Source organism: Cryptomeria japonica, chromosome 8 (assembly GCF_030272615.1).
Source record: "Cryptomeria japonica chromosome 8, Sugi_1.0, whole genome shotgun sequence".
In the NCBI taxonomy this organism is placed as follows: Eukaryota; Viridiplantae; Streptophyta; class Pinopsida; order Cupressales; family Cupressaceae; genus Cryptomeria; species Cryptomeria japonica.
This window is the reverse complement of record NC_081412.1, coordinates 349,650,443-349,794,621: the sequence shown is the minus strand read 5'-3', so window position 1 is coordinate 349,794,621 and position 144,179 is coordinate 349,650,443. Positions and strand designations below refer to the sequence as shown.

Here is a 144,179-nt window from a genome sequence, read left to right as displayed (position 1 = left end):
GTTTGCAGATCTCACAGCAGGAGAAAGGAATTTTCATCTCCCAAACCAAGCATGCGAAAGACATGCTAAAGAAATTTCAAATGGAGGACAACAAACCATTAAGTAGTCCCATGGTAACCGGTTGTAAGTTGAGCAAACTAGATGAGTCACCAAAAGTTTGGAAAACACTGTATAGGTCTATGATTGACAGTTTGTTATATCTAACAACATCTAGACCAGATATTGTACAAGTTGTTTGCATGGTAGCAAGATTCCAAGCTGCTCCTAAACAATCTTACCTAAATGTAGTCAGAAGGATCTTCAGGTATCTGTAAGGAACTATCAACTATGGTCTGTGGTATCCAAAGAAAAAAGACTTTACTTTGTAGGTTTATACTGATGCAAATTGGGTAGAAAGTATAGATGACCAGAAAAGTACAAGTGGAGGTGCTTTCTATTTAGGAGACCGGTTAGTATCATGGCACAACAAGAAGCAAGATTAAGTGTCATTATCTACTGCTGAGGCAGAGTATATAGCAGTTGCTACATGTTGTTTATAGGTTTTACGAATGAAGCAGATGCTAAAAGACATACAGGTGGAGATACCAGAACCTATTCCAATCCGGCGTGATAACTCAAGTGCAATCAACATCTCCAAGAATCCAGTAATGCACTCAAGAACAAAACACATTGCAATCAAGTATCACTTATTGAGGGAGAAGGTAGAAGACAAGGAGGTCATAGTAGAATATGTTCCATTTGGTGAGAAAATTACTAACATATTCACCAAGCCACTTCCTTTGGGCCCATTTGAGTACTCGAGACAAAATATGGGATTTATCCTTCCATCTGGCAATACTTAAATGCATAGGAGAATGCATGATTTAGGGGGAGTCAACCATTTTTACTATCTTATGACTCTTGAATCATGAAACATAGACACAAGGGGAGATTGTGTCCTAACTGGGTGTAGTCAAGAAAAAGATTATTGGTGTTAGACTAAGGTTCCCTTTGCCATTGCTGTCAAAGGGGGAGAGAAACCAGAAAAGACAATGTTGACATCAATTCCAAAGGGGGAGATTGTTGGCATTGAGTTGTCATTTATGTCAACCAGTATTGTAGGCTACTAGTAGAAGTATGTCAAATCGGTATGAAGAATATTGAACCAGTATAAGGAATATTAACATGAAAGCTTGTCAAACAGTATGGTGGAAGACAAGTAGTTATTGAGACTATCAGTGACTTCAATGGTATGAGGTGAGATGCATGTGTGTGCTAGCATGTTGAGTGATAACTGGTATAGCATAAACCGGTTTGGAGGTTGGCTGCCTGTTTATGATGAAGAGGCAGAATGTTAAAATGATCACAAACCACTGGAGGTGAAGATGTGCTACCAGTGTAGTGTGCACTACCGGTTAGTAGGAGGAGAAGGTCTTACTGGTAAGGGCTTGCGCCAGTATGAGTTTGTTGAATGTTCAAGTGTAAACCAACCTTGTGTTGATGAGCTGAGTGTATGAGCGATGTGATGCCATGTGGAGCTGAGGTGGCAAGCATGCAGAGGTCGGTGAAGTTTCCTTCGACATGGTTGTTGGAACAGTTAGTCGACATTAATGAAACAACCACAAATCATGGGATGATAACAGATTGATGCGGCTCAAGGAAGAAAGAGTGGCAGAGAAAGGTTAGGGAGTTGTTGGTGCCTAGATCAAAGCAAAGAAATTAGACTGCAAGGGGACCTCGAGAAGGAAATAGCTGGGTCATAAATGAGTTGACAAATTTTAAGGCTGAAAATCATGGTCGGGATTGCTATCTTTAGCAAATATGCATTGGATAATGGAAAAAGCGTACCGATGCATTCCTCAAATGCAGGTGATGGATCCAAGGCAAATTGGATCAGATCTGATGAAGATTTAGTGGGGTGAAGGAAACCCTAACCGCCCTTAGTTTGAATTGATTTTTGGCGGGAAATATCTACATTAAATATGATGACTTGAGACTATGATTAGAGCTACTATAGAGTGAAGGTAAGTGTGAAATTGCTGTCTGAGAGTTGAAGAGATAAACACTTGAAGTGTTTATGAGAAAAAGACTGTATCGGTAAGGAGAAGCAAGGTAGACCGGTGTAAGAAACAAACTGATAGAGTTAGCATAGGATGCAGAGATGAAAATTTGAAGGAAGCAACATCTGATAAAGAGTGATTAGTGTGAGTTGAATTGAAAAGATATTGTGAAAGGAGACTTTGCAAAGTCAGAATCAATAGCAAAGCAAAGTTGCAGAGTGTGTGGAGGAAACACAAACCAGTAAGGTTGAAACCGACAGAGCATAATTTTGTAAGGTTGCAAATTTTTTTTTGTAATAGGGATCTCATTTGTATAACTGAGTTTTATATTGTTTTCACTAAGTTGGTGCTTAGTGCAGGGGTTGTAGCTCCTTTAGGTTGAGGCCTATAAATTGTGTAGGGGTTGGTGCTCCTTTGAGTTGGTGCTCATAAATTAGGGGTTGGTGCTCCTTGGGTTGGTGCCCTAAAATTATAATCAGATCTTTTACATTGTGAGGTTGGATTGGAGCAGAAGATCTCCAGCAACTATTCTCACCGAGGTTTTTCCCATATTGGGTTTTCCTCGTATAACTGGTGTTGTGTGATGCATTCTTGTGTTTGAGTTATGTTGGTGTTATAGAAAATCATTTCACACACTTAGTTTGCACTGTTTGAGCTACCAGTTAGCACTCAGTTTGTTTTATATATTACCGGTATATCCCCGTTGAATAAAAAAGTGCTTAAATGATTGATTCACCCCCCTCTCAGTGATCCATTGTGTCCAACAGCTATAAGCCCTACTAGTACCACCAACATATTGAATTGCGTATTTTTTATATGAAGTGCATATCAAGTTTATAAGTCTGATATGCACCTTCATTTTTTGTTCTTCCTTAAGTGCATATCGGGGTTATAAACCTGATATGCACCTCTTTTGATTGATATTTTTTCCCAAGTGTATATCATACTTATAAGTATGGTATGCACCTCCTTTGTGACTTTGTGTTTCCTTAAGTGCAAATCGGACTTATAAGTCTGATATGCACTTCTTGTTGTTTTTCACTAATCTTAGGTACTAATCGGACTTATAAGTCCGATTTACACTTGATACACACACAAATTGGAAATTTTTAACCAATTTGTGATCAATCAAAGGTTTTTTCTACCAAATGGAATTCTTATATCCATGAAAGGAGGCTAACCAACTCAAATATGGTGATGATATTTTCAATGTTGCAGTGCAATTACTTTCAAATGAAGGAGCCATCACTAAGCAAAAGAACAATGAAGTTCAAAAAGCAAGAGCTTCATCCATTTTTTCCTCCTTCTTTTGTATCATCTAACATTGACAATATTAGAGATATAAAGATAGGGCATGTAGATCTTGATGAATTCATGAAAAGAGTTAGAGACCCACTAGTGTCCTATAAGATGGATCCCACCATTAACAGTAGATCATTTGGTTGCGACATTCCTTATGTCAGCACAAAACCCTGAATTTGTGTTATCCGTAGCTAACAGATATGATCCTGCAACTAGATCAGTGAATAATGTAGAGGGGAAAAATACTCTCATCAAGCTTGATGATGATTTATTTGATACGATTTTCAACTACCCACACATTGATCAATATGCCAATATTGATATACAATCAGTAGTGACCTATTATGATAATAATTCAGACAAGTGTAGGAGAAACATCAATGAAAATTAGTTGAAGACTCCTAGGCCTACAATTGCAAGGTGGTCCAAGACTCTTCCTCAGAGTGATTTCATTGAAGAGGTAAATGATCTAAATAATCTTCTCAGTAGAGTAAAATGAGTCCCAACTTATAACACATATTACAAGTGGATGTATCAATACATTCACATTATTAGGCAAAATAAGAAGAAAATCTATTGGGACAAGCAGATTGCAGATGCATTGTGTGAGAAATTGACCAAAGTGCCTACTACCTTGAAGTTCTACATGACTTCCTATCTTGTCTATGCAGCCACATCAATGAGGTGTTTTCTAGGTTTATCTACCGTAGGTGATAGGAGTTAGATTCCTATTTATCAATACTTCACTTAGCTAACTCTCAAGGAGAGTTTGTATCATTTTAGAGAGTCAACAATGCTTTCTTCGCCCATTATATGTGTATGCTTGATAAGGATATTTATAAGAAGAGAGTGTTAGATGAGGCTTGGAATTTAGTAAATCAATATGGTTGTTTCTTTTTATAGTTCCCTACATTCTTATATCTCCGGACTGGATGATTTGACAGTGAAACTTTCATGCTTCCAAGGTATCCATCAGTCAAAATTATTCTCATGGAGATGGCTCATCAAATGATATCAACACATGAGCATCAATATAGATCTCACAAGATTGGTCTTAAATTATCTATCACAATTGGAAGATATTCTATTAATTTTATGTACAAGGCCCGAGCCATGGATGATGAAATGAGGAGAGTGACAATGAAATTATTCAAGGCCAACAAGCATTTTGATTATAGGGGCATGAATAATAAAATAAAGAAAAGTTACAATCATTTCCATCGGATTGAAGATGTATGATTTGATTGCAAGATTTAAGAAGACATCAGGAGACTTGAGTACTGTCATCTAACAATAGAACACGTTAAAAATTTGGATCTTGCTGATATTCCTGAGGATCTTGAGGATGATGGAGACATCCTAGATCCCATGCATGAAAAGATCAAAGTTGTTAATTCTACTTTGCCTTTGATCCAATGGTCTTAGAAGGAGAATACTTTGATAGGGGCCAAGTTGCAAAACATCCTTGAAAATACCAATATTTGGTTAACTCAGCAAGGTATTCAGTTGAAGCCTTTCTAGACTGGATCTGAGGATGACATTGCAGGTCCAATGGGTAAGACTTCAGAATTGAGAACACAAAATAGATAGGATACAATAGCCCCAAAGGCTCCCAAATTCAAATTCACAGTAGGAAAAGGTAAGAGTCAAGGGGAATCATTAGCCCAAGAGACTCAAGTTGGTGATAGAGCCAATGAAGAAGGTGAAGAAAGTGAGCAAGTAGGAGATGAAGAGCATGGAAAGGAACATGAAGAAGAAGAAGAATTTGATGAGGAGGGACTACCTAAAATACCAAGTACTTCCCAGTTTCAAGAGACACAAGAAGGTATTCCTCTTGCGTCATGTGATGCTATAGGTGCAACTTTAGTTTCAGTTTTTGGTACTATTCCTCTTGGTTCCACTATCTCATTTTCATCTCAAGCTCCTGAAATCCATGTCATTCCTTTCATGACTACTAGTGAGTCCACCCTTGACACACCTCATGATAACCTTGATAGTGTTTTTCTTCCTACTCTATCTAAGGTTACTTCTTCCATGTTGGAAGATTTTGATAAGTTTATGTTAGAAGCTCAGGTTCCTCCTAGAGTTTCTATTGTTCAAAATCCACCTGCCATTGTTACCTCCACTGCACCCATTGTTACTATAAATATCCAGTCTCAAGAATTGGCATCACAAGTATAGACTGTTGGAGTGGATGATGATACAACTTATCCTCCTTAGCTAGTATCTAAAACTCCCAAGAGAAAGAAGCAAGCCATCTCTCCAGATGACTTTGGTTTCAGTAAGTTGATTCCTACTAAGCCCAAAGGTACAAAGAAGGCCTAAATTTTATCTAGGGTGAAGGTGAATAAATATGTGGAATGCCAATTCCTGCTCCATATACAAATTTGGATAAAGTGCAACCTACAGATTATGTCATCAATAGAATTAAATTTGGAAAACAAACACATGAAGGAGCAGTTGAAGATGCCCAAACATATTTTTCATACCTTGTGGCAATGTTCAATGAAGAAAAGGTCAAGAAAGATAAATTGAAGAAATAGGTAGATCAACTCACAGAGGTTTTGATCAAGATAACCAAATCGTCAAAAAATAGTTGAGCTTATCACTTCTTCAGTAGATGAGAATCATTAAACCAGTTGAATAGGTCAATTCTCATGGGAGAATAGTTGGCTAATGGATGGATAGGTTGCTGAGCCAACATACTCGTTTGTTATGTTCAACGATCACTCTAATGAATAATCTTGAGGAGGTAAATACTGAGATTAATAAAACTTTGAATTTATTTTCGAATGAACTGGACACATATGAGAAGGAATTCAACTTTTGGTTGAAGTTAGAAGATTTCCAATTGGATGTTCTAGTTGACAATGGAGTGCTTCCTTCAAGAAATATTTATATTGAACAAAGGGAGGTACTAGAACATGAAATGAATGTTCTAGAGACACTTATCAAAGATATGAGAAAAGCTTAGAAGGAATGCAATGAAAAGGGAAAATACATCATTGAGAAGATATCGACACTTCCTTTCACCTTCCTCAATGAGATTCATAAACCTCTTCACGCATATCATCAAAGAATTCAGTCTACTTGTTGGTGAAGAAGTTGATAAATAGGAGTTCTCATTATCTTCAATTGATAATTTGATAGATATCCAAGTTAATCTAGATCATCTAGCTCTCTTTTGAAAAAGTACAAGAAATATTTCATAAGCCTCAAAGACTCTATTACCCGAGTCAAGGTTGTAGACACCTAAATCTATCCATTTGATTAAATGAATTTTATATTTGTTTAATTATCATTTATCCAACTATTAAATTAAATTCACATTTAATTAATCCTTTACTGTTTTTAACTATTAATTAAATTAATATTTAATTAATTCATCCCAACCCTTTTCTCCTTTTAATTAAATAAATTATTATATTTATTTGATTTAATTCACTTAACCAAATTCTAGCTTTTAATTAAATAAATAAATCATATTTATTTAATTAAATCCTCCTTCACATTTAAATAAATTATTTATTTAAAATCCAAAAATACCATCTCTCACATTTAAATAAATTAATATTTATTTAAAATCCCTAAAATCCCATCTTTCACATTTAAATAAATTAATATTTATTTGAAATCCCTAAATCTCATCTCTGACATTTAAATAAATTAATATTTATTTAAAATCACTAAAATCCCCCTTCTCACATTTAAATAAATTAATATTTGTTTATGTCGTGCGTGTGAAGTAGGGTACCTGCAGCTGCAACACAAACATGTAATAGATCATTAAAAGCATGGTTAGCAAATTGAAATTGAATGAAAGATAAACCATGACAAAGCAACCTATTGCCTCCTAAGAGATGCAAGTGTGGATTTGCTCTCAGTTCTTGATAAGCAATCCCAGTGACCTGACTACATCTAGATGAAGAATTTAAAAGGATATGATATGAAAGCTACATGAGTGCACGATTGTGCTATATTGATCCAAGAAGCTAATTAAGCTAATGATGTGCATGATTAAGCTAGATGAGAGATGGATTATGCTAGAATATGATCAAATTAAGCTAGATCTAAGATGGAAAACATGATAACAATGCTAAACTAGGATGGTAGAAATGATATGCCTATAGTAACAATGCTCTAAAATGACATGAAATGAGATATTTCTATAATAACAATGCATGAGATGAAAATGAGATGGGATACTTTATGCTCCAAAATGGGGGATATTTATAGGATTTCTAAGGCCATGGGTGAGGTGGCAGGATTCAACGATCAAGATTGAGTCTGAAGATATCAAGGGTCAAATTGGAGGAGGTTGGAGAAGAGGTTAGAGGGAGAGACACTTGACATATTTCTATTGAAAAGTGTCAAGTAATCTTGCTCATAAGAGGGAAAGTGTCCAAGGGAGGAGACATGTGGCATAAGTGCCATGTGTCTCAAGATAAGAATATCCACCACATAGGAGGTTAGGATGTGCAAGATAGGATAGGGTTAGGTAAACCCAAGATTAGATGGAATGGGTTAGGTTATGGGGTGGTTAGGTTAGGTGCTTAGAAGTTAGGAGGCATGTGGAATTCAAATAATAGGAAAAGGCTAATTAACTTTCAACAACTCATAAATTAATTTGTTTTAATTAATTAGGGGATTAGAAGAAATGAATTAAAGGGAGGAGGATTAATTAATCAAAGGGGACCATTGAAATGAACTTACTAAATAAATCCTTAGATTTATTAATAAGTAGATGAATGGGAGAATTTAATCAAATTGCTAATAAATTCAATTAAATTGGGAAGGGGGATTAATCAAATAATTGCTTATTTAATTAATTATCTTCAGTCAATTTTTAGGTGTATACATTTTGCCTCTCTTTGAAGCGAGGTATGATGACGCGTTGATTCAAAGAATAGTCTCAATTTGATGATGTTGATGTGATATTGGTTCGATAGGATGCCCCATACATTGATTGATAAATTGTGATACAATGATGCCCCCTCGGGAGATCAATTGAGATAATTGACCTTTGGAATGTTTGAATCTTTGCGAAATTAATTTCCCAATTAGAAATCATTTGAATTCTGCAACGTTGATTGATGAAAGTGCGAGTTCTTCGATCACTATAATGTGGTTCTTGATGTGATGATGGATAAAGCTTGATTTAATTGATAAGATTTATAAGATTGATGAGATTGAGATCAGGTCTAGTTTTAGGAATGAGACCTCCTGTATAAGACAAATACGATCAAAGCGTCTCATTTTAGGAGCGATATATCATATATAAGACTTGATCAGAACGTCTGGTTCCAGGAAAGATACATCATGTATAAGACATGATAGAATGGGTTTGATGAGATGGATTGATAGAGGTGATAAGATTGATTGGATAAAGAACTGTCAGTTTGTTGATATCATGTTGCAGGAAGATTCATATATGTTGATGTTTGCACATTAGAAGGAGTAGCATAAGAGTCTCTTTGGGTCGATAACATCTAGAGAGGGACGAGTCAACGTTCTGATTGTGTATACACCTATGATGATACATTGATGATTCCTGTGATAGATTTGGCCTTGGATAAGATGAGCTTGCGTGATCCTGTGCAAGAATGAAATGCAAGCTAAATGCAAATGAAATGCAACGATCTGACCAGTCACAAGGTTATTGCTTTATTTTTGTCATCATTGAGCTTTTTAAAATGTGGGAAGTGAGTGCAAACATCGATGGTATAATGGAACCATGATGTCATGAGCACTTCTTTCCTGGATTTTGATATTGCAAGTTAGTACAAGCATCGAGGTATAAGTAAACCAAGATGACCTAAGTGTTGCTTGCGTAAAATATGCAATATTAAACATTTCTGTATGCAAATCAAAAATGTCTTCGATGATACTATGATGATCATGTCCCGAGACAAATTTGCACATATTAATGGTTAATTTATAGACAACAAACAAGAAAAATATCATGTTTCTTCCTTGTTCCTCTAGTCAGAGAGATCTTGGAGTCACTCAGAAATCATGATAGAAAAAATCAAGATATAAAAGTTGAACCAAAGTGTTAAAATCATTAGGCAAAAGATATCAGCCATTGAAAAGTGTGTCATGATTAGACTGACATGTGATAGGTTGATGGTTGATAATTGATCTTGTATTCAATGTTGGATGTGCCTCAGTTTCGCTTGACAGGATTTATCTAACTATTGTTCTACTTGTTTGATTAAGCTCAAAATGATTGACAATTTTGCCCCAAGCCTAGAAACAAAGTTATTATGATATACCTAATGATTCAAACCATGGTGAGAGATCAGTTGTGATGCTTGTGTATGGACAAAGACTTTATTATGGATACGAACAACGCTGATGGAAATGAATGCAAGCAGAAGGATGCATGAACCAATAGATGGAAGAGCTAGAGCCTGTTGCCAGGTTTTCACCATCTGTTTTTATTGCACTTTTTCTTATATTTAATTTTTTTTCTATCTGTTTTTGTATTTTTCTTCTTTTCCATTGTTTTTGATTTTTTCTGCTTTTCCATTGTTTTTGATTTTTCTGCTTTTCCACTGTTTTTGGATTTTTCTATTTTTTCAAACATAAAACTTCTTCAAATGCATGTTATTGATGGGTTCCTCAAGCTAATCCCTATCCTGTGTTGATAGATGATATGCTCTTGACCCAAATACTGTTATGACCACAAATGGACCTAACTAGTTTGGTTCAAACTTCTCTTTCTTTTCTCGATCTGACCGGTTTCCTGGATTTTCCTTTAGTACTAGTTCTCCAATTTAAAAAGCTCTTGGTTTGACCTTGTGATTATAACTTCGGCATATTCTTTGTTGATATACCTTGAAATGATCAAAGGAATTTTGTCTTTGTTCATGGATCAATTCTAATTTTTGTAGTCTGGATACTCTTTGTTCTTCATCTGGGAGAAGACCTTTTAATGATACTCGTAGAGAAGGTATCTCTACTTCTATTGGCAGTATTGCTTTTGATCCATAAACAATAGAGAAATGTGTGGTATCTATTAGTGTGCAGATATTGGTACGATAGGCCCATAGAGAAGGGTTCAATTGAATGTGCCAATCTCTGCCAGCATCATTCACTATCTTTTTGAGAATTTTCAGAATAGTTTTGTTTGATGCTTCAGCTTGCCCATTCCCTTGTGGATAGTAGGGTGTGGAAAATTTTTGTTGGATCTTGAATTTCTCACATAGCTCTTGTAGATCTTGGTTCTTGAATGGTCTTCCATTATCACAGATAATGGTCATGGGTATGCCATAACGACATATGATGTAGTTCAAGATAAATGCAACAATTTTTTTTCCTGTGATATTGATGAGAGATACTGCCTCAATCCATTTTGTGAAATATTTTGTAGCTAGAAGAATGAATTTGTGACCATTAGATGAAAGAGGATTTATCTTTCCTACTGGATCAAGACCCCATTGGCAGAAAGGCCAAGAGGTTGTCAAAGCATGAAGCTCTTCTGCTGGTGCATGAATTAAATTTCCATAAATTTGACATTGTTCGCATGTTTTAGCTATCTTAAAAGAATCTCATTCCATATTTGGCCAATAATATCCCAAGCGTATGGGTTTTTTTGAAAGGGTAAGACCATTGGAATGAGTGCCACAAATTTCATTATGGACTTCATTTAAGGCTTTCTTAGATTCTTCTTGCTCGAGACATCTTAAGAGAGTACCATCCAGACCTCATTTAAAAAGGGTATCCGTGACAAGAGTATAATGGGAGGATTGGCGAATAAAGTTTCTCTTTTGGTTCTTGGATAAGTCAGGAGGGAGGATATTACGTTTCAGGTATGTATAAATTTGGCCATAGTGGGAGGAATCATGCCCAACAAGGTGACATATAGTTTGGGAATCGAGACAATTATGAGTAGGGTAAAACAACTCTTCCACCAAGAATTCGTAACGTTCTTGATTTTTCTGTATTTGAAGTAGAGAAGCAAGTGTTGCCATGGCATCTGCTGCTTTGTTGTCATTCCTTGGAATATGTTCAAAAGTGATTTCGACAAAGTATTTCTTGACATCATCAACCATCTTCTTATAAGGCATTATCTTTTCATCTTTTGTTTGATAATCATCATTAATTTTATTGATGACGAACTGAGAGTCTCTAGAGACTTGAAGTTGTGTAATGTTCCATTCTATGTCCATCTTGATACCTATGACCAAAGCTTCATATTCTTTTGTGTTATTGGTACATGGAAAGCTTAATTTGTATGACCTTGTGGTGTGATGAATAGAATGCCTGCTCCTGATCCATGCTGCATATATGAAACAACTATTGGGAGTATTTAAATTTGAGCCAAAGTTTATAGGCCCACTTCAAATTTTTGCTTTGCATCTCCAAATAAGTCAGTTTGAATGGCCTAAATAGCAAGGGGGTAAAATGGAGCCAGTTGATTTTTCAGAGGGTAAGGCTCGAGATTCATGTCCCACACCTTTCATTTGGCCTATTCAATGATGTGCAACTTTCAGAATTCAATTTGGATAAGTTTATGAGGTACCCATTTTGAGGGGTGAGCTGGAGTGCATTTTAGGCACAAATGCAGATTTTATGTAGCCTTCTTTGAGCGATTACATCTTTTGCCCTGTTGATCATCATGGAGAAATTCAAAATGGATTCAATTGTATGCATTAATGTGAGTCAGCCTGCAAAATTTCAGGTCTTGATGAATCCATTTACTCAATTTTTATAGCCAAATCCGTTTGCAGTTTGTGTGGTTTGACTAGTCCCTGTTTCGACAGCTAGTCGGAGCCCTGTTTCGCACAAGTGTAAAAATTGCCTCAGTAAGCGTCATGTCATAATGTTTGTTCTGGGCTGATGTTGGTATAAATTATGAGCTTCTTTTCAAATTTCAAGCCTTTATCAATCCGTTTGATCGGTTTTCAAAAGGATTCATTCAGCTATCATTTTCAGTTATCCGCACTTCCATTGTTATATCAGTTAATGTAGCCATTTTTGTGAGTGTACCATTTGCATCCTGTCACTCTGGTGATTGAACTGAGGATTCAAAGATTTAATATGTACTTCAAGGTACCTGTGTTTCAAACTTGAGGGCCTACGGAGGTCGTTTGATATTTTTGAGAAAGGCGTCATGTGTTGCGAGGACATTGACTTCATCAGGTCCGCAGTGTCGACAAAGCCAGTTGGGCATTTTCGGAAATTAATATCTCTTCGCTCGGGACTCGTCTTGATAAACCATTTGGTAGAAGTCATCCTTGTATATCAGAGTACACGGCTATCAGATGGCGAGCTCCAGGAAGGTGTTTTGACAGGTTTCAAAATTACGTCTTCGTGATTAAATGCGAAAATTGTGGCGTAATTGCCTGAAGGTTGTAAAATGCGGATTAATGATCCGAAAACGATGCCGATCATTTCCAGAGGTGTTTTTGAGGTCTGTGAAGCATTCTAGGGGTCAGTTGCATGAAAATGAAATTTTTTTTAGTCGGACCCACTTTGGGGCCCGACCTGGCTCATGCTTATGCATTATTTTTTTTGTGGCGAACTGTTCTTGTTTCATGGCAATGCATTTTCCCATGCCTTGGTCTTCGCATCACCAACATAATTTTTTAAATGCTTTGACTTCTTTCAGCGAATGTAATGACATGCAATCTCCCAGGGACAGATATATACAAGTATGCAAAATCTCTATCGGAGAGGTTTGAAGGAAATTAGAGAAACGTTTCAGAACCAAAGCTTATTGAAGCACAGTGCGAGTGCAAGCATGAAATACTCTCCTATATTATGGATCAAATTTGAGTGTGCTAGATTGAGGAGAGTATTTATATGAAGATTTCCATTAAAATGCACATTGGTGGGTGTACTTCAAACTCCACGTTTTCTGCAGTTGCATCCTCCAAAAATGAAATGCCTAACCCCTCTGCGTGGCTATTTGGGGGTCTTATTAAACACTAAGCATTGCTTCAGCATAGCTCTCCCATGTGATGGCTGGTAGAGGCAGAAATTTTAAACTTCAATTAAATGCAATGAGCGATTTTGGTTTCAAATCGCCCCCCTCACATGGTCTTAGCAGCTGCCAAAACCTTCAAATTCAATGTGCAGGAGTATTCTCCCCTTCCACTACGTGGCATGTGGCTGGTTAAATAGAAAATAGTCTCAGACGTGGCATGCTACAGAAGACCTCCAAGTCTCACGTGATAGTTGAAGAAGGCTGCCAGGCAAGAAAAGTTAATATTAGTCAGAGACCTCCCTCCACGTGATGGGTGAGCTTGCAGAGGTAAAATGTGGAGGATGGTGCTGAGCAAGTGTAGAAGCTTTTAAAGCTTTATCCAGCAACAAGTTCTCTCTCCCTCCACATGAAGTCTCCCATGGAATACAGTTAATGTCTTATGTGGAGTGGAGTTTTAAGAATGCAGATAATTTCAGTTAAATGCAACAGGCACAAATTCCTCTCACGTGGGCCATGAAAGCTTTCAGACTATTCCAAAGCTAGCATCCTCCTCTCACATGGGGTAAATTAATTTTTTTTGCATAAAACTGTAACCATGGTGTGTGGCACGGTTGCTTTAGATCCTTGTCTTCCCTATGCCATGAGTTGGAAGGGGATTTTGAACATAGGAAAAGTATCATGAAACTCCCAATCAAGGTGCAATGGTAGGTGTAATTCCAATGTTCCCAGCCATACTATACAAGGGGCATTCAGAAAATTAGAAGATGCACAGGTAAGTGTAAAAGGGCTAAACTCTTCCTTGTGGCGTTGGGGAGAAATTAAAAAAACCTTTAAGCAAATGTAGATGGCATTGAGGGTGGAGGAGAAACTTTTTAATTCTTCCAAGCCATGTAAGTTTCAAAAATCACCATTAAAGCACTAAGAAAAAACTTCCAGAAAATGCATTTTCAGTAAAAGCCTTTAATCCCACATGCACTGGGAAAGGGACGTTTTTTATGTTTATATGCAAATCCACATAGTAGTAATATGTCTAAGCCATAAAGGCTTTTGACGGATGATGCCTATGGGTGCCCAAGGTGGGCCCATGCGCAAGCACGGATCCCGAGGCAATGGAGGAGGTGATTGGGTGGTGACCAGGTGGACCCCACATATAGGCATGCTTTTCGAGGCAGACAGGTGAAATTTTGCAGAGGAAGGCCGGCTTAACAAGTGAGAAAGTTCGAGATGGATCAACGGTGCGCGCGGTTTCGCGAAGGCGAGATGCACGGAAGTTAAGCCCTGCAAAGTTGCGAAAAGGGTAAATGTCGAGCATGTTGGATCAATATCGACGACCCGCGCGGTTTCGTAGATTGAAGATGCATGAACGTTAGACCCTGTGAAGTTGCGAAAGCCAGGTGGTGCACAGGTGGCGGGTATAGTCAGATGTCCAGCAGGCGGGTCCCAGTGAGGTGGCGCCCAGTGGTGCTGAGGTGGTGATGACGTGGCGTACAAGCAAGCAGCCAAGTGGCAGTGACAAAGCAGATGATGTGGCAGTGATGAGGTGTCATCCCAAGTGGCGTCCGATCAACCCCATCGACCAAATCGGAGGCCGCCACATGGCAAGGCGTCAGAGCACATCAGAGGCAAAAATCAAAATTAAAATGAGTAAATGATATAGTTTAAACTATATTAAAATTCAAAAAATTTAAATGATTGAGCACAAATGGGAATTAATTCGCCCAGGGTCTCAATTTTGGCCAAAATATAAAGTGTTATATATCGCCGGAAAGCTCTCGGAGTGAGGAATCTGATTATGAGATTAATTTTGACAAATGTGGGATATTTTGGAAGTAGTTTCCATGGGAACAAAATTCAGTTAGAGAGGAGACACTTGGCAATTTAGTTGTAGATTTGATTTGGTTCCCTCTCCTTCTTGTTCCCAATTCTTCTCAGTTGTAGTGGTTCCAGAAATTTGGAAAATGCTCCAGATTTGATGGCTTCCACTTTCTGAATGTCATGACCCAAATTTGTAAATGCTTTTGGTTTTGTTTGAGGGTACAGAGGATTGCATTGCATTGTTGTAAATGTGATTTTAGTTGCAGGTCTTGCTTGTGTCAGGCATGAGTAAATTCCTCACAGTATTGTCTCTAGGTATGCATTTCATTATCATAAATTGAATCCTCAAGGAGGATGAAGATTTGTCAATTTTAAGGAAATTGCATGTCTGTTTATAGGTATCCTTCAAGGAAGGTTTTAAATTCTATAGTCAGTCATAAATGATGAAATGTATTTCCAGATCTGATAAATTTGTGAATGAATCAAATAGTGCATTAATATAAGGTATTGATGCATGAATAACTTGTTTAAGGAAAATAAGCTTGCATCTATGATTCATATTTGTAGTTCTGTCTGTGACTCTGTTGCCCAATGAACAAGGCACTGGTCTTTGCAAGTTTGGGGATGTTTTCAGATTAAACAAATTAAAAGATAAATCTATTTCCCTTTATGTTTAGGGGTTAATGTTCTATCCTTCCAAAGCTCTATTTCACCTATTATTTGTATAAGATCCAACCCATCTGTATATGTTACCTAATTTGGTGAGCTTGTGGAATGGTTTGTCTGCTCATTGTTGATGCAGTCTTATGTTTGTGATTGTTGCATTCAATGCATCAAAAGGGTGTCCCCCCTAGGTCTAGTAGAACCTGAAGTGTAGGAGGATCATTAGGATCCTATGTTATGTTGTCCAAGCCCTGAGGTGTTTCATTGATTGAGATTGGCTATCTCATAGATAGATTTACAGGTGTCTTGAGTTATCACTTTTCGTGAACAACACCATCAAAGTATAATTGCCATGTCTTTGTGGTGACCGTTAGGATATCATCATCTAAAAATTCAATGTGTAAAGGATGATTATCTTGAAGCGGTGCCTCGACTACTTGGTCTGCAATGACTTGCCCTTTGATATCTTTTCTGTCTACATATTCAATATCAAACTCGCTCAGGATGATGATCCATTTTGCTAATCTTCCTGTTAATGTCGCCTTGCTGAGAAAATACTTTAGTGGATCAATTTTAGCAATCAACTTGATAGAGTGAGATAATAGATAGTGTCTCAATGTTTTAGAAGCCAACACTACCACCAAGCATGATTTTTCTGTCGGTGAATAGTGAATCTCGTATCCCACTAATGTTCTACTGATGTAGTAGATGTCTCATTCTTTTCCTTCATTATCTTGTTGTTCAAGTAGAACTCCTAATGATACTTCTGTGGTTGATACATATAGTAACAACGACTTTCCTATAATTGGTGACATTAGGACAGGTTGTTGCATGAGATAGGCCTTGATCTTGTTGAATGCATCTTCACATTGATTATCCTATTTGAAATTAACATTTTATGCAAGAGATGAGCAAATGGTTGACATTTATCTGCTAGCTGAGCAACAAATCTTCTGATTGACTGTAGTCTTCCTTGGAGTGATTTGAGCTGACTGATATTCTTGGGAGATGCCATTTCCATAATTTCTTTGACCTTGGCTGGATCTACTTCGATACCTCTAGCTAAAACAATGTATCCCAATAGCTTACCTGAAGTAACACCAAAGACACATTTCTTGGGATTGAGATATATCATATATTGTTCTAACTGATCAAAAATCTTTTCCAGTATTCCTATTTGTTCTTCTCTATGGTATGATTTGGCCAATAAGTCATCTACGTAATCTTCCATGAATTTATGCATCATGTCATGGAATTTCGCTGTCATAGCTCTCTGATATGTAGCTCCTGCATTCTTTAATCCAAAAGGTATGGCATTCCAGCAGAAAGTACCCCATGGACATGTGAAAGTTGTCTTCTCTTGATCTTCAGGTGCTATTTTAATTTGATTATATCCAGAGAAAGCATCCATTAGAGAAAACATGGAGTGTCTAGCAGTTAAATCCACAATGATGTCAATGTTGGGCAAAGAAAAGTCATTGTTTGGACATGCATTATTAAGATCTACAAAATCTGTGCATACTCTGATACTTTTATCAGGTTTGGAAACAAGAACGATGTTTGATACCCATTGCGGATATGCTACAAGTCTGATGAACCCTACATCCAGTAATTTTTTGAGTTCGGCCTTGACAAGAAGAGCGATATGAGGATGCATCTTCCTTAATTTCTGTTTAACTGGTTTGGCTCCTGGACTGACATTTAAGTGATGCATAATAAGCTCTAGATCTAACACTGACACGTGTTCATATGACTAAGCAAAATTGATTTTTCGTCATTTGAAAAAGTCCATATATTATTGCATTTCTAGTTTTGATAGAGACGTCACTAGATGCAGAACTTTGGTTGCTCTGTTGTCCCAATGTTAACTTCCTCTGTTGGTTCGATCAATATGGATGACCTTTCTTTATAGTATTCAGGTAAAGTGTCAAATCCCCCATCTTCTGGCGCCTCGAGGAGGTTTTCACCATTAGATGCGTCCTTTCTTATTAGTTTTTCTCGGTCTAATGTTACCAATCAATGGTTTTCAGCATTAGACTTGATATTGTTTTCTTTATTTTCACTTTTGCGACTAAGAGATTTGATACCCACTTGACTGGAAGATGTGTTTTTGAATTCCTAGTGAAATTTGTTGTGGGTTCGATTGCATAAAGGTTTAAGGATATGGCATGGTCATTAGGAAAGGTATCAATGGCAGTATGTCTTTCATTTTCCTAGTTAATAAGTTCAGGATGGATTAGAGGTAAGGGGTCCTCAGGTTGAGATGCTTTGAGGGTATTTAGGGTCATGATAGAGACATCAAATTTTTTGATATGTATTTCAATGTCTAGAACGATACTCTCATCAAAATGACCTCTCACAATTAGCTCCTGATCGTCCTCAATTAAGTCCAAGTCAAATGAATGTGATTCTATTTCAAGTGGGCTAGTTCCTAACGTTTTCCTTGCATACGCATGAACTACATTGACTCCTACATATTCTTCAAAGCAAGTTTCTTCAATTAAGTCTTCAGAATGATAGGAATCCCATTCCCATTCATTAGAATTTATCTCACTTGCAGCTTGCAATCTATAGATTTGTTCATATAGCATTTGATTTGTTTCTTCGGTTTTTCTTGCTATATCTTCTCTTCGCTCATATTCAGCTTCTTCTGGACTGATATTGAGTTATGTCAACCTTTCTATCATCTCTCCTTGATTTGTACCAGCTTCTTGTTTAATTTGATTAGGAGTTAACACTTCTTGGGAGGTGCCTTTAGTTTGTTTTTCATGTTGATTAGAAGCTTGCTTCTTTTGCCATTTTATGTTTGTTTGTTCTTGTTGTTTGGCAAATGTTTCTTCTCTTTCAATTGGAAGTTGTTCTTGTCTGCTTTCATATTCATCTTGTTGTTGGCTAGAAGATGTGTGCTCTTGTAGATTAATTTGTCCATACCCTAAGACGGATTTGTCTATAGCCTACTAAGTATGAGGCTGGATAGGTTCTGAGATACCTTCTTTTCTTTTTTCTACAGGACCTATTCTAGTATATCCCATTTTCTGAAGAATGTTGAATCCTTTTCCATATTTTTCAGTGGGTATTCAGATATTGTTGATCTTCCGTTGGACTTCTTCATCCTTGTATAGCCACTTTAGCACATCTTTGTCTTCAGTTTCCTCTGATAAGGTCCCAACACTAACAAATTCTCCATCAAATATTGGAAGATGCTTTACAGTTGGTTGTTGTTTAGAGTTTGATGGTTTTCCATAGGATTTAGGAGAAAGTGGTAACTGTGACAGTGAATATTCTCCGTTCCCTTGATCTCTTAGCTATATTTGTTTTTCCATACTTGACAAAATTGAGGCAAATGATTCTTCTTTGGATTGTGTGTTTGAAGATGATGCCTCCCTATTATGAGGAACAATGAACTCTTGAGCTAGTTTTAGATTACTATAGTACTAGAATGGATTTGATTTGCTGAGATCATGATTTCCTTCCCATTGTAGGGAAACTTTAGGCACTAATGATATGTTAATGGAATAGCTTGTATGTCATGTATTCATGGTCTTCCCAAGAGTATGTTGTATGATAAGTCCAAGTCTAGAACTTGGCATGTTGTGTCTTTCTGCAAAGGTCCCAGTCTGATGGGTAATATGACAATTCCTTTAGAGGAATGCTCTTCTTCATCATATGTTTTGATAGTTATATTTTTTCGGGGATCCACTGCCTCTTCAGAATAACCTAGAGCACGAACAAGACTCAATGAGAAAATGTTTAAGCCAGCTCCCCCATCTATTAGAACACGTTTAACATGCGTCTTCTGAATGGGGACTTCAATATAAAGGGGAGAATTATGGGGATGTTGCAAGGACATGTCATCTTCTTCGGTGAATGATAAGAAGTGAGGGGTTGTGAGATGTCCCACCATGGTTTGGAATTGATCAATATCAAGATCTTTGGACACTGTTGTATCTACTAGTGCTCTTTCAAGAATTTCTTTGTGTGCAGGTGAAAGCTTTAAAAGTTCTAAGATGGATATTTGCACGGGAGTCTTCTGTAGTTGGTCCACTAGATTGTATTGTTTTTAAGTGGATGACATGTTAGTTGTAGGACCCGACAAAACAACTTTAGCTTTTCTTCTTGTGATATCATGAGAAGGTTCTTGATGTTATTTTTCTTTAACCACAATCACATTTACCACATTGTCATATGCATGAGCATAGTTCACCTTTGCTTTATCCTTACCATTATGTTATGTTGATGTTTCACCCTTCTCATAGTTAGGAAGTGGAGTTTTGAAATTTGTATGAGATTTGTTTGTCGTATGTCCATCCACAGTTATCACTCCATTATCAATAAAATCTTGGATGACATGTTTTATTCACTGACAATTATCCGTGTGGTGTCCCTTATTTTGATGAAAATCACAATAATGGTTGTCGTTCCACCAAGAGGGTTTCACTTGAGGTTCGTAGCTTCTTCCTTCTCGCAAATTAATCAATTTCTTTGCGAGAAGCTTCTTTAATGCGGACCCAAGTGGTTCACCAATGTTTGTAAATTTCCTTAGAAATAAATTATTGAAAGTTGATTTTTGGTGATTGTTGTTTTGTTGAGCTGTTGTTGAATGATTGGATAAATTGAAAATTGGTTGTTATGGTTTTACATTGTTGTTATCCACTATCCCATTGTTGATGATATTTCAATTTCTATTGCAAATTTTGGCTTATCATTGTTGTTGTTGTTATTGTTGTTAGGAGGATTAACTCCTTCTTTGTATAGCTTCAACTCACCCTTCTTTACCATAGCTTCTTCCATTCTGATTCCGTTATCAATCATTTTTTCAAAGTTTTGATGACATTGCATTTTTAGATTATAAATCATTTGATCATTTAGGTTGTCAATGAATATGTCCATTTTCTCGTATTCTGGCACCGTACGAGGATATCATGAAGCTAACTGTCTCCATCTCTATAGAAATGTCATGAAAGGTTCTCCACTCATTTATTTATTATTATATAGGTCTAGAATTGTGACCTCATGTTGTATGTTGTAAGAGTATTGTGATACAAACTTATCCACCAATTTTGTGAATGATCTAATTCTAGGGGGAAGTTTGGAAAACCATTCCATAGCTAGTCCACTTAAGCTTTTTGGAAATAATCTCATCAGGTATGTATCCTCATGTGCAAAATCCATACTCATTGTGCAAAATTCTCGTAAATGATCCTAAGGATCAGTGCTTCCATTATATTTATCATATCTAGGAGTTTCACAACCTATAGGAAATGGTATCATGTTTAGATTTCTATCAAATGGGTAAGGATAGATTTCTTGAAGCGAGCATCTTCTAACAGTTCCTCTTTGCATATCTTGAATTTGTGTTTGCAACATTTGTATTTGTTGTGTAAGAGCAGTGATAAGATTATCAACATGATTTATTCTTGTATAACCATGAGTTTGCATTCTAGTATGATCTTGAACTCTTCTTGTATCATCTCGACTCTTTCTTGTGTACTCATTAGAATTATCCTTGTTGAGTATTTCTACATCATCCCTTTTGGGAACAAAAGTTTCCTCGTTAGTTCTTGTGTTATCAAGGATTGATGTGTCATCCTTTTTGTGACCGAAAATATCCTCATGTCGTTCATTATCATGGAAAGGGTTACTTCTCTTTTGTCCTAATTTTCTCACATCAAAATCTTGGGGGAGTGTAGCACTAGCTTTTACTAACATTAGGAAATATTTTTCTTTTTCTCCCTCAATTATTTTCTCCATAAATTTATCGAATTTAGGATCTTGTTTGATTTCTCTGATATGTTGTTATGTTATGTCTTCTTCTTGTATTTTGCTTTGGTGTTCCATATCCCTATAATCTTTAGTCATTTCAAATGTTTCTATTTCTGTTTCTGTGATCTTACGTCTCTGTGCTCTAGTTAAAACAGGCATACACTTGTGTTGAATATTGTTCAAGTATTCGATTGTCTAGGAGGTGTTTCAATAAGTGACCGACTATCAATGCAGATATGATAGAGTGACATGACACAAAAAGATAATTAAAGTATTTGTAAGATTTGTAAGTTTTTCAATCTTCAGTTTTGGAGTGCAATGATGATGATTTTGATAAAACCAGGTCCAATAGGAACGATATATCCTACGATGTGGGACAAGTTTATCCTGACCAAACATTATAGTTTCGTGATAGAGGATGATAGATCCCAATGAGAAACTCTATTTTGAGTGATCAGTTTATCAAAGAGGTGATGATGCACTTTGAGATGTTTGGACTTTGAAATTATTGAGGATGGATACTTGAAAATATTGGGGTGTCTAGTTCTAGAATCCGATTTGACAGAAGATAACTTGAACGAGCGAACCAAGAAGACAACCTAAGCACAAAATGACAAATATCAGGTGTTTATGCTCATTGTAAATTGACCAAGAAAACATGATAGATCTGAAAAAGACATGCAGTAAGACAACTCTGGACTGACAAATACAAAAAAAATGTATGATAGTTTAGACAGTCCTGTTAAAATCAATGATAGTCCCAAAGACACTGAGAGGGGGGGGGGGGGCTGAATTAGTGTCTAACTAGTTAACGAAATATTTATACTTATTAAGAACTTTGCATCCCAAAACAGTGTACCGGTAAACAAGAATTAATGCAGCAAATAAGAATAGCAGAGACATCATAGAGAACACACCATAACACAAGATATTTAATGAGAAAATTTGGGAAAAACCTTTGTGGGATTCGTGACCCACAATATTCACTCACTGGCCAATGAATAAATATTACTTACAATGAGGGGCCCACACATGCAGGAAGGCTAGCAACCTAAAGCTCACTGCTCAACTACAAAATAGAAGTCTCACTGACTTACAAAATGGATTATCAAAATCCAATATAATGTACTGCTTCAAATCAACATTAACTATGCCAGGTTCAGTACCGGTTTAAGCCCAATCTATAACCAAAACCTTTGCTGTCAACTATATCACCTTATACAAAATTGCCTTAAACTTCTCATCTATCTTCTACACAAAAAGACCTATCAGATCTCATACATATATGAGTCTTTTACAATATGCCATGTCAGCTTTGACAAGAGATAATTACATTATAAAATAATAAACAACATTTTATTCGCTGTCGGCTTGAGTGCCAGTATGCATTGTTGTCGCTGTCGGTGAAGTGCCTGCCGGTGTATGTAGATGTCTATTGCCGGTGGGTTGCCAGATGATTGCCAGTTGGTCGCCATCAATGACAATATCAACTATTCTCATAAGAGTGTAGAATGGCAACAATCTCCCCCTTTGGCATTGATGGCAACACTCATGAGAAAAATCCAAAAACTGAAGTCCAAAAAGTTTCCAAAAAGATGTGCTCCCCTTGAGAAAATGATCTCCTCTGTATAAGTATTTTTATTTCCACTACTCCCCCTTTGACATCAATGACAAAGGTTGTCAAAAATAGTCAATCGAGTGCAAAAATTTTACCTCAAAGTCTGTAACCAGTTGGTTACAATCTGAAAAATATCTGCCAAAACTAGATTTAGACTCTGCATAAACCTTTTGCTATCATTCAAGGTTGCCTCAGTCTGTTGGATCGTGCCGGTGAGATAATGCATGTGATCTTCCGATGATTTCTCTCCTTGAAGTAATGCCTTAGAGATAAGATTGTCCAACTTGGGATTAAGTTTATTTTTAAGTTCCTGGGCATTTGACCTTATCCTTGCCTTCTCTTCTCAAGTTTCTCTAATTTCTCCTCAAAACCTGCCATTTCCTGCTCAAAAACTGATATATGTCAGAATGAACCAATTATATTATCAGCTATGTCATCAATTTTTTTCTGTGTTTTACCGATCTCCTTATCTATGTCTGCTGTCAAAAGGTGAGGTTTGCATGTTTCCTTATATAGCTCTTTGCACTCCAAAATTATAGAGTTAAGAACTGGTAATAATGTATTCAAGTGTTTTGTACACTTCTTTATGGTGTCTTCAAAGAATTTGTTTTTCTCCTTTTCAAGTCTCTCTTTGATTGTGTCCTCATTCACCTTGTCAATAGTTATTACATTGTTAGCAATAAATTTGGACAAAGTGTCCAATTTACCTAAATAATCCTTAATATGATTTATGTTACAATTTGGTGCAATCAATTTAAGAACTGGTAAAGTGTTATCAATTGCCTTGTAGGCCAATGCATTGCAATCCGTTATCTTCCTGATTAAATCCAAAAGTACCTCTATAACATTGGTAGGTCTAAATTCACCTGTAGATGTGCCATATTCCTGACCAATTATCTTTATTACGTCTGTGCTTCCATCAGGTGTAACCATTTTTCTTGCAATTTCCTCTGGTGGATTAGTCTGGGTTTGCATCTCAACCTGCAAAGGTTTCTTAGATTGTTTTAATGTCTCTATGATTGCCGGTTTCTCTGTTTCTTTGTGTACCCCTACCTCAGTTTGTTTTCCTAAAGGTTCAACTGTCGGTATCTTTGTCTCTGGTGGCCCTATACAATTATCTTTATCTTCAGTAGGTTTTTTAGTTTCTGACGGTTGCTCTGTTTGAGTTGGGATCTCAGCTTCAACAGTTTCTACCAGTTTTTCTGTCATGTTGCCACTATCAATATTGTCTACCTTAACCTCTGAATTATCCTTATCCACAAAAATATTTACTTCTTGAGTATCCACATTCATGGTAAAGAGTATCTCTGATTCAAGATTTGTATCATCATGTGTAATACCTTCAGTGTCAATAACTGGTGGATCTTCTGAGTGTACCAATGCATTATCCAAAGGTGGTGGCGATAGATTGTCAGTAATCTTAATGTATGGAACTCCACCAATTTTTCCTTTGCCCTTGTCCTTGTCCTTCTGATACACTTTGAATGTCTTTTTAGGTCGGTTCATTTCCTCTTGTTTTTCCTTTTCCACAAAAAATATATCCCAATTATCTACAGTCTCATCTGCAATCTCTTTCATTCTTCCTGCCATCAAGCTCACTTGCCGATGCCCACTTGCAAAAATGGATCGGTTAGCCTCAGAAATAAGTTCATCAATTTCTTCTCTTGAATTAACAGGATGTACAGGTAGAAGTTTTTCAATTTTTAGTTTCTTATCCAGCTCCATTACTGCTATCTTTTTTGCTTCCAATCTTCTATAAAGCTCATTCAGTAAATCATCCACAACTTCAATTAGAACCTTCTTATAAATGTCCAAATGTAATATAATGCTATTCTCAATACTCTCCCTGTCAGAATCATTAAATGTATTATATAGTTTGTGCACATTAGCCAAATTGCCGTCATCAGTTATTTCATTCAGCAAATCATTCAAAGAAGGGGTAACCAGTTGTTGTTTCTTCTTTGGTGTTAGTTTCTTGGGTGGTCCCCTTACTGCCTGTTGTTTCTTTCTCAAAGTCCTTGTTCTCTTAGGTGAAGGAGAGGGTATCGGTGAAGGTTTTCTCTTCGTCCTTTCAACTCTTTTAAATTCTGTCGCCTTCCCACTGTTAGTTCCAGAAGATATGTCAACCGGTGAAATATGTGCCTCCGATTGAAGTCCTTCAAGATCGCTAGCTGATATGCCACTAAGGTTCATGACATTTTCTTTGATTTCCTTTACCTTTTTAGAAGCATCTCTAATGTATTTTTCTTTTTTCTTTCTTTTCTTCAACAAATTTACATCACTCTCAATAGTCTCAACACTACAAAAGACTTTTTCTGATGGTTCTCTCGGTGCTTCCAGTAAAGCTTTGGCATATGTCTCCAGAATAGTAAGATCTACTTTATATCCCATCTCGGTGACCCAAACAGTCCTAGGGAGTATTGCCTCCATCCATGTCTTATCTCTTTTGATAACAAAACAAATTTCTTTGTCATCTTTATCTACTACACTCTGTGGTAACCTTTCTCTAGCTCTCATCTTAGCTTGGAAGGTTTTAAAGTAATCTATTATGTTGTTGTCTGTAGCAGTTCCCATGCTGGTAAAAGCTTCTTGTAGTTGCTTTCCTACCGGTATATCATAACCAAAGTCTTTGGGTCCTGTAGCGAGGATCTCTTTGGTGAAATATATCATTAAACATACCAGAAGGTTTGCAAAGCGGAAAGTACCTTTCTTGTCTCCCTTAATCTTTTTCAAGTTGTCAATAAGCTCATCTTTTAACAATTCACACACATCTATCATTGCATTGTTGTTTACCATCTCATAAGAACTGTGTATACAGAGTCTAGAAACAAAATTTAGCCTGTTAGCATGTGTGGCCTTGTATCCGAGCACCATACTTACAAATCTCATATTGATGTCTTTAATATCATTTACTCTAAGTGATCTATTGTCAGATGTTGCTCCAGTTAGGCTTATCACTTTGTTGTTGGGAATCTTCTTTGTCTTATTAGGTCTGCTACCGGTTGAGGATAAACCAGTAATTGCCCTAATTGCTTGTTGGGTTATTTTGCAAACATAATCCAACTATAAGAATTCTCCATTTGCTCTACTCAATACAATCCTTACCACTTCCTCTAGAAATTGAGGAATATTTAGTATCTCCACAAAACCTAAAGTTTCCACAATCTTGTGTTTGGGTTTAACAGTACCATGTTCATCACAAATGACCTTATTAAACATTTTCATTAATTCCTCAGATCCTAGATCTTCTATATTGAAATGTATATAAATCCTAGGGTCTTCTGCAAATGCTACACCTTTAGGAATTTTTGAGAATGCCCCTATAGAGTCATCTTGCTTAGCAATTTTGGGAATTATCTTAAACACGGGCCTAGGGCATTTCACATTTTCCATAATGGTAGGGTTCGGAATAAACTCGAGAATAGAAGAGGAGGCCATTGAAAAATACCTTTTACTGCTTGAAAATATTTTGAATGTCTAAAGAAATCACTTCGCACCTTCACATTGAATGCCTTCGCTCAGTTTTCGCGCTCTCTGATAATTTCAATGTTTGGTGAGTCAAAAATGAGGGAAATCAACGAATTTATAATAACATATCTTCCACCAACCGCATTAAATACTCATTGGTTAAGTGAAAACTTAACACATCTGCCGGTAAAGAAGAAATCTATCTTCTCACCATCAACCGAGGGTAATCTGCATGATTTTCAACTTTCTGCAATACCCCCAAAGGGTTACTTCTCAGTTGGATGAAGAGTCTCCTACCGGTGGAGAATTACTCTGTTCTACTGGTGTAGAGACAATTTCATCAACTTTCTGATCTCTCTTCTTAATCCATTGTTTTGAAAATTCTTGCTTTACTTCATCTACCTTTTCTTTCCCTTTCAAACTGGATCCTTTATTGTTTTCCAGTAAAATCTTGCTTCTACAAAATTTTGCAATATGTCCAATCTTGTTACAAGCATAACAAGTCACATTATTCCTTTGAATAGCCTTTCCATATCCTACACCAATTTGTGTTCTGCATTGATTAGATAAGTGCCCAAATCTTCCACAAACATAGCATTTCACATTCATTCTGCAATTTTCTGAATTATGACCAACTTTGTTGCATTTGGAACATTGACCGGTGGGTGCATTAATATTCTGATTATTTCTAAATCTACACTGATTTTGTCTATGACCGTATTTGTTGCAATTGAAACATTTGCCATTAAAATTATAAGCATTAGGTTTTCTTTTCGATTTGTTCTGATCTAGATTGTTTACAATACTGGAACTTTCTCCAACTTCAAATCCAAGTCCATTAGTATCTCCATTAGGTTTCTAACTTTTCAGCATGTCATAAAGCTCCTCTGAACTTTGATTGAATTTGTCTTTGTGTTTATTTGTAGTAGCCAACTCATTTTCCAGAATTCCCATTTGTCTCATTAGCTCAGTTTTATCATGTTGCATGTGAATCAGATATGTCTTCAGCATATCATTTTCATGGTTGTCTTTGATTTTCATTTCCAACATCATTAAGTCTCCTAGTCAAGTCTTCTTCATTCTTCTTCCTGTCTTCAATATATTTACATAACCTCATAGTCATATCTTGCATTTCATTCTTCATATTACTGTTTTCTTGTCTCAATTTGTTTGCAAGTTCTCTAAGAGTTTATTTTTCATCATCATCTTTCTGCATTGTCTCATGAAGTTCTTTTATTTTATTTTGTGCTATAGCAAAGTTCTCCTGAAGTCCTTTGATGAATTCTTGTGCAGTCCTTAGATCATCTTCAAGTTTGATATTCTTCAATTTCTCTGCATCATAATCTACAAGAGATCCTTCCAATTGTTTTCTTAAGTTCTCCATCTATACCGGTGTCAGAATCTTCCTCAAGCTATTAAGCTTTTGAAAATAGAGGACCAGGCTCTGATACCAATTGTTAGAATCAATGACAGTCCCAAACACACTGAGAGGAGGGGTGGGGGTGAATCGGTGTCTAACCGGTTAAAAAAATATTTATACTTATTACGAACTTTGCATCCCAAAATAGTGTATTGGTAAATAAGAATTAATGCAACAAATAAGAATAGCAGAGACAACATAGAGAACATACCATAACACAAGATATTTAGTGAGGAAATCCAGTGTGGGAAAAACTTTGATGGGATTTGTGACCCACAATATTCACTCACTGGCCAATGAATAAATATTACTTACAATGAGGGGCCTACACATGGAGAAAGGCTAGCAGCCTAGAGCTCACTGCTCAACTACAAAATAGAAGTCTCATTGACTTACAAAAAGGATTATCAAAATCCAATATAATGTACTGCTTCAAATCAGCATCAACTATGCCAGGTTCAGTACCAGTTTAAGCTCAGTCTATAACCAAAACCTTCGCTGTCAACTATATCACCTTATACAAAATTGCCTTAAACTTCTTATCTATCTTCTACAGAAAAAGACCTATAAGATCTCATACATATATGAGTATTTTACAATATGCCATGTCAGCTTTGACAAGAGATAATTACATTATAAAATAATAAACAAAAGTTTATTCCATGTCGGCTTGAGTGCTGGTATGCATTGTTGTTGCTGCCGGTGAAGTGCCTGTCGGTGTATGTAGAAGTCTATTGCTGGTGCCGGTAACTGCCGGTGGGTTGCCAGATGATTGCCAGTTGGTTTCCATCAATGACAACATAAACTATTCTCATAAGAGTGTAGAATGCCAGCAAGTCCCAAATGACAATTTAGATAGGTCCATATGACAAAGGCATAATCTCGTATGACAATTTAACTTGAACAGGATGACAAACTAGCAATCTCGTATGACAATTTAGGTAATACCATATGACAAACCGATGACAAAGAATCTCTGGTGATCTTACTCATACAACAATTTAACCTGAATAGGACGATAAACTAGAAAGCTCGTACGACTGAGGACAGAGCAGAGATAATTTTTTTGACTTTGACAAATTTTTGATCAATGAAGTTTGATGTTTTGATTCTGTTTTCTAGTTTTTAGATGTCTGAGTTTCTATTCCAGGGATGAAAACACAACAAACACGTGATATGATAAGTGACCTCAAGAACAACATGCAAAATCTGAAGGAAGTTGGCCGAGAGAGAAAACCTTTGCTTGCAAACTTAGGTACACACCCAATAGCTAATTAGAATACGGTCGCTGAATCTCATGCAATGGATTCTTAATGTCATAGTATCCGATTCCAAATGCTAATGGGGGCACAATATGACAAGTGTCTTGGGAGAGTAACTATCTCTCTTGCACAAAGATTATCCCCCTTTCGAAGGTGAATCAAGTAGCTTCTATCTTAGGGTTCGTAGTAAGGATTTTCATTTGGAATTACCCCTTGCAGTCATGCAAGTGTGATTGAGGCCTATAGCCCAACAAGGTACCGAAACAAGAAGTAGTCACGCAAGCATGATTGAGATCGCGATGCCCTAGTAAATTTTTGATATGAGAGATCTCAAAAGAGAAAACTCAAATAATCCCATCCTTTGAGACTTTAATCCTGAGAGGCCTATTTTTAGAGTGAGTCGGAAAGCTTAGGTCTAGCTATACTCACTTGGGTCATTTTCACAAGGTGATTACTTTTTCCCACTATGACAAGCCTGCTAAAGGTATTCAAAATTCAAACATAGAAGCACTTAAAGGGTTGGGATTTTTGATTGTCCAAATGGACAAGAGCATACTCTCCTACCTTTTAGACAACTTCTTAAGCATAGAAAACAAGATGTTCATTAACCAATAGAAAATTAAGTGTGCCTAGAAAACTTAAGAATACACAAAGTCTTGTTGATTTTCCTTTAGGCAACCTGCAAAACAAATACATTAGTTAATCATGTTATTTTGATGAATTGAATCTTTGGCAAGTGTAATCTTTGACAATCGTCTTGCAAAAATCAGTTTAGGCTGCTAGAAAACTCACAAATAGACCAGGGTTAGCATTAGTGATATCCAAATTGAAGCACACAAACCCTAAAAATGCAAACTATTTTGAAAACATAGAAGTAGAAACTCGTATGAGTTTTTGTACCTGCTCGTATGTGTATTTCCACATACCTGTATGAGTACAAAAAGAAACTCATACAGTAGTGTAAAGGTACTCATACGATATTCTGAAGTAGGTCTGACCAGAAACCCGTGAGATTGAAGATTTGATGATGAAAGAGGCCAATAAATTAGATTTCTTGCCCCACAGTGGGTGCCAGAATGTTGCGCATTTGAAGTAGGGTACGTGCAACTACAACACAAACACTCAATAGATCAGTACAAGCATGGTTAGCAAATTGAAATCAAACAAAAGATAAACCATGACAAAGCGACCTATCGCCTCCTAAGAGATGCGAGTGTGGATTTGCTCTCAGATCTGGACAAGCAATCCTCGTGACTTGACTACACCTAGATGGAGGATTTAAAATGATATGATATGCAAGCTAGATGAGTGCACGATTATGCTAGATTGATACAAGAAGCTAATTAAGATAATGATGTGCATGATTAAGCTATATGAGAGATGGATTATGCTAGAATATGATCAAAATAAGCTATATCTAAGATTCAAAACATGATAACAATGCTAAACTAGGATGCAAGAAATGATATGCCTATAGTAATAATGCTCTAAAATGACATGAAATGAGATATGCCTATAATAAAAATGCATTATATGGGATCCTTTATGCTCCAAAAGGGGGGATATTTATAGGATTTCCAAGGCCAGGGGTGAGGTGGTAGGAATCAACGGTCAAGATTGAGTCTGAAGATATCAAGGGTCAAATTGGAGGAGGTTGGAGAAGAGGTTGGAGGGAGGGACACTTGACATCTCTATGTTGACAAGTGTCAAGTAATCTTGCTCATAAGAGGGAAAGTGACCAAGGGAGAAGACATGTGGCATAAGTGCCATGTATCTCAAGAGAAGAATATCCACCCCATAGGAAGTTAGGATGTGCAAGATAGGATAGGGTTAGGTAAACCAAAGATTAGATGGAATGGGTTAGGTTAGAGGGTGGTTAGGTTAGGTGGTTAGAAGTTAGGAGGCATGTGGGAAATTTGAATTTAAAAATTCAAATAATAAAAAAAGGCTAATTAACTTTCAACAACTCATAAATTGATTTGTTTTAATTAATTAGGGGATTATAAGAAATAAATTAAAGGGAGGAGGATTAATTAATCAAAGGGGACCATTGAAATGAACTTATTAAATAAATCCTTAGATTTATTAATAAGTAGATGAATGGGGGAATTTAATCAAATTGCTAATAAATTCAATTAAATTGGGAAGGGGGATTAATCAAATAATTGCTTATTTATTTAATTATCTTCAGACAATTTTTAGGTGTGTAAATTTTGCCTCTCTTTGAAGCGAGGTATGATGACGCGTTGATTCAAAGAATAGTCTCAATTTGATGATGTTGATGTGATATTGGTTCGATAGGATACCCCATACATTGATTGATAAATTGTGATATGATGATGCCCCCTCGGGAGATCGATTGAGATAATTGACCTTTGAAATGTTTGAATCTTTGCAAAATTGATTTCCCGATTAGAAATCATTTGAATTCTGCAATGTTGATTGATGAAAGTGCTAGTTCTTCGATCACTATAATGTGGTTCTTGATGTGATGATTGATAAAGCTTAATTGAATTGCTAAGAATGATTAGATTGATGAGATTGAGATCAAGTCTGGTTTCATGAATGAGACCTCCTTTATAAGACAAATATGATCAAAGCGTTTGGTTTTAGGAATGATATATCATGTATAAGACATGATCAGAACATCTGGTTCCAGGAAAGATACATCATGTATGAGACATGATAGAATGGGTCTGATGAGATGGTTTGATAAAGGTGATAAGATTGATTGGATAAAGAACCGATAGTTTGTTGATATCATGTTGCAGGAAGATTCAGATATGATGATGTTGGCACATTAGAGGGAGTAGCATAAGAGTCTGTTTGGGTTGACAACATCTGGAGAGAGATGAGTCAATGTTCTGATTGTTTATACACCTATGATGATACATTGATGATTCCTATGATAGATTTGGCCTTGGATAAGATGAGCTTGCGTGATCCTATGCAAGAATGAAATGCAAGCTAAATGGAAATGCAACGATTGAACCAATCACTAGGTTATTGCTTTATTTTTGTCATCATTGAGCTTTTTAAACTGTGGGAAGTGAGTGCAAACATCGATGGTATAATGGAACCATGATGACCTGAGCACTTCTTTCCTGGATTTTGATATTGCAAGTTAGTAGAAGCATTGAGGTATAAGTAAACCAAGATGACCTGAGTGTTGCTTGCATAAAACATGCAGTATTAACCATTTCTATATGCAAATCAGAAATGTCTTCGATGATACTATGATGATCATGTCTCGAGACAAGTTTGCACATATTAATGGTTAATTTACATACAACAAACAAGAAAAATATCATGTTCCTTCCTTGTTCCTCTAGTCAGAGAGATCCTGGAGTCACTCAGAAATCATGATAGCAAAAATCAAGATATAAAAGTTGAACCAAAGTGTTAAAATCATTAGGCAAAAGATATCAACCATTGAAAAGTGTGTCGTGCTTAGACTGACATGTGATAGGTTGATGGTTGATAATTGATCTTGTGTTCAATGTTGGATGTGCCTCAATTTTTCTTGATAGGAGTTATCTAACTGTTGTTCTACCTGTTTAATTAAGCTAAAAAATGATAGATAATTTTGCCCCCAGCTAGGTGCATGATTTTGCCCCAAGCCTAGAAACAAAGTTATTATGATATACCCAATGATTCAAACCATGGTGAGAGCTTAGTTGTGATGCTTGCATATGGACAAAGACTTTATTATGGATATGAACAACACTGATAGAAATGAATGCAAGTAGAAGGATGCATGAACCAATAGATGGAAGAGCTAGCTGACAGATAGCACCCGTTGCTAGGTTTTCACCATTTGTTTTTATTGCACTTTTTCTCATATTTAATTTTTTTTTTCTATCTGTTTTCGCTGTTTTTGTATTTTTTTGCTTTTCCATTGTTTTTGATTTTTTCTGCTTTTCCACTATTTTTTATTTTTCTGCTTTTCCACTGTTTTTGGATTTTTTGCTTTTTTAGACATAAAATTTCTTCAAATGCATGTTATTGATGGGTTCCTCAAGCTGATCCCTATCCCGTGTTGATAGCTGATTTGCTCTTGACCCAAATACTATCATGACCATAAATGGACCTAACCGGTTTGGTTCAAACTTCCCTTTCTTTTCTCGATCTGACTGGTTTCACGAATTTTCCTTTAGTACTAGTTCTCCAACTTGAAAAGCTCTTGGTTTGACCTTGTGATTATAACTTTGGCACATTCTTTGTTGATATACCTTCAAATGATCAAAGGATTTTTGTCTTTGTTCATGGATCAATTCTAATTTTTGTAGTCTGGATACTCTTTGTTCTTCATCTGGGATAAGACTTTTTAATGATACTCTTAGAGAAGGTATCTCTACTTCTATTGGTAGTATTGCTTCAGATCCATAGACAATAGAGAAAGGTGTGGCACCTGTTGGTGTGCGGATACTGGTATGGTAGGCCCATAGAGAAGGGTTCAATTGAATGTGCCAATCTCTGCCAACATCATTCACTGTCTTTTTGAGAATTTTCAGAATAGTTTTGTTTGATGCTTCGACTTTTCCATTCCCTTGCGGATAGTAGGGTGTGGAAAATGTGTTGGATCTTGAATTTCTCACATAGCTCTTGTACATCCTGGTTCTTGAATGGTTGCCCATTATCACTGATAATGGTCATGGGTATGCCATAATGACATATTATGTAGTTCAAGATAAATGGAGAAATTTTTTTCCTGTGATATTGATGAGAGGTACTACCTCAATCCATTTTATGAAATATTTTGTTGCTACAAGAATGAATTTGTAACCATTAGATGAAAGAGGATTTATCTTTCCTACTAGATCAAGACCCCATTGGCAGAAAGGCCAAGAGGTTGCCAAAGCATGAAGCTCTTATGCTGGTGCATGAATTAAATTTCCATAGATCTGACATTGTTTGCATGTTTTAGCTATCTTAAAAGAATCTCATTCCATATTTGGCCAATAATAGCCCAAGCGTATGAGTTTTTTTGAAAGGGTAAGACCATTGGAATGAGTGCCATAAATACCATTATGGACTTCATTTAAGGCTTTCTCAGATTCTTCTTGCTCGAGACATCTTAAGAGAGTACCATCCAGACCTCATTTAAAAAGGGTATCCGTGACAAGAGTATAATGGGAGGATTGGTGAATAAAGTGTCTCTTTTGGTTCTTGGATAAGTTAGGAGGGAGGATATTATCTTTCAAGTATGTATAAACTTGGCCATAGCGGGAGGAATCATGACCAACAAGGTGACATATAGTTTGGGAATCAGGACAATTATGAGCAAGGTAAAATAACTCTTCCACCAGGAACTCTTAACGCTCTTGATTTTTCTGTATTTGAAGTAGAGAAGCAAGTGTTTCCATGGCATCTGCTGCCTTGTTGTTATTCCTTGGAATCTGTTCAAAAGTAATTTCAACAAAGTATTTCTTGACATCATCAACCATCTTCTTATAAGGCATTAGCTTTTCATCTTTTGTTTGATAATCATCATTAATTTGATTGATGACGAGCTGATAGTCTCTAGAGACTTGATGTTGTGTAATGTTCTATTCTATGGCCATCTTGATTCCTATGACCAAAGATTCATTTTCTGTTGTGTTATTGGTACATGGAAAGCTTAATTTGTACGCCTTTGGAATTGTATGTCCATGTGGTGTGATGAATAGAATGTCTGCTCTTGATCCATGTTGCGTATATGAACCATCAAAGTATAATTGCCATTTCTTTGTGGTGACCGTTAGGATATCAGCATCTGGAAATTCAATGTATAAAGGATGATCACCTTGAAGAGGTGCCTCGGCTAGTTGGTTTGCAATGACTTTCCCTTTGATATTTTTTTTGTCTACATACTCAATATCGAACTCGCTCAGGATGATGATCCATTTTGCTAATCTTCCTATTAATGTCACCTTGCTAAGAAAATACTTTAGTGGATCAATTTTAGCTATCAACTTGATAGAGTGAGATAATAGATAGTGTCTCAATTTTTTAGAAGCCAACAGTACCACCAAGCATGCTTTTTCTGTTGGTGAATAGTTAAGATATCCCACTAATGTTCTACTGATGAAGTAGATGGCTCATTCTTTTCCTTCATTATCTTGTTGTGCAAGCAGAACTCCTAATGATACTTCTATGGTTGATACATATAGTAACAATGACTTTCCTATAATTGGTGACATTAGGATAGGTGGTTGCATGAGATTGGCCTTGATCTTGTTGAATGCTTCTTCACATTGATTATCCCATTTGAAATTAACATTTTATGCAAGAGATGAGGAAATGGTTGACATTTATCTGCTAGCTGAGCAACAAATCTTCTGATTGACTGTAGTCTTCCTTGGAGTGATTTTAGCTGACTGATATTCTTGGGAGATGCCATTTCCATAATTTCTTTGACCTTGGCTGGATCTACTTCGATACCTCTAGCTGAAACAATGTATCCTAATAGCTTACCTAAAGTAACACCAAAGGCACATTTCTTGGGATTTAGCCTTATCTTGTATTGCTCTAACCGATCAAAAATCTTTTCTAGTATTCCTATATGTTGTTCTCTGTGGTATGATTTGGCCAATATGTCATCCACGTAATCTTCCATGAATTTATGCATCATGTCATGGAATTTTGTTGTCATATCTCTCTGATATGTAGCTCCCACGTTCTTTAATCCAAAAGGTATGGCATTCCAGCAGAAAGCACCCCATGGACATGTGAAAGTTGTCTTCTCTTGATCTTCAGGTTCTATTTTAATCTGATACTATCCAGAGATACCATCCATTAGAGAAAACATGGAGTGTCTAGTAGTTAAATCCACAATGATGTCAATGTTAGGCAAAGAAAAGTCATCCTTTGGACATGCATTATTAAGATCTACAAAATTTGTGCATACTCTGATACTTTTATCTGGTTTGGAAACAAGAACAATGTTTGATACCCATTGTGGATATGCTACAAGTCTGATGAACCCTACATCCAGTAATTTTTTGAGTTCTACCTTGACAAGAATAGCGATACAAGGATGCATCTTCTTTAATTTCTGTTTAACTGGTTTGGCTCCTGGAGTGACATTTAAGTGATGCATAATAAGCTCTGGATCCAACCCTGGCATGTTTGCATATGACTAGGCAAAATTGATTTGCAGTCATTTGGTAACCATTAACCCTTCCACATTCTTTTATCCCTTGGATAAACTGATTATCCATTAACTTAACTTAACCAAACGCCTAGGGTAACCATCATGTCTCTTCAGGCATTTAATTCTTTTTCTCTCTCCTCTCAAGCCTTCTCATGTTAACACTTGTCAACATGGCATTGGTTTGAAAGTGTCACATGGATTGAGGATCATGCAATCCTAGCCCTTGTCAAGATAATTCAATATCAACCTTCCAATTGCCCATTTCTTCTATAAATATGACTCATTCCTTCATTATCAAGATCACCAAGTCTTAGTATTAGAATCCATATTTTGCCTCTCTTTGTCTCAATTATAAGCTTAAGAATTTAGAAGCATTTTATCATTAGCATATTATATATCATGTTAGAATAGCATAATATCAATATTATAACATGTTTAGTTTCATTATCATAGTTTAATCTTCATCATAGATAGCTTTTTTACAATCTTATAGATCTAGAATGCACCGCGTATAGATCATTTCCATCACATATCACTCATTCTTGGAATTGTCATTCTAAAAGCCAGTTGATCAATGATCTGAGAGCAACCATGACTTGACAAATTCTACGAGATAGAGAACAATGGGACATCTTGCAAGGATTGTTTATTTAATTTGTGTTATCTATTAGATCCTTACATATAATGTTTCATTGTCATGCTTGTTATTCTACTCTTTATTGAATAACACCACATTTTAGGTATACAAAGGTTATCACAAGTCACACCAAAGGACCCGATGAAGAACATATGAAAGTACTTATGTAGAAGTTCGAGGAGTTCATGAAACATGATCAAAATGGAGTGTCTGGTGATACTTAGCATTTTCTATAGTTTAGAAATTGTAGATTCATTTTAGTAATAAGACTTTGACACCTCAAGTGTAATATAGGTGAGGTGCGTTGAGAAAATCTAGGAAAAACTATGACTAAATCAAAGAAGAGTCCTATTTGACTTAGAACTCGTGCATTGCCTAAGTAAAATATATATGAGGTTTCTTATTGTAATTTATATCTTTAATATATATGCAACAAAACTTTGTTGAAGTGAAGAGAAAAAGTGAAACTTTATGTTTCTATTGTTATTTTACAAGCTTATTCAAATAAGAAGATACCTTTGGCAATCAAACTTTCTGTTGGCTTCATTGTGTTCTTGGTAAGAGTATTCTTATTGAATCTTATTTTTTTTTAAGTAAAGGCTTTGTGGAAGGATATTGTTAAAGAGTAGAAACAAGTGTTGGTTTGTGGACTTTTTGTCATTTTTTAGCTCTTGTTATTATAATTAAGAATAGGTGAAAGTGTTATCATTTCGAAGACTTTGAGCTTCATATTGGTACTTTCAAGATTAAAGTTAGCTGAAATATAGTAAGATAGCACTTCAAAGACTTTGTGCTTTGTTTTGTCATCTTTAAAAAGGAAATTCTAATTTGAAGACTTTGTGCTTCATGTTATCATTTTAAAGAAATATTATCAAAAGTTGAAACATGATATCAAAATAAAGACTTTGAGATTTACTTTGATTATCTTAATTCAATACTGTGGGTTACAAAGAAATTTATTTGAAGAAAGGTTGATAGAAAAAAAATGATTTTTATTAAGACTTTGAGCTTAAGCACCCTTTCTCATCCCGGAGAAGCAACAAAGGACTTTGGGCCTTTATAGAAACTTTGCTTCTTTATTTGTTTGTAATTTGTTCATTTGCATATTTCGAGTTAATTTGTAACATTGAAATTGTAATAATTATTGCTGCTCTATATTATAAATTCTTTCATGAAGAAAGAGGAGAGAATAACATCTATTCTAAAAAAGAGGGCAGGATGATGTACCACCCAAGCTTAGATTAGAAATCAAAAGTTATATTTTATTCTAGATAGATAGAGTAGTAAGTTAAAGGGGGGGGCTTCACTTATAAATTAGGAGAGATTCAATCTCACAGACTATGGCTGAAACCACAATTTTGTAAACTTCTCTAGTTTTCAAAATTTTCAACCAATAGGTATCATTGTAGATCTAGAGAAGATTAAATAAATAGTATAAATCCTATAACTCATAATATCTTTGAGGTTCGTAGTTTTATGGGTCTTTCCAGATAATATAGGAAGTTTATAGAGTGTTTTTCCAAGATTTTAGATCTAATTACCACACTTCAAATAAAATAGAAAATATTTGAGAAGACAGACAAATGTGAGCAAGCCTTTCATATTTTTTAAAAAAATCGCAACTCCAATTTTAACCATTCCTAATCCAAAACGGATAGTTTATAGTTATAATAGACACCTTAAGAGAAGGTGTGGGAGGAGTACTCATGAAAATTGGGTAAGTGATATCTTATGAACCCAAGAAGTTAAAACAATATAAGAAGAACTATGAACCTCGTGACTTAGAATTGGTGACAATATATCATGCATTGTAGATGTGGAGACACTATATTTTGAAGAAACCTTTCAAGTTGAAGATAGATCATTCAGGGATTAATTATATTTTCACCCAACCAAACCTCAATACTAGAAAAAGGAGACAATTATAATTCCTCAGTGAGGATGATTTTGAGATTGAGTATATTAAGGGAAAGGAGAATAGGGTGGTTGATGCTCTAAGAAGACAAAGGCATATTGCAACCATAACCACAAATAAGTCTAACTTAAAACAATAAGTGTAGAAAAAATCTCCAAGAAGATGAATATTATTTAATGGTGAAGTCAACTCTTAAGGAGGACCCTTCAAACTATCATTTTGATGGATATATGTTTAATCCTAATGGAATTTTAAATATTAAGAAAGGATGTACATTCCAAACTACAAAGAATTAATAAAGTTTATTTTGGAGGAGGCTCATAATGCACCATATTTAGGCATCCTAGAGTGAATATAAGATGGTGGCAGATTGGAAACCTCTTTATTTTTGGCCAAGACTTAAGAATAATATGATCAAATTTTTGATTCGATGTTTAGAGTGTCAATGAGTTACAACCAAACATGTTCATATTGTAGGAATATTTTATCCTCATGATATTCCTGAGTATAAATGGTAAGTTATAAATATGGATTGCTATGTATATTAACAAACATGATTTTATTCTAGTGGTTGTGGATAAACTCACCAAGGTAGCACATTGTATTTTCAGACATCTTAAAGATGGTTCATTAATTTTAGTCAAAATATTTATCCAAGGAACCTTTTAACTGCATTGATTCCTAGAAGAATAACATTAGATCAAGATACTCGCATGACTTCTAGATTTTGGACAACTTTGAATGTCACCTTAGGAGCTCGGTTAAAATTTAGCACAACATTTCATTCATAAATAGATGAAAAACTAGAGCGGGTGAATCAAATAGTTGAAGATATACTCAAAATGTATTGCATGGATCAACAATGCAAATGGGAAGAATTTTTTGTTTTATTGAAGTTTTCTTATAACAACTCCTATCAAGAATCCTTAGGGATGACTCCTTTTGAAGCTCTCTAAGGGAAGAAGTGTTGTACCCCTATCAATTGGGATAAAATGGAAGATGGGATAATTGGACTAGATATGCTTAGGAAAATATAGGATCAAATGGAACTAATGAAAGGAAGATTGAAGGAAGTAACTAAAAGGAAAGAAAATTATGCAAACAATAAATAGACATTCAAATAGTTATCCATTGGAGATAATGTCTTCTTAAGAATCAAACCTTAGAAGAGTTTGATTTCCTTTGGAAATCAACCAAGATAGCACCTAGATATGTGGGGCCCTTTGAAGTATTGGAAGTGATCAACCCAATTACATATAGAATCGCTCTACCACCTGATCTAGATTGAATCCACAATGTGTTTTATGTTTCAAAGATTAAACTGTATCATCCTGATGCTACTCATATTCTTGATTTGAAGACATTGTAGGTACAAGAGCCGGGTCGTATTGTGGAACCTACACAAATACTTGATGAAAACAAAATTAAGTTGTCCAATAGTCAAATAGTTTGGTATAAGGTCCAATAGGACAAATATTCTATAGATAATGCAACATGGGAGAATGCATATGACATACAACAATTATTTCCATATTTGATATCTTAATTTATTATCTTTTTGGGTATGTTTTAATGACACTGAGACAATGTCTCTTCATAGGGGGAAGGATGTCACATCCCAAATTTTGGCATGAACTAAATTATTAATATTATAATGGAATTTTTGTTGTGACAAACTAGAAATTTTTTTTGAATTAAAGGTTATTTTGAAATGCAAGAAAATTCAATTACTGATTTATTATATTAGGGTACTAACATGACTAATGTTTATGTTTCTATAAGTGCTTTGACAAATTCATTTTTCCATGAGGACATGAACATGATCATGGCATGTGTCGTAGCAGTTTGAAAGTGATCGATGGGATGGAGTACACACACACACACACCGACACATTAAGGATTTATTAAATGGTTTTTTGAGTGTTTGGAATACATAAATGCAATGTGGTGGATAATTGTGACGTATGAGTTATTTTGTTAATTTTTCCAATGGTATATTTTATTTTTAATAAAATAGATAATCTATTTGAATAAGGTTACGTAATGGTGAAAAATTAGGGTTTCCCCCATTAGATGTATGAAAACCACTAATTTTCCATTACATTCAAAAGAGGGGGAAATCCAATAGATTCAGACACTAATCAGAAATGATAAGGACTAAATATTGATTTGATTTAGGGGGGAGTGTGAATTTGTTTTGCCCTCTTTTGTGAGTTGAAATGCTAAAATTAGGGAAAAGTGTTGAAAAATGAAGGTAAACATGTGGAAATAGTGAGCTACATATGCGGGACTGAGACACACACATGGATCTGAGCAGTATATGTAAATTCAGGCCCGATCCCAAAAAAAGCTCTAAAAAAGTCAGGACCGGAGCGCCTGTTGCTTTGACCCTCCCAACGTTTCACACGCCAAAGAGGGTTGATTTGTCTCTACAAATAATGCCAATTCTAAAGATTGCAATTCCATACCTATTTCTTGCACCCATAAAGAAAGGGAAATAGGTTGGGAATAAGGGCTTGCCTTAGGTCAAACCCCTGTTTTGGAATTAACCATGAAATTGAGATAAAGATAATTGAAATTACTATAATGGAAGGTTCTCCTTTTGAGGGAGATGCTGAATAATGACTGAAAATCAAGTGATATAACTCCTTGTGAAGTTTGTTTGTCTCTACACAAAATTAGGGCTTCATGAAGTCTTCAACAAAATAGGATTAAAGATGTCTACTTCAATGCTTGATTCTTGACTTTATTGCTGCTCCAAGGCTTGAAGGAAGACTAATTATTGCTCATTTTTCTCTTGATTGCGTGATTGCTTTGTAAGGAAAGCACAGTGCAGAAACGCCTTCCTAATGTCAATTAACAGGGGAAATCATACAAGAATGCAGTTTAAAACTTTTACAAAACGTTAAGAATAACATAGACAAAAACAAATAGAATCAACATAGAGACATAACACCAAGAATTATGTGGGAAAACCCTTTCGAGAAAAAACCCACCACCAACAGTTCGATACTTTATTTCCAGTAAATGAATTTATAATAAAGTTTCAGTCTGCAACTACGGGCATTCATTCTCAGATTCTAACGAATTGGTCACAACAATCAACACACGCTATCAGTCACAACACCATAGTTATCCAATGGATTCATATACCAAATTGTCGATAGTTGATCCGAGCAACTACACCAACGGTTTGAAGTCTAATCATCTGCGTCAGTTTGCATTCATGAGAAACACAATTTCCCACATGCACCACGAAGTCGGGTCATTTTGTATTCATATACACCGACAAGACCATCTTCAATGTCCAAGTGTATCTTTTTGGAACCGATATCAACCTGATCGCCGAAGGTGACCTCATCGGGTATCGATGTAGCAAACAACCAGTTCTCTCGATATCCGATAATACCGCGATCATCGAAGGCAATTCCATCGGGTCATTGACAAGACAACCAAATAGCTATCCCAATCGTTCGATCTTCCTTGATCTGCTCGATCTCTCTTTTTGTGCTTCGCCATGTGGCACCCCCTGATTGGCTCTAGGGTCCTTGTCCTGCCACCTTAGCACGACCTCACAAACCACCTGGAATGAAGCTCTTCTTTTTTGGGCCCCACCTTGATCGCCAAGTCATAGAGGATAAACTTTGTGCATCTTTCCATAGCAGTGTAGCGACAATCGTCCAATCATCCCAAACTTTCTGACTAGTTAACTCATATGATTTTCTCTCTTGTCGGCTCCCACCATGGTCGCCAAGTCACAGAGGATAGAATTTGTGCATCTTGCCATATCGATATAGCGACAATTGTCCGATCATCCCGGACTTGCTCACTCATTAACTCATCTGATTTTCTCTTTTGTCGGGTCCCACCATGGTCGCCAAGTCATAGAGGATAGACTTTGTGCATCTTTCCATAGCGGTATAGCGACAATTATCCGATCATCCCTGACTTGCTCACTCGTTAACCCGTCTGAGTTGCTCATTTGCCAGGCCCCACCACTTGGTCACCAAGCCGCGATAGCTAACGTTCGTGCATCTCCATCATGCGGTATAGCGATAGCCGTTGATCCACCTTCAATTTGCATGGTATTTAACACATTTCTTTTTGCACGTGCTTTGTTGCCAAGGCGCAAGGATTAATTGATGATCATCTTCCTGTCGCGGTATAGTGATAGCCGTTGGATCATCTCAGACTTGATCACCTGTTAACCGATCACAAGAAGAAGATTCCATCGGCCCATTGGCAAGAATTTCATTGACATCTGTTCAAACGGGATAGGTTACTCTAATAAGTCTGAACACAGGTCAAGTTAATTCGAGGCACATATTTCCAACAAACTCCCACTTGACAAGGAATTCACTGGATCAATTCCCATTTCAGATGTTACTTAGAATCATGGGTATCAAGACCCATAGAATTAGGACACCACCTGAACTTGTGAGTGCTCATCAGTTTCATCAAGGCGTCTGCAACATTTTCCAGAGTGTCTACCTTGTAAAGATAAAATTTTCCATCTTCCACCATGTCACGAACAAAGTGATATTGAACATCAATATGCTTCGATCTAGCATGGAAAGTAGGATTCTTTGGCAAACATATGGCACTTTGACTGTCACTCCAAATTTCAACCTGCCTTGCATCAAAACCAATATCTGAATTCAAACGCCTAAGCTAGACAACTTCTTTACAAGCATGTGTGGCCACCATGTATTCCGCCTCTATAGTGGACAAAGCGACTATAGATTGCCGCTTGCTCATCCAACTAATTGCTCCACCATTCATGACAAAAATATATCCACTAGTGGATCTTCTGCTGTCTATGTCTCCTGCCCAATCAGAATCCACAAAACCACATACACTGAGAGTTTTCTTTGAATCATTATAATGACCATTATAGCACAAAGCAAAATTTGAAGTCCCCTTCAGATATCTAAACACCCTCTTTACAACATCCCAATGCGGCCTTCCTGGATTCAACATAAACCTGATCAGTACTCCCACTGGTTGGGAAATGTCTGGTCTTGTACAAACCATAGCATACATCAAGCTGCCAATAACACTTGCATAAGGGCTCTTCTTCATGTCAGCAATCTCTTCAGGAGATTTCAGACTGTCATGCACAGTTAACTTAGTTCCCTGCAAGATGGGAACAACCTGTGATTTATAGTCAGACATATGAAACCTGTCAAGAACATTGGTTATATACTTTCTCTGGCTGAGCCAAAGTTTCCTCTTAGATCTATCCCTTTCGATCTCCATTCCTAGAATGTAATTTTTTGCTCGTAGTTCCTTCATTTTAAATTTCATAGATAGCTGAGATTTTAAATCTGAGATCATACCTTTTTTATTTCCTATGAACAACATATCGTCTACATACAAAGCTATGATAAGAATAATATCACCTTCAGTTTTATAGTAAACACAACGATCAACTTTTGATCTCACAAATCCCAAAGACAAAACAAATGTATCATACTTTTGATACCACATTCTGGGAGACTGTTTCAAACCATACAGAGACTTCTTGAGTCTGCATACCAAATGTTCTTTACCTTTTTCCACAAAGTGCTCAGGCTGTGACATATAGATTTCTTCTTCAAGATCACCATGAAGAAATGCTATCTTCACATCCATCTGCTCAATCTCTCAGTCATATGCTGCTGCAAGTGACAAGAGAAATCTGATAGATGTCAGCTTAGCCACAGGAGAAAAGATCTCTCCATAGTCAATACCTTCCTTTTGAGAATACCCCTTTGCAACCAATCTTGCTTTGTACTTGTCAATGCTGCCATCTGGACCATACTTCTTTTTGAATACCCACTTGTAGCCTACATGCTTTCTACCTTTAGGCAATGACACAAAATCCCAAGTTCCATTTTTATCCAATGATGACATTTCATCATTCATGTCTTCCAACTAGGAATCTAAATCAGGCATCTTAATAGCTTCTTTGATAATCCTAGGCTCATCAGTATCTGTAAGTAAAGCATAAGCACAATTAACATTCAACATAGAGTGACTATACTTATTAGGTGTATACCTATCAGGTTGCCACCTCTCTCGAGTAGATCTTCTCAACTCTAGTGTTGAGGCTTCTTGAGGTTCAACAGGAGGCTCATCATCATGTTCTTCTTCATAACTTCTTGAACTACTTGAACTCTCGTCATCTTCAGGTTTCTCTAGAGATTCTTCCTTAGCTGGAGGAATTTCAACCTCAACTTCTCCTTGCCTTCCTATGCTGTGATCTAGTGACATAGGTTTCAGCTCATGAAAAATCACACTTCTGCTGTACATAACCTTACTAGTCACCAGATTCCAAAGTTTGTATCCTTTCACACCAACTCCATAGCCAATGAAGATACATTTCACAACTTTGTTATCCAACTTAGATCTATTAACATTAGGCACATGAGCATATGCCTTTGCACCAAAAACATGAAGGTGCCTTAAAGAAGGTTTCTTACCAGACCAAGCTTCCATAGGTGTTTTGTCAACCAATGTTGAAGTAGGAGAATGATTCAGTAGGTAACATGCTGTAGCAACTGCTTCAGCCCATAATTTTTGTTCCAGCCCAGCTCCGCTCAACATGCTTCTTGCTTTCTCCATTAGAGACCGATTCAACCTTTCAACAACTCCATTTTGTTGTGGAGTGTAAGGTACAGTCTTGTGTCTCCTAATTCCATGATCAACATAGTACTTGTCAAAATCTGCACTAAACTATTCACCACCATTGTCTGTTCTTAAACATTTAATCCTTCTCCAAGTCTAATTTTCAACAAGGTTCTTAAACTCCTTAAACCGACTGAACACTTCTGATTTAATTTTAAGAAAGTACACAAATGCCCTTGTTCAATAATCATCTACAAAAGATACATAGTACTTAGACTTAGACAGAGAAGGAACATCCACTGGACCAAACACATTAGAGTGAACATAATCCAGAATGTCAGAGGATTTATGAGAACTGGAATAAAACTGAACATGGTTATGTTTTCCATATATGGAGTGTTCGCAGAAATCAAACTCAAAACTACAATCATCCAAACCTTCAACCAGATTCTTATTCTTCGAAGCTTTTAAACCTTTTTCACCTATGTGGCCTAACCTATTATGCCAGAGCATTGTTTTCTCAGTAGGAAGTTTAGCTTCCAATGAATTAGCATTATGTATCATTACAGTTGTCTTAACAGACTTTACAGAGGTTACATTACAACATATAGGTTGAGCATTTAACTTATACAGTGTACCAATGTATCACCCTTTGCCAATACAATGGAACCCCTAGTCATCTTGCAACCACTAGATACAAATGTAACTTGTACTCCAACATCATTAAGTTTACTTACAGAGAGAAGGTTTCTTGCCAGGCCTAGTATATGAAGAACTCCATTGATCCCCTTCACTCTACCATATGGGAATTGAATTTTAATTCTGCCTCTCCCTACAATCTCCAACGTAGAATCACTAGCCAAGTATACCTTTCCACCAACATACGGTTCATACTTGGAGAACCACTCCTTGTGGGAGGTCATGTGAAAAGATGCACCAGAATCTACTAACCAGGTGTCATATGAGGTAGGCACTACTAGAGCTGCTACAAATGCATCTGCATCACTCTGAGAAGATTCAGTGTTAGAATACTTCTTCTTCTTCTTCTCCTTGCAATCCTTTTGGATATGCCCTTTTTGCCCACAGTTCCAACACTTGACCTTTGACTTCTTGCTTGGAGATTTTGATCTCTCTTGAGACTTGGATTTGGACTTCTTTCCTTTCTTCTTGTATTTGTTGTCCTTCAGTCCGCCTCGAACAGAGAGTGCATGTTTTGTCATCTCAGAAGACTTCTTTCTCATTTATTTTGACAAAAGAGTATTAACCATAGTATCCATCTTGAACTGGGTCGTAGTACTACCGATAGCCATCACTAAGTGATCCCAAGAGTTAGGAAATGAACATAATAGTAGCATGCAACATTCTTCTTCCTAAATGGATACACCAACAAAAGTTAACTAAGCAAGAACCATGTTGAATGCATTTAAGTGGTCTGCCAATGGTGTTCCTGCATCCATCTTCAGAGAGTACAACTTCTTCCTCAAGAAAAGTTTATTCACCAAGGACTTACCTTAATAAATATCTCCCAACTTATTCCAAAGAAGATGTACAATTTTCTCTTCATGGATGTTTAACAGAACATAATCAACAAGACATAGCCTGATTAGACCCCTTGCCTTCTAGTCGGCTAATTCCCAATCCTCTTGCTTCATGTCTGTAGGTTTCTGCCTAGACATAGCAATCCAAAGGTCTCGGTCGACCAACAAGTCTTCCATCTTGAGTTTCCATAGTTCAAAACTGGAACCATTAAATTTCTCCGTGTCTATGCGCCCTGAGATGCTCACCATCTTAACTTGTAAAACAAACAAGTAGACACTATGCAAGACTCCCACTGAAATAGAACTGACACAAAAAACTAACCCTACCCAACAAGGATTACAAAATGGGCCAAGCTCTGATACCACTTGTAAGGAAAGCACAATGTAGAAACGCCTTCCTAATGCCAATTGACAGGGGAAATCATACAAGAATGCAATTTAAAACTTTTACAGAACGTTAAGAATAACATAGACAAAAATAGATAGAATCAACACAGAGACAGAACACCAAGAATTACATGGGAAAACCCTTTTGGGAAAAAAACCACCATCAACAGTTTGACACTTTATTTTCAGTAAATGAATTTACAATAAAGTTTCAGTCTACAACTACAGGCATTCGTTCTAAGATTCTAACGAATTGGTCACAACAATCGACACACGCTATCAGTCACAACACCATAGTTATCCAATGGATTCATATATCAAATTGTCGACAGTTCATCTGAGCAACTGCACCAACGGTTTGAAGTCTAACCGTTTGCGTCAGTCTGCATTCATGAGAAACACAATATCCCACATGCACCACGAAGTTGGGTTAGTTCATATTCATATACACTGACAAGACCATCTTCAATGTCCAAGTGTTTATCTTTTTGGAACCAATATCAAACTGATCGCCGAAGGCAACCTCATCGGGTATCGGTGTAGCAAACAACCAGTTCTCCCAATCTCCAATAATACCTCAATCATTGAAGGTAATTCCATCGGGTCATCGGCAAGACAACAAAGCAGCTATCCCGATCATCCGATCTTCCTTAATCTGCTCGATCTCTCTTTTTTCACTTCGCCACATGGCACCCCCTGATTGGCTCTGGGGTCCCTATCCTACCACCTTAGCACGACCTCACAAACTGCCCGAAATGAATCTCTTCTTTGTCGGGCCCCACCTTGGTCGCCAAGTCGCGCATGATAAAATTCGTGCATCTTGCCATAACAGTATAGCAACAATCATCCGATCATCTTAGACTTGCTCACTAGTTAACTCATCTGAGTTTCTCTCTTGCTGAGTCCCACCATGGTCACCAAGTCGCAGAGGATAGACTTCATGCATCTTTCCATAGCGGTATAGCAATAATCGTCTGATCATCCCAGACTTGCTCACCCGTTAACTCATCTGATTTTCTCTCTTGCTAGGTCCCACCATAGTCGCCAAGTCGCAGAGGATAGACTTCATGCATCTTGCCATAAGGGTATAGCGATAATCATCCAATCATCCCAAACTTGCTCACCCATTAACCCGTCTGAGTTGCTCTTTTATCAGACCCCACCACTTTGTTGCCAAGCCGTGATAGATAACGTTCGTGCATCTTCATCATGCGGTATAGCGACAACCGTTGATCCACCTTCAACTTGCACGGTCTTTAAAATATTTCTTTTTGCATGTGCTTTGTCGCCAAGGCACAAGGATTAACTGATGATCATCTTCTTGTCGCGGTATAGCGACAACCATTGGATCATCTCGGACTTGATCACTTGTTAACTGATCACAAAAAGAAGATTCCATCGGCCCATTGACAAGAATCTCATCAACAATTGTTCAAACGGGATAGGTTACTCTAATCAGTCTGAACACAGGTCAAGTTAATTTGAGGCACATATTTCCAACATGCTTGATGTCATATGATTGTCAGATGCTTGATAGATGATTGATAGATGTCAAATGAGCTCGGGGAAAACCTCCTTTTATACTTGCCCATTGGAAAACTTGTCGATTTCCCAACATGAGCAGACACAGAGAGAGGAATCCCGCTCAATTTTGAAATAAGACAAAGGGGCCCCAAATTAGGGGGGACCAAAGCGTGGCGCTTTGGTCCTAATTAGGACTAGAGCATGGTGCCCTAGTCCTACACATATTTAGGGCTAGGATAAGATGCCAAGTGCATAGAAAAAGTCAAAAAATGATGCAATTCATGAGGAGCATGAACATAATCAGGTCCCAATCAGGCCAAGGGGCGTAAACTCTAAGGTAGGGACCCAATGCGGTCAAAATTGCAAAGGGGTGCAATTTTAGGATGCTACAGGTTACTTCAATTTAGTTTTGAAAATAAGAAGTTTTTCTTAAATTATAAGTAAGGCATAATTGAATTTACTCTAAAAGTATAAATTCTTATATTTTGAGTTAGATCAAATGCCTATGTTTATATTATAATACGAATATCATAGACTATAAGAAGTAATAAATGTAATCTATAGTAGTAGCAACTGTCTAATCTCCACACAAAATGACACACCTACAAAAATTTAAATCTGTATAACACGACAAATTTTCATTGAATTTTTTGGGTTTTAACAGTATTGCAGAGGTGGATTATTAGGATTGAAATGGTAAAATCCCATAAAAATCTGCCGCATTTTGGAGAATCTGGTTTTTGTATGGGCAACATTTTATGTGGAGATTAGTTGCTTCTAGTGTAAAGTGCTTGCTTTCTAATATATGTATGTATGCAATAATAAATGATAAGATGAATTATATTTTTTTGACACTTTCTATATTATGTTATATCCCATTCTGGTGAAAAGTGGATGTAAGCTTAGACAATAATATCCTTTTTCTTTATCATTTTTAAATTTGAGGAATTGACCATTTCAAAAAATAAATAGGCATTAAGTTTGTAGAGGTTTTAATGGGAAGTGGAGCCGCCACCCATTACCTAACTTAGACATGATTTTGAATAAAGAGGAAGGGGGATAATGATAGAGGGGTGTAGGTGAAGAGTGGGAAAAGAACACGAGACGAAGTAGTTGGTGGGAGAAACCCTTGAGAAAATAAAAATTTGTAGGTAACTAAATAGAGGGAACAAAGGAAAAAACAAAGAGCAAATGTGAAGGGGGGGTGGAGCTCAATGCTACTGAGAGGACCAATTTAGAAAAAAAACATAGTAAATTGGTACCTTATTATTCTTCATTTATTTGTCTCTTAGATCGAGGGTGATCCCATAATACTAGGTTGCACTTTTTGGCCAAAGTTGACACTGAAATCAACATTTTGCACTAGATCTTCACTTTCTAACACTTATAGTAGCTAAACCATTAAGAATTTGAAGATTAAGTAAGCTACTAATTTGTGATATTTTTCATGTAGATTTTAAATATATATATTTAAAAAATAAAATTAGAAATGAATTGTCCATATTTTTACATAAATTTTAATAACTTAATATTTACAGTAATCAACATTTTTTAGAAGTGACATTTATGGTGAAGTGCATAACATTTTTTATAGAAAGAATAAAATTCTCCTTTTTAAAATATATATTTGTCACACTAATATCTAGAGAATGGATATTTTTTCATCTTTTTTTGTTATATATATCTTTTTTAGTTAAGGCAAAGTAATTGTGGTTTGGACAAAGGAGCATTTTGTGATGCATAACTTTTTTGGTATGCATTTTAATTAACTTGTTCTTTTTGTGTTGAAATGATGATATAAATACCTAGGGAAATGATATTTAAAAAAAAAAAAAATCTATTTTTTAATTTTTCAACATGTGTAAAACAGTCCTTAATGCTAAATGAAAACCTAGATTCATAAGAAATAAAAAATAAATATATTAATAAATTTAAATATATTAAATATTATACTTTTTGGAAAGCTTATAATAATGTCCAAGGGGTTGAGCTTAGTTGGTTAAAGCATTGAGTTCTCAATGTGGAGACCCAAGTTCAACTCCCATGAGGGACACCTTTATGTAGACTCTTGGTCTTCCTAAGTGGATTTCTAAGTTGTGACCCTTGGTCTTCCACTTCTTGTTAGTTTGCTCGAAAGGAGCTGATATTTGTAATAAGTTGGATGCTCAAATGAGATGATATGTAATGATTATATGATATCTAATCCAAAAAAAAACTTATAATAATAACTACACACTTACAAAATAAAACTTCTAATAAATTCATTTGACTTCCCAAAAACTAATGTAAAAGTGTTTTTTTGTCAACATTTTGATAGGTGTGAAGGAGACTCCATTGTAGATATGATTTAAGAGTAGAGAGGTTATATCCAAAGGAGTTTTATCTAAGAGGATTTTATATAAATCTCTTCAATTAATTACTTCAAATGGGACTTCTCAAGGCTTAAATCATTATATTTTCTAAAAATGTGTGATTTAAAAAAAAATCAGGATGTATAAAAAAGTGTAACCTAGTATTGTGAGATCACCATGAAACCTTAGCTTAGAAAAGAATGATCTTGATTATGAATATCATTTCCTACTACATTTACAATGTGTTCTTTAATGTTTAGTTCTAGACTAATTTTTCATTTTACCCATGTTGTATAGTTTGGATAGATATTGTAATATACATCTCAACCATTTGGATCAGAGTAGCATGAATATGCCATTACCACAAGGGTAGAATCATGCTATGGTTTCACTTAATTGAAAATTAAGATTGTCACTTACCTAGCATGATTAATATGCTGATAGCATCCTTAAATCCATTTCAAAGTTTCTTAAACCATATCAATGTTTAGCCTTAATATTGGGTTGAAGACTTTGCATGGTATAGGATACAGACTTAGCAACATGCAAACTTTAGTTCTCTGTATTGTAATCATGTATCTCTTAAGAACCATACCAATTAGTATATCATAGCATCATAAATACAAATGTCAAGATTATGACACAACTTCTATAATTTATGAATTATCAACCCTTGATTTTGTATTGGAATTGATCTCTAGCTAGTAATCTTATAATTCTTATCAGGTAAGAGGATACCATGCATTTAACATGTAGATATGTGTGGCTTTAGATTCATATATGCTTCTCCTTTTGGATTGAGAAGAATATATTATCTTTGGATTAATTACTCCATTTTGGCATCACATGGCCCTTGCACTTCACCCAAATCAAGCATAACTTTCCCTATTGAGTCTTTTAATATGATTAAAATCTTTCATGGTTTATATCATTATTTTATCTAACCTTTAAGTTGTAGTAATTGATGCTAATTGTGAAAATAATCATAATCTATTATCTATTGTAACATAATTTCTTATTGTGTAGCCCTTTTGAACATCAATGGTAGTGATTCTTATGCAATTGTAGGTGGGATCCTTATGATAAAAGCTATGAGATAATATTTGGATTAAGGTAACAATAGATTTTGAATGTTGGCACTATGGGTATGTGTGGCATTGATGTTTTTTCATTGATGTCAACGCTAGCTGTTATCGGCAGACAGATTTACACTGGCTGATATAGATGGTTACCGATAGACAGGTTACCGGTATAAGATCTAGTGTTACCGACAGATAGGTTACTGGTATAAGATCTAGTGTTATCGACAGAAGAGATTATCTGGTTGACATTTTCAACATGTTTGGATCAATAAATTTTATTGGATTTCATGTGTTATATGCTCCTTAAGCATGTTTTGGTGAGTTGGTATTGGCTTGCTAATTGGATGTTATCATTCACACTGGTAAACCCTTACCGACACTGGTTTAAGGCCTTACCGATAGAGTTTTCATTGAGGAATCATGACAAGATGCACTTTGAGGATTTCAGGATGCTAAATATGTTCATTGATCATGCTTCAATTGCTTGAAGACATTTCTTTGGCGTGGTGGACCCAGAATAGGTCCGGTACCTATCTAGGTTATGGACCAGTATCATACTAGCGTGTACCCTACAGGTTACTTGGATGTTTCAAGATGTTTTATGGATTTAATATTGTTGTTTTGGTCTTAAGTTGACATGGCATATAATTGTAATAAGGAACTATGTAATTATTGTAATATCTTTAGGTGGCTGACCTAATTGGTTTAGGCCTTAGGGTTTGTATAAATAAGAGGTAGAAACTCTTTGTAAAGTATCATGGTTATTGAAAAGGTCATGGTCAAGAAATGTAATGTGAAAATATTGTAATATCATTTAGGTAGAGGAGTTAATCGATCATTGGTGATTAGATTGGTTTCAGAAGAGGATTTAGTCCTCCAACATTGAGCTTAACCGAGACTGTAATTAGGCATAGTAGATGCTATTTCCAACAGTTCACTCTATTGGATTGTTGTCCATTTATCTTGAGAAGTTTATAGCCTCTCTGTAGTCAGTGAGACTCTTTTGTAATGAGCAATACGCTCTAGGCAGTGTGCTTTCCTGTGATTGCATGCTCCTCAATGTAACACATACTTTCTGCAGAAGTATCATCTGACTATGGGTAGGCTTCCCACCATGGTTTTTCCCTTTCTGGGTTTTCCACATACAAATCATGGTGTTATGTGGTATGATTTCTTTGTACTGATTATCTGCTTAATTGTTAAAGTTGTATTGTCTACTGGTATCTGTTCCTACCAACATCTGTCTGTACCGGTACTTGATTTGTTTAAGGTTGTATTATGGATTTAAAGTTATAATCTGTTAACAACTGATTCACCCCCCCCGCTCAGTTGTTCACCGGTTATCCTAACAATTGGTATCACAACTTTGGTCCTCTTTTGTAGAAGCTTAACCACTTGAGGTAGATCCTATGGAAGCTAACACTTCTAATCCACTGACAACTATTTTCAAAAGAGAAATCCCTAAGCTTGATGGAATAAATTTTGGGATATGGAAAATTTGACTGGAGACTCATCTTAGATGTCTTGGGAAGGATATTTGGGAGATCACTGAGAAATGATACACACCTTATGATCCGTCATCCGGCAATCCTGCTTCTACAGACTTGGACAAGAATATTGAAAATGATTGCAGAGCTAGAGAAGCCCTCTTGTGTGCACTTACTGATCAATAGATCATGGGATTGACTAACAAATCATTGACTAAGGTTATATAGGACAAATTGCAAAATTTTGAATTAAGGTGACCCTACTGTCAAAATTGCTAAACTTGATGGTTACCGGGTAAGGTATGAAAACTTGAAAATGGAAGAAAATGAAAGAATTACTGTGTTTATGGAAAGAGTAAATGAGATTGTTATGGGAATTCAATGTTGTGGAGGATTTCTAAGTGAAGATGAAATATTTTTCAAAGTCTTGAGAGCCCTTCCACTGACTTACAAGATGAAGGCAACTACAATTAATGAGTGAAGAACAATGGAAAACACTTCAGTCAATAGAGACATTCTGATTGGGAAATTATCTGCTTTTGAGATTGAAGAATTTGGATCCTTTGGAGTTGTAAAGTCTGAACCTACTTTTCATGCATCATCATCAACATCTACCAGCAAAAGCATTTGGAGATCCCTATATGCAAAAGAATTGGAAGACATGAGGAAAGAAGATAAAGAGCTTGAGAAACTTTAAGCCTTATTTGCTATAGGAATACCTAAAGGTCCAACTGGAAGTGAGTATGAAGGAAAAGAATCTTTTAAATGTTTTGCATGTAATAAGATTGGTCATTTTGCATCTAGATGTCCTGAAAGGAATGCAAGGTTTGAGGAAAGAGTTAAGAAAGTTTTTAAGCCTAACCCAAACATATATAGATTCAAGTAAAACAAACACTGCTACATAGCAGATGAGGAAGGAGTAATTGATGAATCTGGAGATGAATCGATAGAAGACTCAGCTAGTGGATCTGGAAATGGAAAGAAATGGGCGTTCTATTCATTGAAGGAAGATGAACCAGAACCAGATATCAAAAATGAAGAGAAGGCCCTAGCAACAAAAGTTGAAGATAAGGATGAATGGGTAATTGATAGTGGATGCTCACATCATATGACTGGAGATGTAAGGAAATTTCTATCCCTTCAAGAATACAATGGTGGTCAAGTTAGATTTGGAGATGACAAGGCATGTATGATCAAAGGTAGAGGTATTATTTATTTGGATGGAAAGCATAACACTGATAATGTCTATTATGTAGAAGGTTTAAGGCATAATACTTTGAGTGTTGGTCAATTAGTTGATAAGGGTTTTCAACTTCAGCTCAAGAATAGAAAATGCAAAATCATTAACAAAACTGGTTTGGAGATTGCAACCGGTATTTAGATAGGAAGTAACATCTTTCACTTGAACACTGGAAATAAGACATGTTTTATTGATCATATTGATGAGAGTTGGCTATGGCATAAGGGGTTGTGTCATGTTAATTTTGATTGTATTATTAAGATCAATTCAACTAAGGCAATCAGAGATATACCTAAGATTATGAAGCCTCGTAATCCGGTATGTAAGGAATGTCAATTGGGTAAGCAAGTCACGAGTTATTTTAAAAGGATACATGATAAATATAATGATGTACTTGATTTGATTCACACTGACTTATGTGGTCCAATAAGGACTAGAAGCTTTCAAGGTGATAGGTATTTCATGTTGATTATTGATGACTATTCTAGAATGATGTGGGTGACTTTTCTGAGGGAGAAGTTTGAAGCTTTTGAGAAATTCAAGATCTTTAAAGCGAAGGTTGAAACATAAAATGGATTGAAAATCAAATGTCTAAGATCAGATCATGGTGGTGAGTTCACTTCTCATGAATTTAATAGTTATTGTGAGACAAATGGAATCAGGAGACAACTATCTGCACCTAGGACTCCTTAGCAAAATGCAGTAGTTGAAAGAAAGAACATGACCATTTTGGATGCAGCTAGATCTATGATGATGGAAACAAAATTGCCTCATATCTACTAGAGAGAAGCAGTGAGTACAATAGTCTACACATTCAATAGAGTTCACATTAAAGGTGAAACCGGTAAGGCCCCTTATGAACTATGGTTTGGACATACACCTACTGTTAAGTATTTCAGAATTTTTGGAAGTAAATGCTATATCAAAAGAGATGATTCAATTGGAAAGTTTGATCCTAGATGTGATGAAGGGATATTTCTTGGTTATTCAATTCAAAGCAAAGCATATAGATGTTATAACAAAAGATTGCATAAAATTGTGGAAAGTGCTAATGTGAAAGTGGATGAACAGTACAAATATCATTCTATATGATATGACAGGGAACTGGTAGTGGAAATGATCATAACTAAACTAGAAATGCCTCAATCGGTATAGGAAGCTAAAATAGTTACACCACCACAATCAAAAAATTCAACTGTGACTTATGATCAGAGTGGTGAACCTAAAGTTCAGAAGACTCCAAGGTATGTAAGATTAAATCATTCTGGAGATCAAATTATTGGTGATAGGACAAGGGAGTAATGACAAGAAGAAAATTGGCAAATGAAGAGGTATATCTTATTTCTCAAATTGAAATGACATCCATTATTGAAGCTTGTAAAGATAAACATTGGTTAAAGGCTATGGAAGATGAATTAGATCAGATAAAAAAAAATGAAACTTGGACTTTAGTTCCCCGATCTAAAAATAAGAATGTTATTGGAACTAAATAGATTTTTAGGAATAAACTGAATGAGGATGGTCAATTTGTAAAAAACAAGGATAGATTGGTTTGTAAAGGATATTCTCAAATGAAAGGAATTGATTATGGTGAGACATTTGCACCTGTGGTTAGAATTGAAAGCTGTTAGACTATTTCTTGTCTATGCAGCTTATAAGAACTATAAGGTTTATCAAATGGATGTTAAATGTGCATTTTTGAATGGTAAAATTTAGGAAGAAGTTTACATTGAGCAACCTGATAGATTTTCACTGACAAATGACTAAGACATGGCTTGTAGATTGAAGAAATCTTTATATGGTCCGAAACAGGCTCCTAGAGCTTGGTATGCAAGGTTGGATAAATATCTTTTGAAGCTTGGTTTTACTAAAGGCAATATTGATAGTAATCTATATTATAAGATCACTAATAATGATATTCTGATTATTGAAGTCTTTGTTGGTGATATCATTTTTGGAGGAGAAGATAAACTATGCATGGAATTTGCTAACAACATGAAAAATGAATTTGAAATGTCCATGATTGGTGAGATGAAATTTTTCTTAGGTTTGCAGATTACTCAAACTGACAAAGGCATTTTTATCTATCAAACTAAGTATCTGAGGGAATTGTTGAAAAAGTTTGGTATGGAGAATTCCAAATCAGTAAGTACTCCTATGGCTACAAGTGAGAAATTATCTATCGAGGATACTTCTTCACCGGTAAATCCGACAAGGTATAAATCTATGATTAGTGGTCTGTTATATCTAACTTAGACTAGACCTGATATTATGAATGCAGTAAGTATTATTTCAAGATATCAAAGTAATCCTAAAGAAAATCATGAATGTGTAGTAAATAGGATATTCCGGTATTTGCAATGAACAACAAAATATAGCTTATGGTATTCTAGAAATGATGATTTCACTTTATGTGCATATTGTGACTCAGATTGGGCAGGTGATACTGATGAAAGGAAAACCACTTCTGGTGGAGCTTTCTTTCTTAGAAAGAAACTGGTTTCATGGATAAGCAAAAAATAGTCATGCATTTCTTTATCTACTGCAGAAGCTGAGTATGTTGCAACAACAACTAATTGCACTCAAGTTCTATGGATGAAGAAAATTTTGAAGGATATCAGGGTAAATTGTAGTGAACCGATAGTTATCTACTGTGATAACTCTGCAGCTATTGATATGTCCAAGAATCCGGTATTTCACTCTAAGACTAAGCATATTTCAATAAAGTATAACTTTATGAAGGACAAGGTAGAAGCAAAGGAAGTCAAATTGGTTTATGTGAACACTAAAGAACAAATTGCAGACATATTCACTAAACCGTTGTCTAAGGAATCATTTGAATACTTGAGAGACAGGTTAGGGGTTTTTGCCCCTCCGGTAGAGACTTGATTGATGAAGTTTTTTCATCAGTCTGGTATGAATTATCAAGAACATTATCCATTCTGACATTGATGAATGGTGCTACTACTTAGGGGGAGTAGTCATCTTTGAGATTCAGAGGTTTATATCATTGCTTTGATATTATTGTCAGGTTTCTGGCATTGATGTCAAAGGGGGAGAGATATTGATGTGAAAATAAAAGAGAAGTTGTATACATTGGGGAGAGAGATTTGTTCTGAGCCTTACAAAGATATCATTCACTGGGGGAAAGCTATTGATTGTTGGTTGTCTTCCACAGAGGGAGACTTGTTTGGCATTTCTCGGTACTTAGATGTTTTTCACATCTAGTGTTGCCATCAATGCCAAAGGGGGAGATTGTTGGCACTATAGGTATGTGTGGCATTGATGTCAACACTAGCTGTTATCGATAGACAGATTTACACTGGCTGATATGGATGGTTAGCGACAGACAGGTTACCTGTATAAGATCTAGTGCTACCAGCAGAAGAGATTATCTAGTTGGCACTTCCGACATTTTTGGATCAGTAAAGTTTATTGGATTTCATGTGTTATATGATCCTTAAGCATGTTTTGGTTAGTTGGTATTGGCTTGATAATTGGATGTTATCATTCACACTTGTAAACCCTTACCGACACTGGTTTAAGGCTTTACCGACAGATCTTTCATTGAGAAATCATGACATGATGCACAATTAGTGTTGGTGCAACTTCTTTGAGGATTTCAGGATGCTGAAGATGTTCGTTGATCGTGCTTCAATTTCTTGAAGACATTGCTTTGGCATGGTGGACCCAGAATAGGTCTGATACCTATCTAGGTTATGGACAAGTATCATGCTAGCATGTACTCTACACATTACCTGGATGTTTCGAGATGTTTTATGGATTTGATATTATTGTGTTGGTCTTAAGGCGATATGGCATATCATTGTAATAAGGAATTATGTAATTATTGTAATATATTTAGGTGGCCGACCTAATTGGTTTAGGCCTTAGGGTTTGTATAAATAAGAGGTAGAAATTCTTTGTAAAGTATCATGGTTATTGAAAAGGTCATGGTCAAGGAATGTAATGTGCGAATATTGTAATATCATTCAGGCAGAGGAGTTAATTGATCATTGGTGATCGGATTGGTTTCAGAAGAGGATTTATTCCTTCGGCATTGAGCTTAACCGAGACTGTAATCAGGCATAGTAGATGCTATTTTCAATAGTTCACTCTATTTGATTGTTGTCCATTTATCTTGAGAAGGTTGTAGCCTCTCTGTAGTCAGTGAGACTCTTTTGTAATGAGTAGTACACTCTAGGCAGTGTGCCTTCCTGCAAGTGCAGGCCCCTCATTGTAACACATACTTTTTGCAGAAGTATCATCTGACTGTGGGTAGGTTTCCCATCTTGGTTTTCCCCTTTCTGGGTTTTCCACGTACAAATCATGGTTTTATGTGGTATGATTTCTTTGCATTGATTATCTGCTTAATTGTTAAAGTTGTATTGTCTACTGGTCTTTGTTCCTACTAGTATATGTCTGTATTGGTACTTGATTTGTTTAAGGTTGTATTGTGGATTTAAAGTTATAATCTGTTAACAACTGATTCACCCCCCCCTCTCAGTTGTTCACCGGTTATCCTAATAGAAGGGGCCCTGAAACCCTTTACAATGAAGATTCTAAAAGGTTTAGAATCAAATAATTAAGCCCAGAACATAACAACAAGACAAAATAGTCTACTAAAAATAGAACAATACAACTTGCAGCCAAAAAACTAGCAAAAACCCAGAAAGGCACCAAAAACCAACAACGATCCAAGAACCAACACCGATAGAGTGACAAAACTATTAAAAAAACTACATGAGGCTCTTTAAGGTCTCTGTAACCTCAACCTCCAATTGACTCATTTTGTTAGCAACAGACCTTAATTCCTGATAATTCCAAGATTATAATTCTTGATTTAATCCCCAACCAAAAGATTATAATTTGCAATTTAGTGATTTAATTCCTCCCAGGTGAAAAAACTAGGTTGGCCAACAAAGCCAATAATGAATCTTGTAAACTCTATTGACCAAGAAAGATCCATAATAAAATATGCAAACCTGGAGATCACCCACGAAGGAGGACTGAATTGATTAGCTTCCAACAAATCTGCACCAAGGATTTAGATAATTGCTTTTTTCACCTTCGAATATGGTATGATAAATAGTGACTACAGATTAAGTCAGTTGACACCCTATGGAAAAAAAGTATGAAAAGGGCCATGAAGCACAATTTTGTTAGCCATGAACAGAGAAAGATGAGCAACCACCTCAAATTTAGCAGGAAACCAAGGCATTGTATCATAAAAATTTGAGGGGTCTCATCAATATATCATGATAATTTAGGCACATGTTGAAGTAAAAAATGAAATGGAAAATGTGAATTGTAAGCCGCCAAAGGACTCTAAAGATTGAGAGGTACTTGGAACGTGTCCATTCTTCACACATGCTGCCAGGTGAATAATCTACTTGAAGTTGATATGGTATATGCTGGGGCAGGCTGAGCTCATTAATGCTTTTATGATGTTTGAATGAAAAATAAGCTCCCCGCTAAAGTGGAAAAAAGGCAATTTAAAAAATTAAAGAGCGAAGAGATAGAGTTGAAAGTTGAGTTCCTCCATTGACAAGCTATGAAGTGAACATCGACATTTTAAATAGCCTCCAAGTTGGTTCCGAGCTCAAGCCCTTCAACATTGTGTAACTGAGAACCTGAGAAGATCTATTCTCGATGAGGGAGAAGGCAACCCTGATTGGCTAGAAGGTTTGCTAGAGCATTTGCTTCCCTATAACAGTGTGAGAATGAATATTCTTCAAATTGAGATAGGAGTTCTCTAACTTTTTGAATAATGTATTCAAATTTCCAATTGAATTTTTCTATTGATAGGATTGAGAGGGATAAAATTGTGTTTATGGAATCCCCTTCGATTCTAATATTTTTGACTTTTTTGTTGATGGCCATTCTATTCCCAAACAAGAGAGCCTATGCTTTGGCCACATTATTGGATCCATCTGCTATTCTTGCCATTCCACATCTAGTGACCGCTCCCAAATGATTTATGATGACATAACCTAAACCTGATATCCTAGGATTACCTATAGAGGCCCCATCAAAATTTAATTTATAATGGTCTAGGTTTGGAGGCTTCCACTTGATCTCTTTTCTGATTGCAACCTTAGGTGTGTTGATGAGTAGACTTCCTTTAAAAGGTAGAGATATAGCTTGCCAGTTTGATAAAAAATTATCATCCCAAGAAGTGAAAATTGAGTGCAAGATTTTCTTTTTTGCTACTTGGGCATTGACTACTTCTAATATAGAGGCTTCCATCCTCTTGAGAATGTTTGAGAGATTATTGTACTCCTTTTTAAAAATTCTCTTAGTTCTTTCCCACCAGAGGCTCCAAATTAGCACCGAGGGAGAAACTAACCAAATATAGGAGAAGAAATAACCCTAGTGTAGGAGGGGCTAAGAGTCAAAAAATGATGTGAGATCTGCTAGGAGGGGCGCTGACCAATTGATTTTTGACTGAAGCCAGGACCAACATTGGTTTGCAAAGGTGAAATTTAGAAGAAGATGATTCGTAGATTCTCTCACCTCATTAAAAAATACACAATTGAAAGGAGGAGCTATGTTTAGTGTTGACAATCTCTCACTTGTTAAAATCATTCCTTTCAATGCCAACCATGAGAAAACTCCCACTTTTTGGAGACCGTCTCCTACCCAGCAAAACTGAAATCTTCTCGAAGGGGTCATATGCTCATTCTACTCCAATAGTTTGTAACCTTGTTTAACTGTGTAGTTTCCATAGTTTGAGGGAAGCCAAATGAGTTTGCCTAGAGAGTCTAAAAAGGAGATGGTTCTCTTATTAACTTTTGTAAAGAGAAGTTGTTGTTGATTTGAAGGTGCAATATTGTCAAACATGTCCTTCCACACTGGTCTAAGAACACCACCACCTTGCACTAAGTAGAAATAATCACTAATAGTGTTGCCCCATGAATTCGAGAGACATATCTTGATGTCTCGAAGCCCATCTATACTAATCATGGGAGGGTATTCGTTCCATGAGTCCTCCCAAAAGGATACTTTTTGTCCATTGTGAATAAGCCAAGAAAGGTTTGGTGAGAAGATGAATCTACAAGATACCATAAAATTCCACATGTGGGAGCCTTTGGGGGGATCCAGAATGGTGAAGATTCTTTCAAGATCTCTGGAATCAAGATATTCGGCTTTTATAATTGAGGTCCAAAGTGAATCATGTGAGGAGTAGAGTTTCCAAAGCAATTTTGCTCATAGTGCCTTATTCCTATGTTCAATGTTTTGAATTCCTGCCTCCCCCAAAAGCTTTATTAGTGCACACTTTATTCCAAGCCAACAAATGGATTTTGTTCTGAGGGTTCTTACTTCCCTTCCATAAGAAAATTTTGAGAATGATTTCAATGTCTGATCTTACTTGTTTCGTCATGGGAAGGAGAACCATGATATAATTCAGGATCATGGATAGGACTACCTTGATCAGAAGAATTCCACCTGAAAGTGACAACCAAGTATTTTTCCAAGCAACCATCCTATTTCTGATAGAAGAGATGATATTTTCCCAAAAATTATTTTTCATGCAACCCGCAAAAAGTGGGATGCCTAAATATTTGCAAGGGAGGGAATCATGTTTAAACCCCAGCACCCCAGATAACTTATTGACCAAGGATTGATGGCAATTTAGGAAGAAGACTTTGGATTTTGTGGTACTAACTTCTTGACCAGAAGCTAGACAATACGGATCTAATAATTTCTTGATAATTTTAGCTTCCCTAGTTGAAGGATCTCCAAATAAGAGAGTATCATCTACAAATAGAATATGTGTGATTGAAATTTGAGTATGTGGGATGTAAATTCCCTTCCATAGGTCTGAATAATGATGAAATGTTATCAATATACTTAGTGCTTCAACCATTATTATGAAAAGGGAGGGGGATAAAGGAACACCTTGACGGATACCTTGAGAAGAGGAAAAAAACCCCGCAGGTGTTCCATTAACTAGATCTGAGAATTTTGCCCCTGTAATGCAAGATAGGATCCAATTACACCATCTACTATCAAACCCAAATCTGAGGAGTGTATGGTGGAGGAAATTCCAATTGACTGTCATAAGAACTCATCATATCCAATTTTATGATCATTGCTTCTTTATCAAATTATGATACTGAATGTATGATCTCATGAGATATCAAAGAACCCTTTGAAGTCTCTTTTCCCAGTACAAAACCCCCTTGCTGTTGGGAAATGATTTTGAAGAATAACTTTGCTAATTTGGTTTCTATTGCTTTTGTAACAATTTTGTAAATGATGTTGCAAAGTGAGATTGGTTAGAAATCTGAGGAGAATGGGCATGCCACCTTGGGAATCAAACAAATGTGTGTTGTATTGAATTGCTTAAGCATTTTACAATTCCTTCTATAATCCTCCACCACTTTCCAAATGTCTTCACCTAAGAATGCCCAACATTTTTGAAAGAAAAGATTTGTGAATCCATCTGGGCATAGGGCCTTGTCTGGCTGCATGGAGAAGACCATCTGCCTAATTTCTAGGAGGGAGAAAGGTTTGAGCAAATCTGCATTATTCTGATGAGAAATCATGGGTGAGATATATTGCAAGACTAATAAACTATCTTGAAAGAGGTTTGCATTATTGTCTTCTGCCTCATTGGAAAATAAAGTGGTGAAGAACTTGACACCTTCATTTTGGATGCCTTCCTGGTCTGTAATGAGTTTACATGTGGAGTCATGAATATGATTCAAGAGGTTAGAAGCCCTTCTCATTTTCACTAAGGAATGAAAGAATTTAGTATTTCAGTCACCCTCTTGCAACCAATGTTCTCATGATTTCTTCTTCCAAAATATCTCTTCCCTCAGGAGGATTTCTTCTAAAGTCTCATTTTTTTGCTTTTGAATTTTATAGGTCTAATCAATAATTCCATGTTTGATAATATCCTCATTTATATTTTTAATGTCTTCCTCAGCTTGTGCCTTGTGCACAAATATGTTTTTGAAAACTGTTTTGTTGCAATGTTTGATTTTCATCTTAATCCATTGCATTTTCCTTGCAAATTGATACATTCTAGAGCCTATGAAAAAATGGTGCAACTTTCCACCATTATTCTAGATAAAGTAAGAATGAAGTATCTCTGAGCCACATCTATTGGAACTTAATGGAGCTCTTAGACTTTGAAAACTATGGCTTCAAAACTATGGAGATTTGGATGGGAAAATGATCTGATCCCGTTAGGGGTAAAATTTTTGTTTGTGGTTTGCCAAATCTAGTTATCCATATGGGATTGACAAAGAATGTGTCTAGGCTCTCTGCAATATGGAAGAATCCTTGCCTTTTGTTTGTCCAAGTAACATTCCCATTCCATGGATTGCAGTTTGTTAGTGCATTATTCCTAATGAAGTCATTGAAGTCTTGCATTACTTTCAAAGGGGGACTATACCACTTGTTTTGTCCTTTAGAGAGCTGAGAGCATTAAAATTTCCCACAATTACCACTGGAATATTTGGGAAGTTTTTCAATGATTGTGAGATTGAGTTCCATAATAACTTATTTCTCATGGTCGAGTCAGGGCCATATACTGAGATTAAGTGGAATGAGATATTAGAAATCGTGACTTCTGTTGGTAATTGACACTCATTTAGTGATCTTTGATGCTTAATTTATGGTTTAGGTTTGTCATTGATGGAAACTCTTCTTGGAGATTCAATCTGGAAGTTGTGATTCATCTTATCTAGAAGCTGGAGTTAACCAATAGACAACTAACAGGTAAAACATGGTATTTCAGTAATATTTTGGTTCAGAATGATTTCCGATGATTGCAGTGTTTTTGGTGATTGTTTTTGTGATCTCGGTGAATGGGAAGATCCTTAAGAATCATTTTATTATAATATTTTGGTCCGGTGCTATGTTTTGTTCAAGATTGAAGCTGACTTGAAGCTACATGTTACACTTCTTGAAGCCGACTTGAAGGAGATTACTTTTATGTTAAGATTGGATATATAAGATCGATTTGGAAATTGGTTTTTGGTGTAATAATAGTGTGGTGGTCCGTTTTGGTGAGATTGAGCACAGTTTCACATGTACACTTTTCTTTTAGACAATCCAATAGCTGACTGAGACAGAAACAAAGTATTCAGTAGAGCGAAGACAGTCAGAGATTCAATGCTTAATCGAAACTCATTCTTGCATAGTCAGATGCTACTTGAGAGTTCATTTCATTGTATTTACTCATTGTAATAAAATTGTAAGTCAGCAAGACTTACTTGAAGGTTGTAGCCTTCCGGGCAACTGTAATTGAGCAGTGAGCTCTAGGCAATGAGCCTGAATGCAAGTGCATTCCCCATCTATGTAATATTTATGTACTCCTGGCCATAGTATATGAATATTATGGATTCCAACCACACCGTGGTTTTTCCTTTTCCGGGTTTCCACGTAAAAAATTCCAGTGTTGTGGATTTGTGGATTATTTGTTGCATTTTTATGTTCTTTTCTATTATGCATTGCTTACTGGTAGATAAAGAATAAGTTTGTGGGTTTGTTTTTCGGTAGATCACTGATTCACCCCCCGCCCCCCCTTAGTGATCTCTGATTCTAATAACTTCCACCTATATAAAATTTGCATTGATTAAGATTGGTTTTATTTTTACACTCTACTCCTTCCATAAGATTTCTAGGCCCCTAGAATCCCCAATTGCTTGGGAAGACACAAACTACCACTATTTCCATTTCATGAAGGGTTAGTCATGGGGTGCTTCTGAGAACTTAGTTTCTTGGATTAGTATGATATCTACCCCTGAATTCTCTAATTGAGATTTCACGAGGCATCTCTTGTTAGGGTTTTGTAGGCCCCTAACATTCTGATAAAGGAGCTTCATTTGTGGCCTGGAGAGTTACACACTCTCCTCGGGTGTAATTTCTCTTCCAATGTGGACTTTGTGCCCACTCGAATGTCTTGTTTTGTCTATTTAACAAGTTTTAACTTCTTTGGGGGCCTACCCACTTTGCCTTTTATCTTCTTAGGGATCTCCTTCTTCTTGGATCATGTTTGTAGGATGGATGAGGTAAGGGAAGGTGCCTCAAACTTTGATATCTTTTCAGACACAGAAAGTCCCGATGCCTCATTTTTGATATCTTTAGGGGGTTTTTCAGACACAGAAAGTCCCGATGCCTCATTTCTGATATCTTTGGAGCCAAGTAGTCGGGCTCCAAAGGATTTTTGGAATTATGGAATGAAGAGAGAGGGAGGTGAGGAAAGAGGAGAATGAGTTCCAGCCAAATTGACAACATCTCCTATTGACTTTTTTCTCTACCCTCAAATTAACCCTATCCAAGGTGAAGGATAGATTAAGTTTTTGTTCTGTCCTCAGCTCATCCCAATCCAAGATGGTGGATGGAGTTTGACATGACCTAGGAGACAAAAGAGGTAGTGTATGAGATTCTTCATCAATAAATTGATGATAAGCCTTAACAAGTTGAGTCTCAATGATGTCATCCAGTGACCCTAGTAAAATTTTTTGTTTGATTTCCATAACAAAGTTCCTATTCTTGAGTAACATAGTAGAATGGTGAATTGGAACTTCCTGAGAGTATACTTTTTAAGTCTGAGAAAAAACTCCATGAGAGTGTAGGATAATAAGTATATAATAAAAAAAGAGTACCTCTGGCTTCAAAGTCCAACAAAGTTGCAAAGTAGGATGAGAAAGAGAAATGCTTGGGGCCAAATCTCTGTGAAGGGTTCTCCTTTTGAAGCATTCAGAAGGATCTGAGCATAATTATTCGCACACCATGATGTCTTGCTGGACATGATCTGAGCATTGGGCGATAAGGTGTCCTAGGAGGTGATTGTGTTGGTTCACAAAATCTGGATCATCCATGACTACCTCTTGACTATAAGAACCAAATTTTGAATTGATGATGATTCTGGAAGAGGTCGACTTTGATAGATCAATCAAAATACATGTCCTCACTATCATTTCCATATGTTCAAAAGGGATTAGGTCATGCTTCATGAAAATGCCAAGTTTGTTTGCTATAGCTTCAACCAGATCCAAACCTCTATACTCTAGAGGTAGAGATGGGAAAGAGAATCATCTTAGAATAAGTTTGATGCCTACAGATTTTGTGTTGAAATTGGGTAGTCAAGGTAGGGTAAATAAACTAGTACCTTCACATAACCAATCCTTTTTCTTATGGGTGCTATCACGATCGACTTTGGATTCAAATATAGCAATAAAAATACCTTCCCCTTGATCAATGAAAAAAATGTCTGACAACCCTTTCCATGCCAACAAAGCCCATTTGTGTAGGATATTGATGCTGATAGGATTAGAATCTAATTTTCCTATCAGTGTCATTTCTTTGAAGAATTTAATCTGGGAGCTTAATACCTCTTCTGGGATGGTGATCTTGTAGGTTAACTGTGTGTCTCCTCTGCCCTCATTTGAAGGTTGTTGTAAAGTTTCTTTCTGTTGTTGTGTGATCATCTTTTTTTGAACCCATACTTTGAGAGTCTCAACTCTGTTATTCTTGTCCCCATTGTTATGATGAAAAAATTCCTTATTTCTTTCTGCGTTCTTTTTTGTCCTCAGTTCTGATCCTGCTTGGTTTAGTTTGAAGGGAGATCCAAGGGGGATATTGTTGGGATAGGAGGGAAATTCTGGCTTACTCATCTTAGAACCCCATTGTCGACTTGAGCTAGAGCTATTCCCATAGTTTAAGAAGTTATTCTGGAATGTCATTTTCTTATTTATTGGAATGTTGTTTGGGAATGTTGACACTGAAGGAGGGTTTGAGAGCTTTGTCAGATCCTTCTGATATGACCAAAAGCTTATGTCATCTTGGTAGATGTCAAAAATGGGTTGTTTCCTATGGTGTTGAAGAGAAGAAACTTGGAGAGGCACCCAGTTTGGTTTGGAGAATCTGAAGGGAGAGAATCTGCCCTTCTCATTTTGTAAATGTTTAGAAACCCCCGTAACAAAATAATTCTGTCTCCATCTCTACTAATGTTTATTTTGTTTAAACTGCCAGGGTTCTGATCTTCCTTTCTGCCTATGTACCTGTGTTCCTGCCATCCCCACTGTCGATCCCGGTGAGCTTTGACCTAGTGATTTTCAAATAAACTATTCCCTCTTCGGAGCCATCCACCCAGAGCCATCCGAAAATAAAATCAAGAATCTTTCATTCTCTCTCCTTCACCCAATTTTTAGAAGTTCAATTATGTAAAAATATTCTTCAATTAACATTCTTTTATCATTTACAATGTCATGATATATAATAAATATGATTAGTGATAAAATATTGGTAGTAAATAATTCAATTTTTTTTGTCAATTAAGGGAGATGAGATCAATTTCCCCAAAACTTAAAATAGAGAATCTATGATTGAATAATATGAAGGGGTAAAAAATTTGAGTTTGGCAAGAAAATCAAAAATATATATATTTATTTTAGATTACTCATTGAGGATGGGTCCCAAATATGGAGACACAAAGAAGGGTAGATTTCCATTCTAAATATATCTACAAGTAGTTGACTAAAAAGTTACTTTGACCAAAGATTTCAATCATTACTTGTTACTAAATGACTGTGTTTCTTACTCTCATTTATATCATGATAGTAGAAGATAGCATTTTTTTATATTAAATTTATGTTAGATATATCATGTTGCACAAAATTCCATCCCACTCGCTAATTCTAGATTGTTAGGTTATTCATGCAAGGTCGATAGTTTTTTAGTAGAAGAACATATATGAAGTTTATGCTTTGTGGTTGGGTAGTTAAGCACCATGACTATGTTCTCATCTCGTGGTTAGAAGAAGGCGAAGGGATTCGTGGTGATAGTCGGTTAAAATATCAATATAGTATAAAGTTTGTAAAGGCTTGAAATATTTTCCTTTGTATATGAGATGAAAACTCTAAATTAAATTAAATTATTATAATTTTAAGTTCTATTTCATTATATTTTAGTTTTCATGGAAACATTAATAAAATTTATTGTTTTATCTCTACTTATGTATTTACATTAAGCCATGGGAAGAAGACATAGATGAAGCATAGAAAAAAGTGGATGAAAAAATGGGACATTAAATTGTAAGTTTTCTAACACCAATGAGGAAATAAAAAAATATGTGAGAAAAATTTAGGATTACCATGTGAACAAAATGAATTGCTTGGATGAAAGCTTATAATCTCAAAGAGTTTAACTATATTTGAGAATTGCTATTAAAGGTTACAAAAAGTTTTTAATTGCACATTTGAGGACTAGATCACATCATTTTAGGTGTGAGATTAGTAGATGGGCCATACCTAAAGAAGATTGGGAAACAAGAACGTACCTATTCTACAACAATGTAGTGGTGGAGACATAATGACTAATGAGCCTATATAGTCCTATTTATTCTATTATTTATGTCACTTTAATCCATATTTATAATGGCATTCCAATACATTTCCATACTTTACCTTATTTGCATGAAATGTTGATTGTGATAAATGACGATTAATAAACATTTGTGTTTAGTTAGTTGATGACTACATAATGATAAATTATTACATGAATGTTGATTATTAAATTTTAAGTGTTTTATAAGGATTAACATGTTGTTTGTAAGAGATTTGAGTCATTCATGCAGATGAAAATAAGAAACGCAAGTTGACAGTTGACTAGAAGTGAATAAAAAGTCAAATCCCGATTTCAGTAAAATGGGCATATCTCCCTCGTTTCTTAACAAAATTTAGATATTCAAAATGATTTGGAAAGATTAAAAGGAGATATAAATATCCATTAAATATTTTGAGCCGACTCACAATAGTCAAGGAGCACCATTCACCAGAATTTGACTAAGACGAAACAGGTGTGGCGACAAGAAAGTCAACAAACCTAGTCAAACCTCTTTCATTTATTGTAATTCAAGTTTTAAATTGAAAGGAATTTTTAAATGAATTGTAATATATTTATTAACACTAACAAATCTCCAGAAAAATAGCTTTGCAATAAAAGAGTCCAAACAAACTCTTTTCCCAATTAGTCAAAAGACAAATTGTAATAGGACTCTACTTCTTAGTCATTGTTTTGTCATCACTTAGAAGAATAAGTCTCTTCCTTTTTTAAATGGATGATGGGAAATATATTATATGGTTTTTAGAGAGTCAATTAGCTTATATTTTTTAATTTTTAATCAAGAAAAAAGTAGTAGATGGTAATTAGGATTAGAGAGTTGTCATTCTATAGCAATAGATTTGTAGCAACAATAATTTTAATAGAAGCAACATATTGTAATTTATGAATGATCAAGTCACTTGTGTATGAGTTTTGAGAACTTGACAAAGAGTTTAAATTGTATAAGAAAGGGCCACTTAACATATTTTTCACTTTTGATAATTATAGTAGCAAAACCCACAACAAATTGTTGTGTTATTACGTGTAGTTTCCTGTAGCCACTATTGTGCTATTATATTTATTCTCAACATTGTTATGTTTCCAATTATATGTTTATTGGTTTAAATTAATTTCATATACACATCGATAAAATAGCTTAGAGAATACCATAGTGGACATACAATGCCAACCCATTTTAAGTACACGTTCCTAGGTTGACAATTAAATGTAGTTTCCAGTCCATGAAGGGTTGCTTAGATTGGATAACTATCTCTAAGTTAGGAAAGCTATTAGACAAACACCGAATATTAATTGGAATTATAAGCCTTGACAATGACACTTCATCATGGAGTGCATAATGTATCAAAATATCCATATCCAAAATGAAAACAACCTGAAAGTAGACAATCTAACAAATTTATTTGAAGAAGCCTAAGTCCACCCACCATCCTTCTCAATCTACACCTTGATAGGCTTCATATTCTTATTGAAGAGAGAAAAATTTGACCCACCTATGTTCCACGCCTATCATCATAGTGATTCACCCCTACTAATGCCAATAACAAATGAAAAAACAAAACAAAAGTTGATTAAGATCCATAGTAGATCCCCATCAAAGAGAATTTAAAAATACCTTAGAGATATAGCTCCAGATCCCTTAGATTGCTTGATCTCATATCATTAAAATCTTTCAATTCATTTTTTCTACTCAATTTAATAGTTGATATCCATAGTATTTTATCATGTTTGTCACTATAGATCTAGGAAAAGGGGTTAATCAGTTCAAAACCAAAACACATGCAATTGAATCTAAGCTACCACAAAACTTGAATTACATGCTAACTTTCCTAATCTTACCAACAAAATAACTGAAACATAACATAAAACAAATGCAAACCATCCATCTATGCTTCTTTAGTTAAATTCCATTGCTCTTGCTTTCATCTCTAATGATGATATGTCACTCTCATTATGCCAGATGCATGAAACAGTTGAAAGCAAATGGATTATGTTTGAGATTTAATAGGAATGTGTGGTTAAAATAGTTGCTAATTGCTAAATGCTAGTGATTGATTCGATATAATGATATTATCTAAGCTTGCTAATTGCTAAATGCTAGTGATTGATTCGATATAATGATATTATCTAAGCTAGATGATTTACTGGACAAACGAATATGAATGCTAAAAAATTCAACAAAATAACTATGCATTAAGGTTATACTAATTGATTGAAGGAGAGGTACCAATTTATAGAAAATCGGAGACTCGATGGATGGGTGAGATGAAAGTCTTTTGATTGGGTGGACATGCCAGATTAAATGCATGGCAGAGTTGCCATTTGAGGAAGGATGAACGAGATGAAGGAAAAATAAGAGAAAAATAAAAAAACATATTTTCCAAGGATACATACCTCATTTTCAAATTTAAAATTCTACTATAATGAGATATTTCTAAAAGATCAGGATTTTCAAAAATCAAAGAGAAATCCTAAGATAATATTGTCATTTTAAAAAATTAGGGGGATATTAGGTAATTAATTTTTTTTAAAAAGCAGATATTATCCTCATATGAGAAGATAATTAGAAAATTAAATAAATAAAGATATTTATTTAATTTCGATGACATAATTAGATAATTGAATAATTTAAATAAATTATTCAACTATAGGTTAATAGAAATGAACCTTTAATTAAATAATTAAAATAATTTAACAAAGGGGAAATTAGAAATTAATTAAATAAATCAATATTATTTAATTCATATTAAAAGGGGAGAGGTTTGATAAAATGATTAAAGAAGAATAATTAGTAAAAAGGGAAGTTTAATTAATTAAAGAATTAATTAAACCTAAAAGGGCAAGTTAGTCAAACTGATGTCCGAAGACCCGAATTAGGTCAAATTAAGTCAACTTTGGTCAAAATAGGTAAAATTGGAAGGAATTGAAAAGGTTTGGACAAAAAATGGGAAGATTTAAATGAAGATAAAAAAAATAGGGCAAATTGGGGAAAACCGAGCAACACGAGTAAATCGGGTCAAAGCAGGTCAATAGATGAAAAAAGGACAAATGAAACACCATGGGGTTGAAGAAGAGGTAGAAAGTTAATCTCAAAAAAGGAATAGGGAAAAAATCAAGCCAACGGGACCAAAAATGGAAAGCGGGAAGCAACAAAACCCTAAAAGAAGGTAGAAAACCCTAAAATCGAGACAAGGGTTTAGGTTGAAATTTGACATCACTAGAATGAGGGGGGAACAATCCGATACAAAGGGAATAAAGGAGAGGTTAAAATTTAAACTCATACCTCAAATAGGAATAAAATGGAAAGATCTAGACAAAAAATGGAAAAGGTGAAACAAGCGGATTGTCACGAGCAAGAAACCCTAATTGGGACACAATTAGGCAAAAATGCCACTACAAAAGAGACAAGGGAAATATATGACACAAGAGGGATGAATTTAGGAGTAAAATGTAACCCTAAACCTAAAATGGAGAGGAAATGGAAAGATATGGACCAAAAATGGAAAGGGTGAAATAGGGTGAGATCATGCAAATAAAGATCATACACACGATTAGGTTAATAATGGAAAACACAAGTGATATGAATTTTTAGTGTCTACATTTTTACCCTCTTTGAGATAATGTGATTTAGAGTGTTGTTTGAAATAAGATATGAATAAAAAATCACATTTAAACATGCCCCAAGCATGACAAGTTATAAGGGTGCCCCCTCGAGAAATTGACCGAAAAATTTGAAAAGAGGTTAATTTGTTGATAATGACATCATGATTCCAAAGAATAGAATGAAAACAAAATCAGAGTTAGGATGCAAAAGATACACATATGGGAAGGTTAAAATGGCCATGACAAGTGTAAATGGGAGTGCATGCATGTCGATTTAGGCAAGTTAGAGTGGGTATAAAAGGGGGTGGGTGGGTGAAAAGAGCACATTTTCATTTTCTCATTTGGAAGATTTGGGGCTCTGAAGCTAGGAGGAAAGTGCAAGGATGGTGTGGATTCTGATTAAGAATCATCATGGGGAGTGCATGTGGATCTATCAACGACCAGAGGGCACAAGACCAGATGTATGTACTTGAATGCCCACTTGTCAATTTGGAATTTGTGCAAGCTTTTTTAACTTTATTGTCTCATTTTTTGATGCATGCGGGAGGGTCAAGGTTAGGTGCTACATAGTTGGTTGTGCAATCTATGTAGTTGGTCAACCTTCTACATAGTTGGTCAAACATAATGCATAGTTAGTCAACCCTATTGCATAGTTGGTCAAACTGTGTAGTTGGTGAGACCAATTGTTTAGTTGGTGAGACCAGTTGTGTAGTTGGATCAACTGCCTACGCAGGTGGTACAACTACTTACGTAGTTGGTTAGAGAAAACTGCTTAGGGGATGAAAAGAGGATTTTGAAATGACTAGGTTTTGACTAGGGGTTCGACCTAGGTGGATTAGTGTTTGGAACATATTGGTTAGGTGCTCAATTGAGTTTTGCAATGTAGGATCATGAATTAGGGTTAGGTTTGGGCAGATTAGGGCTGATTTGATTTTGCCCCTATCATGTTGTAGGTCAAATTACCACCTTTGCAAACTCATGAGAGTCATCCTTCATGCCTTGCACTACGTCAATTGTAGGGGTGGGAGAGGGATTTTTTATTACATCTAGGGTTACATCATATCACATACATGCTTGACATAAGGGAAAATAGGGGATTGATTACAACATTAGCAAAGTGGTGGCACTCAAAGACAAATTCATTTCATCTACCAATGGGGGAAGCGATATTTACATTAGAGGATGTGTGGTGCATCTTAAGGATTCTGATTCATGGAGAATTAGCAGTGTATGAGCCAGCTATAGGTCGAGAGGCTTTGAGTCAACTATTCGAGGTGGATGAGGATGAGTTATGCATTGTGGATTATGATATTGGATGGGAGACTATGGAAACTCAACATCTTAGGTTGGTGAGTAGGATCAATGTGGTTATAGCAGGTTTAGTGGCATCGAACAGGAGAGGGCATGGATTTCCTATTAGATGGGGATGAGTGCTAGAGTATGTGGTGTTAGAGGAGACTCTATTTTATTGGGGACCATGCATGTTAGGCATGTTATACTTTCATCTACATCAAATAGTGTATAGAGAGACTTTAACACTCAATAGGGGAATGACACTACTACAGGTGTGGGCATTTGAGCACTTTGGGATATGGCAGCCTATACCAGAGAGACATGTGCAACCTGAGTTACCATATGTATATTGCTATGATGAGGCCTTATTGTGGGGACTGATGGGATACACTCTATTATGGAGATATCAATTAAACTGCTTGACAAATTTCACTTGGAGACCATATAGGGATTGTGAGGGTTGGTCATATGATGGTGAGTATCTTCCTTATTGTAGATAGGAGAGGTACTTTATTGCGGGTGATGATGAGACAGATGGTCTTTGAGGTGCACCTACTAGAGAGGGTGCAAAGGCAGTTCAGGGAGAGACATGATATCCATGTATAGGTATGGCCTACTATGCACGGTCTAGGTGAGAGATAGGAGATTGGGGTCTAGTTATTACACCACATGTCCAGTGTTTACAGAGTTTGAGAAGTTACAACCTAGGTAGTGGGGTGTTGGAGTGGATGTGATAGATGAAGGTACCACAAAGGCATATGACAGATGGTTTGCAGAGAACAAACCTATTAATCTGATAGATTTGGAGATTCCAATTTTGAGGGTTCCATTCCAAGCTATTCAGAGAAGGAGATGAGGTCACATAGTTGATGCAGAGGGAGTAGATGAGCCAAGATATGTTGATGATGCTGATGAGGATTATGAGGAGGAGAATGAGGAGGATGAGGAGGATGAGGATGAGAGGGAGATGTTTAGTATGATGATCTATCATTGGGACATGATGATCCTATGCAAGACATAAAAGTAGGGGATGATGTCAAGCATATCCTGGTTGATGGGTCTGTGAGAGTAGAGGCGAGATATTAGAGGGAGCACATTGCAAGACTAGAGATAGATATAGAATCTCTTCAGCAGGATAAGGCTACGTGGGATGCTGAGAGGGCATCTATGATAGTGGACATGAAGAGATTGACAACAGAGAGGGAAAATTTGAGTGCTGAGAGAGCGACACTATTGGTAGAGCGAGACATGCACATGGAAGAGAGGGATTAGTGGGCAGTAGAGAGCGCTTCATTAGTAACTTCTCGAGACACAACAATGGCTAGGGCACATACATCAGATAAGAAAGTTTGAGAATTTATTGATGGGGTACAAGATATGACTATGTACAAGGCCTTTGACTAAATGAGGGATTATTGCAAGGAGATTATTTATTAGAGGTTTCTATATAAGGGGTTGGCAACATTAGATCAAAGAGCACCATATTTTGCAATGGTTTAGAGCTAGGGGAGATCACAAAGCAAAACTCATTCTAAGAGGACACAAAGTAGTGTGGGAGTGGTAGGACCAACTAGACGGACAAGATAGGAGATAGAAGGAGCTTCATCCTCAGGACAGGGACGAGACTAGGAGGACTAGGGGAGCACCCCATGATACTTCTAGTTTGATAATTGATGTACTTGGTTGTAGACACTTTGACATTATATCGAGCCTATGAGTTCCATTTTGAGCCAAACACTGGGATTATGTACTCTGATACATTTTGATGATATATATGATATATATAGATTTTATATGTATTGTGATGTTATGATTCTATGATAGCTTATGTGGGAATAGTACTAATCATATGTATACAATGCAAAATGATGGGTGAACGATTTATGATATGCATGTGTACTAACATGTTTGTGAATACAAGATGCATATTTTTGGGTACCAGAGTACAAGATTGAGAGACTAAAAGGACTAATGGAGGGAAAGGTTAATGAAAAAAAGGAAATTAGATAAAGAAACATTAGGAAAATGGAGGAAACCTTTCTTTTGTTTGTGTGCCTTAGCGATAGAGAGCTTTATTTTAATATGGCAAAAATGGATACATCATGTTGTGACATATATATGGTCAGAGCAATAATGTGATCCTTTTGTAAAAGAGATAGATGTATTGTAGACAAGGAATGTGTCTATGGTGTATTCAGAAAAAAATGGTTTGTATGTCAAGGGTCGAGGTATGTGCAATAGTCACAAAGTGACCAAACTGACACATACACCCAAGAGATACATGTTTCAGAATATCATGAACAGAATCCCACAAACAAAAGATAATAACAAGAAAGGGCATGGACCATCCTAGCCACTCTCATCACTCAGTGATATCCTCAGGGAGCATAGGAACATGACCAAAGATAAATCAATAAAGGATAAGACTCACGAGACCAAGCGGGGCAATAGACATTCTAATCTTGTTGTCAAAGTTGATAGTTTGTGTTTGTGTTTGATAGGATGATCATGATGTCTAGTTTCAGGAATGAAATACCTCATATAAGATAGACATAGTCTGGTTTCAAGTATAGTACACTCTATATAAGACAGATGATAGTCAGACAAAAGACAAGTTGATAGGTTGATTGATTGATAGATGCGATAAGTTGATCTGCTGACTTGTTAATTTGATTGTTTGTTTATCTATTTATAAGTAATTTGTTAAGTGTAGTGTTACAATTTTTCCATCGGTTTCTGCTCAACTATCTGTCTTTTTGCAAGGGACAAGTTTATTGATGGAATGAAAAGGATATTTTTTTTTGGATTTTTGATCATTTTCCAATTTTTAGGGTTTTAAGTTATATGATGTTTTTTGTGATTATTCAAGACATTTTATGATGTTTTTGAATTATTTCAGGATGTTGTTCAAATATTTTTGGATTATTTTAATATATTTTTTGAAAATTCGTCAATTGATCATGATAAAGAAGATGCCCCCAATCTATGGGAAACTGTATACAATGGCCAAAAGGGGTTATATACAAGAATGATTTTTGTATCAAGGAAGGCAATGATTAGTGACCAGCTCCAAACCATTAAAACAAGATTCAAAGGGATTTAATGACAAGATGGATGAAAAATCTATTGAAGATATGGTTAAGATTTCGATAGAGTGACGATAGATGATGAAGAAATGAATTGCTATGTGTGGCCCTTGTTTTATCAAGTTTTCACCATTGTACTGACCCAGTGCGCCTATTTGCTAGGTTTTCACAAGTGGGTGAATGATTTTTCTTCTCTGTCTTTGTCTCTGTCTCTGTCTCTCTTTTTAGGATCATGTATCAATTTTTTTGTACTTTTTTTTCAGGATCATATATCAATTTTTTTGGTACTCTTTTCAAGATCATATTGACTTAAACATAGTATTTGCAGAGGTACATACTATTGAATAGTTCAGAGAATGGTTCCCCTTTTGATGTAGCTAGCTGATAAGTACTAGACCCATACGCTGCAGAGACCACATAAGGACCTAGCCAATTAGGCTCAAATTTGCCTACCTTTTCCCTTTCTTGTTGATTCTTAGGACTCATCTTGAGGACCAAGTCTTTGATTTCAAAATGTCGACCTTTTACTTTCTTGTTATAGTTTAGACAAAGATGATTCTTATATGCTTGCAAATGAACTAGAGTGGTGTGGCATTGCTCATCCAATACTTCTAAGTCATGCAATTTGGATAATTTGTATTCTTTATCTCAAGGGGAAGGATAGCTTTAGTACTATAAATTAGTGAGTAAGGTGTAGCACCAGTGTGTGTACAGATACTAGTTTGGTATGCTCATAAAGCAATATTTAGTTGTACATGCCAGTCACGACCAACATCATTGATAGTTTTCTTAAGGATTTTAACGATGGTTTTGTTAGATGTCTCAGCTTGACCATTATTTTATGGATAATATGGGGAGGAAAATTGATGTTGTATATGTAACTTTGCACAAAGTTATTTTACATCTTGGATTTTGAACGACCGTATATTGTCAATAATAATAGCCAAAGGGATTCCATAATGACATATGATGTAATTGAGGATAAAATTGGAAATTCGGATGCTGGTGATGTAAGTCATATAAATAACTTCAATCCATTTGGTAAAGTATTTAGTAGCTGTGATAGTGAACTTATGTTTGTGTGCAAAAATATTGTGTTCAATCCATTAATAAGCATATGAAACACACATACTCAAATGAAATATTATATTGAGGAAACAAAATGAAACAATCAAAATACTCTCCTATGTTGTCTCATCGCTCCCTAGTCTTGAGGACTTTGCCAGTTCAATTGATGGCTCTTAGATGCATGATTTCAACAAAGTGACAACCCAAGAGATGGGAATTGATTATGCAATTATGATGCAAAAAGATAATGCAATATCTATGCTAATTCTAAATTATGATTAAGCTACCATGAAAGCCATTAAATAATGCTATGCTACTCTATGATGCTATGATAACTATACTATTATTGCTAGAAATGATTGAAAATTCTGATAGAATGCTAATAATGATAAGATGCTGAGGGTCCTCTGATAGCCAAAAGAGGGGGTATTTATAAGATTTTCATGACCAGAGTTGAGGTGGCAAAAATCAATGGTACAAATTCAGTCTGGAGAAATCGATGGTCAAGATCAAAGAAGTTGGAAAGAAGTTGAAGAGATAGACACTTGTCATTCCTAAGGAGATAAGTGGCAAAGAATCTCCAACCATATGCCAACAAAAGGGAAAGTGGCATGGAGATTGTTGTTCTCAAATTCTGATTGTTTTGTTCTATTAGAATTCTCAAACCTCTGTCACTTATGGAGAGAAACAACATGAAACAGAAACAAAAGACAACATTTAACAAGATTCACATTAAAACCTTCTTCACTTCAAGCTTAAACCTAAGCTTAGGTGGGTATACCTCCTAGATCACTTTATGCAATTGAAAATTTATAGAAGACCAGTGATAACTCCTGCAAACCCTACACCTTTAGACATAACTAAACGTAAAAGAAAAACTTATATTCATTTTTATTGATCACCAAGAAAATCATGAACCTTAACAAGCTATACCAATGCCTTATTCGGGCTTCAAAGTCACTCAGAATTGGGCAAAAACTGACAGAAAAGATTTCACATACATGCCATTACAATTATTTAACCAAATCTATATATGACTGACATACATAAACTCTCACCATGTGCATAAATTTAGTCATCAAATTGAAGTAAGAATCACTAGTTACCAACAAAAAGGTTTCAAGTATATCTAATTTCCCTCATTGAGGGAACAACCTAAACTCCTTTTCATAAGTTGCCTTGCAAATTATTCAATCAAACAATCCTAAATCATTTAATTAAAATGGTAACAAATCATAAAGACATGAAGACAACATGAATTAAGACTTGAATGCTCCGGTTTGTATATTAATACTTTCCATCAAATTTTACACAACTCAAGAATGATTTTCCAGAAACCAGACAAACCCTACATACATTTTGCCAGATTTTTCCTACATAATTTTTGTGATGATCTTCCTAATAGTCATGGTATCCATTTATAGAAATATGGATGCAACAAGCTTCGGACTTTCCTAGGAAATTATGTTATAACCATAATTCCCTCTGAAAAAAAGGGTTACAATTCTTGCTAAAAGAAACAGGAGGAAAACCAATTAGTTAACCAGCTAAATATAGGCCAAAAGACTTCTCAATATTCACAAGTCGAGTGTCAGGTGTCTTCAATTCCTCAAAAATCTGATTGGCCCGAAACAAGTAGTTACAAGAGCTAACCACTTCCAACTTCCTTGTGTTTTGTCACAATGCTGCAACATCAATTGACTATTCTTGAGCCTCCACTTCTTGCATCATATATTAGTCTTTCCATTCTTTGAACACGTCATCACTAGGCCAAGAGTAGAAAACAATTTTCTTCTTCAACTTATTTAATCTTTTCCAAGTGTTCCTTAACTGCTTGACCTCTATCTCCAAAAAACCATAATGTGACTTCATCCTTTCAATTTCTTCAATTGTTTGAATGAATAAAGATGTACCATTTGAATTGACAAAATCATTTATCTATTGTGACAATTTATGGTCTAACTCGCAAAGCCATACTTCTTCATCTTTTAACTTGCTTGTGATAACAAAACCTCTAGGAAATAACTCAAACTTTTGGTCAGCATACTCTTTCCTATATAGGTTTGCTTTTCTTTCTAAACCAGCTCTTCCTTCTGCCAACCTAGACATACCTCTTACCAACTCACAGGTGGATTTAATAGTGGCATCAACATCTGCCTCTTCATGGGATGAGCACATAAGTTCCAAATATGCTTCCCTAGCCATCCATTTATTTAAAATTGGCTCCAGAATAACCTTATCCTCATTTAAAGTAGTCAACATGCTCAAACTTCTCTTCATATATATATACACAATAGAAGCCCCTATTGTGTCAGCAAACTTCAAAATTGTGCCTCTGACCTTCTCCTCATATTTACTCGCAAACATAGCCCGAGCCTGCTTCAATTTTTCCATTTCATCCTGGATAGTCTCAGTAGATTGGAAACCGGGAATCATAGGGGAAGGGGGAACTCAATGATTGGAATGGTAGTTGGAGATGTTGGCATTATGTGAACTAGTATGAGGACATAATGACATTGTGTGTTGTCATTGATGTCAATATGATGAAGAGAAGAGAACTGGTATAACACTGCGAACTGGCATTTGTGCCAAAGTGAAGCGGTGTGTTTGTTCAAGGTGAACCAACATATGGTTATGGGAACCGACACATGGAAGCGTTGTATGACTACCGGTTGGTAGTCTCAACTTTAGGGTTTCCGGTTGAAGTGCTTCAAGTCTGTGTGGCTCAACCAGTGACTTTGTGTGACGAGTTAGCATGGTAATGAAGAACAGATTGTGTTGCCACGTAAGCCTTGTGTGCATGAAGGATCTTACATGAAGGAGATTGTTCCTATCTACCTCGAGAATGTGTGAAGTCTATAAATGGCGATAACGTGTGATGGGTTATCAACCACAATGAAATCGGTGGAAAACGAACAATGGAGAATGTCTTGAGATTGGATCAAGACTGTTACATTTAATGCAGTGTACTCAACGGTCAAGATTGAACCGTTTGAATTCCTTAACCTAACAGGTTTAGGGTTTATGCTACCGACCTATCTGTTTTCCTATAAGGTCGATGTTGTGTTTCTTTCTGAGGTTGTTGGCAAAAGTTGTGTGTGTGTATCCAAGAGAAGAGATACGTGATTCTTGCCAGACCAGAGGAGAGAAGTGATACCTGCAGAGTGTAAGTGCAAAAGGTGAAGAGGAGCTAAAGCGGGTCTGCATTGGCATTGAGTGCTGTTACCAGATCATTGTTGTTGATCTCTAACCACCTCAACAGTTGGAAAATCCCTTAACAGGGTAGCTTTAACTGGCTTGCTGGAAATCCTTTAACAGGGTGACTCAAAACCATTGAGTTCTTGAAATCCTCTAACAAGGTAACCTTTAACAGGGTTTAACCCTTAACCAGGTATTCTAGCCATCCCTTAACTGGGTGCTCCCTAACAGGATCAGTTCCTAACAGAACCTATTGTATCAGTCTTTAACTAGACAAGGCTCCTAATGGAGCGGACTTCTAAAGAGTTCAAAAATAAGCTTGTGGGTATTCATCCCCATCATGGTTTTTCCCAGTTGGGTTTCCACGTGAAAAATATGTGTGTCATATGTGATGTCTTCTTCATGTGATGCTATGTTGTTTTCTGTCAAGCGGTGTATCATGTTGATCTAGCTGTTATATGTATATCTTTGATGGTAGATTACCTGTTCACGCACTAGGGTGAAATGGAAATGAAGTGTTAGATTGTATGAGAAGATAAGTGTCAACCGGTTTATGCTTAAATTAGTTATTCTGGGTTTTTCTGGTTGTACTCTTCTTAAAGACCGGTGTTACTGTTTGTCTGTCAATACACAGTGTCTGCTGACAAACCGGTTTAAGATTGTGTTTTTTCCTGTACTGATTCACCCCCCTCTCTCAGTACTAGTTTGGTACTATCCATTCATCATTGAGTTATCAGGAGTTTTGGTTGGGGAGGAGGCAATCATCAAAGTAGAATATTCACCTTCCTGATGTTGCCATACTCTCTGACTCCTCAATTTCACAATTGTACTATCCTTTTGGGCTATTTCAACTTTGGCTTCATTATAAGCCTTTAAGATCATCTCCAATTTTACTTTGAGAACAACCTTTTCCTTGGCTTCTCTTTCGGCTACAACCACACTGAATTTTGTAGACTCCAGAGTTGTACTAGCAGCCTCCACCAGCCCTATGTCTTTTACTCTTTTTATAATCATGCCCCCTGAGTAACTGGATTCTGAGGAGCCTTTTCTCTTCTTGCTTTCTTCTCTTCTCAAAGACCACATGACCCATCATGATCCTTGCTAAAAGTCACTCCTTCTAAGGGCTTTGTTTCTTTTCTGACAGCATCAAGGATTAATGCATCAGCTATGTCCCACTCAGGGAGAATCAATACCCCAACTTTTTCTATCATTTCCCTCCCCTGCTCAGGGGTAATGGCCTCAAATTTTGTCATCATTTCCTTTTTCACATCTTCTTCAACTACAAATGTCCCTTTATGAGGATGTTCAATCTTCCTCCTTTTACATCTTTCTTTGAAATGATCTATGTTTTTCCTCCAATTGAATTGCATAAAAGATCATGTTTTAAAAATTCCTCACTGGCCTATTTGATGATAGGGTCCAACTCTTTGCCCACAAATTCTGCCAAAGTCAAGTCCATTTTGGGACTTGCTAGTTCTTCCGACATTCGTTCTTGCATTTCTTCATAAGTGCAAGCAATCTCCCCAAGACTTCCTAATTGCAACAATTGTTCTGCCACTCCATGCTCATCTCCCACATGTATTGGGGATTAGGATGGAGAATACAAGGGATCACTTGCTTGCACCTCTTTTCCTACCCTTTTCCCTTTAGGAAAGTTTTGAATTTCCAAAACATCTACTAATGGTCCTTTTCCCTTGGAAGAGGAGGGCTCATCTCTTGTTGGCATTAGCACATTATATGTTGGTCTCCTATGCATCACATAATCACCTGGAGGCACTGCCTTGGCATAGGCAGGCTTAGCTAGAACAAGTTTAGCCTTTTCAGGATCATTATTTAATATAGCCTCCCTCTTCTCCTTTAAGGTTTGCATTAAATCTTCAAAGTAAAGAATAAAAAACTTGACCTTTTCCTCAAAAGGAGTAAAATTGGCCAAAGGATCATAGCTACTATCAAATTGGTGGATGAAGTCCAGAGATTTCTTAAAATCTATCCACTTTTCCTTTCTCAGTTCTTGTTCATATAAATTGAACTCATTTCTGATCAAATCTTCAGGAAAATGCAACTGATGGGCCTTACTTGAACATCTGACTTTCTTCCTAAACATGCCGTTGAAAAACCCCTCTGGGTTAGCAAACCTTACCACTACAGTAGACAACTTATATGGTTGAATAAATTTATCAAAATGGACCCACCCACCCTTGGTAATTACAAACTGATGAGCCAGGGTGATAGTTGGGAAAATAGTTCCCCTCCCTTTGTTTGTCAATTCTGCCTCCTGCAGACCTCCTATTTGTCTCAAAACTTCTGCAATTCCAATCTTTAAAGGGACCTGGCAAGGGAGAAAATAGGGAGCTCATCTAAAACCATAAACTCTAAAAATAGTAGAGACTGGGTACAAGTAAATGTCACCCCAGTTGTGCACAATTTTAAGGTCTTCAGCAAACTCTTTCGGCCTAAGGAATTCAAGGAGAGCTTTAGGAATCCTAGGTTTTTGCAGACACAAAAGGATTATGAGCCTAGATGCAAAACATCTATCAAATTTAAGGTAACTAGCATCCTCTCTATCCCAAGACAAAATAGTGCTCCATAACTGTACTAGCATTTCCTCTCCATCCTTCACTTTCATCAGTTGCATCTCATTGGCAAAATAATCAGCACCCTTGAACAAGAACATATGCATGAGGAGAGAATACCATGCAAAAGGTTTGTCCACCTTAGAATTATTTATCCCTATTAAGCCTTCATGAATGGCATTAGTAAGGTAAGGAGAAAAATCAAAAGTCATAGCCAGGGAAGGGTTTAGAATTTGGGCCATCATAAGCATATAATGGGTAGGCATGGTTATTTCTGCATCCTCTCCAAGAATCCGACATAAAGACAAGTACATTCCCTTAGCCCTTAGGGTAAATAAATTCAAGGAGAAGGGCTCCATTGTGCTCAGACCCACCACTATCAATCCTCCTATTTTTGCAAAGAATTCCTTTAATGGACCACTTCTGAGATGATCCCTCTGTGTTTCATAAACTTTAGCAAGCATTTTGAAATTGATAGGCTCCAAATAATTTGAGACCTCACTGAGTCTAAAAACCTTTCTGAATTCATCATCATTAATTTCAATCAGAACCCTTCCACTTACACTCCTTATAACCTTGGCAATGGGGTCATAATTGCTTGCAATTTGAGTCAGGAGGTCAACGTCCATGAAAATCCCAAGCATTATAAGTTTTTCTACATCTAGCTCCCACATACTGTTGTTAAGAGCGGTAGAATTTCTCTTACTGAAAGCAACCTTGAAGAGTCCTAGACCTGCCATGCCTTTCTGGGCATCCCTTAGCCAATACCCTTTGTCATACAGACCGTCGCTAATTCTCAGGCGCGGAGATTTGGGCACGAGCTCCTTTGATTTTACTACACTGTTAGTTGATAAAGTCAATTGCTCCAAGAAGTCATCACAGATGGCTCTTTCCTGGTAATTCACCTTTCTTGTGAATTCTCTCCATGGTGCCATTTCAAGAACTATCCCCCTTTTAAATAAAAATTCAATAGACTTTCTAGAAATTTAGAAACCTAGCAACACTAAGCAGTTGGCAACCACAAAGCACAATTACGAGAAACTTGTTATTTGAGAAATTCCGCCCTGCACTCTGGTTCTTCTACAAGAATTGTGAATGCACATAGAAAGCTTTGGCTCATGGAAGATTTATTGCAGTACCTAAGGATTTGACTAGAGCTAATTAAGTGACATGCTTCAATAATCAATTTTTCATAAATTCAAAAATTGGCGTCAACGGGCAACAAAATTATTTCAAACGGTTTTCCCTTTGGTCGCTAATCTGTGAAGGGTAAACATCATGCACCTTTGCATAGTGGATTAGTGATCGCCATGAGATCATGCACAACTTACATCCTCTTTACCTTACCTAGGCCGTCAGCTTCAAAATGGGTCCCATCGCTTGGTCACTGATCCACGAAGGGTAAACTTCAAACACCTTCGCATAGCGGATCAACGACTGCCGTCAGATCAGAAACTAATTGCTCGACCTTTAAATTCACTGCAATTGCCTACCTTTTAAACTCGGCCTTGGCCGTTGTCGCTAGCGGTTTGTCGCTGATTCACAAGCTTAAGACTCGTGCAACTTCCTCTTGCGGTATAGTGACAACTGCTGATGGATCCTGAACCTACTCGGTCTTTATTTTCTCATGGTGACTGATCAATGTTACAACTTATCTTAACCATGGCTACCAATGATTTTTCGCTGGTTCGCAAGCTTAACGGTTGAGCTACTTCCCTCTGTGGTATAGTGACAACCGTCGATCACTATCAAACTTGCCTGACCTTTAACCACCTTAGCTTTCAAAGTGGGCCCTTCATGTTACTCCACTCGCCTGTGAACATTTGCCGGATGTATCCACGTGTCAATCACTTATTTGTTCAAGAGTCTGGCGGTTTCCATCTTATGACTGCCACGTACACTTTTTTGGTGACTAGATCACTTCCTTTTCAGCCAAGTTCCCTCTTCGGCAAACTGTGCACGTGTCTCATCGGATATGGGGTTTCATCAGTACTGACATTTTACTAAACAAACTACCTCAAATCCACATGTCATGATATTTAGATCACCCTTTTCCTCATGCAAACCTCCTATTCTTGCCACCTGGTCTTCCACGTAGCTTGTTCTGTAATTGCTACCTTAGCGGGACCTGCCAGCTCACTACCACCCGGATCGCCAGCTCATCGGTTGCTACTCCGTGAAGGGTAAACTTCAAACACCTTCGCTTTGCGAAGTAGCGACAACCATTGATCATCTTGGAACTTGTCGGCACTTTAACACCCGCAAAAACACTCTCAAAGAAGAAGGTCCCACCATTTAGTCACTGATCCGTGAAGGATAAACTTTAGGCAACTTTACTTTATGAAATGACCATGTCCACCCGATTAACAGGAACTTGCACGATCGATACATAACCCGATGAGGAAATAAAAACTTAGGAAAAAGGCAAAAAATTAAAGAATTATTAGAACCCATCTGAAGCAAGACTAAAAAGGGGCCCCTTTCTAATGACATACAAACCCTTCCACTTAAGTGGAAAAAGGTAAAGAGGAAACATAAGGGAAAACCTTCATAATGTAAAATTTTGAAGAGGAGAACCCTAAACCCTTAGAAAAATAAACCTAAGGAACCAACAAGACATTGAAACCCTAACAAATCAATGGATCGAAAGGAAAATACTCCCAATATCAAAATAGTGACAACAGAGACGAGAGACATGTGGCATAAGTGCCATGTGTCTCTAAGAAAGGGTAGACACTCTAGAAATGGTTAGGATAAGAGGTTGGAGGGGATAGGATTTTTTAAACCCTTAGTTAGATTGGGTGAGTTAGGTTTGTTAGGTCTGACATGGAAAGCTAATGTACTGAGAGGGGAGGGGTGAATCAGTACTTCAAAACTTTTCTTGAAAAACAATTTTACTGATAAACACAAACTAAGTATTGCTAATCTCATAAATATATAATACTGAAACATAATCATAGAAATGACATCCATCAAAATTTCACTCCGTAACACAAAGATTTTTGGTCAAGCAGAAACTCTTGGTTAGAGAGAAAAACATCGGTGGGGATGGCACCCACAACTTCACTATTGTAGTAATCAAGATTGCTCAGTTAGAGCTACATGTTTAGCTATTTCTGATAGCTTACCATGTTAGGAGTATAAAGATCTTTAGATCTACCTTGCTAAAGGATTTTACAAACACTTCTACAAAATGTTGTACCTGGTTAAAGGCTTTACAATTTATAGACTTTATTAGAGTCTTTTACCCTGTTAAAGGTTTTTAACACAACTTAATAATTCAATCAAAATCTTTACAAAATATCTGCAACTTCACATTTGAAATGTTATAGCAGACTCTATGAGCTGAATATAAAATTACCTTGCTCATAGCATTCCTCGGTAATTGATAAATAAAATCGGTAACCACTTCTGTATACTCTGTCCCTTAAACTGTTCTCTGAAACCTTCTCGGTAACCTCTGAATATCTCTATCAATATTCTTTCTTCACTATATGATCACTTTGTATCTTCTCTCTTGACTTTCCATGACATATTTCAAATGCTCAAATCATTCTATTTATATAGATCTCTGAGACGGTGATCTGTTCATGCTTTGATCATACAAACATGTTTTATTGAATGAATAAACATAGAAATTATTTCATTGGATATTCTTCCTCAAAATCATAAAAAATATTTAAATACAATTTCCTATGTAATAACGGTTTCATCTTCTCGAATCTTGTAACACATTTCACATGTGTGTCCAGGTTCATTGAGTTTGGTAACACGTTTCCACTCGGTTCAGATTAACTCGGTATACCTTCTTTGCTACTTGGTAGACATATGAGCCTTAATCGGTAGACATTCTGAATTTGTCTCGGTTCATAGCTCGGTGTATATCATCTCGGTGACTTTTCTCTCTTCCGTAACTGACACCGATAGCCTTGGTATTTACCGACTGGACTTTTTGGTAGTATTAACCGACTAGTGTATATAGGATGACTTTGGGCATAAAACTAATGACAACTTAGTAAATAGCAACAATCTCCCCTTTTGACATTAGTTTGGTATGTTTGACAAAACTCCTTTCAAAGTCATAACACAAAATCTATATACTTGCAAAATAAACTGAATTGTCAGTATATACATTGTTCAAATACATACTCCCCTTATCAATATTCTATACATAACTTGATGTTCCATACTTTGTATTCCATGCTCTTGATGTTTCATTCTCCCCCTGACAATTTCAACTGTACACTCGGTATGTATGGTAAACTCTGTACACTCAGATATTTTGTATACTCGGTACACTCCCCCTTTTTGACAAACATCAAAACTAGTTACCATTTGGTGGGGCAACTGATCAAAAATAGATTTATACTTTGTACAAGCTTCTGTAAGAGCATTGGTAAGTGCATCCTTGACACTTTCCAGTATTGTATTTTGAGCTGTAATGTCAGCGGATAGTGTGATCAAACCATCTAAAGTGCTTCCCTCTACTTGAGTTGACAATTGGGTAGCTCGGTTGATATGCTCTTGAACTGATGACAAATGGGGAATAAATAATGTTTGAAGAGTCATGATATCCATCCTTATTTTATGCTCTTCATTTCGAAGTTCTAACTGTTGAGCCATAAGGGTTTGTAGCCTTGTATAAAAATTCTGAAGAGAATCTAGCTCAGTAGTCAATTTATTTGAGAGATGGGTGATCTCTTTTTTAATGACTTCAGTCTTATTCTTGATATCTTTGATGAAGAATGAGAATGTACATAACTTTTGGAATAAATAAATAATATGTTTGAGTTGAGGGGACAACTCATCAATGAATTCAATAAGCTTTATTTTACATATAGCAATTACTTTCTGCACTTCAATCATCTTGGTAGTTAGCTCTTTATCTTTCAATTTGCTAAGGTATTCTGATGCTTCTACTCCTGATTCCTCCAATTGAGTGAGTAGTTCATTTAGTTGCACATGGATGGCAGCAACTTTATTGATGGTAGCTTTAGGTATCATGTCTGTCAATAATGTTTTGACCTTCTGAAGTACTCGGTTCTTCTGCTAAATAGCTATCTGTCTTTCCTGCTCTTCTTTGGCTTTACAAAGCTCACTGAATTCTATTAGTGCTTGCCCTTTTAATTTTGTAATGTCAACATTTGGTAACACAATAGGCTTTGATAGATCTATCTTAAAAGTGCGTCTTTTGGCTTTCTTCTCCTTTGATGATGATGCCTTCTCAGGTTGAATGGGTACAATGGATTTTGAGGCTTGTCCTTCCTCAGTATGTTTCTCGGTAGAGGTAACACTTTTGTTGGTTCATGTAGCCTCTATTGTATCCTTCGGTGTTTCCTTGCTCAGAGTTTCAGTGGAAATTGTCTCGGTGCTTGATGGTACTTGGGAAGTTTGCTCGTCGGTGGCCTGAGAGGTAGATTCATTTGGTTTAACCTTTTGATCCTCTATACCTTGATCTGTGTCCTGATGTTTCTCAGCTGTAACTTGTTGGGTGATCGGAGGATAGGACTTAATCTGTTCCACAACTAATTCACTTGATATTAGTTTGGCATAGGAGCTCCCTTCTATCATTTCTCCTTCCTGTGCTCCAGTGTCCATTAAATCCTCATCTAATTGAATAGAGGAAGCAGAATCTTGCTCGGTGATGTCAACTATTTCTACTTCACCTTTTGGTTCTTCAGCTTGAATCCTGAATATTTTCTTCCATTTTTCTTCAGTTTCTTTTTCAACTTCAAGAAGTAGGCCATTCATCATTTTCAAGGCCCTTTGTTTTACTTGAAAATTTGTCTGGTAGTTTTTCAAATGACATCTTATGTCATCTACCGACATATCTGGAAAGAGATGAACCAAAAATCTTTTTCTTATTTGCTTCTCTAAGTCCATAGCATATTTCCATCTATTATCAATGTGTGAGTATAATGCTTTTGGAAGAAAACGAGCCACTTCCAATGGAACTACTCGGAACTTGAGAAGTACACAAATTAGTGTCTCTTCTATTTGCCTCTTCTCTTCATCTGTTCTTGTATCATATCTTACATATCTAAATGACCCAAATCCACCATATTCCTTTAATTTTGCACAAAAATTGTGAACACTATGTACATCTTCCTTTGTGCTGATTACAACCTGAAATTTATTTACATCTTCTGACTCTGTGTCACTTTCCTCTTTATCCAAAATTAGTCTTCTGGTCTTCCTTCTATAAGTTTTTGTAATCTTAGGCATTTCTACAGTCTTCTTCTTCTTACCGGGTGATGCAGCAGATGATCTAGTGTTCGGTCGCTTTGCTGACATGGTTGGTGACACCTCGGTTGAATCCTTTTTCTTTCTTTTCAAAACTTTGCCCTTTGGCAACTCGGTGCTTAGTGTAATTGCTGCTTCTTGAGCTTCAGATTCTTCCTTGATCGAAAGTTGATCACTCTTCCTTCTTTCTATCTTAGTAGTTGTAGAGGAAGAACCTTCTCCAAACTTCTCAGTTAAATCCTTGATCATTCTAGTGGCTTTTCTGGTAGCCTTTGGTACTACAATGCTCATTTTTACTTTTTCTTTCACCTCTTCATAGGTGCCATATCTGATCTCAGTAGCATGCCTTGGAAGTGCTAAAAAGGCATCTATCTGCTATTGAGCAATGTCAAAATCCATCTCTTAACCCATAGGCGGTGATGATTGAGTCCTGGGTTCTACTGCATTGACATAATAGTAGTCGGTATCCAATTCAAAACATATAGTATCCTTGTACCTTTCCATTAGCTGAGGTGGAATCCTGTACCTGATATGCATCTTTTCCTGGAATCTGTTGAAGTAATCATCCATTATCATATTGAAATTATCACCTAGCTAATTGATGAAATCATTTATTTGACGGGTGATAGGCCAGTGTAATTCTGAAACAATGTTACCAACTGATGGAAAGAATTTATGAAAATAGAAGAACATACACACTAAGAGTGACCCAAACTTTAGTGTGTTTGCTATATTATTCTTCTTCAGTTTCCTTATTGTATTAAGATTTTCAAATAGATTCTTCAATAACACTTCACATAAATCAATTTGCATACCCTTTTTAACAATATTATAAGCCAAATCTACAGCTGTACATGGTACACTATTTTCTCTTGTAGACTGGAAGAAACAATAACCAATAACTCTAATAGCAAAATTTAGTTCTACTTCAATCACATTGTTCAACTTAAGACCTCTGCTATCAGACTCAACACCTGTTAATGTTATCAATTCCTTTTGTGAAATCATCTTCTGTGCTCGGGCATGGTCAAATATAGGGTATCCGGTTATCATGTGAATAATCTCCTTGGTGATCTTGAAAGGTTGATCCTCTAACCACATAAAATCGTCATGCACACGGCTCAAGACAAATTTGACCCATTGGGGTTTGAAGACTCGAGGATAGGTTAGGGCTTCGGTCAATCCCTTAACTTTGATATGCTCAAACTTGCTATCTAAGTTTCCATCAGTGCACATTTTGTCATACATATCCTTAATCTCAGTATGACCTAGCTCTTCAACTCGGCACTTGGTATAAAATCTAACATCTTCGATCAACAGAACCCTATCTGGAATAAGAGAGAATGCAGTTTTCTCATCGGGTTCAGATGCCACTTTGGGAGGTAAGGTGTATTTCAGTGTAGGCTTCTCAATGCTCTCTACTACAACGGGTTTCTATACCTTGGGAGCCATTTCAAACTTGAAATTCTACTTACGAAATAGCTTAGGGTTTCAAATAACCAAAAAATGCTTCCAAAATTCTTAGCAAATATTCACAACTTGACTTTGATCAGTTAACTGCTAAAAATGCAGTTTAGATTATGCTAAATACCTTGAATTTGCTCTTGGAAATATTTGATCGCCTTTTGATTCGCTTTGCTCTGCACTTTGAAAACTAGTAAGTGAAAAATGACTGCGCAAAATACTTTAAGTACCTCTTTTTGACGTTATTGGGTTTCGCGCGGTTAGGTAAAATAGGCATTAAATGCACTCGGTTCTACTATATCGACTATCTCTCTTATAGACTTTTACTAACTAGACAGGTTAAAATTTTTTACCGACTTCTCTGGTAATTCAAAAGACTAGATAATATTTCAAACTTGCTATTGCATCTTAGCTATGCAAATTTTGGAATTAAGTGCATGATTATATAGGAACTGTTAAGATCTAACCTTGTGAGAATGCATTCCCTCCATACCTTTATTGATTAATTCGAAGTAGATGCACCTAACTTGGTAGGTAAGGTGCTTCCTTCATTAGTTGACACATTTTCCTTCTTTTTCCAAAATTTTTGTAATTTGCTTCTTATCTCCTCAGTATCTCCTCTAGGTTGGTCTCTGCAGTCTTTAGCCAAGTGTCCAACTTTGTGACAATGAAAACATGCCATTCCGAGATTTCTCCATGATCTCCTATTGTTCATTCCAAACCTTATCATATAGTTTGCACTTATATGTCCGTATCTTCCACAACATTCATACCATATTCTTGTATTGTAATCCCATGGTACTGAAGTATATTGTCAATTGAGATTTGTGTGAGTTTAGTAACTTCTATTGTTTGCTCGGTGTGGAGTCCACATATAGTTTTTCTGCTTAAACCAACATTTCTCGGTATTGTGTCCATATCTATTGCAGTTTTTGCAAAACCCCTTGAATTTTGCCTTCTGATAATTGTTAACAGACTTTGTCCTATATTGCTTAGATGTGTGACCATACTTATTGCAATTATAACAATAACCATCAAACCTAGTAACATTCGGTTGCTTACATTTTCTGATCCGGCAAACGTTGGCAGTATGTCCTTGTTTTCCACAGTAGTTGCAAATAGGCTTCTTGTCCTTCATGTTATCTTTGTTTCTAGCTTTCTTTGATGATTCTCCTTTCTTAGTGGTGTTGATCCCTTTCTCGGTAGAGTTGTTTCCTTTGTAACCGAGTCCTGCAGCTTTGTTGGGTGTTCTCATATTTAGTTGCTCATCCAACATTCTTGACGATTCATGGCTTTTCCTTAGTGTTTCTTTTGACTTCTTTTCTGCTTCTAGTTCATCGACCAATCTTGATAATTCAAGTTTCAATGCTTGGATCTCATTTTCCTTTAGAGTAGCTTCATGATGTGCATAATCCAATTGATCAGATAGATTATGTTGAGCTTCAGTCATCCTTGATATTTCATCATTTTTTGCAGACACCATTGCTTCTAGCTATTGTTTTTCTCCTTCTATATTTCACTTATTATCTTCAGCTATTCTTAATGCTTCAAGATTTTTAGTCATCTGTGTGCTAAAATACTCATGTTCCCTTCTCATTGCTTTTAGCTGTTCATTAAGTGCTTTGTCCTTTTCTCTCAATTCTGCAATCATTTATTCAGATTCTTCTGATATGCTATTCTTAGATGATGTCTCAATTTGTTCCACCAACTCTTGTGAGTCCTGTAAATCATCAGACAACCTTCTTCTGACTTTCAGCGATCTTTGCATTTGCCTCTGCATATCTGCAATCACTTGATTAGCATGATCTAATTCTTCCTGAAGATTCACAATCCTGCGTGATTGTTTATAGCCTTCCATTGATAAGATCTTTCTCTTTAGGCTGTTAGTCCCTTTACCAAGAATTAAGCTCTGATACCAATTGTTAGGTCTGACTTGGAAAGCTAATGTACTAAGAGGGGAGGGGTGAATCAGTACTTCAAAACTTTTCTTGAAAAACAATTTTACTGATAAACACAAACTAAGTATTGCTAATCTCATAAATATATAATACTGAAACATAATCATAGAAATGACATCCATCAAAATTTCACTCCACAACACAAAGATTTTTGGTCACGTAGAAACTATTGGTTAGAGAGAAAAACTGCAATGGGGATGGCACTCACAACTTCACTACTACAGTAATCAAGATTACTCGGTTAGAGCTACATGTTTAGCTATTTCTGATAGCTTACCTTGTTAGGAGTATAAAGATCTTTAGATCTACCTTGCTAAAGGATTTTATAAACACTTCTACAAAATGTTGTACCTGGTTAAAGGCTTTACAATTTATAGACTTTATTAGAGTCTTTTACCCTGTTAAAGGTTTCTAACACAACTTAATAATTCAATCAAAATCTTTACAAAATATCTGCAACTTCACATCTGAAATGTTATAGCAGACTCTATGTGCACAATATAAACTTACCTTTCTCATAGCATTCCTCGATAATTGATAAATAAACCCGATAACCACTTCTGTATACTCTGTCCCTTAAACTGTTCTCTGAAACCTTCTCGGTAACCTTTGAATATCTCTGTCAATATTCTTTCTTCACTATATGATCACTTTGTATCTTCTCTCTTGATTTTCCATGACACATTTCAAATACTCAAATCATTCTATTTATATAGATCTCTGAGACGGTGATCTGTTCATGCTTCAATCATACAAACATGTTTTATTGAATGAATAAACATAGAAATTATTTCATTGGATATTCTTCCTCAAAATCATACAAAATATTTAAATGCAATTTCCTATGTAATAACGGTTTCATCTTCTCGAATCTTGTAACACATTTCACATGTGTGTCTAGGTTCATTGAATTTGGTAACACGTTTCCACTCGGTTTAGATTAACTCGGTATACCTTCTTTTCTATTTGGTAGACATATGAACCTTACTCGGTAGACATTTTGTATTCGTCTCAGTTCATAGCTCAGTGTATATCATCTTGGTGACTTGTCTCTCTTCTATAACCGACACCGGTAGCCTTGGTATTTACCGACTGGACTTTTTGGTAGTATTAACCGACTAGTGTATATAGGATGACTTTGGGCATAAAACTAATGACAACTTAGTAAATATCAACAATCTCCCCTTTTGACATTAGTTTGGTATGTTTGACAAAACTCCTTTCAAAGTCATAACACAAAATCTACATACTTGCAAAATAAACTGAAATGTCAGTAAATACATTGTTCAAATACATACTCCCCTTATCAATATTCTATACATAACTTGATGTTCCATACTTTGTATTCCATGCTCTTGATGTTTCATTCTCCCCCTGACAATTTCAACTGTACACTCGGTATATATGATAAACTCTGTACACTCAGATATTTTGTATACTCAGTACACTCCCCCTTTTTGACAAACATCAAAACTAGTTACCATTTGGTGGGGCAACTGATCAAAAATAGATTTATACTTTGTACAAGCTTCTGTAAGAGCATTGGTAAGTGCATCCTTGACACTTTCCAGTATTGCATTTTGAGCTGTAATATCAGTGGACAGTGTGATCAAACCATCTAAAGTGCTTCCCTCTACTTGAGTTGACAATTGGGTAGCTCGGTTGATATGCTCTTGAACTGATGACAAATGGGGAATAAATAATGTTTGAAGAGTCATGATATCCATCCTTATTTTATGCTCTTCATTTCGAAGTTCTAATTGGTGAGCCATAAGGGTTTGTAGCCTTGTATAAAAATTCTGAAGAGAATCTAGCTCAGTAGTCAATTTATTTGAGAGATCAGTAATCTCTTTTTTAATGAGTTCAGTCTTATTCTTGATATCTTTGATGAATAATGAGAATGTACATAACTTCTAGAATAAATAAATAATATGTTTGAGTTGAGGGGACAACTCATCAATAAATTCAATAAGCTTTATTTTACATATAGCAATTGCTTTCTGCACTTCTTCAATCATCTTGGCAGTTAGCTCTTTATCTTTCAATTTGCTAAGGTATTCTGATGCTTCTACTCCTGATTCCTCCAATTGAGTGAGTAGTTTATTCAGTTGCACATGGATGGCAACAACTTTATTGATGGTAGTTTCAGGTATCATGTCTGTCAATAATGTTTTGCCCTTCTGAAGTACTCGGTTCTTCTGCTGAATAGCTATCTGTCTTTCCTGCTCTGCTTTGGCTTTACAAAGCTCACCGAATTCTATTAGTGCTTGCCCTTTTAATTTTTTAATGTCAAAATTCTGTAACACAATAGGCTTTGACAGATCTATCTTAAAACTATGTCTTGTGGCTTTCTTCTCCTTTGATGATGATGCCTTATCAGGTTGAATGGGTACAATGGCTTTTGAGGCTTGTCCTTCCTCGGTATGTTGCTCGGTAGAGGCAACACTTTTGTCGGTTCCTGTAGCCTCTGTTGTATCCTTCGGTGTTTCCTTGCTTGGAGTTTCAGTGGCAATTGTCTCAGTGCTTGATGGTACTTGGGAAGTTTTCTCGCCAGTGGCCTGAGAGGTAGATTCATTTGGTTTAACCTTTTGATCCTCTATACCTTGATCCGTGTCCTGAAGTTTCTCGGTTGTAACTTGTTGGGTGATCAGAGGATAGGACTTAATCTGTTCCACAACTGATTCACTTGATATTAGTTTGGCATAGGAGCTCCTTTCTATCATTTCTCCTTCCTGTGCTCTAGTGTCCATTAAATCCTCATCTAATTGAATAGAGGAAGGAGGATCTTGCTCGGTGATGTCAACTATTTCTACTTCACCTTTTGGTTCTTCAGCCTGAATCCTGAATATTTTCTTCCATTTTTCTTCAGTTTCTTTTTCAACTTCAAGAAGTAGGCCATTCATCATTTTCAAGGCCCTTTGTTTTACTTGAAAATTTTTCTGGTAGGTTTTCAAATGATATCTTATGTCATCTACCGATATATCTGGAAAGAGATGAACTAAAACTCTTTCTCTTATTTGCTTCTCCGAGTCCATAGCATATTTCCATCTATTATCAATGTGTGAGTATAATGCTTTTGGAAGAAAACGAGCCACTTCCAATGGAACTACTCGGAACTTGAGAAGTACACAAATTAGTGTCTCTTCTATTTGCCTCTTCTCTTCATCTGTTCTTGTATCATATCTTACATATCTAAATGACCCAAATCCACCATATTCCTTTAATTTTGCACAAAAATTGTCAACACTACGTACATCTTCCTTTGTGCTTTTTACAACCTGAAATTTATTTACATCTTCATAGGCTGGGATCAACAATTTTTCGACCAAGAACCTGCATTTAGCAACATTATGAGGGATATAAAGAATAGAGGAAATAGTGGGAATCTGCAACTTTGTTTTGTAGTCATGGTACTTGACTAAAAATAATTGTAACAAACCTGTTTTTATAGAAATCAATCAAATTTTTATAAGGAATGGGCTTCTCATCCTTTGTTTCATAGTCATAATTTGTTTGCCAAATTACCAACTAAGAATCACCATATACTTCAAGATGTTTAATGTCCCATTGTACTACAATTCTTAATCCTGTGACTAAGGCTTCATATTTTGCAATGTTGTTTGTACACTAGAAAGTGTTTCTGTATGATTCAAGAATTGCATCTCCCTGTGGTGTCGGGAATAGAATACCTGCCCTCGAGTCATGTTGTGTATGTGAGCCATCAAAATCGAGTTGCCAATTAGGAGTGGAGGTGATATTGAACAAGGATTCATCTAGGAAATCAAACAATATTGAGTTATCATCTTGGATAGGAGCTTATGCGAGCTGATCTGCTATTGCTTGTCCTTTAATAGCCTTGTGGTCTACATACTAGATATTGAATTCACTTAACATCATAACCCACTTAGCAACTTGGAGATCAGTGAGTGTTTCCCTATTGAGTAGATATTTCAATGGATCTATTTGTGCAATGAGAAAAGTCTTATGACTCAAAATGTAATGTATTAGCTTCTGGGTAGCAAAGACAACTACTAGGCATGCTTGTTTAGCTATTGTATAGTTCAATTCATAGCCAACCATATTTCTATTGATATAATATATATCTTTCTCTTTTGTTTGTTCATTATGCTATACTACGAGAGCTCCTAATTCTATTATAATTACTATATATACAATATGAAAGGTTTATTTTCTATCGGAGGCATTAGAATTGATGGAGATAGAAAATAATATTTCAACCATTGGAAGTATTGTTGACACTATTCAATCCATTTGAATGTTACTACTTTATGAAGCAAGTGTTGCAAAGGATGACATTTATTGGCCACCTGAGCTATGAATCTTCTGAAAGACTGCAATTTTCCTTGTAGACTTATTAATTGTTTTAGATTTGATGGGGGAGGCATTTCCATGATAGCTTTCACTTTGTTTGGATCAACTTCAATGTCGTGTTGAGAGACAATTTATCCTACAAGTTTTCTTGATGTAACCCCAAAAATAAATTTTATAGGAGTGAGCCTAAGCTTATACTGTTCCATTATTTCAAAGATAAAAGTTAGAATGCTTAGATGACTATCTCTAGTGAGTGATTTGCAAAGTCATCTAGGTACATAATCCTCCATTTGTGTATGCATGAAATCATGAAAGATAGTACAATCATATCCCTTTGATAGGTTTCTCCAGCATTTTTGAGGCTGAAAGGTATAACTTTCCAATAATAGGTTCCCTAAGCACATGTGAAAGTTGTCTTAGCCTGATCTTCAGGAGCTATCCTGATTTGATTGTATCCATAAAATCTATCCATCAGGGACATCATTTCATAACCATCAGTTAAGTCCACAATCATATCAATGTTTGGCAAAGGGAAGTCATCTTTTGGATAAGCTTTGTTCAAATCTCAGAAATCAGTGCAAATTATGATTCCCCTAGTGGGTTTTCTCACTGGAACTACGTTAGAAATCCATTATGCATAATCAATAGGCTCGATGAAGCCAACATCTAGTAATTTCTTTAACTCAGCTTTCACAAGTAATGTAATTTGCAGATGCATTTTTCTCAATTTCTATTTGACTAGTTTTGCATATGGTTGTAATGGCAAATGATGAAGTACTAATTATGAATATAGTCCTCGCATATTTGCATAGGACCATACAATGTTTATTTGTCTTTGTAGAAAGAATGTGATAAAGTCTATTTTTTCTTCCTCTAACAATGAAGCTACAAAGTGAATGCCCTTAGGGTTATCTGATGTTCCCTGGTTTATTTCTTTTGTCATCTCCATCAAGAAAGGAGATTTCACATGTTCTACCAAGGATTTGTCCATTCTTCCATCCTCGAGTAGCTTATAAAGGTTGTCACCCTTAGATATGTCATTTATTTTTACTTTTTTCAAGTCTAGAGGTGCTTTGCGGTTTTCAATAAGAGGTGCATTGTTTTCATTTTTTTCATTTTCTTGACTAGAAGAAGGAGTTGATACCCCAAATTGTGTTGATGTATCTTCATGAAATTCAAGGAATGCTACTATAACCTTATCATTTTCAAAATAGTCTAAACTTGGTGGTCCTTATTTTTCCTAATCGATAAGTTCAAGATAGACTAGGGGCATGCTATTATTGGTATTATACAAATTTGGTGTAACAAAGGTAAAAGTCATGATATGGATATTGTTAGTGTCATTGTCAAAATTGATTTCTTGATATGGTCTTCTTTTGAGGAGGAACTAGGGTTCCAAAGTTCTAAAATCTAAGCTCTGTGAGAGGGTTGTTCTAGAAGGGGAGTGCTGACATGTTTCTCTTCAATGGTTAAGTCATCTGGATCAATTAAAATGTTGTTTAGGGTGTAAGAGCTAGAGGAAGAATAATATCCTTCCCATTCATTGGGATTAGGTTCTCTAAGGTGTCCCTGAAGTGTCTTTTCATTGTCAAGAGTACATCCTATTTCACATGAGGTTAACTTGGTATTGAAAGGGCCAATTCGTAATGGTTTAAATCCAAGTCCTCTAGTGTGACACTATTCTCTTGGTTGGACAGGTTCTACAACTCCTTGCTTGTTTGTGCCAAGAACACTGTGTCTATCATAACCTTTTTTCTACATGATGGTGAATCCTTTACCATAATTTTCCACAAGAAAATGTACAAGTGGAACATCTTCCTCATCTTTGTAGAGCCACTTAGATACATCTTCTTCAATCTTTTCTTCGTTATGATCTCCCCATTTTGTGAAAGTGATAGGAGGTTGATTTTAAATGATGAATTTGTGTTCCTTGTGCATAGGATGTGGCTTCCATAAGATTTAGGAGAAGTGGGTAATTTTTCAATCTAGAATGTCTACACCATAGTGTATTCTCCACATCCTTGATATTCAACTTTTAGTTTTCCTTTAGACAATTTAGCCAATGTTTGAGGATATATGTTTCGAGAAGTGTCATTGGATGACAAAGATTCTCTATTTACATGGACATGTTATTCAAAAGTTCCTTTTAGGTTAGCACATAATTGAAAAAGATCTGGATCTCTAGGGATGGTGATCTTTGTTCCATTGTATGGTAATTTTATGCACTTGTGGTATGTAGATGGTACTTCTTTTATGGCATGTATCTAGGGGCAACCCAAAATCACGTTGTAGTGAAATCAAGATCCAAGACTTGCAGTGTTATATTTTTAGTGACAGACCCAATTATAATAGGTAGCACAATAACACTGTTTGAAAGGCATTTTGCATCATCATATGCTTTGATAGTTATCTTCCTGGAGGGATCAATGCCATTTTCAAAATATCCAAGAGCTATGATAACTCTCAATGTACAAAGGTTCAATCTTGTACCACCATCTATCAAGACTCTTTTTATCTTGGTATTATGGACAAATATTTCTAGACGTAAAGGGCCATTATGATGAGGCTTGTTGTGAAGAATATCATTTTCAGTGAACATGAAATTGGGTGAGAGGGAGCGATATGTCCTATCATAACCTAAAATTGGTCGAAATTTATGTCAGTAAGAATCAAGGACTCTTGCAATTCTTTATCAAGAACTTCTCTATGAGTGGGGGAGATGCACAACAAATCTAGGATAGCGATAAATGTGCAAACATTTTTCCTAAATGATCAAGAATGTAATAATGACTAGTAGGTTGAGAAACAGGAGGAGCTCCTTGTAAAACAACCTTAGATCGTCGGGTAGTTATCACACACTAGGAAATTTGATCTTTAATTCTTATAGTAGATACATGACTATTTGACATTTGGAGATAATTTATGGTGTACTGATGGAAAGCATTGGTGTAATTGACATTGACTTTTGAGTCAAAATTAGAGGTAGAGGCCTTTCCTTTATCATCATCTGTTAATAGAGTTTTAAAAATGGTATCATTTGTGTTTGAGGAAGTTGCCAAAGAATCTATCTTAGTCAAACATCATTCAATTAAGTCTTGTATTAGATGTTTTAATTCGAAGCATGAAGGAGTTTTATGTCCTTTTGTGTGGTGATATTCACAATATTGACTATCATCCACCAACAAGGTTTTACTGCTGGTTCATTTATGATCTCGGGTAATTGTACAAGATTTGATTGGAGTGACTATTTTAGAACAGACTCAATGGGATCTTTTAACAATGTAAATTGGTGATGAGGTGTGTCTCTATTTTGAGGGGGTCTTCGTTATTGATTTTGTTGCATGGTATTAGCCATTTGATCTTGTTGCTGAGTGGATACATCGTTTTGCTGAGGGGATTGATTATTTGTTTGAGTATTTGATGGTGTAGCTCCTTTGAGGACCAGTTTTGTATGTGTTCTATTTACTGTCTTTGCATCCACAACCTCATTGTTGGTAACATTTTTATTTCTAGACTAAAATTTTCCTTTATCACTGCTTGTGTTGTCTTTAGGGATTTTGATGACCCATTTTTGTATAAGAGATTTCTCAATGTTTGTCCCTTTCTTGATAAGTTTGTCAATAGAACTAGGACTCTTGATCTTTAGTTCATACATCAGTTCTGGTACTATGTTCTCAATAAACAGGTTGAGTTGTTCCTCAGGGATGTCGAGTGGGCAACGACTAACTAGTTTTTGCCATCTTTATTAAATTGTGACAAAGGATTCCCCTATTTTTTGCTTAGTAGCACAAAGGTCAATCATGATGACTTTTTTGTCTATGTTGAAGGCAAAGTGACAAATAAATTTTTCAGCTGACTTGTTCCATGAGGTAATCGGGCATACCAATCCATTGCTTGTCTAGAAAAACTTTATGGAAATAGGCGCATGATATATGTGTTATCATAGTAAATTTCCATACAAGAGGCATACAACTCTCTGATGTGATATTTTGGGTCTCCTTTTCCTTGGTACCTATTAAATTTAGGGATAGTGAACTTTTTGAGAAAGGAGGTATGTATAGACTTTTTTTGAAAGGATTAAGACATAGATCTTGTAATGTGTAACTTATTTTGGTTCCTCTTGTTTGTAATGCTTCGACTTGTTTGGATAATTTCTCAATTTTTTGCCTCATGTCATGAGAAGGTCCTTGTCTAGGGGGGTCATCATTCATTCCTGCATGACCTCGTTGTCTATATATCGTTCCTCCAAGTAGGTTTTGTTCTTGATATTCGGGAATAGTAGATTGAGGTGTACTTGCGATTGGTGTGTCTTGGTATGGGTTGCCATACTGCACTGCACTAGTTTCTTGGTATTAATTTTGTTGTTGTGATTGTGAAAGCTGCATTGCGGTTTGAACATGAGGTTGAAATTATTGCGTTTGTTGCACAAGTTGTTGTTGAGTTCGAATTGTAAGCAATGGGCGACGTTGTTGTTGCATTTGTGCTATTGGTATTTGTTGTTGAGTTCCTCTTGTGTCATCTGTTGTTGGAATCAGGGAACTTGAGGTATCTATTGTTGATATTGAGGTACAAATTGTTGTTGTTGATCTAATTGATGTGCTTGAACAATCAGTTGCTATTGTACTACTTGATGTGTTAATTCTGCATTTTGATATGGAGTACCAATTTGCATAGCAAGTTGTATTTGCTGTCTGTAATGTGTAGCAATATTTTGTTCTTGAGCAGTCAATTGTGTAAATCCTAATTGTCCAAGCAAGTTGTCTAGCATGTTTGTTTTCCATTTTTGATGTTTACAAGGTCTAGATTGGGATATCATGTTTATGCCTTCTTGGGGTAGAATATTACTTGCTTGGTTTTGTTGCATATTGGTGTTGACTCACGTTGTGGGAATGTCGATTGGTGTACTAGTTGCTTGTTCATGGGACTGTGTTTGTGTTGAATTCATTTGGAATTGAACAATTGCTATTTGTGTAAGGGAAGTTGTTTGTGTAGTCTCATTCAAAGGGGGAATATATGGCATCCCTGTTATATGCGTAACCACTTCTTGGACCAAGGGTTGTTGAACATTTAATGTTGGAGGTCAAATAGTGTTTGCTAAGGTTCCTATTATTAATTGTGACATCAATACCTTATATGGATCCATTTGCTATGTCGATGATGCAGTAGTGAATAAGGATTATCAAATTTTTTGAAGGATGCCTTTGAGGGGTTCTTAACAATGCAAGGTATTTTCCCTAGGTCTTCCCTAGTACGTTCCAAGATTTGATCTGTTTGTTAGCGGAGATCTATTTGAAGTGTTTGTTGATCTTGTTGTGTATTTTCTCGCATTCCAAGTTGGGATTCAAGTTCTTCTATTGTGGTTTGGTATTCAGTTGTTGAGGTTAATTTTCCTTGAGTCGATTGAAGAATTGTAATGGGTCTTGGAAGATCAATTTGTCTAAATTTTCAATGATTCTTGGGTCATTTATAGCCTTGTCAATTTGTTTCTGCAATAATTTAGTCAAAGAAAGGTGACTCTCTTGTAAGGACTTTGAATCAAATGATGCTTCTGATTGCACATTCACATTTAGGGAAGATTCGGGTTTGATGTAACTAAAGTTGAGATACAAAATGGGTTCCATTCCTGAGATAGGCAAACAAAGAGGAATCAATCACTAGATTTATCTTGGTCTATATGTGTCAATCCAGGGATCGTAAGCTTGTGAGAGTTGTCATGGCTATTTGCGTAGGTAGTAAGTTGAGTGGGGATGAAATGCAACTAGAAAATAAACCTATTGCAATTTGAAATAATTTTGGTGACAAGAACTGTCACTTCCTGGCAACAGAAACTACACAGACAACAAATTTTAAAATTAAACAAATAATTTATTAAGAGTTAACAAATATTCTCATCAAATTAATAATACCAAAATCAAATGTTAAGGAACTATTATAAACTAAAGTCAAATAACAAAAAAATTTACCAAACAAAACTTTAATAAAAACATTAAAATTTAAATCACATGACTAATAAAGTTTAAAAACTGAAAAAGAAATTACACAAAACAAATAAAACATCACCGAGCTTTCCCAAGGAGTGGGCCCTTGCTCCTGGTTTGCACGATGGATAAAATAGAAGCTTTCTTAGGTTGGTATTATCAGAAGAAATGTTGCTTTATTCACCAAAGAAAAATGATACAAAGTTTTCTCTCTGCCTCCTTTCCTTTATGATATTTCTTTTATATAATGAAGGCATATAACAAATTCTAAACTAATTCTATTCTCACGTTGCCTTAATTTTTTAACATTATTCATATGGTTTTCTCCATCACCCATTTTATAACATTTGCTCCTATTTTCATGTCACTTTTCTATTATCTTGTGTCTCACATTTAGTTGGTTTATTTGTTGGAAACAAATAACCCTAAAATGAAGGAAACAATATAGGATCCTAAAATAGAGGAACTTAAAATGGTGGAGAAAATTTGTAGGATTCTAAAATAAAGGACAAAATAAAATAGAATATCAGTTTTAATGTGAGGAGATATCCTCCACCAAATCAAAACTAAATATTAATTGGTTATAACTATATAACCAAATTATTTTATGAACAAATAATTTCATGATCGATGCTCTCATGTTGGCGACATGAAGTTGCTCCATGCTATATTTCCTCAACATAATATAAGTGAATATTATTAAATACAATCTAATATTTATTATTAATATATTTTATCTAGAAACTAAATTATATATTACTTATTTATATTAAATCATATGCAACATAAAATGGTGAAATGGTATGGAAGGAAATAGAAATGGAATATTAGAATGGGATTGAAGGCATATGAAAATAGATAAAATGTGGCATAAAGTGAGACATGGATGGCTCTCAGCAGTTCTTGGTTGCATATAGCCTTGGGTTGATGGGGTTATGTCTAGGATCGACGGTAAATTGATTGGTGTTGTTAAGGGACTATTTCCTTCTCGTGGTCTCATTGTTGGAAAATCAAGTCCTACCCCTACTTGCTTTATGTCAAATTGAGGTTGCGGGTTTGAACCTATTTCTTGACTAAAGATGGGTTGCATGATGTTTCCTGATAGTTTTGATTGGGATCATTTCAAGGGTTACTCGTCCATTATGTCTTGTTATCTCCTAGAGAGTTGGGAATGTGTTTCAACCATATGAACTATGATTTATGCTAATGTTTTTGGGGTTTTTCTTGGAATTTTGGAATGCAAGATGTAGAGAGATTGATCTATGTTTTTTTCTATTTGAGATTTTGAGGAAAACAATGATATGCTAAAATGATGAACCTATTTATTTTTTATTTTTTTCGTATTCCAATCTTTTTGACTTCAGGATCTAAATGCAAAATGCAATTTGATATTAAGAAAATGAGGGGATCTATGATGATACTGAGAGGTATACTTATGATTATGTAAGGATAATCTAAGAGGATGATGTAAAATAGATGCAAAGATGATGCTAAAATGAAGGAAAGATAAATCTATCCTAAGGATGCGATGAAACTTAAGGATTTACAACTATTATTTAAGTGCAAACTGTTTGGGATAACTCATGAGAGATGAAAATGAAACTTTATATTTATGTGGATCTATTCAAGCTATATGGAGTGAGATGGATTGATGCAGAGAGAGGGACAACACAAGGTGGATGTTCACAACACTAGGGAGTCTCCCTATCAACCCCTAGACAACACCAACATGAATAGACCACAACCTATGGTTCTTGCTCAAAATCAATAACGCACACTCATTACTCAATGTGGGGTTTGAACTTCAACTTAGGGCCATAATTGCATGGGAAATTAGAGACATCATTTACCTTGTTTTGAGACTCAAACACACTCAAAAAAACCATTGGATAAGGTTAAAGTACTCTTGGAATGTCACTTGCTTCATTAACCCCTCCTAATCCTTGTAGTCTTGCCTAATAAGTAAACATGGCTTAACTTCCAAAACTCCCAAACAAGGACACAAACAAAAATGCTTTTCTGACACCCTTTTTGGACTACTAACATTGTCCAAAACCAAACCTTACGAATCTAAATTCAGATATGACAACCAATGCTGCATTCCGAGACCTAATAGGGCTAATTAGGCCTATTTTCCAAAGCATCTACCAAAGAATGGATGCAAATAACTAGTCCAACACTTGGAAAAAACTCCCCTAACCTCAAATCACCCAAATCCACCACTTATAAGTGCCCAAACCTCTTAAATTTTCCCTCAACCTGAAAACTCAATCCTGTTGTAGACCTATCACATGGAGATGCCAAGTCAAAACCTTTTGCCATTATCACCAACCACCATGGATACCTCTGAAACCTCTTGAATCCTAAAATAAATTAGAAAATATAACATTCCCCAAGAGATCAGGAAATTTGGCTCAAGGAATGTTAGTTTTTGTCCATTTTTATCTAAAACCCTAGATAAGATGAGGGTTTCAGACTCGATCCACTTCAAAATGCTCTAACTTGCACAAAACAGAATTAAAATTCACCAAATCATTGGAAAATGAAAGAGAATTCACAGTTTCATTTAAACATGAACCTTTCAGACTGTCAACAATCCTTATCGGGCCGTACAAATTGACTTACACATAATTTTTAGAAAATCAAATGTAGCTTGATTAGATTTCTTCAAAAATTCAACAACCAAACCATGCCTCAACCTCATGAGGAATAAATAGCCTTCATACAACCTTCCCAACCATTACCAACCATAATTTTAACCACCTAGCCGTTGGGAGGGAAGTTGTCATTGGTTTGACAATTTTGTTGTCAAGTTGCATAAGCAACTTTGACAACTTTTACACTTTTTGCATCTAATACATTAGATAACACAATTGCCTTCTAAAACTTTTCCTACATGCCAAAAATGGCTTACAATATGGTTACAAATTATTTCTCTACCATTCCCACATCTTGGGTAATGGTTGACCACCTTTGACCAATTAGGTCCTACATGACAACATAGCAACAAATTGGCCTTGAGGCCTTACACAGGACTCCATTACGGACTCAAGGTCCTTATTACAATTTCAAAACATGACATGAACAAAATGAAAGGTGATTAGACCCCTTAGACCTATTGGTACCCCTACACCATGGATGAAATGAATCTAAGCTATATGCAAAACCTTTTAAAACTTACAGGGATGATTATGTAGTCTACTTTTGAAAATGGGATCAGATTTAAGACTTGGGCCAATCTATAGCTTATGCAAAACCTATGACTTTATGATGATGGATGTGGAATTATGAAACTCTAAAATGAAGCTTATATGTTGATTGAAACAAGTTTTTATGATGTTTGAGTTTTCTTGGATATGTTTGGACCTTGAAAATGTTTAAATTTGTTTTTGAAGTGATCAACACTCACAGAATACAAAATGACTATTTTATTTTTGAAAAAAATAAGAGCACATTCAATTACAACCCCAGGTTAGTAGAGACAATATTTGTTGGGTTCTCATTGCAGATAAATCTAAACCACAGTTATTTAGAGCATATAGCTTAAAATTTTGGTGACAATGGCTCCACCTTGCATGACACTCACTTCTCAGGTACACCGAACTTCGAATTCCCAATAACCGAAAGATCTAGGGGAATTTTCTATCTCAACTTTGAACTATGAGAATGTGGGATGACTTCAGAGGTTTGACCTCCTACGCCAGTAAATAGAAGGATTTTGAGTACTATAACAATTGGTTCATAGTGGGGGAACTTCAGCGGAACTTGGTGTCTACTCATGTGGTGGTGACTCACTTAAGAGCCTATCTTGAAGGAACCGTCAGTGTAGATGCACATCACCAAGCAGTTGTGGTTTTTACTTCTTTTATATTTATATAGTAGGTTGAAGAAGTGCCACTTGGTTCATTCCCTCTCACCGCCCCTCTAATAAAAAAAATAAATGAGCATCAATAACACACTTTTTTGCACCCAGGACCACGAAAGCTAGAGCAGAGGATAGGGTGTGTTAACAATAGGTACACTCACATATGCACAAGTGTGACAAGAACATACAATAGAGGTTCATTCCCTTTTAAGATAGTAATTATGGGCTAATCTAATCAGAAGGCAGTCCATGTCCATTCCATTAAGCAAATTCAAGTGTGAACTTTATGCTATCAAAAGATCAATCACATAGTTTGTTTGAGTTTATAACCTTCGACAATCATCCTGTGTCAAATAGATTAGTAGTTTAAATGACTTCAATCTTTATCCCACATAATCCACAATGCTAACAAAAAACTGTTTAGTAACTCAAGAAACTTGTGTCAAAATTGAAATGAAAACTTTCCAACTTTTTTGGAAGAACCAATTCAAAAACCAAAGTATACCTGCCACCTGCATAGGATAGAGGACCACCTGCTCAAAAATATGACCAATTGATCAATAAGTATGACCAACTACACAAAAATTAAGACCAATTGCTCAAGAAGTATGACCAACTGCACACAAATTAAGTATGACCAACTGCTCAAGAAGTATGACCAACTACTCAAGAAGTGTGATCAAGTGCACATAAGATAGACAAACAACTCAAACTCACAAATTGATAAGATCAACGCTAAATTAAGCATGCAAATATAGAGAATCACTAAAAGAGAGTTATATCCTTATTGTGGAGGTGCAAGATTTATCTTATTTTATCATTGTTTTTGTTGTTGTTCAACTCTTCTTTGTTCTTGTTTGCGTTCTCTTTGTAGGGTTTTTCTTCAATGCATTGTGCTTTCTCTTCTTCTTCATTCAAGGTATTAGTGGTTCATCAAAATTTGTCCCTATCAGTGTTCATTCTCCAAGCTAGGACATGCAATTTATATATTGTCTTATTTCTTATCATGAAATCCTAAATCAGGTTGTAGTACAGGTGCTTATGTTTCTTCTTCATCAGGGAGAACCATATCAATTCATTGAATTCATCCAAAGGTTTTGAGTACATGGGGCTGGATGCATGCGATACTTATGTGTATAAGAAAAGACACGAGTCTCATATAAGATAAGATTGATAGATATGTCGCTCGATCGGTGAATAATTCCTCAGCTTGTTATATTATTTGAAGGTTTTTATTCGTTCTCTTACGCTTTAATCTCATACATTGTCTTGAAATCCTAAAATTCACTCTATGAGACATTATGTTTTTTGGTTCATTTTCAAGAATGCGAGACAAAAATCTATGCTAAAGATGTGAGATACTTTCTAAGATAAGGATGCAAGACACTTAGGACTACTAAGATTGGGTCTCTTATCGGGGTTCAGGAGAAGGTGGTTGAAAAGCTTGGATTCTTTCTTATTCACTCTATTTTTATTGTTTTCTCTCCTATTCAATCTCTTGCTTTAAATATTTTTCAAGATGTTTGGCTATAGCTTCCTCTTCTTCTATGACAAAGATGGTACTCATGTACTGAACGTAGCTAGTTTTGGCTTCCCAAGCCACTTTGTTTTATCTTGTGATGATGTCCTCTTGGTGGTTATCGTATGCCAAGTCAGGTTGAAGCTGGGGGTAACATTAGTACTAGGAAGGACCATCTTGAATCATGACTCTAATTGAAACCCTCTAAGCTATGCACAATTAGAATAGAAAGTGGAGAGAGTCAATTAACTTCCCAATTAAGCCTAAATGAGATCGTTGAATGAAATGAAAGTCAATTAAATCCTCTAATTATGATCTAGCTGAGATTTGTGGCATGAAATGAAACAAATTATCCTCCTAATTAGATTCTACTTGAGATTTGTAACAAGAAATGAAAGATTAAATCAACACCTAATTAGGATCTATGTGAGATTTGTAGCATGAATTGAAAGGTTAACCTAATGTCTAATTAGGTCCTAAATGAGATTTGTAGCATGAAATGAAAAGTCAATCCAATATCTAATTAGGTCCTATGTGAAATTTGTAACATGAAATGAAAAGTTAATCCAATGTCTAATTAGGTCCTAAATGAGATTTGTAGTTCAATTTTTAAACTTTTGATTGATGAAACCTTGCAATAACATGTTAGATCTTCAGAAACGTAGAAATCAAAGCACTAGACAAATTCAAACCTTGCAAATGACAAACCAAGTTAGAAAAACCCTGCATGTGCTAAACAATTGACTAAAAACTAACCCTAGCTACCAACTGCGCAATATATTCAACCAAGTACGTAGGATATTCAATCAAGTGCACAAAAACCCTAGCCAATCACGCAGAATAGGATGCCACCTACACAAAAATAGTGACATGCACGGAAATTAATAAATTTGGTTTTCAGGAACCTATATCTGATAAAAAATCTGACAAAAAGTGTTAAATGGAAGTGTGATTCACGTCGGGTTCACCAGATGTAGATCTAGGAAAAGTGGTTTATCAGTTCGTAAACCAAAACATATGCAATTGAATCTAAGATACCACAAAACTTGAATTACGTGCTAACTTTCTTAATCTTACCAACAAAATAAGTGAAACAAAACATAAAACAAATTTAAACCATCCATTTGTGCTTCTTTAGTTAAACTTTGTTGCTCTTCCTTTCATCTCTAATGATGATATGTCACTCTCATTATGCCACGTGCACAAAATAGATGAAAGCTAAGGGATGATGTTCAAGATTTACTAGGAATGCGTGGTTATAATGGTTGCTAATTGCTAATGGCTAGTGATTGATTCGACAGAACAACATTATCTAAGCTAGATGATTTACTGGACAAACGAATATGAATGCTCAAAAATTCAACATAATAACTATGAATGAAAGTTAGATGAATTGATTGAAGGAGATGTCCCAATTTATAGAAAACCAAAGACTCGAAAGACGGGCAAGATCAAAAAGATTTTTGATTGGGTGGACGAACCAGATTAAATGCACAACAGAGCTGCCATTCGAGGAAGGATGAATGAGATGAAGGAAAAAGAAGAGAAAGAGCATAAATTAGATTTTCCGAGGATGCATACCTCATTTTCAAATTTAAAATTCAAATATAATGAGATATTTCCAAAAATCAGGAATTTCAAAACAACGAGAAATCCTAAGATAATATTGTCATTTTAAAAAATTAGGAGGATATTAGGAAATTAATTTATTTTTTAAAAGAAAATATTATCCTCATATGATAAGATAATTATAAAATTAAATAAATAAAGATATTTAGTTAATTTCAATGACATAATTGGATAATTGAATAATTTAAATAAATTATTCAACTATAGGTTAATAGAAATGAACCTTTAATTAAATAATTAATATCATTTAATAAAGGGGATAAATCTAAATTAATTAAATAATTTGATATTATTTTATTAATATCAAAATGGGAGAGGTTTGATAAAATGATTAAAGAAGAATAATTAGTAAAAAGGGAAGTTTAATTAATTAAAGAATTAATTAAACCTAAAAGGGAAAGTTAGTCAAACTGACATTCGTAGATTTGAATTAGGTCAAATAAAGTCAATTTTGGTCAAAATAGGTGAAATTGGAAATAATTGAAAAGGTTTAGACAAAAAATGAGAAGATTTGAATGAAGATCGAGAAATTAGGGCAAACCGGGTAAAATCATGCAACAAGTAAACTGTGTCAAAAAACATAAAAGGGATGAATACGACACCATGGGGCTAAAGAAGAGGTCAAAATGTAACCTCTGGACAAGTATAGGGAAAAAATAAAGCCAATGGAACCGAAAATGGAAAGCGGGAAGCTACAAGACCTTAAAAGAAGGAAAAAACCCTAAAATCGAGACAGAGGTTTACGTTGAAAAATGACATCACCAGAATGAGAGGGGAACAATCCAATGCAAAGGGGCTAAAGGAGAGGATAAAATGTAACCTTATACTTGAAATAGGAAGAAAATGGAAAGATCTAGACAAAAAATGGAAAAGGTGAAATAGGAGGATCGAATCAGAAGCAAGAAACCCTAATCGAGACAGAATTAGGAAAAAATGTCACTGCAAAAGTGACAACGGAAATATATAACGCAAGAGGGATGAATTTAAGAGTAAAATGTAACCCTAAACCTAAAATGGAGAGGAAATGGAAAGATCTAGACTGAAAATGGAAAGGGTGACACATGGCGAGATCGTGCGAATAATAAAGATCATACGTGCGATTAGGTTAAAAATAGAGAACGCAAGTGATACAGATTTTTAGTGTCTATAGTTCCTTGTACTAGATACCAATTGCTTACATTAAACGATTATTCTTATTCAAAAAATAAGAGTTAACAAAATAAACAAAATAAAAATCAAGGTCTATAATAGAAAATCCCAATAATTTTTTTTTGAAAATACCTATCCCTTAGATTTATTGATATCATATTCATTTGTACTAGGTACTTAGTTCAGTAGTTGCTATCCATACAAATTTCCCATGTTTATCGTGCCACTCACCTCTACTAGATGTCAACCACTTGCATTAGAGTATTATGTATATGCATCTAGTGTCCTTTGTATGTAATATAAAGGAGACGTAGATTATATACATATATATAATACATACACCCATTATTGCAGGCATACCAATGCATATATTCTTCTATATGTATATCAAAACCAATAAAATATAATCATTTTAGCCCTACGCAAATTGAAACCCTGTAAAATAAAATGTTAAAATTCTTGCAAATATTCATCTAAATCAGCACAAAACAAATTCTTTCTACCTATCCTAGCTCCTGTTTCAGTGCGAGAAGAAAAATAGACAGGGAATCTTAACAAGAAATATAAATGTTTAAATGGGTAAATAATATTTTTTTGAAAGGAAATGTTCATAATTAATAGTTTTGCTCAACTCTTGACCAACACCCTATTCCATAAACAATTTATATTTCATGATCAATGCTCCCATATTTGTGAAACCTCTAACAATAAAACCTCTGCAACCCTATTAACATGAAATCTGATGTTCCATGACTGCTATATTTGTGAAACCTCTGCAACCCTAGGGTAAGAATAAATAATAGAGATGGAAATCTCAAAAATGTTCAAGATTTTTACCAACAAAAAATGAATAATGATGCCTTTGCTCATAAAAAACAAGCTGCTTTACTCTGCATATACAAATTTTATGTCAAACTTCTGTAGAAGATATTCTATTTGCATTGCAAGATATTCAGACTGATTAGGTATGCAGCTTTTCAAAACCATAAACAATTTAAAAAGCTTTTTTTGGTATAAGTAATAAATGAACTTGTTAATAAATTTGAAATAAATTTTTAACTACACTACATGTACCACAAACCATCTTTAGTTATCTATAGAAAAGTAAAAACAATGAACCTGTTGGAACCCTAAAATTTGCAATTTTTAGAATTCCAAATTCCAAGACAAGGAGCAAGAAAAATTCTAAATATATATATACATATATATATATATATATATATATATATATATATATTGAATAGGTACAAGTAATATATTTTATATTTATTGCACAATATGAAACCATAACATAAACACAATAATGGGCATAAAAAATGGAGTGTGAAGCACCAAAGGGGGTATTTACATCATTTAAAGACCATTTATCCATTATATACCCATAAAATAGCCTTAAAATACCTCTAATATGCCTAAACAACTTGTAAAGTGACAATTAATTACATAAACTAAGGCAATTTCGGGATTTGGAATTATTTTTATTTAAAAGGGGGGTGTCTTTTCACCTAAAAGGGTATGAAAACCATTCAAACACATATATATGTGTGATGTAAAATGTAAAGAGAAAAGAGAGAAGAGGTGGAGGCAATTTTGTACTTTAAAACTTTTTAACAAAATAACCAGTTGCATTTTCTTTCTCATATGTGTTGAGAGTTAACATATTTTTAGAAGGTAGTTGCTTATGATATTATCTAAAAGTGGATAAGGTTATTCGTGTTCTTCTAGTAAAATTCTGTGTTTCATATTGTAGATTTGGATCAAAAAGATTTACTCGTGAATTGTAATTGTTCCTTGTATTTCTTCCTTGGATGGTCTCTTAAAAGTTAGGGTTAAATCCATTCAAGCAGTTTACAATATAGACATTGAAGTAGAGCTCATAAGAAATAGTAACTAACAGACTCATCGAGAGGTGGTGGGTTTAAAAACTGTCTCATAAGTTTACACAATAAGTCTTGAAGAAATATAAGACTCTGTAGCCCAAATAAGAGGAAAGGCACTGATCATTTGTAAACAAACCCTTTAACCATACCAGTTACCCTTTACCTTTAAGCATTAGGATTAGTAGAGTAGGTATAGTAGGTAATTTAGCCAAAGTGTAACATATATACTTTTGTAAGATACATAGATCAATACACACATCTGAAATCAGTCTGTTTAAGAAACTTATGCCATTCCGAGACTAGGAGATATCAGATTAAGACACTAAATCTGCTATAAAAAGCATTAGTTGAATGAACAACTAGTGAGTAGGTATACCCGCCTAGGTCCTGCAGAGCCTAAAGTGAGAGAGTTAGTAACCAAATAGGTTCACTCTATAAGTTGGCCAAGTCAATTGGAAGGTTTGAGCATAGGAGTTGGCATTTCCTTAGAACCTATCCAATCTGTTGATTTGAGACCCAACAGAACCAAAATCGATAACAAAGTGTCGTTAAAAGTAAATTAAAAGTAAAGCTATATTGTCCATTCAAGACAATTTAACAGTTTTGATGAAGATTACCTTATAAAAATATGTTGAATTCTAAGATTGAAGCAACTTAAACTTTCACTAATAAAATGTTACTTCTAATATTCTTGGTTATCCTTTCTTTTAAAGAACTATTTAGAAATCCCACTCAAAAAAGATATTAGTTCAAATAGACAATTTGTTTAAAAACAGTGATTATATTATGAATGTTTTTGCCTTTTTTAAAAAAAAAAAAAAATAGTATACATGCTTGTTTACCCTAGGTGTCTAATGTAAAAACAATATTAGATTTTATAATTTTTTAAAGGAGTAAAGCGTGATGACGATGTGGCCATTTGGGGATACAGGATTTTAAATGCAAATCTACTCAGGTATTTATCTTTGAAAAGTTGAAAATTATTATTATTGTTGAAAAGTTGAAGAATATTGTGGTTGATCTATCATATATTTTAAGCATTTGCTTGCAGACATACGAATCATCCTTCTGCTGCTACTCAAATTTCCTTTCACCATATCTCTTTGAGTCAATACCTTGTATCACAAAACTCATTCAAATAGACTTTAGTCAGACAGACGACACAGTCATCAAAACTACATATTATTTTGATGATTTGATTTTTCACATGCTTATAAGTTATTAAATTATAGAATTGAAAAGAATCGTATCTGTAGATCGTGGAGAAACACATAAAAGAATACTTTTCTTGAACGAGAAATGAGGTGGGTCGTAGTGCACTTGAATAGAAGATAAGCTTACCAAAGGTCTCAAAATGATAAACAATTGTTAAATAAAATAATCCTGCACGTCACGTTTACCAACTGTTTTGCAGTAAAATAATGTATTAAAATTGCATCAATAATCTCCAAATACAAACAAGAATTTTCCATTTCAATCTCCTGCAGTCTACAAAAAGGGATTTACTAGTGGTAGCTGAAACACCTTGGACGATTTACTTGTGTGGCAAGAAAGATTATCAGTATGAAATCATCCATGTAGTTGCACATATTTGGGTATTAAACCATCACTAATATTTTGGACTTCCTTCTCTTTCTCTCTCATATCTAATCTCAAATTCTGAGAATACTTAACCAAAAAGTTTAGTTTCAGATGCCCATAGCTTCAGTTAGCTTCTAAATGAATCATGTCATAAAATATAAACATGTAGATATTGAAACTTACGGAATAGATAATCCAACAACGATAAGAATATTACAACAAACTGATCCTTAAAGTAAAACTGCACTGCACAATACCATTTTACTATTTATTAGGGTGTTTGATAATAAACAATGTATATAATGTAACAATTTCTTAATTTAATTTTATGAGTAAAGTAATACAGTTAATCTAAATTTAAAAACAATTTCTATAGAGAGAATCTTTAGAAAGACTAATTTATTTTATAGTATATGATAAAATATTTAAATTTTTGGTTGGGCGGAAGATATCTTCATGATTGGCTATAAGCTTGGGGGCCATGGAGTGCCTCCCCTTCCTCCTACATGATTGTAGGTAGCACATTAGGAGGCTCTTCAGTGCAAAAAGGTTCAGACCTGAATTAAGTAGATGTTTTGAAGGGGTTTGGGACTACATCTTAAACTCAAGCATTGATAGAGTATCGATATAGAGAAGTACTACTCAAAAGTTGTTGGTGAAAAAGGAGGGATTGGCCTTAAAATTAGCTAATTCAATGGTTGATAACACATTATTGAAGGCGGAGAACATATTATCGTTATTTTTTCTTCTTATCATCCAAATATTGATCTGGTGGGAAAATAGGTTCATGGTGTATGGAAAAACATGCGAAATATTATGGAAAGTGTCATGTCAAGGGGGTCATTTTTGTTTCATTTTCCCTCATAGGCAAACTTGTACAAGGTTTGGTTCAATGTCCATATTTTTATGGATTCAATAATATCTCATTAGGGTTTGACCCTTCAATCAACCTCTATGTTGTTGCCCCTACTTGGGTGTGTTTGCCTATGCTACCCTTGGGAGTGTTGGGATGATATAGTCATTAAAGGGATATCCAATGCCTTCGACCACTTCCTAGCAATAGATAAAGTTAACAAGGACATAAGTAGACTGGTTTTTATGAGATTATGTGTTAATGTCAATATCCATAAAACTCTTCCCACATCTATTATTATGGAATCAAAATTTGGAAAATGGACTTGACAAATCTTGTAAGAAAACTCAAGGATTTTTAGACAAAACTACTCCACAATATGATCATTTAATGAATAAATTCCTATACTTCCTTGAAAACATGAAGCTAAAGACAAATTTGTGGTTGGATCAAATCATCAAATGAAATTAGGAACCTTTCCCCTTTAAAAAAATATGCTGAAAATTTTAAAATCTCTAGTTGACAATAAATCTATGGAGAACATTTCAAATAAACAAGTGATGTTGGTTAAGGGTTCCTATCAATATAGAGTGGGTAGTTTGTGGAATATTACTATGAATGATCTCCCTCAAAAATAATTTAAGAAAAATCAACTAATGTAGTGAATATCATCAATAGCTCAAAATCTATATTCAAAGATGGAAAGGCTCGTGATAATAAAATAGAGGAATATCTTGGTGTTGTTGAGTCATAGTAGATTGGTCCCACAAATAAAAAATTTATATTCTTGAGTAAAGTATTATGATGTCTACAGTAGTTGTGGCTCATTTGAATAGTCAAATCATTGAAATAGGAAATTATGGACTCATTACTACTAATGAGTAGGGTTAAACAAACATCATTGCCATGCTTTAGTTGTGTTACCATAGTTTAGTCCCATTCCAAACACTTAACAAACCTTAGAATAGAGTTCAATAGTCAAAGATTAAGATATTTTTAATTCAATGTGTTCGAAGAGGGTAATATTAGTTTTAATAAAGAAATAGAGGAAATAAATACCCCATAAGAAAAAAGAATAGGAGAGAATGACTATAACCTATTGGAAAATTTTGAATTACTAGGGGACATTAAACGACTAAAAGGAAAGGATTTTTTTGTTACAAATTTTGAGACAATTGTTGGTTGTTTGACTCTAGATAATAAAGCTAATACATACCAAAAAAAATAAAGTAGGAAATCTACATATGTTGGGATTGAAAACAAGGAGATCTGACTTTCTCATTGAGAGACCATAATGAGAAAAATAACAAGAGAAGTAGCAAATGGTAAATAAAAAACAGTGGAGATGTCATCCTCTAGGAGAGTATGATAATGTAAATCCTATCATGGAACATAAGGCATTAGATAGCCCTGGTAAACAAATTTTGACAAAAAATTGTGTTGTTGAGAATAAACCAACTATTATCCTTGTCCAAGAAGTAAAAATAATTAAAGCGATTTTCAATTAGATTGTTAAGAAATTTTGTTTAAGTGTTATTTTTTTGTATCAGTAGTACCAAAGGAGCATTTGGAGGTATTGTTATGATGTGGAATCTAGAAATATTAAAAGGGAGGGAGGTTAGTTCTTCAAAACATAGCCTAGAAGTCTATTTTTTATCTATCTAGACTAAGGATGAGTGGATCCTCTCTAATATGTACATCCCCAATACTAAGCGTACAAGGAAAAATCACTAGATGGACTTGTCTGCATTACTTAAAATAGTCATAATGCTAAATGGATGCTAGCCTGAGACTTAAAAATTCACCACTTCTTCCTTCAAAAAAAAATTATGTGGTATTTGAGGATTTCTTAGTATAATTGATCTTGTTGATTATGTTGTCATTATGTGACTCATGGATATTGATCTAGATGGATCTCCTTTTACATGGTTTAACAAGTGAGTTGGAAATAAAGTCATCCAAGTCAAGTTGGAAAGATTCCTTATCTCTTGCTCCTAGGAAATTATTACTTGCATCTCTCTTGCCCTGCACTTTTAAGAGCAGGTTTTTACCATAGCCCTATTATTCTCAATTAGGATTTCAATCCAAATTTTAGAAAATGTGTTGAATATTGGTGTAACATTTCCCAAAAGGGCTTACTATGCTTCATTTGGTGTAGAAGGTAAGAAAGTTGAGGAGATGGTAAAATATTAGAACAAATGCTTCTTTAGTCATGTTTGCAAACAAAAGGATATCTCTAAAAAAAAATTATGTTTATCAATTTTTTGGTTCCAATAGGATTGATGGAGAAATTTACAAACAAAAAAAAAGATTTGAGAGAGGATTGGCATAAAAATCTAATGGATTTAAAAAAAAAATAAAAGTCCAAAATTTAGTGTTTGACTAAAGGGATAAAAATACTAAGTTCTTTCACCAATCTATAGTTGGGCATAGAAAAAAAAATAGTGTTTTAAATATCTTAGCTAAGGATGGATGTCTGGTACTTCAAAAGAAGAGATGAGGAAATAAGTTCTTAGTTCTTTCAATTTTTTTTTATGGAAAAACTATTTTAATTGAGAATTATGATTGACTTTTGGATGTCATTTTTACTATTTTATCTCAACAAGATAAAGAAATCATTTCTAAGGAGGATTTTGAAGAGGAGAAAAAGTGTTTTTTATTCTTTTGGTGCATTTAAGGAAATTATCTTAGATGAAATTTCCCCTTCCTTTTTCCAAGATTTTTAAGATATACTCGGAAATGATGTTACTATAGAAGCTAAAGAATTTTTAGATTGAGAAAATCCTAAAATAGCTAAAAAGTACTTTAATTGTGTTGGAAAATTGAGTTGTTGAGTTGTGTTATCGTTGATGTCAACCTATTTGGTGTTGTCATTGATGTCACTATGTGTTGTAGATGGTCTGTAAGTGAGTGTTTTGATATTGTTAAGTGGTCTAGTGGTGATGTTGAGGTGTTTTCGAGTGGTTGGTATTGTAGAAGTTTCAATATATAGGAATTAGTATTTATATGTAGGAAAGATTATTTAATGTCCCAATGGAAAAATGCTTTGCAATCCTCCATATTGTGAAGATTATGGATTGCAATTTTGGACAAAATGTTTATGATATATGTATATTACACTATCAGGTTTTCAGGTCCTATGTTGCTCAGATGATAGAGTTCCAGTTGTTATTGTTTATGACAGTGAGGTGTCTATCAGAATTGGTTCGAAGAATTCTTGGTAGTTATTGTATATGTGGATTCAAGTGTTGCGACTTGGAAGACATGTTCATTTGGTTTGTGTAGTGTTCCAGTTAAATTTTTTAATGCTGGTTTGATTGGTGAGTAAAATTATGTTGTTCTATGTTCAATATTGTCAGTTGTTTTGGTCTCTGGCTAATTGAGGTGGTGTATCTTATTTGGATCATTCTCTTTTGGTCCAAATATGATTTGGAGGTTGATTTTGGATGTTGATATGGGTCTCCTCATGATGTGTGTGGATCCACATTCTATATTTTGCATTGGTGAAAGTTTTTGGGCTGACTATTAACATGCTTTATTATTTAGCTACACATTTTGTTTGGTGTCGACCTTGGAGGATGTAGTAGCATATGAAATTAGTTGGAATCAACTTAGAAGGATGTGGTGTGATGTGTTTGGGTCTCATCTATCTCTTGGAGTGGACCACATTTGGTATTATTGGTTTGGGTTGCCTAATTTGTGTAATTTTATATGTTTTGTCTATGGCCAATCTAGTTGAGGATTTCAATGAATGATCTCGTATATATAGATGTGCATGAATGTAGGAGTTGAGGTATGGGTTGTGTGTTAATTGATTTGAAATGGATGTGAATGATGTGCAAGTAGATTTGGTATAGAAAAAGTGTGAAAGATAGTTTGTGAAGAGTTTTGAGATAGTGATTAATGTCAGATATGTTTTCCATGATATTAGTTACTTGACACAGTGGTTTGAAAGGAAAAATTCATGATCAGGAGATCTTGTTCATTTCAATTCATTCATTCTCTGTACCTATTAGAATAAGGTGTGTTCCTTTTAGCAGTTTGTGCAATGATTTGTATCTTGCCTTGAGACAATAAGTCTTAGTAATGCAAATCCTTTGTATCTTTCCCTAAGGTTGTGTGCCTTAGTCTTGCAAGTCCCGTAAGGTGTTGTGAGCTCCTTGGCCTTTAGCCTAAAACATTGTAATCATTTATTCATATTGTGAGTGTGATTCTCACTATGGTTTTTTCCTATTTAGGGTTTTCCATGTAAATTTGGTGTTCATGTATTTATTGTGATTTATGATTTCATGTTTCATAATTGTAGTAATTAGTTACTTATGGTTTAAAGTTTAAAAGATAATAAAAAAATTATTTTGATCTCTGGACTGTTCAATGCTCCCCCATCTCAGTCATGTGGTAAGTTCAACAATTGGTATCAAAACGAGGTTCCTCTTGGCGAAGCTTAACCACTTGAAGAAGATCCAAAATGGCGCAAGAAGTTAATTACAAAGAAACAAAGTTTGATGGCACAAATTACTCCCACTAGAAGGAAAGGATGGAATATCATTTGGAATCTCTATCAACTATAATATGGGATATTATCAAGAATGGGTATACTGCTCCGATAAATAGTCCTTAGACTCTGGCTGAGGTTAAGGCACATGAGAATAACACATAGGCTAGAGTTGAAATTATCAGTCTCTTGAGTGATCGAGTATATTCTAAAGTTATTGGGTTGAAAGCTACTAAATAAATCTAGAACAAGTTGAGTAGTGTATATGAAGGTAATTTGAAGACAAAGCAAGCCAAGTTAACAAACATAAAGCACAAGTTTGAGAACTTGAGGATGTCTGATGATGAGAACATTGAAAGATATTTGCATTGAGTAAATGAAATTGTGAGTGCAATTAGGGGTATTAGTGGCAAATTAGAAGAAAGTGAAGTTGTGAGAAAAGTGATGTTAACACTACCTAAATGCTACAAAGCTAAGAAGTGTGAAATTGAAGAAAGTCACGATATAGACAAATACACCTTGGATAAGCTCTATGACTCACTCTCTGCATTTAAAATTGTTGAGCTAGATGATTTGCAAAAAGAGAAGAAATAAGTAACATTAAAAGCTACCAAGAAGATTGAAGATGAACATGAAGCAAGCAATGACATGGATCAGATAGATGAAAACTTTGTGAGAAGACTAAAGAAAGGATCCGAAAAATACAAAGGTAAGTTACCCTTCAAATATTTCAATTGTGAAAGAATTGGTCATTATGCTTCTAGGTGTAATTATAAGGAATATTATGGTAAAAGACATGATGATGATAATAAGGAAAAGGATAGTTACAAATATAATAATAGAAATAAGAGAATAGATGACATAGACAGGCCTAAGAATAATTTGTGTTCAACGGAGACTTATTCATCTAAAGATGAAGATGGTGATGACCCAAATGAAGAATCCTTGGTTTTAGCTATAGAGGAGAAGAATAATGAAAGGTATAGAAATCTAGAACATGTGGAAAATAGTGAGAAACTAGTGAAGGTGAAGACTACACTACATGCAAAAGTGGAGCCTAAAGCATGGATAATTGATTCTAGACGTTAAAAATTAAATGATAGGTGATATACAAAAGTTCATTAATTTTGAGAAATATGATGGTGGATATGTAAAATCTGAGGGTGAGGAAGTTGTACCTATTCGTGGTAAAAGAACTATTTCAATTCATGGTAAACATAAGACTAATGGTTTTTATTATGTTAAGGGTTTGAGACATAGTATTTTGAGTTTGAGTTAGATGTGCAATAAGGGATATAAGCTCATATTTTATGGGTTTGGATGTGAAATCGGAAAAGGAAGTTTTGAGAAATTAGTTGTAGAAGGTATAAGGATTAATGGCAATGTCTACTATGTGAAGGATAACAGTGGAAGAAATTGTATTTTGGAATAGAGTAGTAAATGTTGGTTGTGGCACAAAAGGATGGGACATATCAATTTTGAAAATATGGTGAAGCTTAGTTCTACTCATGTCATAAGAGATTTTCCAAGAATTATCAAACATGTTGATATCGTGTTCAGGGAATGTCAATTAGGGAAGGCAAAGAGAAGATTCAAGAACAAAGAGTATGCAACTTCAAAAACTTTGGAGCTCATTCATGCAAATCTATGTGCACCTACTAGGACAAGAGGACTAAATGATAAAAAGTACTTTATGTTTCTTATTGATTATTATTCTAGAATGACATGGGTTACTTTATTGAAAGAAAAATATGAAGCATTAGAAAAGTTTAAAGTGTTCAAGTTTATGGTTGAGAATCAATTAGATGCTAAGATCAAATGTTTAAGGTCTGATAGAGGAGGAGAGTTTACATCAAATAAATTTTATAGATTCTATGAAGAACATGGTATTAGAAGACATTTTTTTCCCCCTAGGATCCCTTAGCATGATGGGTTTTTAGAAAGAAAGAATAGGATTGTTGTCAAAATGGCTAGAACTATGTTAAAGGATGTTAACCTATCGAATGTATATTGGAAATAAATTGTGCATACTATTGTTTACATTCTTAATAGAGTAAAAATAAGAGTGAATCACATAAAGACATCTTATGAACTTTGTGTTGAATATCTAGAATACTAAGAGGGGAGGGGTGAATTAGTATTTTCTTGAACTTATTAAAAAATTTAATTAACCAATCACATAACATAATTAAATGTAGTAAAAGGAAATTGACACAAAACACAGAACACTGGATTTTATATGTGGAAAACCCAATATGGGAAAAACCACGGAGAGATAGTACTCTCAAGTATGATGCAATATGTAACTGGTTAGATAGTACAAGGGGTTAGCTCACTACCAGTTTGGATCACTACCGGTTTGGGCTCACTGCCCTAAATCAAAAATTTGAATTGTTGGAGTTGCACCTAACATATGCATAAGTTATAATTCCTTTGAAGTACACAAGCTATCTCATACATTCACTGTACTCAATTCACACCACAGTATTTACATCCATAGTCTTTTTGTATATACACATAGTACACAAAATAGTTGTTTTCCAAAACCGTGCCTCTAACATGCAACACAGATGGCAAAATATATCTGCATCAATTTGAATCTTAGGTCAACTCAATCAGAAAGGATGAGGCCACACTATCCATATTATATAGTAACCAAAATATCTTTATGTGGTATCAGCTTCCATCTTGAATCATTAAATGACTAGTAGAACATGTTCAGCATATCTGGATAGGACCAGATCTATAACATCTTGAAGAAACTACTCTCATCACATTCAAATGGGACCGGACCCAAAAACAACTTCCGATCAGAGTAAATACTGGATCTCAAAGTTGTGCATACATGCATTGCATAATAAAGAATTATTGCATACTTTAATAAAACTTCCAAACTGAATCATATGCATCCATGGCACATGACATCCATGAAATCAATGACAATAGGCCAACAATCTCCCCCTTTGTCATTGATGGCAATATAAGGCTATACATATAAGTTTTCTGAAATAATAACCAAAATACCAGTTGTCTAAAAGTTTACATGAAATAACATAAAGATTAACAACACCTAACACTACTTCCCCTTTGACAACAATGACAAAGGGTCAAAAAGAAAGGTTAGAAATAGTGAAAAAATAAAACTAAAACTCCCCCTAGAGGGGACAACCACTGTCATCCAAAGGACTACTTAACATTCTTAGCATGAGCGGTCCTGGCATCCTTGTGCTTATCCCAATGAGAAATGGCTTCTGTAAAAAATTCAATGTTTGTCAAAAGGGATGTGTGTAATTGCTCTGCCTCTTGAATGGAGTTGAGAACAAAGTATGTGAATTGAGTTTCTCGGGAGAGGGCTCTTTTCATAAAGGAAACACTTTCATTGCTCAAATCTCTTAGCTTGCCTAAGGGAAGAATAATATTATCCCTTTGTTGCTGCAATTCATAATACCTTTCATGGAGTTCCTCAATTTTGCATCTTCTGGAGCCAGATAAATCCTTAGATAGTTTATAATTAGCATGAGCTTGCCGGATCTTATATTCAATGATATTCATCTCATCTTTGATGCTCTTTGTGGCATCCAGCCACTGAAGACTAAAGGCAAAGAGAATGTCACTGTTTTCCAAATAAGATTGACCTTGAGAAATAAGCTGTGAAAGTTGGTGATGCATAGATTCACACTTAGCTTTGAATTCATGCACGATATTTTCTCTATCATCAACTTTATCCTTTTTGTACTTTTCTCTTATTTTCTCTGTGTGACTACTCAAAGAACTGATTAATATTTTGCATTTCTCAACACTAGAAGTGTCTGGATTTATTTGACACTAAAAAACTACAACATGGAGTGTTGCCAACAGATCCTTGACAATCTTGTTCTTATTCTGAAAGTCTTGTCTTGTAGATGAGATAAATGCTTCTCCAAACTCAAGCTTTTGAACTGGGCCAACATTAGAAAAATCAGCTGACTGCATAGATGAAGTAATGGGTGGAATATTTAAAGGAGCAAAAAATATTTTCTTCCAAGCATCTTTAGATGTACCAGAACTAGCACCTATTATAGATACCTGCACACTAGAGTCTTTTGTTGTTGGTTTATCTACTTTGTCTTCTGAAGGAATATTGGACTCAGTTTCATCCTTTTTAGTCTTATCAGAAACTTGAATAATAGTAGAATCTTAAATCTCTTTACCTTTACCGAACTCAGTTGCAACCAGAGGAACCTTAGAGGTTCTAGGAATATCCATACTACTGTTCATAATATTATTCATAGCATTGTCCATGGTAAATACATGATCAACTAGGTTATTAATAGGATTATCAGAGGGATTAATATTAGGGCCATCAACATGATTTCCTGGTACATACTCAAGCACATCGATAGAGATACCAGAGTCAATTGAAGGGAATAGACTAAGGTTCTTGACCACTATCATTACAATTTCCATGATCTCATTGTTAAGTTTTTCTTTGACATTTCCTTCTCCTAGCATAAGACTACCTAGAGTCTTCTTGGTCCTCAATTCATTCTCGCATGCCTCACTAAGAGTAGCCTTGTTATAATGAGAGAGAGAGTGGAACCAATTAACTCAAATACATGATCATTAATGAGTAGTTCCTCTTTCCTAGCTATTTGTCTGATCCTCGTCAACTCATTATACAATTCATTTGGAATTATATTTCTAAATTGATCAACTGTAGCATCGTACTTGACACAGAAAAGCAAAAAAGCTTTAATAACAATGTTTTGATCCTCAATGCTAGCTTCAGAATAAAGGCCACCTATCTCTTTTGGGCTTGTACCTTGTGCGAGGGACTCACATAGACTTTTTGCATCAAGTGGCTTCTTAAATTTATTTCCCTTGTATTTTTGGACATGTATCCAATATTATTCTACATCCTCCTCTTATTCTGATTCAAGGACTACATTTTTCCTTTTTACTTCAATTTTCTTCTTCAGGGAACTTGACAAGGGAAGCTCCTTCTAAGCAACTTTGGGTGCTCCAGATGTTACTACAAGCCTTCCAGAAAGTCCAAGTTTAGATATATCATCCTCAATCAGTTTGGCCTTATCCAATGATTCTTGAATCACTTTCTTTACATTCTTTTCTGACGCAGGAGCATCCTTGGTTCTTGGCAATCTTGCATCAACCAAAAACATTTTCTTTTCAATTTCAGCATTTCAATTTACGTTTCTTTGCATTTTCTCACTAGACCTTGCGGAGCTAGATTTTGATTGAGGACATATTCATTTTCCTTATCCTAAGACCGTGGGGTGTTTGGATCTTTTCTCGACAAGTTATTGCTTCCAAAATCTGAGAGAGTTTTTTGGCTTAGAACACTGGAACCGCTTGGACCTATTTTGGCTATTGGAAAATTTTGCAGATCATTTATGTAGCTTGTGGAGCTTCAACTCATTGTTTCCTATGTTCCTTGGCATGCGGCCGACCTTCCTTTAGGTCTGCACTTCATCCTATGGATTTTTTAGATGGATCTTTTTGGTGGAGGTCGACCTTGTTGTTTTACACGTTTCATCTTGTTCATCAGCGATTGTCTCACCTTGGGTTGATGCAGATCACCCTTGATCATATAAATCAATGTAATTAAGAATTTAGAAGGGAGTCTTAGAACATCAGAGATATATCTGAGGGGTAGGAGTTCCCAAGTTGGCTCGCATTCTTGCTTGAGCCGAATGTCGCATAACACGTATGTTTTGTATTCAGGGCTATGAGTCGAATCTTGTAGCCCGCATGTTGTCGGTAGATTGTAAATGACTTTCATAATATAATTCAGTCAGTTCTACATTGCCTCCATCATATTGTCTTATTTTTGTCATGTTTAATCTTGCTACACAGTCGATACTATTCTCTTTGAGGACCCTCCCACCATGACTGCACAAAGTGGTATCAAAGCAAGATTTCATTCCAAAGATTGCATTGTCCTATAAGATTTTGTTGTATGGTGGTAGATTGTGGATCTGGCCTGCAGCTACAGAGGACTTGTGTGAAGATGGCGCGGAGAAGAAATAGAAATGGCAGAGCATGTGGAAATGCAGACCCTGTTGTGATGGAAATGTTGAGAGGAATTGAGGACCAATTAGAAGCTGTTAAAATGGCTCAGAGAAGAGGTCAACATGTTGAAGATGTGAGAGAAGATGAAGAAGAATAACTAGTTGAAGAACAAGGAACAAATCCACCGGTGAATGATCCAGATGAAGAAAGGTTTATAAGAGTATTGTCTAGAGCGAATACCAAACCACATTTTACCCCACCGGATTATGATGGAAAATTAGATTCGAATGAATTATTATATTGGATCACGGAGATGGAAAAGTATTTTTATTTTGAAGGCACCACAGAAGATATGAAGGTGGGATATGCTTGCACTAAGTCATGCATATCTTTGGTGGGAACATTTGTAGGTTGATAGATAGAGAAGACGTAAAGAGAAGATCAAATCTTGGGAGCGGATGGTCAGTAAGTTAAAATCAAAGTTTATGCCTGTTGATTATCAAGTGAATATGTTCTACAAGTTGCAGAACCTGAACCAGAAGGAATTTAGTGTGAGAGAGTATACTGAAACATTTTACAAGTTTAACATCAGATCCGGGCATGTTCATGATGAGATTGAACAAGTTGCTAGATATTTGCATGGATTGTGAATGTCTATACAAGATGAACTCAGTCTAATCAAGTTACGGAGTGTTGAGGAAGCTTATCAATATGCCCTGAAGGCCGAAGAAAAGTTGAATAAAAGACTTGAGCAGAAGCAAAGAGGGAGAGGTGGAAGGTTTTTCAGAGGAATATTTCAAGGAGGAAGAGGACCCTGTACAGATTAAAACAAAGACAAGGAAACTAGCAGAGATGGTAGTTCATACCGGAAGGATAACAAAATGTTTTACTAGGGAACAAAACCTAATGGATATCGGAATGGGATTTATGGAAAAGATGACAGAAGACAAGATAAGAGAATGTTTAGGGGAACCTTCTTTAAGTGCGGAGGAGAAAGGCATCGAGCTTTTGAATGTAAGAAGACCGAGAACATTGGAAGGATAGCATTGGTGGAAGAAGGCCATACCGGATCAACTAATAAACTAGAAGATGGGGAACTATTGATGATGAGGAGAGCCTTGTGTCATACCAGAGATGATGAGGAACCCTTGCAGAGGAGGAATTTGTTCAAGATCAGATGTAAGGTATCAAGTAAGTGTTGTAAATTCATTATTGATAGTGGTAGCTCAAATAATCTTGTCTAAAAGGAGATGGTGAATAAATTGAATCTGAAAAGATTGAAACACCATAAGCCTTATCAGATAGCATGGATTCAGGATGATGATAAGATATTAGTAAGTGAGCAATAATTGGTGAAATTGAAAATTAGAAATTATCATGATGAAGTTTTGTATGATATTATACCTATGGATATTTATCATATCTTGTTGGGAAGACCTTGGTAGTTTGATAGACAAGAAATACATGATGGGAGAAAGAACATATACACTATTGTTGTGAATGAGATTAAGCAGACCTTGTTGCCCTTGGAGGAGCCCCTGAAGAGTGAATTCTGTATGAATGCTAGAATTTGTTTGGTGGATGGAAGGAAATTCCTGGATGGGATGAGACATGAGAATGTATGTTTTTTTATAGTTCCTCAGAAGAATGAAGATTCAAAGCATGAATATGAACAACCAAAGGAATTAAAGGAGTTGCTGACAGAGTGCCGACATCATTTAAGATAATGTACCTGATGGAATACCCACTATGAGAAGTATCAGTCATTGCATGGACCTGATTTTTAGAGCTAGTTTTCCCAATAAAGTAGCACACTAGATGACACCAACAGAGAATGAGGAGTTGAATAGAAAAGTGCAGGATTTGTTGAGGAAAGGTTTGATCAGAGAAAGTTTGAGTCCTTGTGCAGTTCTAGCAGTGTTATCACCTAAGAAGAATGGACAATGGAGGATGTGTATTGATTCTAGAGCAATAAAAAAGATCACAGTGAAGTACCGATTTCCTTTACCAAGGATGGATGATATAATGGATTGTTTAAGTGCAGACAAATACTACATAAAGATAGATTTGAAGAGTGGATATCATCATACCAAAATCAGAGAAGGAGATGAGTGGAAGACAATGTTCAAGACAAATGAAGGAATATATGAATGGTTGGTGATGCCTTTTGGATTGACTAATGCATAGAGATGAGGTTGATGAATGAGGTATTGAATAAATTCTTGGGTAAGTTTGTTATTGTGTATTTGGATGATATTTTAATTTTCAGCAAGAGAAAGGAGGAACATGTTAGCAGCAATTGAGAAGGAAGACTGGGAGGGGGGGTGAATCAGCCTTCACTGGAACACAGATAATCAAACACCAAAGCATAAACTGATAAACTACAACAACTGAAAGATAAGAAAATGAAACACACAACACACAACACCAAGATTTTTTACATGGAAAACTCGGTCAAGGGAAAAACCACGGTGGGAACCTACCCACAATAAGATGATACTTTGTAGTAGTATGTGAAAATATTACAATGGGGAATGCACATGCATTCAAGCACACTACCTAGGCTCACTTCCAAAAAGATATATGCCCTCAAGGCTCCAACCCTCAAGGAAGTCTCACTAACTTACAAAATGAATTGAACTATAATTTGGAAGAAATGAACTGCAATAGTAGCATCTACATATGCCTGATAACAATTTCAATTAAGCACAGTTGTCTACTCTGCAACACCGATCTCACCACAACACTTCACTGAATGATATATCTCTTGTTCGTACACACAACTCTCTTTCTAATAATTCATACATCACATCAACAACTAATTACATAAGTATATCACTTATATATACAAATCATCAACCTTGGTAGCAAGGTCGGCTAAACCCTCAACCCTCAAATCATAAATACAAAAATTACATTATATGATACAAAGATCGACCACTGGACCAATATAATGATTTACATTAAATAGCATGGAACTAATTCAAATTCCCAAATGATAATATCCACCAGAAATCATGCCAAGAACAACCACAACATGCTACACCACCAAGAATATTACATAGCACACAAATCATCACTGGTTGATAGAAATCACCAAAACTCACACAATGATCAATGTGGATCACCAAAAAAAATAGGAAATGATTAGGAGAAACCATCAAACACATTAGAATCATCTAAAACAGTTGCACCAACACCTCAAATCAAAACTTCATCAATTAATGTCTCAAAGCTCAAGAACACAACCAAACATCAACTGTCACGAAGAAAGATAACTTGTGGGTCACCAAATCATGAACCATCTGAAATGAAGATACAAAAGGTCATCCAAAATAAAATCCCAAAGTCTTAGAACAAGATCTGATCATTCCAGAATATACCAGAGGGAATACAAATCAGAACACCAAGTACCGGTAACCAAAGAACAACAAACTGGATCGTAAAATCTTCACAAGCTCACTAGAAAAACTCACAGGAATATGTTGACATCAATGACAAAAACATATCCAATTCCAATAACCAAATCCAAAATATTACAACAATCTCCCAATAATCTCAACAAATCAACAAAACATATGTTGCATTTGAAACAAGTTTTGCAAAGGTTGAGAGATGAGAAGTTGTTGATAAACATTAAGAAGTGCAGTTTCATGAAGGAAGAGAGTATATTTGGGATTTGTGATATTTACAGATGGATTGAAGGTGGATCCTAAGAAGATAAGAGCAATTTTTGGATGGGCTACACCGAAAAGCATTGCAGAGGTAAGATCATTTCGTGGATTGACTAGTTTCTACCGAAAGTTTATCAGAAATTTTAGTTCAATTTGTAGCCCTATGACAAAAAAAAATGAGAGGAGATAGAAAGGATTTCAAGTAGACAACTAGAGAAATTAGGAGATTTGAATTGTTGAAGATGATGCTGACAGAACAACCTGTGTTAGCTTTACCAAATTTTAGCAACTTGTTCCAAGTGGACTATGATGCAAGTGGAAATGCAATTTGAGTTTTGTTGAGTTAGGAAGGAAGACCGGCAACTTATTTCAGTGAGAAGTTAAGTGATGGAAGGAGGATATATTTAGTGTATGATCAGGAATTATATGCCATAATTCAAGCATTGAAGAAGTGGAGACATTACTTGTTGCCTAAGGAGTTTGTGTTGTATACTGATCATCAAGCTTTGCAGTATTTGAATAGTCAGAGTAAGCTGAATCAAAGACATATGAGATGGGTAGAGTTCTTGTAGAGTTAACCTTTGTGTTGAAGCATAGAAGTGGAAAGTCAAATAAAGTTGTTAATGCATTGAGTAGAAGGAGGAACTTGTTAATAGAAAATGGAGTGGAGGTGTTAGATTTTGAAGAGTTGAAGAACTTGTATGAGAATGACTCAAATTTTGCAGAACCTTGGAAATCTTGTAAGGAGCCAGTTATGGTACACAAAAGTAAGTGATTAGACTATTTCATTTAAGATGAGATGTTGTTTATAAGAGTTCAATTGTGTATACCTAGAAGTTATATGAGAGCAAGTCTGATAAAGGAGAAGCATAGAGGAGGATTGGTCAGACACTTTGAAGTTGATAACACAATCGCATTGATAAGTGAGAGTTAATTTTGGCCTCAAATTCATAAGGATGTCAGGAAATTTGTGCAAAGCTATAGGATTTGTCAACTTGCAAAAGGTAGTAGTTAGAATGTTGGATTGTATAAGCCTTTGACAGTTTCAGAGAGAGGAAATGATTCTATTTTTGTGTTGGTGGATAGATTCTCAAATATGGCACATTTCATACCTTGTGAGAAGACATCAAATGCAATGCATGTAGTTGACTTATTTTTCAAGGAAGTGGTGAGGTTGGATGGATTACCTAAGCACGTAATTACAAACAGAGATACTAAGTTTGTTGGTTATCTTTGGAGGACACTTTGGAAGAAGATGAAGACATATTTAAAATTTAGTTCTACCTTTCACCCATAGACTGATGGACAGACAGAGGTATTAAACCAGAGTTTGGGAAATTTGTTGAGATGCTTAGTTGGAGGGAAGATCGAAATTTGGGACTTGATTCTTGCATAAGTATAATTTGCCTAAATAATTCAGTGAACAGAAGTACCAAAAGAATGCCTTTTGAGATAGTCACCAGAGCACACCCTAGAGGTATATCAAAATTGAGAGATATCAGTAATGAAGATAAGAGGAGTGCAAAAGCAAATGAATTTGCAGAACATATGAAGACAATACATACTCAGGTTAAACAACATTTAGAGGACATGAACAACAAGTATAAGGAGAAAGCAGATGAAAAGAGGAGACATACGGAATTTGAAGTTGGAGATGAAATGATGGTGTATCTGAGAAAAGAAATTTTTCCAGTTGGAACCTACAACAAGTTGCAGATGAGTAAGTTTGGACCTTGTAAGATCTTGAGGAAATTCAGTTCCAAAAATGCATATGAAATGGAGCTACCGGATAGTTTGGGTATTTTACCTATATTCAACATTGTAGATCTACATTAGTATCATGAGATAGAATTTAGTGTAGAAAATGTTGCAGACCTAGATAATTAGATGCCCCAGAAGGAACCAGACCAGATTGAAGAGATTTTGGATAGCAGAATTGGACGTAGCACCTAGAGCAACCAGTACAGAGAGTATCTTGTGATGTGGAAAGGCAGACTAGTTGAAGATTTATCATGGATTTCTCAAGTAGAGGAAGAACGTCTTGGTTTTCCTCTAACCTCGACAAAATGAGGGACTCAATTTTTCATCAACCCCGGATGTCTGATGCATGAGCATCCCTAGTTCTTAGCAATCTTGCATCAACCAAAAACATTTTCTTTTCAGTTTCAACATTTCATTATGAGTTTCTTTGCATTTTCTCACCAAACCTTACGAAGCTCGATTTTGATTGAGGACATGTTTATTTGCCTTATCCTAAGACCGCGAGACATTTGGATCTTTTCCCGACAAGTTATCATTGTCGGAATCCAAGATAGTTTTTTGGCTTAGAACACCAGAACCACTTGGACCTATTTTGGCTATTGACAAATCTTGCAGATCATTTTTGTAGCTTGCAGAGCTTCAAATCATTGTTTCCTACGTTCCTTGGTGTGCAACCAACCTTCCCTTAGGTCAGTACTCCATCCTATGGATTTTTCGGATGGATCTCTTTGGTGGAGGTTGACCTTGTTGTTTTATATGTTTCATCTTGTTCATTGGTGATTGTTTCACCTTGGGTCAACATGAATCACCCTTGATCATATAAATTAATGTAATTAAGTATTTAGAAGGGAGTCTTAGAACATGAGAGATAGATCTGAGGGTTAGAAGTTTCAGAGTTGGCTCGCATTCTTGTTTGAGCCAAATGTTGCATAACACACATGTTTTGCATTCAAGTCTGTGCGACAAATCTTGTAGCTTGCATGTTGCTAGCAGATTGTAAATGACTTTCATGATATAATTCAATTATTTTTGCATTGCCTCCACCATATTTTCTTGTTTCTATTGTGTTTACTCTTTTTGCATGGTCTGGAGTATTCTCTTTGAGGACCCTCCCACCATGACTGCACCATTTTCACAATTCGTCTTGGAGTGCTCCATACGAACCTACAAAGACTTTTCATCTGTAGTCCCAAAATGATCTTGAGACTCATCAACTGGACTTTCCAGAAGAAATTTGGTTGTACCTTCAAGAATTTCAATAGTTTCCTCATATCTAAACGGAGGGACCCAAACTTTTCTTCGTACCACTACTTTCATATAGCATTTGTCAGTAATGAGCATGAATGTGATATCATTCTTATACTTAACAACAATCTCCTTCAAGATCCTATCCATACTCTGCATATTCATCTGGAAAATGGCAAAGAAGGTTGTGAATGCTTCATCTCTATTCTTGTCATTGATGAATCCTCAAAGATTATCCACAATCTGATGGGCTATTAAATTATTTGAAGACCAAACCCTACCTTGATGGTATGATGAATCAATAAGGATCCGGGCAACTACTGAGAGGGGGGGTGAATCAGTAGATAGAAAACTGACTTAACTTTCACCAACCTCAAAAACAATCTCACAAGTCAATCTTTGAACTAACTGGTTCAAACACTAAACTACAAACTACAATAGCATTTACAGTTTTACCAGTTGACTGGCATACCAAAATAATAGTATAACAAATCTGAAACTCCCAAACCATTTAACCAAAACATCAAAATACTTTATTAACAATAGTAAAAGCATATTTCAGATTACTTTCAGTCATCTTATCATATCTAAGTGGATTTAATAGTTAAGCAAATTAACCATATCAAACATAACCACAAAAATCATTCACCACTTGACCCAATGATTTTTGACGTGGAAACCCAAATGGGAAAAACCACTGTGGGGATGAATACCAACAAGTATTCTAAACTCTTCTAAAGTTTGCCTTGTTAGGAGCCAAGCCTATTAAAGCTTTACAAAAAGTCTTGTTAAGAACAGATCCTGTTAGGGACCACCCAGTTAATGGATTGACTATAATGCCCTGTTAGAAGCAATACCTTGTTAGGAGTAACCTCGGTAGAGGATTTCAAATCCAAGATAATGGATCACCTGTTAGAGGATTTAGATAGCACAAAGCCTGTTAAAGCTTACCCGATAAACGGATTTGACTGTTGTAATTGTTAGAGAACAACAAGGGTTTGCTGATCTAGTAAATAGCACTACTTTGCTTGATCAGATCCTTTTCATGCTCCTATTTGCCTTCACACATACTATAGATACTCCTTCTGGTTCGACAACCAATCACACTAACACTTAACTAAAATTGCCAACACTATAACAAAACAACTCATCGACCTTATAAGAAAAACAATAGGTTGGTAACACATCACAAACCTAAGATCTCATAGAGATTACAAACAAATCGGTTCAAGTATGACCGCTAGATTACATAGCAATCATTTCACATTGTTCAAGACAACCTCGACCACTCCTTGATCATCGCTTCATTGAATCCTGTAACTCATCACGCGGTTTCCTCTTCATGCAATGTACTTGCTCATTCCCATGATAAAAACCGTTATCTCTACATGCCAAAAACCACTCGAAACTCATCACATACAACATGCATATGTGGTATAATCATTACTGTTCACCATTTGATCATAAATCAATACAACCGATTCACCAAGCTCCATCGGTTAGGGTTTGGTACATCAATAGGTAGGGTTACCAGTTGATCTCACTATTTCCCAAGTAATATCGGTTTCCTTCACTAGCTCACCTACCGGTTGCAAAACAACATCATAACAATATTATTACTAGTTACAATTGACATCAATGACAACACAATAGTTCATTAATGCAATCTTCAATCAAATACCAACATACCTCAACTGGGTAATTCTTACAAGAAATAGAATAAGATGCATCGGGCTAGGGTTCCAAACTTGAAAGAGTGTTTCTTCTTTCAACATTGGGCGAAGTTCTCCAAAAACTATTGTCACAAGATTTCACAAAGGTCGAATTCTTTGTTTAGCTTCGCCATCTCATATTCCATGTGAACTATCATGGCAGAAATAGAGTTTTCCCTATTTGTGAAATAAATTTTATTTCCGACCATCATCGACAAATATTTAAGTGTTGTATTCCTAACATTGTCAATTGTCAGAGCGCTTGTTGAATGTTGTACCGGTTAAGTCCATTACAGCCTTGTTCTTAGCAAATTTTGGTCTGGGGATCTCACTGAAGTCACTCAGACCAATGATGGCCTTCATTACATCCTTGGTTATGAGGTGAGTTTGATCCAATTAGAGAAACCCATCATAAAACTTGGTCATTCTCATTAATCATTTTCTTGGTCCACAAATCCAACATCTTTCTATGAAGGCTAAATTCTTCCAACTTGACATGGATTTAGGACCTAACATCCTTAGCCAGAACAACCCCAATCGGTATGTTTGAAAAGGCTCCAACTGGATCAGTCTTTATTTCTTTGTGTGGTGTCTTCGTGAATACATGTCAAGTCTCAGAGGCTACATCAACAATGGTAGGAGTATCCATGATCTTCGAACCTACAAATGGTTAACCCTAATTAAACTTGCCAGAAAAAACCCTAATCTTTCATATTGCCTTGACTGCCTTCAATACACTTAATTGGTTCTTTAATTCGATGTGATGTGAATTTTTTTGAAGTGTTGTCCTTTTTATTCCTTTATGTAGTGCTTCACATTAAATGTGCATGAGCTATCTTCCATTTCTCAATTTTTGTAATAACCTTTTTGATCATGTGATTAGTTATGACTTTGATAACTAGACTCTTTTAACCTCTTCTCTATTGGTATTATGACTATATACTACTTTGGCAAGGGATAAGGATATACTTTCAAATTACTCCCCCTAGGCCAAAGCTACAAATATCCTAATTACCAGATGGGGTGCTTGCACCAGAGCTGGGTGCTGACACATCTGTTGTTTCCTTTTTCCTCCAGATCTTCTTCATTTCGGCTTTTACATCCTTTACATTGATCCTTTTTGTCAGTTTTATTAGATTTTGAATCTTATTTCTTCTGCATTGTCTTGCCATATGTCTAGATTGGTTGCAATTGTAACGCCTGATATTCACCAGATTTTATCTTGACCTGCACTGGTTAGCTTTGTGTCAAAAAATATTGCATGTATAGTATCTTCCTCTAAAGAAACTATATCTATTCTAATTCATAACCATATTTCTACATTGATTATCTTTATGACCATATTTATTGTATGTACAACATCTACTGGAGAATGGATTAAAGGTTTGATTTATGTTACTTCTACACTCTACTGTCTTATGTCCTACTCTATTACATTTATAACAAGAACCATTAAAGGAGGTGTTTTTTATACTTACATGTTGCTCAACGAAAGACTTACCTTTTTCTTCCTTGGTAGCTCTTGCTTTTTCAAGAGGTGAATCTTATTTTTTGGGTTGTGAGCATTTACCGGATTCATCATTTCTTCCTTCTTGGTTTCTGAAACTTCCTTTGAATTCTTCATTAAGTCAAGTTTACCAGATTCGATTTTTCTCTCTTGTTTTTTTTCTTTCTCTAGATCTACTTTTAGAGATGTCACTTCTTGCCTTAACTTTTCACATTCTTCTGATTTGCATTCCATCATCTTGTTTGAGTGTTCCTTGGTCTTCTTATTGTCCTCATTTTTTACCTTTCGATCTGCAATAGTGTTGTTTTCTTGCTTGATCTCCTCACTAGCTTCTTTATGCCTTATTTTAATCTTTTGGATCTTCTCTCTCAGTTTCTCAATGCATTTCTTAGCTATCTTGACATTTTCTTTCAGATCCTTATTTTTAGTTTCTACCACTTCTAGATCCTCAAGAGCATTTCTTAGATCTTCACTTGAATCCATAAGTTCAAATTTTTGAATCTCCTTCAAGTGGTTAAACTCTTCTGAAGGACTTAGCTCTGATACCAATTGTTGAATATCTAGAATAGTGAGAGGGGAAGAGTGAATCATTATTCCCTTGAACTTATTAAAACTTAACCAATCACATAACATAATTAAATGCAGTAAAACAAAATTGACATAGAACACATAACACCAGATTTTATATGTGGAAAACCCAATGTGGGGAAAACCTCAAAGAGATAGTACTGTCACGTATGATGAAATATGTAACCGGTTGCATGGTACAAGAGGGTGGCTCACTGGCGGTTCGGGATTACTACCCAAATACAAAAAAGCTTACTACTTGATAATAGAATATACAAAAATTTGAATTGTTGGAGTTGCATCTAACATATGCATAAGTTATAGTTCCTTTGAACTACACAAGCTATCTCATACATTCACTATACTCAATTTGCAACATAGTATTTACATCCACAATATTTTTGTATATACACATAATACACAAAATAGTTTTTTCAACAACTCTGCCTCTAACATGCAACACATATGATAATATATATCCACATCGATCTAACTATCAGGTCGGCTCAACCGGAAAGGATGAGGCCTGACTATCCATATGCTACAGTATCCAAAATATCTTTATGCGGCATCAGCTTCTATCTTAAATCATTAAATGACTAGTAGAACACGTGTCTAGCATATCCGGATAGGACCAGATCTACAACATCTCTAAGAATATGCTCTCATCTCATTCGGATGGGATCAAACCCAAAAAAACTTCCGGCAAGATTAAATACCAAATCTTGAATTTGTGCATACATGCATTGCATAGTAAAGAAATATTCCATACTTAAAGAAAACTTTTGAATTGAATCATATACATACATGCCACATGACATCCATGACAACAATGACAATAGGCCAACACTATGGAATAAAAGACCTCCTACAGTAAAGTATTTCAGAATCTTTCTAGAAGAAAGTGCTACATAAAGAGAGATGAGGAAGACCCAGGGAAATTTGATGCAAGGTTAGATGAAGGTATATTTTTGGGATATTCTACAAGGACTAAAGCATATTGATGTTACAAAATGAGGCTAAAGATTGTGGAGAGTGCAAATGTTAGAGTTAGTGAAGAATGGAATCAGATTGAGACTATACTTGAATCTAAGGTTGAATCAAAAGCTATCCTAATGGTTGTAGAAGCGAAGGTTTCTTTGGAAGATAAAGATGAGACAAGTGCAGTTTAAAAAGAATCTAAACAAACACATAAGGCACGAGAAAAGTATGTGTAGAAGAATCATTTAAAGGAATAGATCTTGGAGACTAGAATAAATGAATTTAGACAAGAAGAAGACTTGTAGAAACCATTGAACAAGTAAACTATTCTTTCTTATCTCAAGTGGATCCAAAGACCTATGCAAATGAAAACAAGGATGAAAGTTGGATAAATGCAAATGGAAGAGGAGTTGAATCAGATAGAGAATAATCAAACATAGGAGTTGGTACCTAAACCAGTGGATGAGTGTAATGCCCTGCCAAGAAACCCTAAAGGATTCAACTAAAACTCTTGAAAAGAGTGCAAATAATTTTTTTTAACATTAAAGAACTTAAAGATGAATTAAATGAAATATTGCAATAACATTTGCACAAGCAGAAGACTTAACTTAAACACCTAAAGGGTTTCCAATGAAGATTACTCGATTGATCCAAAGAACATTAAGGTTTATTAATCCAATAAACAATGAGAATCATTAAACCTACTCATCATAACATGATTACCACAAGGACATAGAATTAAACTCCATAAGAGATTTAACTAGCATGATTGAATATATATATTTGACATTAGCTACATTACATCACTAAGATGCATCCATCCTAATCCATATTACTGCATTTAATTAATAACCTCATATATACAATTAAGATTAATATCACTGTGAGATTTTGCCAAGATCAAGGGCACAATGAAAAACATAAAAGAGAGACAAAAGAATGACAAGAACAAACTGTATTCTCATCAATATGCAAATGATCAACTGGATTAACGAATACAATGAATATGGACCTGCTTATATAGGCAAGGCCATATGGATGTACGAGCACACAATCATGACATGTGGCTCAATGAGAAACAAGGGTAGGTAAGAAATACTAGGGATAGGTAGGAGAAATAATATAATATTCCACAAGAGGTGGATGACCCACCGAATGTGGAGTGTAATAGCAAAATAAAACCACAAAAGGTGGAATTTCTCCTACTTGAGCTATATCCCTATGTTCACACTTCCCTAAGTGTCTCAAATCCAAACTACGAAGAAATGCATTATCCTAAGTTAACTCAAGTAAAGTGTAATAATATCCATAATGAATATTTATTTATACCAGCACCCCCCCTTAAGTGCAACTGAGGGGAATGAAGACTCAAGTCAGCAATGCAAGATGGATCCCAGCTACTAGGCCATGATAGGTACCCATGTACAATATGAAAATGCAAGCAAAACTATGTAATGCAATCTCTCACAAACGAAGAAAGGGAGAAAACCCAGTGGGAAAAAACTCCCCCCCAAAAGAGAGATGAATGTACAAAAGGCTCTCAAAGAAGAAGGATAAAACCTCAAAGAGGAAAAAGTCCCCCCCATAAGAGAGGAAGGAGAAGTCAGCTGACCCCCCCTAATGAGACATCTCACACCCCCAAGAGAGCTCGCAACTACTGGGACTTACTCTCGGTGAAAGGTTTGGTAAATATGTCTGGAACCTACTCTGCTGTAGGACAATACTACAAATCAATGACCTGCTCCTGAATCAACTCTTGGATATAGTGCATATGGATCTCAATGTGTTTGGTTCACTGGTGTTGGACTGGGTTCTTTGAGATTACAATAGCACTCTGATTGTCACAATGTAGAATTGTCGGTTGTGGAGTGGTGATCCCAAACTCTATGAGAATCTGATGAAGCCAAATGGTCTCAGTCGCTGCATTAATAGCTCCTCGACACTTAGCCTTAGTCAAAGAGAGAGCAATAGTATTTTTCTTCTTGCTCTGCCAACAAATGGGGCTTTAACCAAGGTGAAAACTGTAACCTGAAGTAGACTTATGATCATCAAGATCGCCAGCTCAATCAGAGTCTGTGTAACCATCCAAGCAAAGTCTTGTGCTTGCTGCATAGTGAATCCCATAGTGATGTGTACCCTAGATGTAATGAAGGATGCATTTGGCAGCTTTCCAATGAAGCTCATGTGGTTATGACATGAAGCGAGAAACCATACCAACCACAAATGAAATATCAGAGCATGTATGAGTCAAGTAGATGAGACTACCCACAAGCTGACGATAGAATGTGGCATCAACTGGTGGAGAAGAACATTGTGCCTCAAGCTTGACTCCTGAAAGAAAGGGAGCCGGTGTAGGCTTACAATCAGCCATATGAAAGCATGCAAGTAGATCAAGAGCATACTTGGGTTGTGATAGTGTAATCCCAGAAGGTGACTGTGAAATCTCTATCCCGAGAAAGTAGTGCAAAAGACCCAAGTCAGTCATAGCAAATATGTCATGCAAAGAAGATTTGACCCTACTAATGATGGATGCGGTGCTCCCTATAATGATCAAATCATCAACATAGAGCACAAGTATCAAGTGTGAGTCATCTTGTCGCAAAGTGTAGACATTCGGATCAGAATGACACCTAGTGAACCTTGCTGAGAGAAGAAAGGAATCCATCTTGATGTACCAAGCCCTGGGGGCCTGCTTAAGGCCATAGAGAGATTTCCTTAGTCTACAAACCAAGGAAGTATCCTAGATGAAACCCTGTGACTGCTCCATATAAATCTCCTCATCGAGATCCCCATGAAGAAAAGAACTCTTCACATCCATCTAATATACAACCCAACCATGAGTTGTAGCAATAGCAAGTGTCAAGCGAATGGAGTTCATCTTGGCTACGGGCGCAAAGGTCTCAGTATATTCAACACCTGGAACCTAAGAGAAATCTTTCACAACAAGCCGAGCCTTATACTTATCCACACTACCATCCGTTGCAAACTTGGTTTGATAGATCCACTTACATCGAACCATCTTTCTCCCCTTATGGAGATGGACTAAATCCCATGTGTTGTTCCTCATCAAGGAGCTATACTCTTCCTCCATAGCTTGGTCCCACTCAGGAACCCCTGATGCTTCATGAAATGTCTATGGATCGGAAGTGGTAGCAATGAATGCATGTGGAAGATCCTGATGTTGTGATCGAGTCCTCCGTGTATCCGAAGGATCCCCAACAAGAGAACCCGCTGACTCAAGTGTGTGGTGAGCCCAACGAGGTCTAGGTGGAGGTGGAGAATGAGGCTCCTCAACTGCAAGTGGACCTTGGGGAGGTGTAACCTTGCAAGTTGTAGTTAAAGGAGTCTCATCATCTGAATCACTAGCATCACTATCCACAGTGGAGGAAGGTGTAGGAGGTAGAGAGGCTAAGCTAGGAGATCTTTCCTCAAAGTGAACACTCCTCTCACTATAAACCTCATGTATCTTAGGATCCATCAATCTATATGCCTTAACACCCTCAGGATATCCAACAAATATGCAAGGCCTACTTTGAGGTTCCAATGCCTTGCGTTTCTGTGGAGGTATGTGAGCCCATGCTGGACACCCAAAGACTCTGAAATGTCTCACAATCAATTTCCTACCAGCGCAAGCCTCAAAAGGAGTAATACCTTGCAAAGCGTTGTGAGGAACCCAATTTTGGATGTGTGTGACACAATTGATAGCCTCTGCCCAAAAGGTGGGATCAAGAGAACGTGGATGTATCATACAACCAACCATTTCTTTGAGAGTTCTATTCTTGCGTTCTACAACTCTGTTTTGTTGTGGAGTGTATGCAACAGAATGCTGAAGATCAATCCCCTCAAATGTACAAAAATCCTCAAGTCTCTTGTTCACATATTCCCTTCCATTATCTATACGAAGAATCTTGACCACTTTCCCATATTGCTTCTCCACACAAGTCTTGAAGTCCTGAAATATGTCAAATACTTCACTCTTATGAATGAGAAAGTAGACCCAAGTGAAGCGGGTGTAGTCATCAATGAAGGTGAGGACATAGTGGGCCTTGCTAAATGAAGGTGTTGGAAATGGACCTACTACATCGCTGTGAACAAGTTGAAGAACTTCTAAAGCTCTCCAAGCTTTCCCCTTATCAAACTTCTCCTTGGGATGCTTGCCCATGGAACAACCTGAACATACACCCTCTGAAAAACTGATTCAAGGTAGACCTATGACCATGTCTTTAGTGTTGAGCTACTGAAGGTAGCGGTAGTTGAGGTGACCAAACCGCTCATGCCATAGCTTACTTCTTGAATTTGAATGAGTAAGCAAGGCCCTAGAAGGAGAAATTGGCACAAAGTGGGAGAATGAATAAAGCCTTGAGTTGTCATTGACTTGTCCCACTGCTACCAAGGCATCATCATCAAGTTCCTTTACCACAACTAAATCTGGTGTAAACTCAACCTTTTTCCCATTCCCATAGTGAGTGATTTGGTAGATAGAGAGAAGGTTGGTAGACAAGTTAGGAACATAAAGAACATTCTCATGTTCCATCATCCATGTCAAATGATCCTTTCCCTTCAACCTCAACTTGTGTATCATCACCTATGTAAATGTGAGGTACCTTAGATGGCTCCAATGAAGAAAATTGCTCCTTTGTAGAACCCATGTGATACGAGGCACCCGAGTCAAGTATCCAATGCTGTGAAGAACCTATTGTAGCCACAAATGCTTGCTCTTTTCCCTTAGACTGTGAGGAAGAGGAAGGAGATGAATCCTTCTTTGTGTAGGCGTATGGCAAGTTGATGTTGTTTTTCTTAAGAAGATTTTTCAACTCATCAACTTGCTTGGTGTGGCATCGATGCTCATCATGACCATACTTCTTGCAATATGCACAAGTTGGTTTATCCTTCTTAGGTGGACTCCCCTTCTTGGAAGGGGATGGAAAATCGCCTTGTGTTGGGGAGGATGATTGTCCTTTTTCCTGTTGTAGCTTTGACTTGGATTGCTTCTTCTTCTTATTGGAATCTTTGCCTTGACTCCCTTGATTAGCCACCAAAGCCTTGGACTTTGAAGACTTGAGAAGCCCCATGTTCAACAACTTATATTGTTCCAATATCAACATTTCTATGAAAGCATCAAATGAAGGCATAATGTAGGAACTCCCCACTATCAAATGATGAGTTTGGAAGCTAGACACAAATGCTACATATTCTGGTGCAAGCTTGTCCAGCAAGTTGAATATCAACTGAGCATCTTTTTTGTCAATTCCACAATCCTTAAGCTTTGCTCTTAGCTCATTTGCTTTAGTGACATAATCTTGGATTGTATCAAAACTCTTGGGATCCAAGTTGGTGAGCTCATTGTCAATCTTGTAACCTATGATTTCATCAACTTCACCATACAATTTCTGATACATATCCCAA

At 35.8% G+C, this 144,179-nt stretch overlaps 1 protein-coding gene across 1 annotated transcript; it reads right to left on the bottom strand.

Annotated features, from left to right (window-relative positions):
• Positions 1 to 89,675: 89,675 nt before the first annotated feature.
• LOC131857662 (uncharacterized) lies at positions 89,676 to 137,708 on the bottom strand. Its single transcript, XM_059210362.1, has 4 exons — positions 137,220 to 137,708; positions 125,174 to 125,463; positions 124,766 to 125,089; positions 89,676 to 90,060 (listed from the first exon to the last, which is right to left on the bottom strand). The coding sequence occupies exons 1-4, from the start codon at positions 137,706 to 137,708 to the stop codon at positions 89,676 to 89,678; spliced, it is 1,488 nt and encodes a 495-aa protein (XP_059066345.1).
• Positions 137,709 to 144,179: the final 6,471 nt, after the last annotated feature.

What these genes read in the sequence shown, in the direction of transcription:
- LOC131857662 (XM_059210362.1), bottom strand. Translation starts at nt 137,708, where the DNA reads ATGGATTCAAGTGAAGATCTAAGAAATGCTCTTGAGGATCTAGAAGTG. An exon ending in AGCTACCAAGGAAGAAAAAG is followed by an intron (nt 125,464 to 137,219) that starts GTAAGTCTTTCG and finishes GTTTCTGATAAG; the next exon opens with ACTAAAAAGGATGAAACTGA. An exon ending in ATTGAGGAACTCCATGAAAG is followed by an intron (nt 90,061 to 124,765) that starts GTATTATGAATT and finishes GAAAATATTCAG; the next exon opens with GATTCAAGCTGAAGAACCAA.